Source organism: Oryzias latipes, chromosome 4, assembly GCF_053564925.1.
Source record: "Oryzias latipes strain Hd-rR chromosome 4, Olatipes_Hd-rR_3.1".
Classification (NCBI taxonomy): Eukaryota; Metazoa; Chordata; class Actinopteri; order Beloniformes; family Adrianichthyidae; genus Oryzias; species Oryzias latipes.
In genome coordinates this window covers 1,479,934-1,624,112 of record NC_136240.1, presented here as the reverse complement: position 1 = coordinate 1,624,112, position 144,179 = coordinate 1,479,934, and the positions used below count along the sequence as shown (strand labels likewise).

Here is a 144,179-nt window from a genome sequence, read left to right as displayed (position 1 = left end):
CTTCTAATTCCAACATTTTGTCCACAGTAGCTTGCCATTGATGCCCGAGAAGTTTCAAAAAGATTGATAAAAATCCCTAGGACGAGTTTTCGTTTGTATCCGTTACTAAAGGTGCTTTTTTATGAAAATTCAAGATGGCCGTCCCTTGCCAAGGTCAAAGGTCAACAAAACTTCTTTGGTAGTTGTAGAATCGTGTTTGTGGCATGTGTGTGCAATTTCGTGAAAATCGCTTGAACAAAAGTGTCGTTTTCCCATATTGTGAAAAAACACGAAAATCGCCATTTCTTTGAGTTCGCCACAAAATGGCCGCCAAGCCGTAGGTCGTGTGGCCATCCCATAATAATTTCATAACTTCTTTGGGATATCTCCAACACGCGTGTTTTGGTTTCGTTGCTCTAATTTGAAATTTTTTTTTTTGGCCCCATAAGCGATTTTCGGCCCATTCATTTTTTTTACGGGAACGCTTGCCGTGATGTCATCGTCATGGGGTGGGTGACGTTCTCTTTGCCGAAAATTCATTTTCAATTTATCCCAGCTGTGTGGCAATTTTGGTGAGTTTTCGGGTATGTGGCGGGGGTCAAATTTGCGATCAACGGATCCGTAAGAAAGAAGAAACGTAATTAAAGCCGCAAGCGGCGTTGTATGGCCCGCAGACGCAACCCGCCTTCCACGCCTTCCACGCCCAACTCTACGCACCACCGCCCTCACCGCCTTCACCGCCCACTTTTGATGAAGGCTAGTCAAAACTGCATATGCTAATTATGCTAACTATGTTAGCTATGCTAATGTGGCTAAAAGTGCTAGCATAGCGATCAGCATCATCAACTGACTCAGAAAAACACATTACCTAAAATGCTTTTTATGCTAACTATGCTAGCTATGCTAATGTGGCTAATAGTGCTAGCATAGGGATCAGCATCATCAACTGACTCAGAAAAACACATTACCTAAAATGCTTCTTATGCTAACTATGCTAGCTATGCTAATGTGGCTAATAGTGCTAGCATAGGGATCAGCATCATCAACTGACTCAGAAAAACACATTACCTAAAATGCTAATTATGCTATGCTAGCTATGCTAATGTGGCTAAAAGTGCTAGCATAGCGATCAGCATCATCAACTGACTCAGAAAAACACATTACCTAAAATGCTAATTATGCTAACTATGCTAGCTATGCTAATGTGGCTAAAAGTGCTAGCATAGCGATCAGCATCATCAACTGACTCAGAAAAACACATTCCTCCATTGGTGAGAGCTATAAGCCATAAGTTGATAAAAAACCCACTTTTTCCAAAATGGCGGCTTTTTTGTTTATTTTATCTCCATAGCAACCATTTTATGTTTTGGTCCCCTTGAGAAGACGAACAGATTGACGTCAGTTTTGGACAAATCGGTAAAAGTAAACTTTTTGTCGTCCTTAGCAACAGTGGTTTTATGCTAACCACGCCCACATTCCTTATATGTCCATATCCAGTGTTTTTCAATGTATTCAGTTTCAGGCATTAATGCATGCATTCAATTTTCACTGTTTAGTATTGAAATGCATGGGAGTTATAACAGTGCGCCACTTTGCTAGCTTGCCACGCGCACGCCGTTCAAAATCTACAACTTCTAATTCCAACATTTTTTCCACAGTAGCTTGCCATTGATGCCCAAAAAGTTTCGAGACGATCGATAAAAATTCCAACGACAAGTTTACGTTTGAATCCAGTGGCAAAGGTATTTTTTATAGAAAATTCAAGATGGCCGCCTTTTCCCGAGGTCAAAGGTTGACGAAACTCCAGAGGTAAATGTAGACTTATGCTACGGACATGCGAGTCAAATTTCGTGAAAATCGCTCAAAAAAAAGTTCCTTTTTCCATATTGTGTAAAAACGCGAAAAACTCAAAATGGCCGATTTTGGCACAAAATGGCCGCCAAACGGTAGGTCGTGTCGCCATCACGTAATGATTTCAAAACTTTGTTTGGATTTACCCGACAAAGGTATCTGGGTTTCGTTAGTCGATTCTTAAAAAAAAAATCCGAATTTTTTTTCTTTTTGCCGAGTCAGCACTTTTTTTTGCGATCGTTTTTTGATTACCACGGCCACATTCCTTTATCGATTTTGTTGTATGTGACATCGTTTTGTTCAGTGTGGGCCAGGGTATCGCATATTTCAGTTTCAGGCTATTCCGATAAAATATGTGCGAGCTAGCTAAAATGGCGACGGTTGCGAATTCGCCACGCGCACACGTTTCAAATTCTACAACTTCTAATTCCAACATTTTGTCCACAGTAGCTTGCCATTGATGCCCGAGAAGTTTCAAAAAGATCGATAAAAATCCCTAGGACGAGTTTTCGTTAGTATCAGTTACTAAAGGTGCTTTTTTATGAAAATTCAAGATGGCCGCCCCTTCCCAAGGTCAAAGGTCAACGAAACTTCTTTGGTTATTGTATAATCAAGGTCGTGGCATGCGTGTCCGATTTCGTGAAAATCGCTCAAACAAAAGTGTCGTTTTCCCATATTGTCAAAAAACACGAAAATCACCATTTCTCTGTGTTCGCCACAAAATGGCCGCCAAGCCGTTAGTCGTGTGGCCATCCCATAATGATTTTATAACTTCTTTGGGATATCTCCAACACGCATGTTTTGGTTTTATACCTGTATTTCAAAATATTTTTTTTTGGCCCCATAAGCGATTTTCGGCCCATTCATTTTTTTTACGGTAACGCTCGCTGTGATGTCATCGACCTTTGGGGGGGTGACGTTCTCTCTGCCGAAAATTCATTTTCAATTTATCCCAGGTGTGTGCCAATTTTGGTGAGTTTTCGGGTATGTGGCGGGGGTCAAATTTTGGCTCAAAGTGGAAGAAAGAAAGAAGAAGAATAATTAAAGCCGCAAGCGGCGTTGTATGGCCCGCAGACGCAACCCGCCTTCCACGCCCAACTCTACGCACTACCGCGGCCCTCTCCGCCCTCACCGCCCACAAATTAAAAGCTAATCAAGGCTGGATTTGCTCATAATGCTAACTATGCTAACTATGCTAATGTGACTAAAAGTCCTAGCATAGCGATCAGCATAATCAACTCTCTCAGAAAAACACATTTCCTAAAATGCTAATTATGCTAACTATGCTAGCTATGCTAATGTGCCTAAATGAGCTAGCATTGCGATTAGCATCATCAACTGACTCAAAAAAACACATTTCCTAAAATGCTAATTATGCTAACTATGCTAGCTATGCTAATGTGGCTAAAAGTGCTAGCATAGCGATCAGCATCATCAACTGACTCAGAAAAACACATTACCTAAAATGCTAATTATGCTAACTATGCTAACTATGCTAATGTGTCTAAAAGTGCTAGCATAGCAATCAACATCTTCAACTGACTCAGAAAAACACATTACCTAAAATGCTAATTATGCTAACTATGCTAGCTATGCTAACATAGCTAAAAGTGCTAGCATAGCGATCAGCATCATCAACTGACTCAAAAAAACACATTTCCTAAAATGCTAATTATGCTAACTATGCTAGCTATGCTAATGTGGCTAAAATTGCTAGCATAGCGATCAGCATCATCAACTGACTCAGAAAAACACATTCCTCCATTGGTGAGAGTTATATGTCATAAGTTGCTAAAAAGCCTACTTTTTCCAAAATGGCGGCTTTTCTGTTGATTTTATCTCCATAGCAACCATTTTATGTTTTGGTCCCCTCGGGAGGACGAACAGATTGACGTCAGTTTCGGACAAATCGGTAAAAGTAAACTTTTTGTCGTCCTTAGCAACAGTGGTTTTATGCTAACCACGCCCACATTCCTTATATGTCCATATCCAGTGTTTTTCAATGTATTCAGTTTCAGGCATTAATGCATGCATTCAATTTTCACTGTATTGTATTGAAATGCATGGGAGTTATAACAGTGCGCCACTTTGCTAGCTTGCCACGCGCACGCCGTTCAAAATCTACAACTTCTAATTCCAACATTTTTTCCACAGTAGCTTGCCATTGATGCCCAAAAAGTTTTGAGACGATCGAAGAAAATTCCAACGACAAGTTTACGTTTGAATCTGGTGGTTAAGGTGTTTTTTATAGAAAATTCAAGATGGCCGCCTTTTCCCGAGGTCAAAGGTCGACGAAACTCCAAAGGTGATTGTAGACTTACGCTAGGGACATGCGAGTCAAATTTCGTGAAAATCGCTCGAAAAAAAGTTCAATTTTCCATATCGTGTAAAAACGCGAAAAACTCAAAATGGCAGATTTTGGCACAAAATGGCCGCCAAACCGTAGGTCGTGTGGCCATCACGTAATGATTTCAAAACTTTCTTTGGATATACCCGACAAAGTTATCTGGGTTTCGTTAGCTGATTCTTAAAAATAAAATCCGAAAAAATTTTTTTTTGCCGAGTCAGCACTTTTTTTTGCGACGGTTTTTTGTTTACCACGGCCACATTCCTTTATGGATTTTGTCGTATGTGACATCGTTTTGTTCAGTGTGGGCCAGGGTATCGCATATTTCAGTTTCAGGCTATTCCGATAAAATATGTGCGAGCTAGCTAAAATGGCGACGGTTGCGAATTCGCCACGCGCACGCGTTTCAAATTCTACAACTTCTAATTCCAACATTTTGTCCACAGTAGCTTGCCATTGATGCCTGAGAAGTTTCAAAAAGATCGATAAAAATCCCTAGGACGAGTTTTCGTTTGTATACGTTACTAAAGGTGCTTTTTTATGAAAATTCAAGATGGCCGCCCCTTCCCAAGGTCAAAGGTCAACGAAACTTCTTTGGTTATTGTAGAATCAGGGTCTTGGCATGTGTGTGCAATTTCGTGACAATCGCATAAACAAAAGTGTCGTTTTCCCATATTGTCAAAAAACACGAAAATCGCCATTTCTCTGAGTTCGCCACAAAATGGCCGCCAAGCTGTAGGTCGTGTGGCCATCCCATAATGATTTTATAACTTCTTTGGGATATCTCCAACACGCGTGTTTTGGGTTCGTAACTGTATTCCGAAATATTTTTTTTTGGCCCCATAAGCGATTTTCGGCCCATTCATTTTTTTTACGAGAACGCTCGCCGTGATGTCATCGTCGTGGGGGGGTTGACGTTTTCTTTGCCGAAAATTCATTTCACATTTATCCTAGGTGTGTGCCAATTTTGGTGAGTTTTCGGGTATGTGGGGGGGGTCAAATTTGAGCTCAAACTGTCCGTTAGAAACCAGAAGAATAATAATAATAATAATAATAATAATAAAAAAACTTTCGAAAAACAATATAGAAGTTTTTGCAGTCAGGTGGCCTATGTATTTCAATGCGGCCTGTCTTTTACTATAGGCTGGGCATGTCTTTTTGGCTTTAAACCCGTCTTTTGAGGGCTTTTTGGGGCTTTTTTGGGTTTTTGTCGTCATTTTTGCGACTACAATTTTGACGTTTGTGCGTTGGTGTTGTGCGTGTGTGTGTGTATTTTTGTTGCGTTACACAATTGTCGTGTCGTTTTGTGCTTTGGGCGACTTTTGACCCCATTTTTTGGCGTTTTGACGCGTTTTTTTGACGTTTTGGACTTTTTGAGTGTTCGACCCTCGTACCAGTTACAATATGGTCCTTGCAGTCTATGACTGCTGCGGGCCATAATAATAATAATGAAACGAAGCAGAAACAATATAGAAGTTTTTGCGGTTAGGATTTCCCATGTATTTCAATGCGGCCTGTCTTTTACTATAGGCTGGGCATGTCTTTTTGGCTTTAAACCCGTCTTTTGAGGGCTTTTTGGGGCTTTTTTGGGTTTTTGTCGTCATTTTTGCGACTACAATTTTTACGTTTTTGCGTTGGTGTTGTGCGTGTGTGTGTGTATTTTTGTTGCGTTACACAATTGTCGTGTCGTTGTGTGCTTTGGGCGACTTTTGACCCCATTTTTTGGCGTTTTGACGCGTTTTTTTTGACGTTTTGGACTTTTTGAGTGTTCGACCCTCGTAGCAGTTACAATATGGTCCTTGCAGTCTATGACTGCTGCGGGCCATAATAATAATAATGAAACGAAGCAGAAACAATATAGAAGTTTTTGCGGTTAGGATTTCCCATGTATTTCAATGCGGCCTGTCTTTTACTATAGGCTGGGCATGTCTTTTTGGCTTTAAACCCGTCTTTTGAGGGCTTTTTGGGGCTTTTTTGGGTTTTTGTCGTCATTTTTGCGACTACAATTTTTACGTTTTTGCGTTGGTGTTGTGCGTGTGTGTGTGTATTTTTGTTGCGTTACACAATTGTCGTGTCGTTGTGTGCTTTGGGCGACTTTTGACCCCATTTTTTGGCGTTTTGACGCGTTTTTTTTGACGTTTTGGACTTTTTGAGTGTTCGACCCTCGTAGCAGTTACAATATGGTCCTTGCAGTCTATGACTGCTGCGGGCCATAATAATAATGAAACAAAGCAGAAACAATATAGAAGTTTTTGCAGTCAGGTGGCCTATGTATTTCAATGCGGCCTGTCTTTTACTATAGGCTGGGCATGTCTTTTTGGCTTTAAACCCGTCTTTTGAGGGCTTTTTGGGGCTTTTTGGGTTTTTGTCGTCATTTTTGCGACTACAATTTTGTCGTTTTTGCGTTGGCGTTGTGCGTGTTTGTGTGTATTTTTGTTGCGTTACACAATTGTCGTGTCGTTTTGTGCTTTGGGGGACTTTTGACCCCATTTTTTGGCGTTTTGACGCGTTTTTTCGACGTTTTGGACCTTTTTGAGTGTTCGACCCTCGTAGCAGTTACAATATGGTCCTTGCACTCTGTGAGTGCTGCGGGCCATAATAATGAAACAAAGCAGAAACAATATAGAAGTTTTTGCAGTCAGGTGGCCTATGTATTTCAATGCGGCCTGTCTTTTACTATAGGCTGGGCATGTCTTTTTGGCTTTAAACCCGTTCTTTGAGGGCTTTTTGAGGCGTTTTCGTGTCTTTGTCGTCATTTTTGCGACTACAATTTTGTCGTTTGTGCGGTGGTGTTGTGCGTGTGTGTGTATATTTTTGTTGCGTTACACAATTGTCGTGTCTTTTTGTGCTTTGGGCGACTTTTGACCCCGTTTTTTGGCGTTTTGACGCGTTTTTTTGACGTTTTGGACCTTTTTGAGTGTTCGACCCTCGTACCAGTTACAATATGGTCCTTGCACTCTGTGAGTGCTGCGGGCCATAATAATGAAACGAAGCAGAAACAATATAGAAGTTTTTGCAGTCAGGTGGCCTATGTATTTCAATGCGGCCTGTCTTTTTCTATAGGCTGGGCATGTCTTTTTGGCTTTAAACCCGTCTTTTGAGGGCTTTTTTGGGCTTTTTTGGGTTTTTGTCGTCATTTTTGCGACTACAATTTTGACGTTTGTGCGTTGGTGTTGTGCGTGTGTGTGTGTATTTTTGTTGCGTTACACAATTGTCGTGTCGTTGTGTGCTTTGTCCGACTTTTGACCCAATTTTTTGGCGTTTTGACGCGTTTTTTTGACGTTTTGGACCTTTTTGAGTGTTCGACCCTCGTAGCAGTTACAATATGGTCCTTGCACTCTGTGAGTGCTGCGGGCCATAATTAAAGCCGCAAGCGGCGTTGTATGGCCCGCAGACGCAACCCGCCTTCCACGCCCAACTCTACGCACTACCGCGGCCCTCTCCGCCCTCACCGCCCACAAATTAAAAGCTAATCAAGGCTGGATTTGGTCATAATGCTAACTATGCTAACTATGCTAATGTGACTAAAAGTCCTAGCATAGCGATCAGCATAATCAACTCTCTCAGAAAAACACATTTCCTAAAATGCTAATTATGCTAACTATGCTAGCTATGCTAATGTGCCTAAATGAGCTAGCATTGCGATTAGCATCATCAACTGACTCAAAAAAACACATTTCCTAAAATGCTAATTATGCTAACTATGCTAGCTATGCTAATGTGGCTAAAAGTGCTAGCATAGCGATCAGCATCATCAACTGACTCAGAAAAACACATTACCTAAAATGCTAATTATGCTAACTATGCTAACTATGCAAATGTGGCTAAAAGTGCTAGCATAGCAATCAGCATCTTCAACTGACTCAGAAAAACACATTACCTAAAATGCTAATTATGCTAACTATGCTAGCTATGCTAACATAGCTAAAAGTGCTAGCATAGCGATCAGCATCATCAACTGACTCAAAAAAACACATTTCCTAAAATGTTAATTATGCTAACTATGCTAGCTATGCTAATGTGGCTAAAATTGCTAGCATAGCGATCAGCATCATCAACTGACTCAAACACATTACCTGATATGCTAATTATGCTAACTATGCTAGTAATGCTAACATAGCTAAAATTGCTAGCAAAGCGATCTGCATCATCAACTGACTCAGAAAAACACATTCCTCCATTGGTGAGAGCTACATGTCATAAGTTGATAAAAAAACCACTTTTTCCAAAATGGCCGCTTTTCTGTTGATTTTATCTCCATAGCAACCATTTTATGTTTTGGTCCCCTCGGGAGGACGAACAGATTGACGTCAGTTTCGGACAAATCGGTAAAAGTAAACTTTTTGTTGTCCTTAGCAACAGGGGTTTTATGCTAACCACGCCCACATTCCTTATATGTCCATATCCAGTGTTTTTCAATGTATTCTGTTTCAGGCATAAATGCATGCATTCAATTTTCACTGTATTGTATTGAAATGCATGGGAGTTATAACACTGCGCCACTTTGCTAGCTTGCCACGCGCACGCCGTTCAAAATCTACAACTTCTAATTCCAACATTTTTTCCACAGTAGCTTGCCATTGATGCCCAAAAAATTTTGAGACGATTGATGAAAATTCCAACGACAAGTTTACGTTTGAATCCGGTGGTAAAGGTGTTTTTTATAGAAAATTCAAGATGGCCGCCTTTTCCCGAGGTCAAAGGTCGACGAAACTCCAGAGGTGAATGTAAACTTACGCTAGGGACATGCGCATCAAATTTCGTGAAAATCGCTCGAAAAAAAGTTCATTTTTCCATATTGTGTAAAAACGCGAAAAACTCAAAATGGCAGATTTTGGCACAAAATGGCCGCCAAACCGTAGGTCGTGTCGCCATCACGCAATGATTTCAAAACTTTCTTTGGATATACCCGACAAAGTTATCTGGGTTTCGTTAGCCGATTCTTAAAAATAAAATCCGAAAAATTTTTTTTTTGCCGAGTCAGCACTTTTTTTTGCGATCGTTTTTTGTTTACCACGGCCACATTCCTTTATCGATTTTGTCATATGTGACATCGTTTTGTTCAGTGTGGGCCAGGGTATCGCATATTTCAGTTTCAGGCTATTCCGATAAAATATGTGCGAGCTAGCTAAAATGGCGACGGTTGCGAATTCGCCACGCGCACGTGTTTCAAATTCTACCACTTCTAATTCCAACATTTTGTCCACAGTAGCTTGCCATTGATGCCCGAGAAGTTTCAAAAAGATCGATAAAAATCCCTAGGACGAGTTTTCGTTTGTATCCGTTACTAAAGGTGCTTTTTTGCGAAAATTCAAGATGGCCGCCCCTTGCCAAGGTCAAAGGTCAACGAAACTTCTTTAGTTATTGTAGAATCAGGGTCTTGGCATATGTGTGCAATTTCGTGAAAATCGCTTAAACAAAAGGGTCGTTTTCCCATTTTGTCAAAAAACATGAAAATCGCCATTTCTCTGTGTTCGCCACAAAATGGCCGCCAAGCCGTAGGTCGTGTGGCCATCCCATAATGATTTCATAACTTCTCTGGGATATATCCAACACGCGTGTTTTGGTTTCGTAACTGTATTTCAAAATATTTTTTTTTGGCCCCATAAGCGATTTTCGGCCCATTCATTTTTTTTACGGGAACGCTCGCTGTGATGTCATCGACTTCGGGGGGGTGACGTTCTCTTTGTCGAAAATTCATTTTCAATTTATCCCAGATGTGTGCCAATTTTGGTGAGTTTTCGGGTATGTGGCGGGGGTCAAAATTAAGCTCAAAGACGCCGTTAGTGTGCAAGAAGAATTAAAGCCGCAAGCGGCGTTGTATGGCCCGCAGACGCAACCCGCCTCCACGCCCAACTCTACGCACCACCGCTGACCTCACCGCCCTCACAGCCCGCAAATTAAAAGCTAGTCAAGGCTGGATTTGCTAATTATGCTAACAATGCTAACTATGCTAATGTGGCTAAAAGTGCTAGCATTGCGATCAGCATCATCAACTGACTCAGAAAAACACATTATCTAAAATGCTAATTATGCTAACTATGCTAGCTACGCTAATGTGGCTAAAAGTGCTAGCATAGCGATCAGCATCATCAACTGACTCAGAAAAACACATTACCTAAAATGCTAATTATGCTAACTATGCTAGCTATGCTAATGTGGCTAAAAGTGCTAGCATAGCGATCAGCATCATCAACTGACTCAGAAAAACACATTACCTAAAATGCTAATTATGCTAACTATGCTAGCTATGCTAATGTGGCTAAAAGTGCTAGCATAGCGATCAGCATCATCAACTGACTCAGAAAAACACATTACCTAAAATGCTAATTATGCTAACTATGCTAGCTATGCTAATGTGGCTAAAATTGCTAGCATAGCGATAAGCATCATTTACTGACTCAGAAAAACATATTCCTCCATTGGTGAAAGCTATATGTCATAAGTTGATAAAAAAACGACTTTTTCCAAAATGGCGGCTTTTCTGTTTATTTTATCTCCATAGCAACCATTTTATGTTTTGGTCCACTTCAGAAGACGAACAGATTGACGTCAATTTCGGATAAATCGGTAAAAGTAAACTTTTTGTCGTCCTTAGCAACAGTGGTTTTATGCTAACCACGCCCACATTCCTTATATGTCCATGTCCAGTCTTTTTCAATGTATTCTGTTTCAGGCATGAATGCATGCATTCAATTTTCACTGTATTGTATTGAAATGCATGGGAGTTATAACAGTGCGCCACTTTGCTAGCTTGCCACGCACACGCCGCTCAAAATCTACAACTTCTACTTCCAACATTTTTTCCACAGTAGCTTGCCATTGATGCCCAAAAAGTTTCGAGACAATCGATGAAAATTCCAACGACAAGTTTACGTTTGAATCTGGTGGTAAAGGTGTTTTTTATAGAAAATTCAAGATGGCCGCCTTTTCCCGAGGTCAAAGGTCGACGAAACTCCAAAGGTGATTGTAGACTTACGCTAGGGACATGCGAGTCAAATTTCGTGAAAATCGCTCGAAAAAAAGTTCATTTTTCCATATTGTGTAAAAACGCGAAAAACGCAAAATGGCAGATTTTGGCAAAAAATGGCCGCCAAACCGTAGGTCAAGTCGCCATCACGTAATGATTTCAAAACTTTCTTTGGATATACCCGACAAAGTTATCTGAGTTTCGTTAGCCGATTCTTAAAAATAAAATCCAAAAAAATTTTTTTTTGCCGAGTCAGCACTTTTTTTTGCGACGGTTTTTTGTTTACCACGGCCACATTCCTTTATGGATTTTGTCGTATGTGACATTGTTTTGTTCAGTGTGGGACAGGGTATCGCATATTTCAGTTTCAGGCTATTCCGACAAAATATGTGCGAGCTAGCTAAAATGGCGATGGTTGCGAATTCTTCACGGGCACGCGTTTCAAATTCTACAACTTCTAATTCCAACATTTTGTCCACAGTAGCTTGCCATTGATGCCCGAGAAGTTTCAAAAAGATCGATAAAAATCCCTAGGACGAGTTTTCGTTTGTATCCGTCAATAAAGGTGCTTTTTTATGAAAATTCAAGATGGCCGCCCCTTGCCAAGGTCAAAGGTCAACAAAACTTCTTTGGTAGTTGTAGAATCGTGTTTGTGGCATGTGTATGAAATTTCGTGAAAATCGCTTGAACAAAAGTGTAGTTTTCCCATATTGTCAAAAAACACGAAAATCGCCATTTCTCTGAGTTCGCCACAAAATGGCCGCCAAGCCGTAGGTTGTGTGGCCATCCCATAATGATTTTATAACTTCTTTGGGATATCTCCAACACGTGTTTTTTGGTTTCGTTGTTCTAATTTGAAATATTTTTTTTTGGCCCCATAAGCGATTTTCGGCCCATTCATTTTTTTTACGGGAACGCTCGCCGTGATGTCATCAACTTCGGGGGGGTGACGTTTTCTTTGCCGAAAATTCATTTCACATTTATCCTAGGTGTGTGCCAATTTTGGTGAGTTTTCGGGTATGTGGCGGGGGTCAAATTTTCGCTCAAACTGTCCGTTAGAAACCAGAAGAATAATAATAATAATAATAAAAAAACTTTCGAAAAACAATATAGAAGTTTTTGCAGTCAGGTGGCCTATGTATTTCAATGCAGCCTGTCTTTTACTATAGGCTGGGCATGTCTTTTTAGCTTTAAACCCGTCTTTTGAGGGCTTTTTGGGGCTTTTTTGGGTTTTTGTCGTCATTTTTGCGACTACAATTTTGTCGTTTTTGCGTTGGCGTTGTGCGTGTGTGTGTGTATTTTTGTTGCGTTACACAATTGTCGTGTCGTTTTGTGCTTTGGGCGACTTTTGACCCCATTTTTTGGCGTTTTGACGCGTTTTTTTGACGTTTTGGACCTTTTTGAGTGTTCGACCCTCGTACCAGTTACAATATGGTCCTTGCACTCTGTGAGTGCTGCGGGCCATAATAATAATAATGAAACGAAGCAGAAACAATATAGAAGTTTTTGCGGTTAGGATTTCCCATGTATTTCAATGCGGCCTGTCTTTTACTATAGGCTGGGCATGTCTTTTTGGCTTTAAACCCGTCTTTTGAGGGCTTTTTTGGGCATTTTTGTGTTTTTGTCGTCATTTTTGCGACTACAATTTTGTCGTTTTTGCGTTGGTGTTGTGCGTGTGTGTGTGTATTTTTGTTGCGTTACACAATTGTCGTGTCGTTGTGTGCTTTGGGCGACTTTTGACCCCATTTTTTGGCGTTTTGACGCGTTTTTTTGACGTTTTGGACCTTTTTGAGTGTTCGACCCTCGTACCAGTTACAATATGGTCCTTGCAGTCTATGACTGCTGCGGGCCATAATTAAAGCCGCAAGCGGCGTTGTATGGCCCGCAGACGCAACCCGCCTTCCACGCCCAACTCTACGCACCACCGCCCTCACCGCCCACTTTTGATAATGGCTAGTCAAAACTGCATATGCTAATTATGCTAACTATGCTAGCTATGCTAATGTGGCTAAAAGTGCTAGCATTGCGATCAGCATCATCAACTGACTCAGAAAAACACATTACCTAAAATGCTAATTATGCTAACTATGCTAGCTATGCTAACATAGCTAAAAGTGCTAGCATAGCGATCAGCATCATCAACTGACTAAGAAAAACACATTATCTAAAATGCTAATTATGCTAACTATGCTAGCTATGCTAATGTGGCTAAAAGTGCTAGCATAGCGATCAGCATCATTAACTGAATCAGAAAAACACATTACCTAAAATGCTAATTACGCTAACTATGTTAGCTATGCTAATGTGGCTAAAAGTGCTAGCATAGCGATCAGCATCATCAACTGACTCAGAAAAACACATTACCTAAAATGCTAATTATGCTAACTATGCTAGCTATGCTAATGTGGCTAAAAGTGCTAGCATAGCGATCAGCATCATCAACTGACTCAGAAAAACACATTACCTAAAATGCTAATTATGCTAACTATGCTAGTGATGCTAACATAGCTAAAATTGCTAGCATAGCGATCTGCATCATCAACTGACTCAGAAAAACACATTCCTCCATTGGTGAGAGCTACATGTCATAAGTTGATAAAAAACCCACTTTTTCCAAAATGGCGGCTTTTCTGTTGATTTTATCTCCATAGCAACCATTTTATGTTTTGGTCCCCTCGGGAGGACGAACAGATTGACGTCAGTTTCGGACAAATCGGTAAAAGTAAACTTTTTGTTGTCCTTAGCAACAGTGGTTTTATGCTAACCACGCCCACATTCCTTATATGTCCATATCCAGTGTTTTTCAATGTATTCAGTTTCAGGCATTAATGCATGCATTCAATTTTCATTGTATTGTATTGAAATACATGGGAGTTATAATACTGCGCCACTTTGCTAACTCGCCACGCGCACGCCGTTCAAAATCTACAACTTCTAATTCCAACATTTTTTCCACAGTAGCTTGCTATTGATGTCAAAAAAGTTTCGAGACAATCGATGAAAATTCCAACGACAAGTTTACGTTTGAATCTGGTGGTAAAGGTGTTTTTTATAAAAAATTCAAGATGGCCGCCTTTTCCCGAGGTCAAAGGTCAACGAAACTCCAGAGGTGATTGTAGACTTACGCTATGGACATGCACGTCAAATTTCGTGAAAATCGCTCGAAAAAAAGTTCATTTTTCTATATTGTGTAAAAACGCGAAAAACTCAAAATGGCAGATTTTGGCACAAAATGGCCGCCAAACCGTAGGTTGTGTCGCCATCACGTAATGATTTCAAAACTTTCTTTGGATATACCCGACAAAGTTATCTGGGTTTCGTTAGCCGATTCTTAAAAATAAAATCCGAAAAAAATAATTTTTGTCGAGTCAGCACTTTTTTTTGCGATCGTTTTTTGTTTACCACGGCCACATTCCTTTATCGATTTTGTCGTGTGTGACATCATTTTGTCCAGTGTGGGCCAGGGTATCGCATATTTCAGTTTCAGGCTATTCCGATAAAATATGTGCGAGCTAGCTAAAATGGCGACGGTTGCGAATTCGCCATGTGCACGCGTTTCAAATTCTACAACTTCTAATTCCAACATTTTGTCCACAGTAGTTTGCCATTGATGCCCGAGAAGTTTCAAAAAGATCGATAAAAATCCCTAGGACGAGTTTTTGTTTGTATCCGTTACTAAAGGTGCTTTTTTATGAATATTCAAGATGGCCGCCCCTTTCCAAGGTCAAAGGTCAACAAAACTTCTTTGGTAGTTGTAGAATAGTGTTTTTGGCATGTCTGTGCAATTTCGTGAAAATCGCTTGAACAAAAGTGTCGTTTTCCCATATTGTGAAAAAACACGAAAATCGCCATTTCTCTGATTTCGCCACAAAATGGCCGCCAAGCCGTAAGTCGTGTGGCCATCCCATAATAATTTCATAACTTCTTTGGGATATCTCCAACATGCGTGTTTTGGTTTCGTTGCTCTAATTTGAAATATTTTTTTTTGGCCCCATAAGCAATTTTCGGCCCATTCATTTTTTTGACGGGATCGCTCGCTGTGATGTCATCGACTTCGGGGGGGTGGCGTTCTCTTTGCCGAAAATTCATTTTGAATTTATCCTAGGTGTGTGCCAATTTTGGTGAGTTTTCGGGTATGTGGCGGGGGTCAAATTCTCGCTCAAAGTGGAAGAAAGAAAGAAGAAGAATAAAAATTAAAGCCGCAAGCGGCGTTGTATGGCCCGCAGACGCAACCCGCCTTCCACGCCCAACTCTACGCACTACCGCGGCCCTCTCCGCCCTCACCGCCCACAAATTAAAAGCTAATCAAGGCTGGATTTGCTCATAATGCTAACTATGCTAACTATGCTAATGTGACTAAAAGTCCTAGCATAGCGATCAGCATAATCAACTCTCTCAGAAAAACACATTTCCTAAAATGCTAATTATGCTTACTATGCTAGCTATGCTAATGTGCCTAAATGAGCTAGCATTGCGATTAGCATCATCAACTGACTCAAAAAAACACATTTCCTAAAATGCTAATTATGCTAACTATGCTAGCTATGCTAATGTGGCTAAAAGTGCTAGCATAGCGATCAGCATCATCAACTGACTCAGAAAAACACATTACCTAAAATGCTAATTATGTTAACTATGCTAACTATGCTAATGTGGCTAAAAGTGCTAGCATAGCAATCAGCATCTTCAACTGACTCAGAAAAACACATTTTTAAAAATGCTAATTATGCTAACTATGCTAGCTATGCTAATGTGGCTAAAAGTGCTAGCATAGCGATCAGCATCATCAACTAACTCAGAAAAACACATTACCTAAAATGCTAATTATGCTAACTATGCTAGTTATGCTAACTTAGCTAAAAGTGCTAGTTTAGCGATCAGCATCATCAACTGACTCAGAAAAACAAATTCCTCCATTGGTAAGAGTTATATGTCATAAGTTGCTAAAAAAAACACTTTTTCCAAAATGGCGGCTTTTCTTTTGATTTTATCTCCATAGCAACCATTTTATGTTTTGGTCCCCTCGGGAGGACGAACAGATTGACGTCAGTTTCGGACAAATCGGTAAAAGTAAACTTTTTGTCGTCCTTAGCAACAGTGGTTTTATGCTAACCACGCCCACATTCCTTATATGTCCATATCCAGTGTTTTTCAATGTAATCTGTTTCAGGCATGAGTGCATGCATTCAATTTTCACTGTATTGTATTGAAATGCATGAGAGTTATAACAGTGCGCCACTTTGCTAGCTTGCCACGCACACGCCGTTCAAAATCTACAACTTCTAATTCCAACATTTTTTCCACAGTAGCTTGCCATTGATGCCCAAAAAGTTTCGAGACGATTGATGAAATTTCCAACGACAAGTTTACGTTTGAATCCGGTGGTAAAGGTGTTTTTTATAGAAAATTCAAGATGGCCGCCTTTTCCCGAGGTCAAAGGTCGACGAAACTCCAGAGGTGATTATACACTTACGCTAGGGACATGCGAGTCAAATTTCGTCAAAATCGCTCGAAAAAAAGTTCCTTTTTCCATATTGTGTAAAAACGCGAAAAACGCAAAATGGTAGATTTTGGCACAAAATGGCCGCCAAACCGTAGGTCGTGTCGCCATCACGTAATGATTTCAAAACTTTCTTTGGATATACCTGACAAAGTTATCTGAGTTTCGTTAGCCGATTCTTAAAAATAAAATCCGAAAAATTTTTTTTTAGCCGAGTCAGCACTTTTTTTTGCGACGGTTTTTTGTTTACCACGGCCACATTCCTTTATCGATTTTGTCATGCGTGACATCGTTTTGTTCAGTGTGGGCCAGGGTATCGCATATTTCAGTTTCAGGCTATTCCGATAAAATATGTGCGAGCTAGCTAAAATGGCGACGGTTGCGAATTCGCCACGTGCACGCGTTTCAAATTCTACAACTTCTAATTCCAACATTTTGTCCACAGTAGCTTGCCATTGATGCCCGAGAAGTTTCAAAAAGATCGATAAAAATCCCTAGGACGAGTTTTCGTTTGTATCCGTCAATAAAGGTGCTTTTTTATGAAAATTCAAGATGGCCGCCCCTTCCCAAGGTCAAAGGTCAACAAAACTTCTTTGGTAGTTGTAGAATCGTGTTTGTGGCATGTGTATGAAATTTCGTGAAAATCGCTTGAACAAAAGTGTAGTTTTCCCATATTGTCAAAAAACACGAAAATCGCCATTTCTCTGAGTTCGCCACAAAATGGCCGCCAAGCCGTAGGTCGTGTGGCCATCCCATAATGATTTCATAACTTCTTTGGGATATCTCCAACACGCGTGTTTTGGTTTCGTAACTGTATTTCAAAATATTTTTTTTTGGCCCCATAAGCGATTTTCGGCCCATTCATTTTTTTTACGGGATCGCTCGCCGTGATGTCATCGACTTCGGGGGGGTGGCGTTCTCTTTGCCGAAAATTCATTTTCAATTTATCCCAGGTGTGTGCCAATTTTGGTGAGTTTTCGGGTATGTGGCGGGGGTCAAAATTAAGCTCAAAGACGCCGTTAGTGTGCAAGAAGAATAATAATAATAATGAAACGAAGCAGAAACAATATAGAAGTTTTTGCAGTCAGGTGGCCTATGTATTTCAATGCGGCCTGTCTTTTACTATAGGCTGGGCATGTCTTTTTGGCTTTAAACCCGTCTTTTGAGGGCTTTTTGGGGCTTTTTTGGGTTTTTGTCATCATTTTTGCGACTACAATTTTGACGTTTGTGCGTTGGTGTTGTGCGTGTGTGTGTGTATTTTTGTTGCGTTACACAATTGTCGTGTCGGTGTGTGCTTTGGGCGACTTTTGACCCCATTTTTTGGCGTTTTGACGCGTTTTTTTGACGTTTTGGACTTTTTGAGTGTTCGACCCTCGTACCAGTTACAATATGGTCCTTGCAGTCTATGACTGCTGCGGGCCATAATAATAATGAAATGAAGCAGAAACAATATAGAAGTTTTTGCGGTTAGGATTTCCCATGTATTTCAATGAGGCCTGTCTTTTACTATAGGCTGGGCATGTCTTTTTGGCTTTAAACCCGTTCTTTGAGGGCTTTTTGGGGCTTTTTTGTGTTTTTGTCGTCATTTTTGCGACTACAAATTTGTCGTTTGTGTGGTGGTGTTGTGCGTGTGTGTGTGTATTTTTGTTGCGTTACACAATTGTCGTCTCGTTGTCTGCTTTGGGCGACTTTTGACCCCATTTTTTGGCGTTTTGACGCGTTTTTTTGACGTTTTGGACTTTTTGAGTGTTCGACCCTCGTACCAGTTACAATATGGTCCTTGCAGTCTATGACTGCTGCGGGCCATAATAATAATAATAATAATGAAACGAAGCAGAAACAATATAGAAGTTTTTGCGGTTAGGATTTCCCATGTATTTCAATGCGGCCTGTCTTTTACTATAGGCTGGGCATGTCTTTTTGGCTTTAAACCCGTCTTTTGAGGGCTTTTTTGGGCATTTTTGTGTTTTTGTCGTCATTTTTGCGACTACAATTTTTACGTTTTTGCGTTGGTGTTGTGCGTGTGTGTGTGTATTTTTGTTGCGTTACACAATTGTCGTGTCGTTGTGTGCTTAGGGCGACTTTTGACCCCATTTTTTGGCGTTTTGACGCGTTTTTTTGACGTTTTGGACTTTTTGAGTGTTCGACCCTCGTAGCAGTTACAATATGGTCCTTGCAGTCTATGACTGCTGCGGGCCATAATAATAATGAAACAAAGCAGAAACAATATAGAAGTTTTTGCAGTCAGGTGGCCTATGTATTTCAATGCGGCCTGTCTTTTACTATAGGCTGGGCATGTCTTTTTGGCTTTAAACCCGTTCTTTGAGGGCTTTTTTGGGCTTTTTTGTGTTTTTGTCGTCATTTTTGCGACTACAATTTTAAGGTTTGTGCGATGGTGTTGTGCGTGTGTGTGTGTATTTTTGTTGCGTTACACAATTGTCGTGTCGTTTTGTGCTTTGGGCGACTTTTGACCCCATTTTTTGGCGTTTTGACGCGTTTTTTTGACGTTTTGGACCTTTTTGAGTGTTCGACCCTCGTAGCAGTTACAATATGGTCCTTGCAGTCTATGACTGCTGCGGGCCATAATAATGAAACGAAGCAGAAACAATATAGAAGTTTTTGCAGTCAGGTGGCCTATGTATTTCAATGCGGCCTGTCTTTTACTATAGGCTGGGCATGTCTTTTTGGCTTTAAACCCGTCTTTTGAGGGCTTTTTGGGGCTTTTTTGTGTTTTTGTCGTCATTTTTGCGACTACAATTTTGTCGTTTGTGCGGGGGTGTTGTGCGTGTGTGTGTTTATTTTTGTTCCGTTACACAATTGTCGTGTCGTTGTGTGCTTTGGCCGACTTTTGACTCCATTTTTTGGCGTTTTGACGCGTTTTTTCGACGTTTTGGACTTTTTGAGTGTTCGACCCTCGTACCAGTTACAATATGGTCCTTGCAGTCTATGACTGCTGCGGGCCATAATAATGAAACGAAGCAGAAACAATATAGAAGTTTTTGCGGTTAGGATTTCCCATGTATTTCAATGCGGCCTGTCTTTTACTATAGGCTGGGCATGTCTTTTTGGCTTTAAACCCGTCTTTTGAGGGCTTTTTTGGGCATTTTTGTGTTTTTGTCGTCATTTTTGCGACTACAATTTTTACGTTTTTGCGTTGGTGTTGTGCGTGTGTGTGTGTATTTTTGTTGCGTTACACAATTGTCGTGTCGTTGTGTGCTTTGGGCGACTTTTGACCCCATTTTTAGGCGTTTTGACGCGTTTTTTTGACGTTTTGGACTTTTTGAGTGTTCGACCCTCGTACCAGTTACAATATGGTCCTTGCACTCTGTGAGTGCTGCGGGCCATAATAATAATGAAACAAAGCAGAAACAATATAGAAGTTTTTGCAGTCAGGTGGCCTATGTATTTCAATGCGGCCTGTCTTTTACTATAGGCTGGGCATGTCTTTTTGGCTTTAAACCCGTTCTTTGAGGGCTTTTTTGGGCTTTTTTGTGTTTTTGTCGTCATTTTTGCGACTACAATTTTAAGGTTTGTGCGATGGTGTTGTGCGTGTGTGTGTGTATTTTTGTTGCGTTACACAATTGTCGTGTCGTTTTGTGCTTTGGGCGACTTTTGACCCCATTTTTTGGCGTTTTGACGCGTTTTTTTGACGTTTTGGACCTTTTTGAGTGTTCGACCCTCGTAGCAGTTACAATATGGTCCTTGCAGTCTATGACTGCTGCGGGCCATAATAATGAAACGAAGCAGAAACAATATAGAAGTTTTTGCGGTTAGGATTTCCCATGTATTTCAATGCGGCCTGTCTTTTACTATAGGCTGGGCATGTCTTTTTGGCTTTAAACCCGTCTTTTGAGGGCTTTTTTGGGCATTTTTGTGTTTTTGTCGTCATTTTTGCGACTACAATTTTTACGTTTTTGCGTTGGTGTTGTGCGTGTGTGTGTGTATTTTTGTTGCGTTACACAATTGTCGTGTCGTTGTGTGCTTTGGGCGACTTTTGACCCCATTTTTAGGCGTTTTGACGCGTTTTTTTGACGTTTTGGACTTTTTGAGTGTTCGACCCTCGTACCAGTTACAATATGGTCCTTGCACTCTGTGAGTGCTGCGGGCCATAATAATAATGAAACGAAGCAGAAACAATATAGAAGTTTTTGCAGTCAGGTGGCCTATGTATTTCAATGCGGCCTGTCTTTTACTATAGGCTGGGCATGTCTTTTTGGCTTTAAACCTGTCTTTTGAGGGCTTTTTTGGGCTTTTTTGGGCTTTTGTCGTCATTTTTGCGACTACAATTTTTACGTTTTTGCGTTGGTGTTGTGCGTGTGTGTGTGTTTTTTTGTTGCGTTACACAATTGTCGTGTTGTTTTGTGCTTTGGGCGACTTTTGACCCCATTTTTTGGCGTTTTGACGCGTTTTTTTGACGTTTTGGACCTTTTGAGTGTTCGACCCTCGTACCAGTTACAATATGGTCCTTGCACTCTGTGAGTGCTGCGGGCCATAATAATGAAAGAAATGATCGTTGTCTTTCACTTACAAAAATCAAGTATCATGGCAATTTAAAAAAAATTCTAATTATGCAGCATCAGATGAGCAAAATTACTTGACAAAGTAAACTGTGTATTCATTCACAAAAATGCCATAATTGACTATGCCACTGCAGGCTCAGGACAAGCCCGAATCATCATTCTTACCCTGCCATGCTAGAGAGCCAAATTGGTAAGTTACAAAATGATTTAATGTAGACATGTTTGACCTAAAACACTCCTTTAGGCGCTGTACTCAAAAATAAAACTTCAAATACAATCTCAAATTTTTTATTAGAATATTTAGGAGAACCCTTTGGACCAATGCTGGGAGACCAATAAGTGTTGATCACAGACTGTAAAACAATGGATGAATCGAGGTGTGACGTCACCCATAGAAAATGCCGCACCTACGACTATCGCGAAATGAGGCCAAATCTCTCACAATTGCTTCCTGACACGGGCATCGCCATGTTTAAACCAGTTGACAGTGATTGATCCAAGTCGAGTCATCGTGTCTATGGCAACTACTGTCAAAAAACAGGAGTAAGCTTATTGTGAGTCCCCACCACTTTCTGCACCTCTACCTTTTGAATGCTGCGTTTGAGCTATTCCTTGTTTTTACAGTTTATGGCAGGGGTCGCTAACCTGTACCTCTCAAAGAGCCATTTGGATCAGTTTCCCACTGAGATGAAAGCACAGGGAGCCGCAACACTAGGGGTGTCAAAAAATATATTTTTTCTGATATATCGCGATAGTTCATTTGGCAAAACTTGTATTGTATTTTAATTCTTTATGAGTGTGATGTTTCTTTTGATCTTTTGTCCTTTTTCCTAAACCTTGAATAGACTTTTCCGTCTTTGAAAACAAATTCACTTTGATGCAGACTCTTTTCTATTTTTTTTCTTTAAATCCAGTAAACCAATAAATTATATTAATTTTATGGATGACAACTATTTTTATAAGGAAGCAGCTGTTAGTTTGTCTGGAATCATAAGCGGTGAGTCTATGCCCCGCCCCCGCCTCTCTACCTGTTCGTTGTTTTCCCCCACGTGCATGCTGGAGGGGGGCTCCAGCGTGTTCTACACAAACAGCGCAACATATGTTCATCATAGCAGCAAGGTGACAGGATAATAGCGGTGCCCTAATGCAAATTTAATAATTTTACACAGAAATGGGTGGTTTTAGTCTAGGGAGAAAAAAACTTTTTTGGGGGCATTCATGTGTCCCCTACGAGATCGCCACTGACTGTCTTTCCAGAAAAACGTCCCATCAGACTCTGTTGGGCGTTCACAGCTGCAGACACACCCCCTCTGCGTGTTCACGCTGCTCTCTTCCTCCTGCCTGCTTGCAATACACTAATTCGGCGAAACCCGGAAGTAAAGTAGCGCCGCCATTACTGCGGTGCTCTGCTGCTAAGGAAGTAGCAGAAGTAGCTTGTTGTTGGTCCCGCAGCGGCTGTTGCAGACGTTCGCTGCAAGCTTACAAGCAGGCTTAGATGTGAAAAGTTTGTCCATTTTTTTTTCTTTTCAACGATGCCGGGAAGAACTTGTTGTGTTTTCGGCTGCTTTAACAGCAGTGCAAAAATACAGGCCTGGAATAACGACGGTTTGGGAAATTCACAAACCTTTGCTGCACCTAGACTGCCCATGTTTACGGCCTTATGGACTACACAGACTTCCTGGTCGAGCGGAGGACCAAGATGTGCGTCAAAAGTGGATGAAATACATAAACCGAGATGGCGTCACAGCAAACAACAATACTGTGGTACGTTTGGCTTGATTGTTCTATCTGTTAATGCCACATGTTGCACGCAGAGGGTGTAAACATACGACATAGCTAGCTAAGATGCTAACATTATTAGCCACAGGCGAAAACACAGCTGACGTTTCATGTTTTCAAGTGAAAATCTGATTTTACAAGACTAAAGCTCTGTTTTTACTGCTTTGTATGATCTGTAATTAAGTTACTGTAGTTTATTTCTGTGCATTGGCTTAACTGTTTGTCCTCGTTGCTGTTCTTTGGGTAAAAAAAAACATCTGCTAGATAGATGAGTAAATGTACTCAACCAATTGGTTTTTTGATTATTCTGTGATTGATGTTATTAAATAATTAAACTAGTATCTCAAATAGACAAATCTTCATTCTTGCAAAAAATAAAAAAATCCACATAGTACTTCAATTACAACAGTAGACTAAACAGGATGGGGATAAACAACAATTTTTGCCCCTTACACCTCAAAAAAGAACAATATTATATGTAAGCCCAATGTAAACCAATGTATGTATATTTATGTTTCACTCTAAGGTGTGTGGGATACATTTTCCTGACGGACAACCCACAAGAGAAAATCCATATCCTGTGTTGTTCATGGGCTATGATTGTCGTGTGAGTAGGTCTCTTAGCAGAGCCATATTATTGCGTCACATTGTAAGTTTAAATATGTTTCATTCTCATGTTTTACTAATGCACAGCTCTTTTTTTTTTCTTTAGGTAACTCCAGCTAGACCTCCACCCAAAAAAAGATGTCTTCAGGCACTACACCTGAACTCAGCTATTGAACCAATGGGAACAGATGTGGATGTTGGAAATTTGGAAACATTGCCTCTGCAAACATGTGATGTTGGAATCCAGTCGCCAGATCACATGGACCACAACAGTTTCAGCTGCGGTAACAAGCCGATGAAGGACTGTGGCACTCAGACTGATCCAACGCCTTCAGTGTCAGCGAAAAATTTAAATAACAAAGACTTTATATTTTATACAGGTTTATGTGCTGACAGTTTCTGGCTACTTTTGCGAGTCGTTTTGTGTTGATGAGATTGTAAGTATTTGTGCAGGGCTATGTAATTTTCAGCCTCTGTTAATCCGTAACAGTACTGAATAAAAAAAGGAAACACCTGAAGTATGAGTGAGTGTGTGTGATGTGGTTATTAATTTTGAGGCCAAGGAAGGTCATATTACTTTTTATTTGAACAAAAAGTTCAACAAAGCAACCAACTGTTTCAAACCACAATGTAGATGGTTGTACATGTTTAAATTGTGAAGAAATGTCAAACTCTTGATGCTTAGTAAGTTACCATAGCAATGCAGTGTCGATAACTAACATGTAATTTTTTTAAACAATGAACAGATATTTTACTCTTGATGTGTGTATTACTCCTTTTGTTATATGCTCATTAATCTTATTACTAACTACTTAAGCACACAACTTTTCATAACCCCATGTTCAATTCTTGTTCCTACTGCTGGCAGCAGATTCTGAAGCTCATCACATACCAGGCGATTAATAAAATAATCCTGGATACCTGTAAAAACATTTATTTTACTACAAATAGTCGTGTTTTAGTTGTTTGCAAGCTAATGAACATATTAGCAACACAGCTAGTAATGATAGCGTTCGGTTTTATGGCTGTCATCAATTAATATACGCCTTAATACATTATCTTGACATTAAATTACCTGCATTGGTCAATTTTGGCCACTGCCTGACGTCATCTACCCAATCATCCCTTTCCTTTGCCATTGTTTATCTACCTGTCACCTGTCATATTCGCGTGAGAAATGCTTTCATTGAAAATCCAATAGAGGGCAGCGGTAAGTCGCAGTCCACAGCCACGCAGTAATGGCGATAGCCAATATGGCGGCGCCCGTAGATTTCGCGGCGGATTTGTGTATAGCAGACGGTGTTAAAGGCACCACCATGGGGCGGCCAGGGTGCAGCGGTAGGGCGGTCGACCCATGATCGTAAGATTACAGGTTTGATTCCCGCCTTGCACACCCATGTGTCATAGTGTCCTTGAACCCCACCTTGCATCTGGTGGTAGGGCGCCTGTGTTCGGCAGCGGAGCCGCCAGCAGTGTGTGTGACTGGGTGAACGGGTCTGTGACTGGAAAGCGCCTTGGGCCTTGTAGGTAGAGCGCTATATAAGTACACGCCATTTACCATTTACGACAATCTTAGAACATGATAGTTATTTTACTAAGCCACAGCACAAGAGGAAAGAGTCTCTGGAGCAGTAGGTTGCCGACCCCTGGTCTATGGTGTTGATTTTTTTTTATTGAAAAAAGGTCATTGTTGTTGGTAATACAAGAGAGCTTAACAAAGACTGACTTTTACTCTCAACTTAAGTATTTGAACAAATTTCATTTTGCTCAATATATCTTCCTTATGCTCTGTGGATTTAAATTCCCTCCCAGTTTTTTGCAAGACACTTTTGTCTTTCCAAATTAAAACCATAAGTCTTTAGGTATGAAACTATTTGCATTTATACAGCATACAACTCCTATGAGCTTCACTTGATTTACCACTCCTAAAAACTAAAGCAAATTAACTTTATCTGTGTATAAGTCAATGATGTCAGGTCTATGAAATAAGCTTCTCTGATTCCTCTGTTAGATGCAGCAAGGGAGCATGAATGATGAATGATGGTGACAGAGTGTGTCACAGTGCCAAACTGGGAATTCCAACTTGGTTTCTGCACAATAACTTTAAACACTGGAGCTGCACCTCGAGGCATTGTGAACAGAGCACTTAATCTCTGACTTTAATCTTCATCACATGCCTCATATGTCTGACTCACTGCTTTGACACTTGCTTGATTCCTCAGTCTGTTTCGGTAACACAAACTCAAACTTTATTTATTTATATAGCGCCTTTCATTTCAGTTAAAAACACAAAGCGCTTAACATAAAAGCAGATAAATCATAAAAAAGAAAAAAATGAAAATTATTAAAAACAGAAAACACAGGACAATCACACACAGATGGGACCCCTCCCTCACCAGATTCCTACCTCCACCCACCCAGTTCCCCCAGTAAAACCCTGAACAAACAAAGAACTGCAACCTAAAGAAGGTCTGGCTTGGTTTTGCTGTGGAAACGATATCATGGGGATCAATTTATTCCAAGACCCAGTGGGTCATTATTGCAACGCCTAGGGCCCACTCTACAGCTATTAGACCAAAGAGCGGGACCCCAGCCAGCCAAGTGAGAACGGGCACCGCAGTAACAGCACCCCCTACAGGTGAAGCTGGTGGTGCACCAGAGCAATGGATTCCCAAGAGGAAACACTGGAGTAAGAAACACCAGAATACAAATAATAAAATAACAACAATAAAAATAGGATTAAAAAATAAAATAAGATATAATAATGTTAGCAATTAAAAAAAAATGCGTAGAATGTTTAAAACATAACCTAAATATCATAATTAAAATAACAGTAGAAAAATAGCATAATAAAAACACAAAGATAATAATAGTCCTTAAAAAAAAATACACCAATAAATAGATAAATATTAAAAGAAATAAGCAATTACCAAAGTCATGTAAAAGCCAGGCTAAAAAGGTTGAGCTTCTTCTTAAAAACCTCTACAGACTATGCGGCTCTGAGGCTCTGTGGCAGACTGTTCCTCAGGCGAGGACCGTAATGGCGGAACGGGGCCTCACCGTGTGTCTTGGTCTTCGTCCTCACCTTAGGAACAACTTGGAGGCTAGTGCCAGAGGACCTCAAGGTCCGCGAGGGCTCATATTTTAAAATAATATAATTTAAATAAGAAGGCGCAAGACCATTAAAACATTTATAAACAGTTAAAAGAATTTTAAAATGAATCCTGAAACACAGAGGGAGCCAATGCAGGGATTTTAAAACGGGTGTAAAGACTTTTTACATAAAAACGTTTGTTTTAAAATTGCTCCCTGCAAAATAAGAGCAGCAACAAACCGATGTGCAGGAAAAATGTCTAATGCTTCAGTCACACATGTCATGGTTTGGGTTTCTTTGGTTTTTGCTTTCCGTTTTGGTCTCTGTCATGGTTGAGTTCTGTTTCTTGTTTTATTTTGAAAGGTTTCCTGTTGTGTCATGTTTTTGAGTTTTACTTCCTTGGTCCCAATCTGCCCTGATCATGTTCACCTGTGTCTTGTCTGTCTTGTCTGTATTTAAGTCTTGTCTCTGCCTTCCTCTTGGGCTGGTCCATTAACGTCTCTAACGGCTCTTCCCTTCTGCCATGTTCATGTTTTGCCCACAGTGAGTTTAGTTTTGTTTTCCTGCTCGGCAGCATCTTTTGTTTGTTATTAAACCCCTTTCCCTGGAACCGTGTGCTTCCCGTGTCTGCATTCTGGTTTCTTCCTGCTCACCAGCCCTCCCCAGATATGATGTTCTAGATCTATGGGCCTTTTACTGTGAATGAGCTTTGGCCAGAGTATACATCTTTCTGCAAAGATACATTTGTTTGGCAGTAGAGACATACCTTCTACTTATCCATAATGATTTTGTCAAAGCAGGGTTACTAAATCTACTTTTTAGGGGGGGGGAAATGTGTCAAAAATCCTCGCTTTTTTTGTAGCCTATGCTTGTTTTCAAGTTTTTGGTTTTTGTCGTAAAAAATTCCAATCAAATTGTTTACATTTTTATTCAGTACTTTCTTCCAGTAGCTTTTGCACTCACACTGCAGTCAATTTAATTAGCATTTTTTTTACTCCAATCAGTGAAATATTTGGAGTAGCACTACTTTTCACATTAGTACAACTTTATGCTACTCTGCCTTGAATAAGCCAATGTCTTTTAAGTTTTGTTGGAATTTGAAATTTTCCAATAAACAATAAAAATGTTTACTCCGGCTCATTTTTGCAATGTTATGAAATGACATATTTAAATATTTGAGCTAAACTTGTTTTGATTTCTTTCTTCCTTTATTAACATATCTAGTGACAGAACATGCAGTCACTCAAAATCACAAACTATATGGAAACTGCAACCTCCCAAAAAATTACAACTGGAACAAAAATGAAGACGCAAACGGTATCTAGATATGTATATATTAAAAAATAAACCAAAATTATGTTATAAAAACAATGACAAAAAAGGACATAGGTTATATAAACAGACAAATAATCCAAGAGTTTTTCTAAGTTTCTTTATTTTCCAATTTTTGCACAAATTTAAAGCATACTCATTTTTGAAAAACCAAAAACTGTGATTCAGTTGAAAAAAATACATTTATGAATACAAAATGTTCCTAAAATGATCAAATTAACAATTTTTTGGCTTTGTGTAGAAAGCCAAATTAAATGTTATTTTACATAAATATGGGACTCTTGTTTTTTGTTGAAAAATTATTAAATATTAACCAAATTTAAATCATAATTGTTTTTCTGATATTTAATATTGTTTTTACAGAAAGGGAATTACCTTAAATTTGACATATTCTTTGCATGAATATTATTTGTTTTAAAATGAACCTCTATAATTTTAAAGGCAGCAAATATAAAATTTACAATAGAGGACCCAAAACAGAGTCCTGTGGAACACCAGAAGTGAGGGATCCAGCGGACTTAAATTTAGAAGATAGAAGACAAAAAATGATCTACCAGTCAGATATGAGGAGAAGCGGTTTAGACCAGATCCAATAAGAGTAACACGGAGCAGTGTCCTGCATCAGGACTCTGAGAAGGGCTGTTTCAATAAAGTGAGCACTACCAAAACCAGACTGAAACTGACCAAAAATCCCATGATTGTCGAGAACAGTTGTAAGTTGTGTAGCAAGAACTTTTTCAACGATTTTAAAAAATAAAAGGAAGATTGGAGGGAATGATCATACCCAGGGACTTGACCAGACAGCAGGGACGAGTTAATTATGGCAGGACGCAAGGACCAATGGACTGGAGGATATCTGTAGCCCACTTATGAAAGGATTTAGTTTTCCTCCAGGCATTTAAAGGGTTAATTTCCCTACAGGCAATTAAAGGGTTAACTTTCCATTTGCGTTAGAGATGGTTTGGCCCTCCAGGCATACCTTGCAGGGCTCTGTGGAGGGTGCCGTGTTGTGTCTGCGTGTTTCTTTTCTTGCTGCGTGACCAGCAGAGAAAGATCGGCAGTGGTATAGAAGGAAGAAGAAAAATATGTTACAGAATTAAAAGAAGATACTTTTTGTTTTTTGAGATCGGTTATGTTGTGTGCCGAAAGAACATTTTCAAAATGCCTACGTTGTGAACGTGTCGTGTTTAGGAATTCTTGGAAACTCCGAATTGTTTTGATGACCCTCAATTGTAGCTCGGACTACAATTCTTCATTGGATGGCGAGCCAGGCGTAGAACGAAGATTGAAGTACAGTGTGGCCAGCAGTTACTGATTCCCATCAACAGGATTGATACCAACCTAACAGGACAAGAGATAAGGAACATTCCCATACACAGTCACTTATCCTACCCGGCTAGAGAACAAATTGAGTGCACAAACGAGACAAAGGACAATTTATTTTATACTTTATTTTTATAACGCTGATTTATTTTGTAAAAGAAATTCAGTTTTCTGACTAAATTATTATTTATGTTGTTGTTGTATTTTGTGTTGTGAAAGGTAATGGAATAAACCAGGGGGGTATTCCAGGAAGACCGGATATGAGTTAGCGTAATTACGCTCCACTTAGTAACCCTGGGTTAATGCACGTGCACAGCAGGTACATAAAGACACTTGAGACGGAAGTGAGACAGAGTCTGAGATTTTAATGACGGCGTATGAAGATTATACGTCCATCAAAAAAGTAACATGGCTGCATCATCAAAACAAAAGAGTTTCTGCTTGGAGAAAAACAACAGACAAAGTAAACGCAGGAGTTTCTGATCTTGTTTCCATTTTCATTGTGACGCATATAAATATATATATATATATATATTAGGCCTGCCCTGCACAATATACCGCAAATTTATCATTATCGCAATATCCAGCTCTGCAACAGGCTTATCGCAAAAGACTGCGAATATCGCAATAAATCGTAAACCCAAAATGTGTTAAAACAATCTTACGGCAGCTTGACGCTTTTAACGAATCAAATAAATCCCTTTATGCTTTGACCAATCAGATGGACGCCTTCCCATTGTTTACCAATCAGATGGAGGCCTATTATGTTAAATGTTTGTCACCTATGTCGATGAAGGTCATTTGGAGTATAATTTTAAACTGTTGCAATGAAATGGGAATGATGTTTTTGGCATTTTTCTATTTTTTTATATACCGCAAATTATATCGTTATCGCAATATTATTCTCTAATATCGCATATCGCAAGTTTTCCTCATATCGTGAAGCCCTAATATATATATATATATCCAATGTATCCATGTATCCAATTTTGCCAACTTAAATGAATTACTTCTATTGGTAACAAATAATTTAGTTACATTTATTCAACCTAATTTCTTATGACTACGACTATAAAACTCAATAATTGTTTATACAATTCAAATTTAAGTATTTATCTAACTAAATGTCACATTACTCCATTAATCTTTTTATCATCTTAATTACTTATATTTCTTGAACTCTCATATGTCTAAGTTTGAGGCGGCAGATATGCTCATTTTTGTACAATAAAAAGGACGGAAGAAAATGCACGGAGTGCAAAAATTCATCAAAGAATTTTCCATCATCATAATTACTGGAAGAAGATGAAGGGGTGCTATATAAACTCATCGTCCTCTCCCTCCCTCTCACTCGTGGTGCAGAGACGTAAGCATAGTAGGACAAAATAACGCTGCAAAACACAGTAAAACAGCTAAACAACTAAACACATTTGGTCAAAAAGCCACACTTAAACCCAAATCCGTCCAGATAGGCAAAGGCAATGGTATCCCACAATCCTTTGCGGTGCCGATCTAACAGCAGCACCAAAGTTACACCTACTTAATTGAATTAATTTGAATGAAAGCCAAATAACTGTCTGAGAACTACGTGTTATTTTTAAACTGACTTAACAAAAAAAAATATTTTTAATTATCTTACCTGAAGCAAATAATTAAGTTAGATCAAAGTAAAAAAGTTTATCTTTCCAACATCCATATGTGGTCTTATCACCCTCTCATGGTGGAAAAAGTATTATCTGAGCTTCTTCATCCACTAAATCATCTTCAAATGGACACGCCATACTGCTTCACCTCTCTGAAAACAAACTAACCTTCAACTAAACCTGCTCCAGACCAGGTTATGTTCAGAGCATGAGTTGCTATGGTAACTTGACCTACCCTGAAACCTACCTCCATTTCTGGAACCTAAAGCTGAGGTTATCAACTTCCTTAGCCTCAAACTTACCGTGGGAGCTAGCATAACCTGCTTTCTGGAATACCCCCCTGCCCTCTGTTAGTTAAACACATTTTTCTTCTCTTCATAAATAGAAACTGGTAACTTTTTGTAGCTTTTGCTGGTTAAGTTTGACACAAGTGCTACACATCTTTGGGCAAAAATGCTGGCAACACATCGAGAGAGCAAGAAGATGTCTTGTGCCAACTAATCTGACTAACTCAGACAGAGAAACTGGTGAAAACGTATCCAAAATCACAGGCCGAGGACAAGGAACAGAACCAGAACTAGCTGCGTGACAAAGGGAGCTTCTCACAGATCGTTTTTTTCAAGATAAAAGCCTTTTAAAAAAATTAAATTCGGGAAAAAAAATAAGGTAGGAATTCCTTCACTAAATAATAATAGTAATAAATGTCATTTAAATGGCCCCTTTCTAGACAGTCAAGGTCACCTCACAGTACATAAGTTGAATAAAAGCATAAAAGCACAACAATAACATGTAATGATTAGTGCTGTTTGACAGCACCTCATGTGCTGTCTCCAGCCTTCACAGCTGTTTGCAATTTTTGATTATTATTTCAGGTAGTTATGGAGTTGTGGTTTGGATTTTTGTTGTCACAGTGTTGTGTTGCTGCATATTTTTTTGTCCCACATGTGTGGAGGATTTTCTGTTATTAAAACCTTTTGGCCAATGAGTTATATCTCTCAAGGAGACATGCCTGCTTGAAAAGCCTGGCCAGCCTGGCCGGTGGCGGAGCACGACGCCATCTTGGGAAGGTCGTTGGCCCCCATATGACAATGCTTTCTTTAGTGGCATCTAAGTAGCTTTTATATAATATATACCGGTATATATATATATATATATTTATACATATATATATATATATATATATATATATATATATATTTATACATATATATATATATATACCCCTCAATATATACATCCCAACATAAACACACACACATGCACACACACACTCTCTCAAACACACATACACGCACACACATTTTGCAAGGAAGGTGGGACCTAGGACCATCTGTCCCCTGCCTCTTCCCTGGTGGGGGGTACGGGCCCCTTTGCAACGGCGGCTGTGTCCCCGGGGTGCTGGCTTCCTGGGCCCGGCGGTGCTCTCTCCGCGCGGTGGGGGGGTTCACATTACATCTGAGCCGGGGGTGTTCGTGTCCCTGGGGGGTGGGTTCTGGTCCTTGCTCCTGAGTGCTGGGCCCCGCCAAATTTCCAACTGTGGCCGAGCCTGGTCGGGCCATATTTACAACACCCCTTGTGGGCCCTCTTTTTTCCCCGGGGTTCCCCCCTCCTGGGCGGGGGCGGCGGGCCCCTGCCTCGCTCCTCCCTGGACCAACCGTTGGCCGGGCGGATGGCTGCCTGGAGTGCGGAGTGGGTCTCCCTTGGGGGGTCCTGGCCCGTACCTGGGGTTGGGGCGGGGGGATGCCCGGAACTCCTGGGTGGTGGTGGGGTGCTCGTCTGGGGCTGTGGGCGTCCTTCTCCGGTGGGGCCCTGCGTTGGGTTCTCCCGGCGCGGCGGGGGGGCTGCTCTCCTGGTTGGGCTGGGGCGGCGCCCTCTTTCCCTCCGTGCCTCCCTGCTCTCTGGCTCTGGGGGCCTTGCGGCGGCCCTGCTGGCCCTGGCCTGGGTGGCGGGCTTGGTCGCCCGGGCGGCGGTTGTTCCCTGCCGGTTCCCGTGTGGTGTTGGGGGGAATCCGGCTGCCGCTGCTGGTGCGGTGGGGGTCTTGGGGTGGGGATGGCTGGGCACTCTCCCTCCTTCTTTTCACGTTCCACCATCCATTTTAGAAGAACATAAACACTCACCTGAGCACAGGTGTCAGCTCAACAGACTGAATGACTGAAATATTTCACACTAGTTGGTTTTAAGGCATAAGTATGCGTGTGAACACTATCTGTTTTGTGTACATGTCGACAGGTGGACATTTTTGCAACTAACAGGTGTGTTTATAACATTTGAGTGTGTGTGTGGACAGGCTCCGCCCTTTTTTTTTTTGTTTTTTTTTTTACATTTGAACCTTACCATAATGATTAACAACCAGTAAACTTGTTGCTTTATGCTGCTTCATGGTCTTATCCCCCTTCCCCTCCTATTATCACCCCCTACCCCCCCTCTCTCTAACGTCCCTCTTTCTTCTTCCCCTCTTTCCTTTTCCGTCCGGTCCAACACCAAAGATTTTCAGACATGTTTGAAATTAATAAAGTTTGGCCTCAATTACAAAAGGGGTTTATTCAGACATACCTTTGGTTTGTCTGAAGATTAATAACCCCTCTTGTTAAAGTAAAATATGTCCAACCCAAGAGGCCCTCAGCTCTCATCTGTCTGCCTAGCTGTTGGACAGGACAAGTTAAAAAAAAAAAAAAAAAAAAAAAAAAAAAAAAAACTGTAAACCAGACAACCAGAGGAAATCCAATCCAATGACAGCAGGGAAGGTAAGATGGCTGGCGGGCATGACGACACAAGGCAACACCACACATTGGTTCTGTAAAGTGAGAGTCATCTGGCTCCAACCTAATGGCTCTCTGCTTTCTCCATCTGCCAGGAATAAAGGTCCACGAATCCAGGCCTTTAACTGGTCATGTGGCTGCTTAACCTTTGTCCATACATTTTCATTTACTAATGTGTAGGAAGATCCTGTATCTAATATGGCAACCCCTTTCCATGCCCCAGTATGAAGTGGCAGGAATAACTGACTGGGGGATGGATTATTTTCAGTTAGAGAGGGAAAGCCACAGGAAAGAGAATTCAGTATAGGAGGCCTACCTTGACCACTGGCAGAAGGCTGAGAGGGTGGAGGGCGTTGTGGAGGAACAGGATTTTTGTTATTCCTGGTAGCATTCATCTGGGGGCAAGAGGATGGAGGATGGTTCCCCTTACAGCGCCAACAAAAAGCTGGAGATTGCCTATAGGTTTGTTGCAATTGTGCTGGAATCTCTCTGTTAGGAGATAATTTTGGAGGTTCAACGGTCATAATTTTGGTTGGTTTCTTTGTTAAGCTTTTTCTTTGCTCATATTGTTGTTGGTTTTCTTTATCTTTCTCTAGTTGCTGTCCAAGCCTAACGAGTGCGTCCACAGATGTTACTTGGCTACTTCTCAGCTGGCTGGCCAGTTGTGGGTTAATGTTCTTCAAAATTAGTTTTATAATTTCCTGTTCCTGAATCGTTGGTTTCCATCGTTTACACAGAGATTGATACATGTAAACAAAATCCCGAATGCTTTCCTCTTCACCCTGTACTCTATTCCTGATCCTTTCTGCTAGTTCATCTTCATAATCTTCAGAGAGGAATGCTGTACGAAACTGATTACTGAAGTCTCTCCATGTATGGACCTTGTGACGAGCCACATCCCACCAGTCTCTGGCTGTCCCATGCAGCACATTCCGAAGTTCCTCATCTGATAGTGGGTTTAGAGCCAGAAAATCCTCACATCTTTCCAGATACTGCAGTGGATCTGAAAAATCATCAATCTTTCCAAAAGTTGGAAATTGTAATTTAACAGGACTTTTTCCAATGAATCTGGATCTTGTTTCTCCGTGGATTAGAGAAACTCCAGGAGTTTCAATATGGTCATCAGGGAATACATGTTGCACAGTAGACTGCAACCTAGGTGCGCGGGCTACACCAACAGGGCTTTGATCCGGCTGTGCTCCCAGGAGAGTTTGAACACCAGCATCACCAAAAGTAATTGTGGCTCTGTTCTGTCTTTCATCCATTAATGTTTGCATTCTGGTTTTGCAGAAATTAATGTCATCTTGTAGGATTGATATTTTTTCAACCACAGGGGTTAGAACAGAGCGAAAGTCTCTTAAAAGATCAGCATGATGACTCTTCAACCTCCAACCCACAGCTGAGTTAACTTGAGTTCGTGTATATTCCAGCTGCGCATTCACATGGTTTCTGAATTGAGCTTGATGATCATGTAGAATGGCAGTTAAATTGGTTTTTATTAGTTCCATCATGACAGTTGTGATTTGATCCATTTGTGCATCCATTGGTGGTGCTTGGGAAGACAAAAAGGCAGATATTTCCTGGTTCTGCAGTATTAATTCAGGGTTATTGTCCTGGGGGTCTCCATTTTGCCCAGACTGTGTATTTTGAAGAGTTAATGGATCAAACTCCTCGATTATATCCATATCCAATAATGACAAAGTTGTGGCTGAAGGTTCTGATGACTCCATTTTGCTTGTAAACTAAGGTTCTTTTCTTGTGTGTGTCAGAGCTTTGTGTCTTTGAGTCCCCTCTGAGGTGCCACTTTTTTATGTGACAGTTTGTGGATGACTTTTCTCTGAGGTGCCAGTCAGGTCTCTCTCCTGACATATAAGATGCAAATAAAATCCACTGTCACAAAGGATGCTATCCACACCCTCTGCTCTTTACACACACAGAAGTCCAAAGTTCGTTTAAATCCTTTTATTGTCTCTGTTACTTTAGGAGGGTATGGCTGAAATGAAAAGAGAAAGCAGGCCACACAGTCCAGATCTTCTGAGTACCTTTAGTTTTCTTGTTCAGTCCAGTCCTCCTTAGAACTCCGTTCCGGGTTCCTGGGACGTTGTTTCTTGTATCCAGTCCTTTGTGGAGGGGATCCGATCCAGGTTTTCCAACCCTCTTTATTTTACAGGAGCCGTTCCGTGTTTTCTTTGAAGAGTTAGCGCTTCTTGGTACGGTTTGTTGTGTTGCAGCTTTATTCCAGGTTTTAAACAGATGTCTTGTGGATAATGGTGCAAGATGAGGCCTTGTGCAGTAAACTGTCGGGAAAAAGTTCTGCTTCATTGGATCAGGGTTCATCTGATAAGAAGATGTCAGTCTTCAGGTTGTGGAAGCACGCAGGGTTGGCGTTAGAACCTCTTCCAGCTTCCTCCTCTCTCTCTGGCTTCTTCCCCCCCCCAGATCCTCTGCGTCTGTCTTTTTATGTCCCCTTTTTCCACAGCTGATGGCACTCTGATTAGAGGGCACGCCTCTCTCTCTCTGACCTGCACAGGTGATTTTCATCAGGGCGATATGCAAACTGTCAGATCGCCACACCGTGATGTCTCCTCTAGCGATAGAACTCATTGCTTTTGGCATTCAAGTCCCTTGGACTCTAGTCCGTCCTGCTCCTGGGTTCCTTCTAGTTACTAGCTGTAACATAACAGAAATAAGTTAACAGTTAAAACAGCAGTGTAAATCTCATATACAGAATGCACAATGAAAAAGGTCAATTTTAAGATGCTTGGAGAACTGAGAAAGTCAGTCCATATTTCAGTGATCTGAGGGGAGGAAATTCCAGAATTGTGGGGCATTGCTGTTGATTGCTCTGCCCCCCATGGAAACGAGATGTGGACTAGCCAGTCGAAGGGAGGAGGAGGATCTGAGGGAGCGAGTTGAAGTAGCAACAGCTAGGAGCTCTGAAAGAGACAGAGGGCGAAGGTTTTAGAGGGCTTTAAAGGTTAAAATGAGGATTTTGTAAGTGACCCGGTGAGGTACTGGTAACCAATAAAGCTGCTTAAAGACTGGTGTAATGTGGTGAATGGAGGGGGTTTGGGTTATTATTCCAGCAGCTGAGTTTTGAACCAGTTTAAGATTATAGAGGGTTATCTGAGGAAGTCCAAAAAGAAGGGAGTTACAGTAATCAATATGGGAGGTGATGAGACTGTGGACTAGGACAGCTGTGGAGTGAGGAGTGAGAGAGGGACGGAGACGACGAAAGTTACGCAGATGGAAGTAAGCGGAGCGGGTAATGTTATTGATGTAGGCAGTGAATGAGAGAGTGCTGTCAAGGATGACACCCAGACTCTTAACCTGAGGGGAGGGAAAGATGGAGGAGTTGTTGAAGAAGAGAGATTAATTACAGAGTTTACTCAGGGTGGATTTAGTGCCAACAGCGAGAAGTTCGCTCTTTTTGCACTTTAATTTAAGAAGGTTTGCGGTGACCCAGGATTTGACTTCAATAAGAAAAAAGGAAGAAGGTGGAAAAGTGGAGCCAGGTTTGGAGGAGATGTAGAGCAGGTTGTCATCAGCACTAGTGTGAAAATGGATGTTATGTTTTTCGAAAAATGTCACTGAGGGAGAAAAGGTAGATGATGAACAGGAAGGGCTCCTGTACAGAGCTGAGGGGTCGTTTGGTGATGCCAATATTGGAAAGTCTGTCTAGGATGGGGTGAGATGGTGTCAAACGCCGCTGTCAGATCTAGCAGGAGGAGGATGGAAACAGTACCGGCATCTGCGGCAAGGAGGAGGTCCTTAGTGATCTTTAGGAGGGCTGTTTCTGTGCTGTGGAGGGGACGGACACCAGATTGGAGCTGTTGTTGCCAGAGAGATGAGCAAGGAGTTGAGCAACGACCGTTTTTTCAAGGATTTTTGAGATTAAAGGAATGTTTGATATTGGGTGCAAATTGTTGAGGTTGGAGGGGTCTGGACCACACTGTAATAAATCCAACTTAAATTTTTTGACTTAACAAAATCTTTCAAGTTGTAATAACTCTATAATCTAAGTTCTACTAATCAAATTCAACTATTTGAGTCAGTTCAGCAAGTTAAGGTAGTTGTACACTCCAACATTATTTATTGAGTTGTCTGTACTTATACTGTATATCTAAGTTGCAGTTCATTACAGTGTGATAAATATCTGTGTGTCATGGTTCAGCTGGCAGCTGCACCCTCCTCCTCCCCCTTCTGTGTGTTCACCTGTTTCTCTCAGCTGTTTTCAGTTTCCTGATTATGTGGTTTGGTATTTATGTTTCTGTCCTTGTTGTTTTCAGTGTCGCAGAGTGCTGTTTGTTTGTACAACTGGATGTTTGACTTCTTTGAGAATTCGAGTAAACCTGTGACAGTCTACCTTGAGTTTCGAGTTATTCCTTCCTGCGTTTGGGTTCCTTCGGTCACGAGTTGTAACACTGTGAACTTTTTTTTTTTACATTAACATGTTACTGTAATTTTACATTACAGTAACATTACTCTGCGACCATGACCAACCCAGCAGGAGGTTCCCAGCTGAGGGACTTATCTGGATCATCTGCTGAAGGAGGCTCCGCCACCGGTGAGGAGATGTTGGTTCCGGCTCAGGAGATGCGTGGGTTCATGTCCAGGATGCAACAGCTCCATGATCATCTCTCCAGGCTGGAGCATGTTCCTTCACCTTCGACCCGACAAACATGACTGGGTCATCCCGAGCCGTTCGATGGAACAGCTGAGGACTGCCGGGCGTTCATCACCTCCTGTCGCCTCCGATTTGATTTCAACCCCGGAGAGTCCCCTTCGAGCAGAGCAAGGTTGCTTTTGCTTTGAGCTTTCTGACGGGTAGAGCCAAACGATGGGGATTGGCAGAGTGGGAGCGCGGAGCCAAGCTTTGCCGCTCTTTCCAAGCATTTTCAACCCAACTCCTCACTGTGTTCCACCCTACTACACTCCATTGAGCAGGCGCGTCTGAGCTTCTTCGCCTCCAGCAGGGACCGCGCAGCGCCTCGGACTACGCCGTGGAGTTCCGGACCCTGGCTGCCAGCACCCGTTGGGCGGATGAGGCACTTGTGGACGTTTTTCTCCAGGGTCTCTCCACCGTCCTCAAGGACGAGCTGGCGGCGAGGGAAATTCCAGAGGACCTAGAGGAGCTGATCGATCTGGCAGTTATTATTGATCGGAGGATGCGGGAATGGGGTTGTGAGCGATGCCGCAACACCAGCCCCCGTCCTCGCCGGCTGCCTTCTGTGAGTGATCCTCTGCTCCGTTCCAGCACTCCTCACCAGGATTTCGTCCCTTCACCGGAGCCCATGCAGCTGGGTGCAGGACTTCTGACTGCTGCTGAGTGGCGGCGCTGTATGGGAGCTGGACTTTGTTTGTACTTTGGACGGTCTGGACATTTTGCGCCCGGGAAACGACAGGGTTCATCAGCAAGGAGGGAACTGGTGAGCAGTATTTCGTCTTTTTTTTCTCCCTCAAGGCCTTCAACCAAGGTCTTAATAAACTATGCAGGAGTACAGGAGGAGCTTGAAACTTTACTTGACTCTGGTTCAGATGGTGACTTCATTTCTCATGAAGTAGTAAAAACACTCAAGATTCCCGTCGAACATTTGTCTCCTGTTTTACATATTCATGTCATCAATGGGTCAGTCATTCATAAAGTGTCTGCACGTACGGTTGACATTTATATAACTGTGTCAGGTAACCGTGAACTGCTGAGATTTTTTGTTGTGGAATCACTGAAACCACAGGTTATCTTAGGTTTTCCCTGGCTGTGCAGACACACCCCTCATTTGGACTGGACTTCAGGACGTGTATTGTCTTGGAGTTCGTTTTATTTGTTGAACTGTTTAACTGCTGCCACTATTCGTTCCTCAGTCAAAAAACCTTCCCCTGAACCTTTGGATCTCAGCACTGTTCCCACTGAATACCATGACCTTGGTTCCGTGTTCAGCAAGATTCTGGCCAAGTCTCTTCCCCCTCACCGTCCATATGATTGTGCCATAGATCTTCTGCCAGGAACACATCCACCCAAGGGACATGTATATCCTCTCTCTTGTCCTGAGCAGGAGGCTATGGAGGAATACATTCAGGAGGGTCTCCAGGCTGGCATCGTTCGTCCCTCTTCATCTCCTGCAGGAGCAGGATTTTTCTTTGTGGGCAAACAAGACGGGGGGGTGCGTCCTTGCATAGACTTCAGGGGGTTGAACTGCATCACTGCTCGGAACACTTACCCCTTACCTCTCTTACAGACTGCCTTTGATCAATTAAAGGGGGCCCAGATCTTCACCAAATTGGACCTCCGAAGTGCGTACCACCTTGTCCGTATACGTGAGGGGGATGAGTGGAAGACCACCTTTAATACCCCTAATGGCCACTTTGAATATTTGGTTATGCCTTTCGAGCTCACAAACGCACCTGCTGTTTTTCAGAGTCTTATTAACAATGTGCTCAAGGACATGTTGAATAAGTTCGTGTTTGTACATCTGGACGATATTTTGATCTTTTCTCCAGATTTTGGGACCCATGTGCAGCACGTCAGAGCCGTACTCCAGCGCCTCCTTGAGAACCACCTGCATTGTAAGGCCGAGAAGTGTGAATTCCACACAACACACACAAAGTTCCTTGGCCATGTGACCTCACCTGGATCAGTTCTCATGGACCAGGACAAAGTGAGGACCGTTCTGGAGTGGCCTGTTCCCACTGGACGCAAACCAGTTCAGCGTTTCCTAGGGTTTGCCAACTTCTACATGCGGTTCATTAGAAACTTCAGTGACGTGGCTGCACCTCTGCATGGACTCACATCAGCTGAGGTACCTTTTATCTGGGATAGGGGCGCAGATAAAGCATTTTCCGAGCTGAAAAGACGCTTTTCTGCAGCTCCCGGCCTGACTCAGCCTGATCCCTCCAAACAATTTATTGTGGAGGTGGATGCGTCTGAGACAGGGGTGGGGGCTGTTTTGTCTCAGAGAGCGTGTGATAATAAAGTCCATCCCTGCGCGTATTTCTCCTGCAAGCTCTCTCCTGCAGAAAGAAATTACAACATTGGGAACAGACAAACTACTTGAACTGCTTGCTCTTAAACTAGCCCAGGGGTGGGCAATTCCAGGCCTCGAGGGCCGGTGTGTCTGCATGATTTCCAGATAGTCCTGCCCTACTCATGACTGATTACCTGGTTCAGGTGTGTCCAGCCAATAATCTTGCCCTACTCATGGCTGATTAGCTGGTTCAGGTGTGTCCAGCCAATTAGAACATGCCAGAGCAGGGTATGCTGGAAAACATGCAGGAATGCGGCCCTCAGTGCCCACCTCTGAACTAGCCCTTGAGGAGTGGCGTCATTGGCTGGAGGGTGCTGAGAAACTATTTCTTGTGTGGACGAACAACAAGAACCTGGAGTATATCAGGACTGCCAAACACCTAAGCCCTCGCCAGGCTAGGTGGGCTCTGTTTTTTGATCAGTTTGCTTTCACCCTTTCTTATTGCCCTGGCCGCAAGAACACCAAGCCGGATGCCCTATCTCGTCTACATCAGAGAGAGGAGGGTGGAGACTCGACTGCAGCCAGCCCCATTGTCCTGTCTCATTTGGTTCTGGGTGCTATACGGTGGTTCTTGGAGCGCAGGGTCAAGGCCTTGGTTACTAATCCTGCAAATATACCACCAGGTTGTCCGGCAGACTGTCTGTTTGTTCCCTCTAGCCTCTGTCAGTTAGTCCTAAAGTGGGGACATTCGTCCCGGTTAGCCTGCCACCCTGGAGTTATGAGAACTGCCTTCCTAGTGGCCCAAGGATTCTGGTGGCCCACCATGTCTTCAGACATAAGGGCATTTGTTGCCTCCTGTCCTGTGTGTGCCAGTGTAAAAACTCCCAGAACTCCCCCTGCTGGTTTTCTTCAACCTCTTCCTGTACCCTCCAGGACGTGGTCCCATATTGCTATGGATTTCATCACCGGTCTGCCCAGCTCTAAGGGAAAAACAGTCATAATGACGATAGTGGACAGATTTTCCAAGCTGGTTCATGCTATACCACTACAGGGGTTATCATCAGCTAAGGAGATGGCAGTACTAGTGACAAGACACGTTTTTTGTCTGCACAGTCTTCCACAGAACATAGTTTCTGATCGTGGGCCTCAGTTTGTAGCTTATTTCTGGAGGGAGTTCTGTAAAATGTTGTGAGTCAAGGTCATCTCATCTCACCTGGGCAGAATATTCACACAACTCTCTCATCAATACCACCGGTTTTTCCCCTTTCCAAGCAGCTTGCGGCTACCAACTGCCTCTCTTCCCACACCAGGAGCAGGCGGCCTCGGTTTCGGGTCCTGCTGCATTTGTGAGGCGTTGTCGTCGTTTTTGGGAGGGCTTCCGACACCGGTTGCTGAGAAACCAAGAGGGGTTTACCGCTGTTGCAAACCGCCGGAGGACTGCCGCGCCTGAATACAAGGTGGGAGATCGAGTGTGGCTCTCTTCCACAGACATTCCACTCAAAGGGGGCTCTAGGAAGCTGATGCCACGCTACTTTGGTCCTTACTCCATAATTGAAATCATCAACCCTGTGGCAGTCAGGCTTGGTCTGCCCCGTACTCTCAGAGTTCACCCAGTGTTCCACGTCAGCAAGCTCAAGCCTGCAAAGGACTCACCTCTTCAGCCTCCTCCCGTGCCCCCTCCTGTACCTCGCATTGTGGATGGAGGTCCTGTCTACACCATTCGAGAACTCCTCGCCTCCAGGAGGGTTGGTCGAGGCGTCCAGTATCTGGTGGACTGGGAGGGTTACGGCCCTTCTGATCGTCAGTGGGCGCCGGAGCGCCACGTCCTCGACCCAAACTTGATTGCCCGTTTCCACCGTGACCACCCTGATCAGCCTCGTCTGGGTCCGTCTGGGAGCTGGATTTTGTGAGGTGGGTTATGTCATGGTTCAGCTGGCAGCTGCACCCTCCTCCTCCCCCTTCTGTGTGTTCACCTGTTTTCAGTTTCCTGATCATGTGGTTTGGTATTAAAGTTTCTGTCCTTGTTGTTTTCAGTGTCGCAGAGTCCTGTTTGTTTGTACAAACTGGATATTTGACTTCTTTGAGAATTCGAGTAAACCTGTGACAGTCTACCTTGAGTTTCGAGTTATTCCTTCCTGTGTTTGGGTTCCTTCGGTCACGAGTTGTAACACTGTGAACTTTTTTTTTTTAATTGTGAAACACGGGAATGCCAACTTTTGGAGTTGGCATTGTTCACTGAGTGAGTGGTTTATCAAAAAGCGTCTGCAGGTAAGTTTTAACTCTTATTTAATGACATAAGTATAACAATCAATTATATATGTGTGTTTGTGTGTGTGTTAGTTTACTGACACGAATCAGGGGGTTATTCCAGAAAGCATGTTTAAGCTACCGTGACTTTAACCCTGAACTCTGGCTGAAATCCGCCTGACCTAGCTTACTCTGGGTATGTCAGTTCCAAAAGACTGGATATGAATTTGTGTAGTTACGCTGGACTTGGTAACCCTGGGTTAATGCGGGTGCACAGCAAGTACATAAAGGCATTCTCAATGGATCGCAGACTTCCGGAGTTACCATGGAAACGTGTGTAGAACAAAAGAGAGCGCTATACTTTTGATACTTTTGAGACGGACTCGGTGATTTTAACGACTGCGTATCAAGAATATACGCCCATCAATAAAGTAATACGGCTGCATAATCAGCAAAAGAAAAAGTTTCTGCTGAAAAAGAACGGACAACGGCGGTCCTGCTGGCCCTGGCCTGGGTGGCGGGCTTGGTCGCCGGGCGGCAGTTGTTCCCTGCCGGTTCCCGTGTGGCGTTGGGGGGATTCCGGCTGCCGCTGCTGCTGCGGTGGGGGTCTTGGGGTGGGGATGGCTGGGCACTCTCCCTCCTTCTTTTCACGTTCCACCATCCATTTTAGAAGAACATAAACACTCACCTGAGCACAGGTGTTAGCTCACCTTTGCACTAACAGTTTGCATGACTGAATGACTGAAATATTTCACACTAGTTGGTTTTAAGGCATAAGTATGCGTGTGAACACTATCTGTTTTGTGTACATGTCGACAGGTGGACATTTTTGCAGCTAGCAGGTGTGTTTATAACATTTGAGTGTGTGTGTGGACAGGCTCCGCCCTTTTTGTACTACATTTGAACCTTACCATAATGATTAACAACCAGTAAACTTGTTGCTTTATGCTGCTTTATGGTCTTATCCCCCTTCCCCTCCTATTATCACTCTCCAACCCCCCCTTCTCTCTAATGTCCCTCTCTCTTCTTCCCCTCTTTCCTTTTCCGTCTGGTCCAACACCAAAGATTTTCAAACATGATTGAAATTAATAAAGTTTGGCCTCAATTACAACAGGGGTTTATTCAGACATACCTTTGGTTTGTCTAAAGATTAATAACCCCTCTTGTTAAAGTAAAATATGTCCAACACAAGAGGCCCTCAGCTCTCATCTGTCTGCCCAGCTGTTGGACAGGACAAGTAAAAAAAAAAAAAAAGAAAAAGAACGGACAAAGTGAACGCACGAGTTTCTATCTCATTTCTAATTTCATTGTAACGCATATATATATATATATATATATATATATATATATATATATATATATATATATATATATATATATATATATATATATATATATATATATATATATATATATTTGATTACAAGAAGGCCTATGACTCAATGCCACACACATGGATCACTGAATGCTTGGAGCTGTACAACATCAACAGGACTCTAAGAGCCTTCATAGGAAACTCAATGAAGCTGTGGAAAACCACCCTTGAAGCCAATGGGAAGCCACTTGCACAAGTGTCCATCAAATGTGGTATATACCAAGGTGATTTTCTGTCCCCACTGCTGTTCTGCATAGGTCTGAACCCCCTCAGCCAAATAATCACCAAGACTGGCTATGGATACCGACTCAGAAATGGGGCCAACATCAGTCACCTCCTATACATGGATGACATCAAGCTATATGCTAAGAGCGAGCGTGACATTGACTCCCTGATCCACACCACCAGGATCTACAGTACTGACATTGGGATGTCATTCGGGCTTGAGAAATGTAGCCGGATGGTGACTAAGATAGGCAAGGTAGTCCACACAGGAGGGGTCTCACTCCCAGAAGGAACAATAGCAGATATCGAGGACAGTTACAAGTACCTTGGAATTCCACAGGCAAATGGCAACCTGGAGCAGGCAACAAGGAAAGCTGCAACAGCTAAATACCTCCAACGAGTAAGGCAAGTCCTGAGAAGCCAGCTTAATGGCAAAAATAAGACCCGGGCAATAAACAGCTACGCACTGCCAGTTATCAGATACCCTGCAGGAATAATAAGATGGCCAAAGGAAGAGATACAGACCACGGATGTTAAAACACGATAGCTCCTCACCAGGCATGGAGGGTTCCATTCCAAATCCAGCACCCTGAGACTGTATGCTAGCCGCAAGGAAGGAGGCCGAGGACTAGTGAGCGTAGAAGCCACTATCCAGGATGAAACATCCAAGATGCATGAGTACATCAAGCTCAAGGCCCCAAATGACAGTGTGCTCAGTGAATGTCTCAGGCAATGGAGAACAGAGGATACAGTGCTGGAGGACAGATCCTTATGGGAGGACAAACCCCTGCATGGGATGTACCACCGGACCATAACTGAAGTGGCTGATATCAAGAAGTCCTACCAATGGCTAGAAAGGGCTGGCCTACAGGACAGCACCAAAGCACTCATCCTGGCAGCCCAGGAACAAGCCCTGAGCACCAGAGCAATAGAGGCTCAGATCTACCATACCAGACAAGACCCAAGGTGTAGGCTGTGCAAAGAGGCGCCTGAAACAATCCAGCACATAACTGCAGGGTGTAAGATGCTGGCAGGGAAAGCATACATGGAGCGCCACAATCAAGTGGCTGGAATAATATACAGGAACATGTGTGCAGAATATGAACTGGAAACCCAAAGATCAAAATGGGAAACACCTCCGAAGGTGGTAGAGAATGAGAGGGCAAAGATCCTGTGGGACTTCCAGATCCAGACTGATAGGATGGTAATGGCAAACCAACCAGACATTGTAGTGGTGGATAAAGAACAGAGGAAAGCCGTTGTGGTGGATGTGGCAGTGCCAAGCGATGGGAACATCAGGAAGAAGGAACATGAGAAACTGGAGAAATACCAGGGACTCAGAGAAGAACTGGAGAAAGCCTGGAAAGTGAAGGTGACAGTGTGGTAATTGGAGCACTCGGGGCAGTAACCCCCAAGCTGGAGGAGTGGCTACAACAGATACCTGGAAAGACCTCAGACCTCTCAGTCCAGAAAAGCGCAGTGCTAGGAACAGCTAAGAAACTGCAGGACCCTCAAGCTCCCAGGCCTCTGGTAGAGGACCCGAGCTTGGAGGAGAAAACCACCCGCGGAGGGTGAGAGGGCCTTTTTTTTTTATATACATATATAAATAAATTATCCAACTTAAATTAATCAATTCTATTGGTAGCAAGTAATTGAGTTAAATTTATTCAATCTAATTTCTTACGTCTATCCAACTCAATATTTCTTTTACAACTCAAATTTACATATTTTTCTAAATAAATGTCATATTACTCCAATTTAATTAAATGTTTTTCCATCTTCATTTATTGTACTTCTTGAACTCTCATATTTCTAAGTTTGAGCCTGCAGATATTCTCATTTTATAACAATAATAATGAATGAAATAAAATGGATTTTCATCATGACACCATATACCATATCTCCGAATTTATCACTAAATCCGCACATAGTAGGGGAGCTATAAAAACTCATCATCCTCTCCCTTCCTCTCACTCATGGTGCAGATAGAACTAAATATAACAGTACAAATAACTAGGCAAAACACAGTAAAACAGCTAAACTGTCACGGTGCCTGTCAGACCCCCCCCCCCCTTCCAGCTCTGCTCTGCTCCTCCTGATTGCCACCAGCTGACTTCACTCAACTCATCTCTTCTGCTGCTCAAAAGGAGACCCAACGTCACAATTCAACGCCAGTTTGTTGCCCCTTATGGTGACTAACCCTGGTCCTAAGTTATGCTCTGTTGCTCTTGCCTTTTCTCCGTTCTCGTACTAATCTTATGCTCCTTGTCTCAGGATTACCTACTTCTCACGAGTGATGTCAGCGTGGACCTTCCATTCAACTGCTCAAGAAATCTGAAGACCTCACGGCTCCCGCTAACCGCATCAAGCCCTCCAGCAACGCCACAAGCCACGTTCAAGTCCAGAACCAGAACCCTTCCAGCTTCAACCATCTTCATCTCAGGAGAAATAATAAATCCTTTCTCGCCAAAACACTCACCTGTCTTCCTTCTGGGTTACAGCATCTGGGTCATTACATTAACTATTAAACACATTTGGTCGAAAAGCCACACTTAAACCCAAATCCGTCCAGACAGGCAAAGGGAATGGTATCCCACAATTCCTTGCAGTGCCGATTTAACCGCAGCACCGAAGTTACACCTACTTAATTGAATTGATTTGAATGAAAGTAAAATAAATGTCTGATAACTATGTGTTATTTTAAGATGACTTAACTAAAAAATAATTGATTTGTCTTAACTAAAGCGAATAATTAAGTGAGATCAAAGTAAAAAAGTTTATCTTTCCAACATCCTTATGTGGTACTTATCACCCTCTCATGGTAGAAAAAGTATTATCTGAGCCTCTTCATCCACTAAATAATCTAAAATGGACACGCCATGCTCCTTCACCTCTCTGGAAACAAACTAACCTTCAACTAAACCTGCTCCAGACCAGGCAATGTTCAGAGTTGCCAGGGGAACTTAGCATACCTCTGTTTTTGGAACCGAAAGCTGTGATTGTACACTTCTTTAGGCTTAAACTTACTGTGGGAGCTAGCATAACCTGCTTTCTGGAATACCCCCCTGGAAAATCCCCCAGGGTTTCAGCCATTTTGTAAACAATGTTTCGGGGACCCAGGCAACTAAGACTCATGGGAAGTGTTGATTCCCACACCATGAGTTAGGGAGATGTGAACAGAGGTGGAGGTCATGTTGTTGCAGTTACAGAATAAGGTCAAAGCAAATGATTTGCCATTCCGAACACATGTGTGGGTAAACTGTGACTGTTTACTCGTGTCTTAATGATCTTGTTAATATTTGGCTCCACATGTGGAGACATGAAATTATAATTATAATGGACATATAGTAACATATGTGTAATTTTCAATTGAATTTAAAATTAAAGTTAGAAGTTCACATTATTACAAATTTTTTGTTACTTCAACCTTTTGTTAAGTTACTAATAATTGGAATTTATGATTATTTCAACTTAAAAAATTAAGTCTTTACATCTTATGCCTGAGTTGGGAATGGTTAAGATTCACAGTTAGGATTACGTGACATTTTAGGTCACTGTTACTTACATCTGAGTTGGTCAAAATTACGATTCAAAGTTGATCCAACTTGAACTTTTAAGTTAATACAACTTCCAACTGAGTTAGAAGAACTTAGATAAATGAGTTTGCAAACTCCAACACAAAACTGTCCTCTAGTAACGTGTCGCATGAGTCAGAGAAAAGTGGTGAACCATGCATGGAGCTAGAAATTTTCCTGGATTATTTGATCCAACTTTTAATCTTGGAGGAGTTGAATCATTTGTATCCTGGTTGAAAGCACATGTATTTCTGGCTGAGAGATAACAGGTACTGTATACAATCTCTCAAAAAGGAAAAGAGGAACTCCATAAGCTGAAGCTTTTAGGAATTACATTTTAGCGTTAGCTAGTTTTATGGATATATTGTATCACTTCATTTCAGGTTGTAAAATTTACAATTACTGCAGTAAATTTGTGAGTTTGTAGAGTACCCAGAGTTTGTTTACTTCTCACAAGTTATAAGAATTTAACTATCCTCTTTTGAGAATGTAAAAAATTATTAAGTAATAACTATAAACTATTTTTAAATTATTTTATTACTTAGACTACAATAGAGTTAAATGTTAATTTTTTCATGTGACTTCTTTAATTGCAGAAATATTTTTTTTACCCTACTCTTATTTGAATTCAGTAATATTTGTATTTAAGTATTTTGTTACTATCATATCCCCCGGAGTATAATCGTGTTTTTAAGCCTCATAAAAACTGAAAACAACATCTTTAACCCTTGTGCTATCCTATGACCCCACCCTTCCATTGACGTGTTCTCCCTACCATGACAAAGGTGGATAAAGGTGGAAAGATTTCATGTAATCCATGGACACCAGTGAAGATCACAAATCATTGAAGAAAAAAGGTTCCAAGCACTGTGTAGTGGGTCTAGATCAGTGTGTTTCAACCTTTTTTGAGCCAAGGCACACTTTAACCTTGACAAAAATCCTGCGGCACATCAGCATCAAAAAAACAAACAAAAAAGAGAAACTCATAGTCTGTATTGATCTACAGTCCCTCCATGATCTCACGAGCATTTTCGTGATAATTGTGGCAGAAAAAGTTGGAAGCTGCAGCTGTTTTTCCTAATAGATGTAATAAAAGTTAAGTTAGAAGATTTAAAAACTGTTTATTTGTGTTCGTTGTGGTTTCAAGACGTTAAGAGGAGAGACTCATTGTGCGCCGAGACGCTGTCCCTTTAACCTGATGCATCATGGGAGATGTAGTGCAAAATTCCACCGAATGCTGAAAGACCAGCGTCTCTGAGCTTCATTATTTTGTTTACTTTTTCCACATTCTGAAACCGGATTCTGTGGAAAGCTACACCAGTAAAGACGAGCTTTAGCTGGTATTTTTGTTAGAACTGAGAGACTTAATGAACAGAATTGAAACAAGGAAGTGAAGACTTTAACCACTTCTGATTGGTCAGACTGATGACATGTGATTAAGAATCCAAGAATGATTGGTGGAGACAGTTAAAGGGGCGGGACTTTTCCAAAAATAGAGCTGAAGCTGTGGCTAAATCGCGGTACCGTCATTCTGATCAAAGTGTCTTTAATAGAATCAAATAAACACAAAGAAAAAAGTATTTTATGATCTTTCATATTCCTAACTACTCAGTGTTTTATCAGGGCCTGTTTGGATGAACACAGAGCTGATATCCTGGAGATGGAAAATGTTTTTAGATCAGTTAATAAGGGCAATTTCCCACGGCACACTAGTGTGCCGCGGCACACTGGTTGAAAAACACTGGTCTAGATGACCCAACTCCCAATGTTAAAGCGCCTAGGATAGCACAAGGGTTAAACTAAAAAAGGATTTCTTGTGTATTTCTCTTTAACCAGACCAGACCTCTGTACTGCAGAATCAACCTATGGATAATCTTTGGTCATGCAGCATCCATCGGCTATGAGGTCAGAACAGTCTCATAATTCAGAATCGGCAGCAAGCTCTGCAAACTCTGTTGATGTACAGTGAAGCTGCATCCTGAAACTCTCTCAGCAGACCACCCTGCAAGAAGTTCCAATCACCAACCACAAAGTTCCAGCCCTGGGTCTCAGTTGCAGCCCCCCATCTATGTCGATCAACTTTGTAAATAGTTGTAAATAAAAGTGTTACAATGAATTCATGAGAACTGCCGTTTTGGATTTATTTCTTTATTTGCATGAAAAAAACTCACATGATTTTAAAATATCAAATATGAACATAATTGATTAATTTACTTTTTCTCAGAAAGCATTGATAGGTTATTTCTTTGTTGACCATTTTTTCCCAAGAGATTGAAAAGTCTGTCAAAAGTCTCCCTCCTCTCTTGTGCTCTCAGCTCTTCTGCAGCCTCATGTCCTCCTAGAGCTAGAAGTTCATCACTATTCTTTCTTCTTTTCTTCCAGCAGGTGGCTAACTCTTTCTTTCCTTAGTTTCTTCAAGCTCCTCTCTTGTACCCATTGCTGTACTTGTCCCTGGACCTTCCTCACGGATAGAAGAAATTAGGAGAAAAAGGACTAGGGGAAGGTCTCTGTCCTAACCTAATCCCTGAGATCAAACCAGGGCCTAGTAGCACAAGTGGGCTTCCCACCAACCCCCTGTCCTGACGCTGGATACTTACAATCCTGAACACATGAAATCATAAATGACAGTTGGGGAAAAAAAGATACTCGTCCATTTCAATTAAGATTTTCCACTTCGTGAAATCGATGACGTCATAATCGCCGTAAAAAGTAGCGTGCACGTTTTCCGAATTGCTTTTAAAATCCAGAACACTACATTGTCCCGCACTATATATCGTTTTTTTAGTAGTAAAGGGTTAGGGTGGGAATTCTAACAAAGCTATTGCGATATTTTATGGTAAACAGATTCGGTTTGCCAGGTGGAGTTTCCTGTCGCTTTAATTAGTCATAGGCGGTGTCACATGACACTTCCTCCTTAAAGCCAGGAAGTGTTTGTGTTTGTGCAGAGTTTTGAAGGGCTGATGAAAATAAGGTATTGGGTGAAATTCTTTAACTTAAATTTTTTTTTCACATGTTAACTTAATCGACGGAACAAATCATTTGTGCAAATTACACTGTCGTTGCAAAATTTTAATCTCGTTTAATAACTAGCAAAAAAAGAGGCTACAACCGTTAGCATGTTCTGTTAGCAAGCTCGTTAGCAGTCGCTAAGCTAACCCTGATGTACAGTAACAATAAATCAGGAACTGTTCCGTTTTTTTTGTGGCCCTAAATATCCTTCCTTCCTTCCACACGTCAACTCTTCTTTGAACGGAAAGAAATATGTTATTTATTGGTTAGTTAAAAACAAATAAATCCTATTTACACAGTGATGTACGTTTTGACATGTTTAATTTAATTACGTTTCGATTGATGAACTTGAGCATTTTTTATAAATGCAGCATAAGCATTAACATTTTGACATTCATTGTTTTGCTGGTGGGTTTTCATACTTTTTTTTTAACATGATCATGTCCTTTTTCTACACCCCTATTCTGCCCCCTCAAGAGTATTAGAAGTATTATTATTATTATTATTATTATTATTATTATTATTATTATCATTGCTATTGGTGATCCCCTTATCTTATGTAATTTGTCTTCCCCCTATCTCCCGATTACAAAAACAGTAATTTAGTTGTACTGTACTTTTGCTGTTATAATGACAATAAATGCCTCAGATTCTGATGTTTGGGTACGTATTGTAGATTAGAAGTGAATGCTTAATGAACTTTTGTCTCATAATGCAGACAATTATTTGGTGTACATTAATAGTCATAATGGGCATTGCTGCCTAGACATTTAATTAGTAGATTCACAAGTTTATAATTTCCTGGATTATTTTCGTGTTGTTATTTTTAAGAGGAAAATAAATCTACATTTATTATAAACAAATGGAGTTGGGGGGGCCACTTCTGTGTCCTCCTGTGCTGGTCCCTAGACCAGATAAAATACAAAGATGTTCAGGAAGGTCATCAGGTGTAAAATCTCTGCAAAAAACACCTTTCAATATGCCATCAATAGTTTTAGAGCTCCACTCCTGTCACAAACATGCTATTTCAAAATTCAAACTTGATCAATGTTCTTTCTAAACCAGTTGGGTTTCTGAACAAATAAACATGTACATTATGGTGCATCTGCAAATGGCCTTATCCCAGTTTGATTTGTTAAAATAATGTGATAAGAAATGTTTCAGTCTGTGGTAATAAGTGATTTTTTTATTGTTATACATCTGTTGTGGATGCTAACTGAAGTAAAAAGAAAAGCCGATGAGACTATATTATTGATATGAATCCCTGATGCTGACATGAATCTGCATCTGTTTTGTACAACAGTGTCCACCCACCATGACAGCCATCAAACACGCTCTCCAGAGGGACATCTTCACTCCAAATGATGAGCGCCTCCTTGGTATTGTTAATGTCTGCAAGGCTGGAAAGAAAAAGAAGAACTGTTTCTTGTGTGCCACAGGTGAGTGTATGACCACCACAAATAGGATTGGCAGAATTTCTTTATGGAGTCTAATGCTTCATATTTTTTTTCTAGTTACCATAGAGAGACCTGTTCAGGTCAAAGTAGTAAAGGTAAAAAAATCTGACAAAGGTGACTTTTACAAGAGACAGCAAACTTGGGAGCTTAGAGATCTGACAGTAGTAGATGCCAAAGATGCAAGCAAGGTGAGAGTCTAACATTTAAATTCCATTAATGCTCTGTGTTTCTATAATCTGTAGCAGTGCTGACTGTCTTGCTCCTCTGCTTTAGGAAAACCCTGAATTTGACCTGCATTTTGAGAAGATCTATCGGTGGTTGGCTAGTAGTACAGCTGAGAAAAACTGCTTTATATCCTGCATTTGGAAACTGAATCAGCGTTATCTAAGGAAGAAGGTGGAGTTTGTGAATGTCAGTTCTCAGCTGCTGGAAGGTGCGTGAATCCTCTGTCCTCGATCCTCCCATATGTCTTCTTCATATTTTGTGACCTTTAAGTTATATGTAGCTTTTTTCATATGAAAATGTTTTTTGGTCTTAGAAGTAAACATAAATACTCAAACAATGAGTAGATTTTATAAAGTTAGGTAAAAAAAAGACCAGTTTCTCTTTCTTGAGATTAGCATCCAGAACACCAGACTTTAGAGCAGTTAATGCTTCAAACTACTAGAGCAAATCCAGCCCAGTTTGATTTTACCAAGACCAAACTCATAAGTGAAATATTCCAGCAGCTAAACTATTTGCATAGTGAGGAGGAGCGTGTAACTACAGCTATGATCACCTCTGACACAGTTTTAGTCATTAAGATTATTTAAGATGGTTGCTTCATGTTGACAGTTCATCTTTACTCTTATTAAGCTTAATCTTGTTTACTGCTTTTTGATGAAGGTAGACTATAAGTTGGAACAATGTTTGATGTCATTGCTCCTCTTCTTTCCCCAATACAATTGATATTGGTAAATTACACTGACCAAAAATATAAACGCAACACTTTTGTTATTGCTCCCGTTTTTTATGGTATCAACTCAAAGATGTGAAACATTTTCCACACACACAAAATAACCAGTTCTCTGAAATATTGGTCTCAAATCTGTCGAAATCTGTGATAGTGAGCACTTCTCCTTTGCCAAGACAATCCATCCCACCTCACAGGTGTGCCATATCAAGATGCTGATTAGACAGTATAATTATTGCACAGGTGTGCCTTAGACTGGCCACAAGAAAAGGCCACTCTGAAATCTTCAGTTGTACACACAGCACAATGCCACAGATGTCCAAGTTTTGAGGGAGCGTGCAATTGGCATGCTGATAGCAGGAATGTCCACCAGAGCTGTTGCTAGGGAATTGAATGTCCATTTCTCCACCATAAGCCGTCTCCAAAGGCGTTTCCGAGAATTTGGCAGCACATCCAACCGACCTCACAACCGCAGACCACGTGTAACCACACCAGCCCAAGACCTCCACATCCAGCATGTCCACCTCCAAGATCGTCTGAGACCAGCCACTCGGACAGCTGCTGAAACAATCGCTTTGCGTAACCACAGAATTTCTGCACAAACTGTCAGAAACCGTCTCAGGGAAGCTCATCTGCATGCTCGTCGTCCTCATCGAGGTCTCGACCTCACTCCAGTTCGTTGTCGTAACCGACTTGAGTGGGCAAATGCTCACATGCGATGGCGTCTGGCACGTTGGAGAGGTGTTCTCTTCACGGATGAATCCCGGTTTACACTGTTCAGGGCAGACAGCGTGTGTGGCGTCGTGTGGGTGAGCGGTTTTCTGATGTCAATGTTGTGGATCGAGTAGCCCATGGTGGTGGTGGGGTTATGGTATGGGCGAAGAACACAGGTGCATTTCATTGATGGCATTTTGAGTGCACAGAGAAACTGTGACGAGATCCTGGGGCCCATTGTTGTGCCGTACATCCAACAACATCACCTCATGTTGCATCATGATAATGTTGCAAGGATCTGTACACAATTCTTGGAAGCTGAAAACATCCCAGTTCTTGCATCGCCAGCATACTCACCGGACATGTCACCCATTGAGCATGTTTGGGGTGCTCTGGATCGGCGTATACGACAGCGTGTTCCAGTTCCTGCCAATATCCAGCAACTTCGCACAGCCATTGAAGAAGAGTGGACCAACATTCCACAGGCCACAATAGACAACCTGATCAACTCTATACGAAGGAGATGTGTCGCACTTCATGAGGCAAATGGTGGTCACACCAGATACTGACTGGTTGTCTGAGTCCCCTGACCCCCTCAATAAAACAAAACTGAAGATTTCAGAGTGGCCTTTTCTTGTGGCCAGTCTAAGGCACACCTGTGCAATAATCATGCTGTCTAATCAGCATCTTGATATGGCACACCTGTGAGGTGGGATGGATTGTCTTGGCAAAGGAGAAGTGCTCACTATCACAGATTTAGACAGATTTGTGACCAATATTTCAGAGAACTGGTTATTTTGTGTATGTGGAAAATGTTTCACATCTTTGAGTTCATACCATAAAAAATGGGAGCAATAACAAAGTGTTGCGTTTATATTTTTGGTCGGTGTATAAAACACAGGGTCTTGGTTCATTGGAATGTTTTCAAAATCTCACGCTCACATCAATGTTTCTGTTTCATATCTTGATGATCTTTTATTTATGATTGTATTACTTTGTTTATTTTCAAGATGTTTGAAGAACATTTTTCTTTTTTGTATCATGGTTTGTGGTATTTTTTTCTGTTTTAAATTCTTCTTTACTCTCACTTTTCCCTCTAAAACTTTCTCTGGCCAGAACTTCCAAAAGCAGAAGGTTGGTAGGACAAATTCTGCTCCCTTTCGGTCGTATTTTCATGACGTCACTGCCATTTCATTTAGACTCATGCCCTCCTGATTCCTCTCATTTCAGTCATTTCATTACATGTGGGAGGGGGGGCTTTTGATTACTCTAAAGCATCTTTTAGGCCCTTAAAACATATTTTTTACTTGTAAACTCCAGGTTTGTTTATAGAATTTCTTTAGAGGTATCTGTTCATTAATGCATCATCAGGTTTCTCATATCTTTAGCCTTAGTCACAACTGCCCTTACGGGTGGATACGAGATGTCTGTAGGGAAAAAAAAAAGGGAAAACCTTTACGGGGCATGCAGGTGGCTCAATGAAAATTCAAAATCGTAGACCGCTCAGTGGCCCGTTTACAGAAAATGTTTGTAAACCTTTTTTTTCTATGGACGTGCTGTGGGCGACAGGTTGTAGGGAACACTTATGCAACACGTTTTTTAACCCACCTGAATCTTTTCCACTGAGCCTGTTAGAAATGATAAGTGCGTGCTCCTTGCATGCGACCTGACTGTTAGAAATGAGGAAATTAAATGGTTAGAGCGTTATTTGTGTGGGTGTCCTATGGGCAGTTGCATATCAGCTGCACTCCTAATGTGTGCTGCAATGGTGTGCGTTTGGTAAGGCGCCAGTACTCGCTCCTTACTAATGACTGGAGTGTGGCATTTAGTACACTGTACGACTGTATCACCAGTGCGTCATAAATGCATGTACCTCGCATTCTCCTTACAAATACTTCACAATACACTTACTTCACACAAGACAATGATATGAGCCTCAAGAGAACTGCCAAACGAACCTGCACTCTCTTTAAGATGCAGCCGCTTCTCTTTATGACTTTCATGGGCCTGGATAACCCAAAAAGCCGCAGCACCTCTACTGATCAACCCCCATATGGGAGCATGTGACTAAGGCTCTAGTTCAGTTTCTTTTACCTTAGAAGTTACTGATTCTTTTTTCTAGTTTTATTTCATAAGTAGACATTTTTATTCTGTTGTCTTCATCTCACTACCGTAGGTTGTTTCCATTTTGTGATTATTTTAGTCATTGTAAACATGTACTTCTTCAAAACTATTTCAAGGTAGTGCACATTCAGGTATCCCAGAACTGACGAGACTTAAGTTTGTCCTGAAATCTCTGATTATGTTTATAAGCCTTCGTCTTGTGTTTTTGTTTGTTTTTCTGTTTGTTTATTCAGAGTCTGTGCCAAGTGGCGAGAGTCAAAGTGTCGCAGGGGGCGATGAGGATGCTTTGGATGACTACCAGGAGCTCAGCACCCGAGAGGAGCAGGACATTGAGAGCATGATGGAGATGTGCGAGTATGCCATCTCTAACGCTGAGGCTTTTGCAGAAAAGCTCTTCAAGGAACTGCAGGTCTTAGATGGGGTGAGTAATACAACCAACTATTTCAGAGCCATATTTATCATCTTTGTCAATATTCATCTTCTGTCTCTTTTAGGCCAACATTCAGTCCATCATGGCGTCAGAGAAGCAGGTGAATATCCTGATGCAGCTGCTAGATGAGGCACTTGGAGAGGTGGACACCATAGAGGGGAAACTGAGTAGCTATGAGGAAATGCTTCAGAGCGTCAAGGAGCAGATGGACCAGATCTCTCAGAGCAACCGCCTAATTCAAATCAGCAACACTAACAACGGCAAACTTCTGGATGAGATCCAGTTCTTAGTGGTAACAAATTCTTTGAATCAGTCCAGAGGTGTCAGAGAATTGAGCTTGAGTTTCTCAGATGGGCTTTGACTCACTTTTTCATGCAGAATTACATGGACTTGTCTAAGGGACACATCAGAGCTCTGCAGGATGGGGACCTCACCTCCTCTAAAGGAATTGAGGCCTGCATCAACGCCTCTGAAGCCCTTCTGCAGTGCATGAATGTTGCCCTCCGACCAGGTAAATTTACATGAAGCCTTGTTATCGTGATCGTCTGTTTTTTGTCTTCGTTTGAATGGAAAGTTGTGCACCTTTCTCTGTTCAGGCCATGAAAAGCTGTTGTCTGTGAAACAACAGCAGCAGATGTTTACCGATCTGAGGGACACATTTGCCCGCCGCCTCACCAATCACCTCAACAACGTGTTTGTCCACCAGGTAACACACTCGCCATTATTAGAACTTCTTTACCAGTACTTCTGCTGAGGTTTACAAAAAAAGGAAGAATACAGTCAGAGACATCTAAAAGCTGCTATGAGATGTGGATTTAATGTTGTATTTCCATGTAAAAAAAATTCAAGTACGAACTTTTCTTTTTAAAATAATCATGGAGGAAATACTTTTTTGATACCTTGCTGATTTTGAAGGTTTGCTTACTTAAAAATAGACAGCCTGTCATCCTAATGATAGGTTCATTTGAACAGTGAGAAATTGAAAATGTCTTTAATGAATTAATATGCATTTATTTGCATTTCACTGAGGGAAATAAGTACGGTATTTGATGCCCAAGTAACCATTAAGAGTTCTGTTTCGCACAGACCAATTAGATTCGCTTAATCAACCTGTTACCTGAATTGAAGACGCCTGTCCACAGAATCAGTCCATTAGTCAGACTCCAAACTCTCCAACATGGGAAACACTAAAGAGCTTTCAGTGGATTAAAGGGCGACGATTGTACTCTTGCACAAGACCAGAATGATTTGCAGAACCATCAGCAAGAAGCTGGGGGTTAAGGTGACAACTGCAATTGGTATAAAATACATGAACATGACCATCAATCCACCTACAGTCAGGACCATAAATATGTTGACATAGATGTGAAAAACTAAAGCATTTTCTAAACACAATCCCTTCATTTCATGGGCTGGTAAGTAATTGGACAAATTAAATAACTGAACAACAAAATGGTCATTACTCACTTCCCATGAGTCTTGGGGGCTTAAGGTGGGGCTATCCCTCAGGTCGCCACACTGTGTTGTAGATTGAGGATGTACAGTGAGGTCAATAAGTATTTGATCACCCTGTGATTTAGCAAGTTCTCCCTCTTAGAAAACATGGAGGGGTCTAAAATTTTCATCATAGGTGCATTTCCACAGTGAGAGACAGAATCTGAAGAAACATTCAGAAATCACGTTGTATGATTTTTTTTTAAACGATTTATTTGTATATTACTGTGAAAAATAAGTATTTGATCACTTGATTATCAGATAGATTTCTGATCAGCAAAGACCTGCTGTTCTGCTTTTAAATAGTCCAACTCCACTCTGCTCATGATTCTAAATTAGTGGCACCTGTTTGAGGTGGTTAGCTTGCATAAAGGCACCTGTGCCCCCCCCCACAATCAGTCAGAAGTCTAACTATCAACATGGGCAAAACCAAAGAGCTGTCATAAGACGCAAGAGATAAAATTGTAGACCTTCATAAAGCTGGAAGTGGCTACGGGGCAATTGCCAAGCAGCTTGGTGAGAAAAGAACAACTGTTGGAGCAATTGTCAGAAAATGGAAGAGGCTAATGATGACTGTCAATGTCCCTCGGACTGGGGCCCCTTGCAAGATCTCACCTTGTGGGGTATCGATGATGCTAAGGAAGGGGAAGAATCAGCCCAGGACTACACAGGAGGAGCTGGTCAATGACCTGAAGAGAGGTGGGACCACCGTTTCCAAGGCTACTATAAGTAATACATTAAAACGTCATGGTTTAAAATCATGTATCGCATGGAAGGTTCCCCTGCTGAAGTCAGCCCATGTCAAGCCCCGTCTGAAGTTTGCCAATGACCATCTTGATGATCCAGAGGAGTCATGGGAGAAAGTCTTGTGGTCAGTAAGAAGCCTTGTAAGAAGCATATCAAAATAGAACTTTTTGGTCTTAACTCCATTCGGCGTGTTTGGAGGAGAAAGGAGGAGCATCATCCCAAGAACACTATACCTACAGTGAAGCACGGGGGTGGAAGTATCATCTGCACAGGGGACAGGACGACTGCACTGTGTGAAGGAGAGGATGAACTGGGCTCTGTATTGTGAGATATTGAGAAAAAAGCTCCTTACCTCAGTCAGAGCGTTGTAGATGGGTCATGGCTGGGTCTTTCAGAATGACAATGACCCGAAGCACACAGCCAAGAAAACCAAGGAGTGGCTCCGTAAGAAGCATATTAAGGTTCTGGAGTGGCTTAGCCAGTCTCCAGACCTAAATCCAATAGAGAACCTTTGGAGGGAGCTGAAACTCCGTGTTGCTCTGCGACAGCCCCGAACCCTGACAGATCTAGAGAAGATCTGTGTGGAGGAGTGGGCCAAAATCCCTGCTGCAGTGTGTAGAAACCTAGTGAAGAACTACAGGAACCGTTTGACCTCTGTAATTGTTAACAAAGGCTTCTGTACCAAATATTAAAGTTGTTTAACCCAAGTGATCAAATACTTATTTGTCACAGTAATGTACAAATAAATTGTTTAAAAAAATTGTACAACATGATTTCTGAATGTTTTTTCAGATTCTGTCTCTCACTGTGGAAATGCACCTATGATAAAAATTTTAGACCCCTCCATGTTTTCTGGGAGAACGTGGGAGAACTTTCTAAATCACAGGGTAATCAAATACTTATTGACCTCACTGTATATGTGCTGAAACCGCGTGCATGTTTAAAAAAGAGGAGGGAGCTGCAACGGAAGGAGGGGAGAACGGGAGAGCAGCTCCTATCTCCTTCCGCGGCAGCAATATGGTAGTAAAGGGGCTGGTTAATAAAACATACCAGTAAAAGAGAGCAGTAGTGACTTTAAAGCGCCCCTATCAGCGCGGCATGCGCTAGAAGTTTCCTTCCACAACAGTGTCACACCGTTGCTCCGCGGACGCCTCTGCGCTCCGCCCTTGCCCCGCGGGCTCCTTGTCTTTCCCTTCCTATCTTCTCCGACACCCCTCGCGAGGGGGGCACCAGGGAAGAGCACTTCGTGCCCCCTGACGTCCAGTCCCTGCACGCGGGGCGCGGCTGCTGGTGGACGGAGCGAACCGTGTCTCTGAGCAGCGCAGCCGGACTTAATTTTTTGTGTTCGAGGGGCGGGGAGGATGCTTTGTTACGGGAGGGAGGCTACAGACTGCCATCTGTCCCGCAGCACTATGTGAACGAGCAGCCGAATTCAGGAGAACCACGTCTCCATCTCACACAGCGGCTTTTTGGCAGTGTGTGAGCTCTTCAAAGCAAAATGCCGCTCAGTCCTTAGAAACCGTTCAAACACGTGGATTTGTGTTTCTAGTCGTGTCCTGACAAAAGAAAGGCTTATGTTATTCCCACATATTTACGTTCAGCCAAGCTGCAGATTGTGGCATTTCCTGCATCAATTTTATGTTCATCCAGGCTAAATGTTGTTGTTAGCGCATGTTAGCCTTCACCTAACCATTCTTCCGGTTTCGTTCTGCCGCAAAAAAGCACTGACCACACGGATAAAAAATAAAATGATGAGCTAACAGGCGCTTCATAATAACCATAACAATAATATAAGCATGCGGTGGGGGGGTTCATATTACACCTGAGCCGGGGGTGTTCGTGTCCCTGGGGGGTGGGTCCTGGTCCTTGCCCCTGGGCGCTGGGCCCCGCCAAACTTCCAACATGGCCGAGCCTGGTCGGGCCATATTTATAACATCCCTTGTGGGCCGCCCTTTTTTCCCCGGGGTTCCCCCCTCCTGGGCGGGGGCGGCGGGCCCCTGCCTTGCTCCTACCTGGACCAACCGTGGGCCGGGTGGGTGGCTGCCTGGAGTGCGGAGCGGGTCTCCCTTGGGGGGTCCTGGCTCGTACCTGGGGTCGGGGCGGGGGGATGCCCGGAACTCCTGGGTGGTGGTGGGGTGCTCGTCTGGGGCTGTGGGCGTCCCTCTCCGGTGGGGCCCTGCGTTGGGCTCTTCCGGCGCGGCGGGGGGCTGCTTTCCTGGCTGGGCTGGGGCGGCGCTCTCTTTCCCTCTGCGCCTCCCTGCTCTCTGGCTCTGGGGGCCTCGCGGCGGTCCTGCTGGCCCTGGCCTGGGTGGCGGTCTTGGTCGCCCGGGGGGCGGTTGTTCCCTGCCTGTTCCCGTGTGGCATTGGGGGAATTCCGGCTGCCGCTGCTGCTGCGGCGGGGGTCTGGGTGTGGGGGTGGCTGGGCGCTCCTCCTCCTTCTTTTCACATTCCACCATCCATTTTAGAAGAACATAAACACTCACCTGAGCACAGGTGTTAGCTCACCTTTGCACTAATAGTTTGCATGATTGAATGAATGAAAGATTTCACACTAGTTGGTTTAAAGGCATAGGTATGCGTTCGTGAACACTATCTGTTTTGTGTGCATGTTGACATGTGGACATTTTTGCGGCTAGCAGGTGTGTTGATAATATTTGAGTGTGTGTGAACAGGCCCCGCCCTTTTTGTACTACATTTGAACCGTACCGTAACGATAAACAACCAGTAAACCTGTCTGCTCTATGCTGCTTCATGGTCTTACCCCCCTTCCCCTCCTATTATCACCCTCCTACCCCCCCCTCTCTCTAACGTCCCTCTCTCTTCTTCCCCTCTTTCCTTTTCCGTCCAGTCCAACACCAAAGATTTTCAAACATGATTGAAATTAATAAAGTTTGGCCTCAATTACAAAAGGGGTTTATTCAGACATACCTTTGGTTTGTCTGAAGATGAATAACCCCTCTTGTTAAAATATGTCCAACACAAGAGGCCCTCAGCTCTCATCTGTTTGCCTAGCTGTTGGACAGGACAAGTTAAAAAAAAAAAAAAAAAATATATATATATATATATATATATATATATATATATAAGCATGTTTAAAAGATCATCTCGTATATTACGGATCTGCTAAATAGATGGTCTAGTGTCACTCTGACTTCTCTCCTAAATTCCCTCCTGAGCATACGCTGTTCTCTCCGTCACGCAGCAGACCGGCTTTTCCAAACCCGTCGATGATAGTGGATTTTTTCACACTGCTTTTAATGATTGCTTTTAACTTGAAAGCTGCGTCATATTGTAGTGGCGGTCACGCTGGGTTTAATGGCACCAAAGGATTGTGGGATGGGGCTTGGCATGGGTGTTTCTTTTATTGGACCAAGTGTCTAATAGCTAAAGTGAGCTCCATGCTGTTTGGCTAGTTGTAGGTGTGTCTAAAACAAAAGGGCTTGTTGCTGGAAGTTGGATCATGCATTCAGCCTCTCCTACGAGACTGTGCGTGCACTTCCGGCGGCCGTCAAATAAATCCATAAATTAGCCGCATCATTGAATAAGCCGCAGGGTCGAAAGCGTATGACAGCTTATAGTCCGGAAATTTCGGCATTTGGTTGAAAAGCCTTTGTTGGCAATGACAGCCTGAAGTCTTGAACTCATGGACATCACCAGATGCTGGGTTTTCTCCTTCTGAATGCTCTGCCAGGCCTTTACTGCAACGGCTTTCAGTTGCTGTTTGTTGTGGGCCTTTCTGTCTGAAGTTTAGTCTTCAACAAGTGAAATGCGGCTCAATTCGGTTAAGATCAGGTGACTGACTTGGCCATTCCAGAATATTCCACTTCTTTGCTTTAATAAACTCCTGAGTTGCTTTGGCTGTATGTTTTGGGTCGTTGTCCATCTGGATTATGAAACGCCGTCCAATCAGTTTGGCTGCATTCACCTGGATCTGCGCAGACAGTCTGTCTCTGAACACCTCAGAATTCATTGGGCTGCTTCTGTCCTGTGTCACGTCATCAATAAACACTAGTGTCCCAGTGCCACTAGCAGCCATGCACGCCCAGACCATTCAATTCAATTCAATTCAATTCAATTCAATTCAATTTTATTTGTATAGCCCAAAATCACAACAGTCGTCTCGATGGGCTTTGAAGTAAAACATGAACTCAAAAGGATCACGAATACAAAGAGTTTAATAGGAAAATACTTAAAATGAACTAACAAACTGACTAAGCTATACTGGCATCCCTGCCCTTAGACCCCCCTTCGCGGTAAGGAAAAACTCCCAAAAAAAACGGATTCCGGAAAAAATGAAGAAACCTCAGGGGTGCCCACATGAAGGAGGGATCCTCCCCCAGGACGGACAGGCGATTTACCAGAACTCTTAGCGAAGAATTAACTTATCTAAATCTACAACTACATATATAAAATCAACCAGACGAGCTTCATCCAGCCGTAGTTGGGGGGACAGTCAAAGGCGGGAGTCGAGCCGGAGACAGGAACCACGGCCAGGTGTAGGAGCAGGAGCAGAGACGAGGTACTCTGTCAGGTACAGAGCAGAGACGACCCAGAGACGAGCCAGAGGCAGGATCCACAGCCAGGTGTAGGAGCAGGAGCAAAGGCGAGGTAGACTGTCAGCAACTGGAGCACGGATGAGCCAACAGGAGTCTGGAAGCACTCCCACTCCCCAGGAGGGGAGAGGAAAAGAGGGACAATACATGAATCTCACTGCACCAAACAGAGGCATGGAGAACTAAATGATGAATAATGATCAAGAATGGAGAAGAGAGGAAGGGTAGAAGTAGAAGAGAAAAGAGGACAGAACCCCAGAGCACCATAGTTACCCCAGCTTCAACTTCTAGCAGCCTTTTAAAACAAATAGTTACTATTAAGTTTAATTTAAACAAATTAACATTAAGTTAAATAATCTCTGAATACTAACTAGTCTGACAATAAGCCTGTCCAAAGAGGAATGTTTTAAGTCTAACTTTGAATGTAGAAACTGAGTCGGCCTCTCTTACATGAGCTGGGAGTTTATTCCATAAGACAGGGGCTTGGTGGCTAAATGCTCTACTTCCAACCGTACTTTTACTAATTCTAGGAACCACAAGCAGTCCTGCATTTTGCGAGCGAAGTGTTCTGTTTGGGTGGTAAGGGACTATGAGGTCCTTAATATAGGACGGGGCCATTCCATGTCAGGCCTTATAGGTTAACAGGAGGATCTTGAACTTAATTCTAGAATCAACTGGGATCCAGTGAGGTGAAACCAACACAGGAGTGATGTGATCTCTTCTGCTAGTTCCAGCTAACAATCTAGCTGCTGCGTTCTGAACAAGCTGGAGACTTCTTAAGGAACTCTTAGGACACGCTGCTAACAAGGAGTTACAGTAATCCAGTCTAGTGGAATTGGGGGGCTATACTTATGCCATCCAAGGAGACTATCTGAGCAGACAGAGCATCTCTGAGGTTTTTAGGACCAAGTATAATGACCTCAGTTTTTTCTGGGTTCAAGAGGAGGTAATTAATTGACATCCAGGTCTTGATGTCACTGATGCAGGCGTTCACTTTCTCTATCTGGTCATTCTGGTCAGGCTTCATGGATGAATACAACTGCGTATCGTCGGCATAACAATGAAAATTAATGCTGTGTTTCCTGATTATGTTTCCTAGGGGTAGCATATAAAGCGTAAACAGGATCGGTCCCAAGACTGAGCCCTGTGGGACTCCATAGTTGACTCGAGTGCACTGAGAGGAATGGCCATTTACATTAACGAACTGATACCTATCGGACAGATAGGATTTAAACCACTGGAGAGTAGATCCTCTGATCCCAATGTCCTGCTCTAGTCTATGGAGTAACATACTGTGGTCGATAGTGTCAAAGGCTGCACTGAGGTCCAACAGGACCAGAATAGAAAGTAGTCCCTTTTCTGAGGCCAATAACAAGTCATTAGAGACTCTAACTAATGCAGTTTCCGTACTGTGGTGGGGTCTAAACCCCGACTGAAAGTCTTCAAAGTGGCTGTAGGTGGCAGTAAAGCTGCTTAACTACAACTCTTTCTAGGATTTTAGAAATAAAGGGCAGGTTTGATATTGGTCTATAGTTGGCCAAGATGCTAGGATCCAAACTGGGCTTTTTCAGAAGAGGTTTAACAACTGGATATTTAAAAGACTGTGGCACGTAACCCATTTCCAGAGAGGTATTTATCATTGTTAATATGGGATCATTAATTAGGGGAAAAGTTTCTTTAAAAAGTCTAGTGGGAATTGGGTCTAACAGACACGTTGAGGATTTGCAGGACGTAATAATTGATGTTATTTCCGCTTGATCCACAATAGTGAAGCAGTCTAATGTTACAGAGGTTTCTATGGATGCCTCCATTTCTACCGCTTCAGCCTGTTCTGGGCTGATAGTAGGAATAACTTGATTTAACTTATGTCTAATATTTGAGATTTTACTATCAAAAAATGTAAGAAAATCATCAGAGCTGAGAGAAACGGGAACTTGTGGTTCTAATGAGCTCTGACTGCGAGTTAATTTAGCAATAGTGCTAAAAAGAAATCTTGGATTGTTGCCATTCTCTGATATTAAGGTTGAATAGTACTGGCTTCTAGCTCTACGCAGGGCTTTTTTATAATTTAATAGGCTATGTTTCCAGATATCCAGAGACTGCTCTGAACCGGAGTGGCGCCATTCTCTTTCCAACTTACGGGTTTCTTGTTTAAGAGAACAAGTTTCAGCGTTAAACCACGGTGCTACTAGGTTTTGTCTAACAAACTTAGGTTTCAGGGGGGCAACAACATCGAGTGTACTCCTGAGGGATTGTAAGGCATCATTTTTTTTTTTTTTTTTTTTTTCTTTATTGTAAGGCATCATTAACAAAGTGGTCATTTATACTAGGACTGATGCTATGGGAGCTGGACTCAGAGTATTTTCTCAGAATATCACTAAGTACTGGCTGAACTGTGTGTTTAAACTCAGACACAGAACGGTCAGTTAAGGTTCTTCTAAGCTGTTTCTTATTCACTGGGGCAGAAGGATGTTCCAGTGTAAACTGGAAGGTAATCATAAAGTGATCAGAAATGATGGGGTTAAGAGGAAGGACACTCAGCTGGCTGATCTCTATACCATGGGTTAGAACAAGGTCCAGGGTGTGCTTATGACAGTGAGTGGGTTCATTCACACTTTGGGTGAAACCAACATCATCTAATAAAGCTGCAAAAGCCTTTTCTAGGCAGTCACTGGGGTCATCAACATGAATATTAAAATCCCCTAATATTATAGTTTGATCAGAATCTAAGACAATAGTCGATAGGAAGTCGGAAAACGCAGTTAAAAATTCTGAATATGGGCCGGGGGGGGCGATAAATAATTATGAGTAAAACAGGTTTTCGAGTTTTCCTGTTTGGGTGATTTATAGACAATATGATGCTTTCAAATGAATTTTAAGCATTTTTAACTTTAGGGCTGAGAAGTAAGCTAGACTGTGATATTACTGCCAAACCACCTCCTTTCCCTGAAATCCTGGATTTCTGATAGTTAGCATAAGTGGGGGGGGTTGCTTCATTCAATCTAAAATAGTCATCCTGTTGGAGCCAAGTTTCTGTTAAGGCTAAAAGACTAAGGTTGTTATCAATGATTAACTCATTGACTAATAGGGACTTGGAGGAAATGGATCGAATGTTTAATAAACCGCATTTAATGACATCATAATTCTGCTTGTGAGAACTGCTGTCTGTCACTGTAAGGTTTCTATGACGCGCTCCTTTTATTTGTCTTTCAGCACATAAGCTGAAGCTCGGACCTGCTTGACTTTCCCTGCATGGGTTTTGCACCGGCACTAACCCTAAAGGAGGCGCAGAGGAGCATTTTACACTGCTGCTCTGTGCCCGGGTCTCGTCTCTGGATTGTCAGGTTAACAGACTAATCCTAGCAGAAATGTTTCTAGAAAGAAGAGCGGCACCGTCCCGAGTGGGATGGACGCCGTCTCTCCGCATGAGACCGGGCTTCCCCCAAAACGCGCTCCAGTTATCCACAAAACAAACGCCGTTTTCTGGGCACCATCTAGAGAGCCAGCGGTTAAATGATGAAAAGCGGCTGTACATTTCATCACTGACTAAGTTCGGCAGATCACACTGCCTCCACCGTGTTTTACTGATGATTTTTAGCAAAGTCCAATCTAGCCTTCCTATTCTTGAGGCTTATGAGTGGCTTGCATCTTGCAGTGTACCCTCTGGATCTACTTTCATGCAGTTTTCTTTTGATGGTAGACTTGGATATTGATACACCTACCTCCTGGAGAGTGTTGTTCACTTGGTTGGCTGTTGTGAATGGGTTCCTCTTCCCCATGGAAATGATTCTGCCATCATCCACCACTGTTGTCTTCCGTGGACGTCCAGGTCTTTTTGCGTTGTTGAGTTCACCCGTGTTTTCTTTCTCTCTCAGGATGTACCACACTGTTGATGTTGCCACTCCTAATACTGTAGCGATTTCTGGCATGTTTTCTTCTGTTTTCTCAGCTTAATGATGGCTCCTTTTCACCTGCATGGAGAGCTCCTTTGACCGCATGTTGTCTGTTCACGGCAAAATCTTCCAAATGCAGCACGAGTCCTCTAATCAACTCCAGGCCTTTCATCTGCTTCACTCATAATGAAATAACAAGGGAATTGCCCACACCTGCCCATGCAATAGCATGAAAGTCAATTGTCCAATTACTTACGAGCCCATGAAATGAAGGGATTGTGTTTAAAAAATGCTTTAGTTTTTCACATTTTTCTGCAATCTTTTTGTTCAACACATGGAATAAAAGCTGAAAGTCTGCACTTCAATGGCATCTGAGTTGTTTTATTTAAAATTCACTGTGTTGACGTACAGAAACCAAATTAGCAAAAATGTGTCTCTGTCCAAACATTTATGGTCCTGACTGTATGAAATGTCCCTGTCATATATTGATCAATGGTTTACTGTTATATGTAAAATTATACCACAATATAAAATATATAATATGTTACACCAAGGTTCCACCAAGCTATGTGTATGTAGATGAGGATGTGTATTACAACACTGTTCGTGGGTGACACCCCTCTCAAAACAGGAATGCCGGCCTGAGCACTACTGCAAGGCCTGGATGTGGCTTTTTCTTTTAGTTGGTGTGTGAGAATAAGGCCCTGTCCTTCACTTTCACGTCAGCTGACCCGACATACCCATCTCGGCTATGGTGCACCTTGATGACATGCCCAATAGGCCATAGTGCCCTTGGGAGCTGGGGATCCACGATCATGGTGACTGAGCCTTCCGTTATTGGGTCTGGTGAGGACTGCCACTTCTGACGTATTTGAAGTCTGGGAAGGTACAATTCGATGAAGCGGGTCCAGAAATGGTGTGCAAGCATCTGAGTATGTTTCCACAGTCTTTGCCCCAGGTGCTCATTCTTTGACCACTTGTGGTGGCAGTCTTCCATTGGGCCGCCCCATCAGAAGACGATTCACAGTCACGGGATCAGGGTCACTAACATTAGCAGACACATAGCCCAGACGATTCGAGTTCAGAATACTCTCCACTTCTATCAACACTGTTCGGAGCACTTCTACTTGAATGGGCTGTGCCCCACTGTCATGTACAGCACTGTCTTAACAGATCTGATCTCCCGTTCCCAGGCGCCACCAAAGTGAGGAGAAGCAGGGGGGTTGAAATGGAACTGAATCTTACTTGGGGCTAAGAGTCACTGGAGGTCTTGGCTTGGGGGGTTGGATCACTCCTTCCCTGGCTCTGGGACGGGGCGGGGCAACCCTCTTGGGGCCTGCGGTTGCTCTGAGTGACATCCACCAGGGCTACAGGGTCTGGGTGGGTTGGGGGCCTTGTTGGCCCTGTCCTGTGGGGGGCTGCCTGGGGGAAGGGGAGGGTCCACTATTGGTACGGGACCTTGAGGTTTGACGGGTTGGGGTCTCCACTGAGGCAATCGGCAGTTCGCCCCGGCTGGTTTGCTTTCTCGGCCCGTAGAGGTCTGACCAGAGCTCTCCAGGAGTGAACCCCCTTTTCTCCTGGGTGCCCTCCTCCTGGGCGGGGACGGCTGGCCCCTGCTTTGCCCCTTCCTGGACCAACCGTGGGCCGGGTGGGTGGCTGCCTGGATCGCGGAGCGGGTCTCCCTTGGGGGGTCCTGGCTCGTACCTGGGGTTGGGGCGGGGGGAACTCCTGGGTGGTGATGAGGTGCTCGTCTGGGTTTGTGGGCGCTCCTCTGGGGCGGGGCCTTGGGTTGGGCCCTCCCGGTGCGGCGGGGGGGCTGCTCTCCTGGTTGGGCTGGAGCTGCGCTCTCTGTCCCCCCATGCCTCTCTGCTCTCTGGCTCTAGGGGCCCCCATGGCGGTCCTGCTGGTCCTGGCCTGGGTGGGGGATGTGGTCGCCCGGGGGGGCGGTTGTGCTCTATCTCCTGCCGTGCGGGCATTGGGGGGGTTCTGGCTGCCGCTACTACTGCGGTGGGGGTCTTGGTGTGGGGATGGCTGGGCACTCTCCCTTATTCTTTTCGCATTACATCATCCATTTTAGAAGAACGTAAACACTCACTAGAGCACAGGTGTTAGCTCACCTTTACATAAATAGTTTGCGTGATTAAATGAAATATCACACTAGTTGGTTTGAAGGCATGCGAAGTACGCTTGTGTGAATATTATTGGTATTGTGTATATGTTGACATGGGAATATTTTTTGGAGCAAGCAGGTATGTTATAACATCTGAGTGTGTGTGTAGACAGGCCCCGCCCTTATAGATGTGTATTTCATTTGAACCTCACTGTAATGAGTATAACCATCCAGAAACTTGTTGCTTTATGCTGCTTCATGGTTTTACACCCCCCCCCCTTTCCTTTTCCGTCCGGTCCAACACAAAAGATTTTCCAATATGATGGAAATGAATAAAGTTTGGTCTCGATTACAAAAGGGGTTTATTCAGACATACCTCTTGTTTGTCTGAAGATTCATAACCCCTGTTTTTAAAATAAAATATGTCCAACAGAAAAGGCCTTCAGCCCTCATCTGTTTGCCCAGCTGTTGGACAGGACAAGTTAAAAAAAAAAAAAAGAGTCACTGGAGGTCTGGAGACATAGCAGCAAATGCCTCATTCAACTATTTCTCTCTCCACCTTTGAAATGGAGACGAGCTAGTGCCAAGTCAGCCATTTTCGGAACTGATGGCTTTGCTCTTCATTTTTGAGACTATGCAGGTTCTCTGGAGTTTCCAAATTACTTTGCTGCCTCGCAGAATCCTGTATTTGCGTTGAATTTCAGCAAATACACGCTCTGGACCCGGGTACCTAAGCTCATTGACATAGTTTCTGATGAGCAGATGTGAAGGGTCTAGTACCACTGGATGGAGAGTATCATAAGCCAGAGTTTCTGAGAGACGAAGACAGCCACAAACTATGATTAGGTGCCCAGTCTAATGTATCTCAGGGGACAGCGTTAGCAAGTGACTGCTGCGTGGATTATCCTCGCCTGCCTTCAGAAGCTTTACGTCAATGGGGAAGCTATCCTCTTGAATGCCCTTGAGTAAAAACAACTAAGCTTGATGATAATCTTCAGCACTTAAAGAATTGTGCTATTTTGCCGCCCCATGCAGCTTCTCTGCTGTAGTACTAAGCAACTCCTGCTAGGAGTTACATTGGTTGAGCTCGCTTATCCTGGGACTTGCAGGTGTAGCTAACATCCCATAGAGAGTGGACTTCCTGAGCTCATTAGTGGTTGGAGCATTTTTCTCCTTAGCTGCTGGAATTGTTGGCCATGTATCTGGATGCGTGTGGAGGAAGGGGGGTCCCAAACTCCTTCTGTTTGCTTTGCTAAGATCTTGCAGGATTTTTCCTCTGGTGGGTTTTGAGCAGAGTCTACATAACGCCACTGATGATGTTGGGTTAGCTCTTGGATTTCCGCTACATGTGTGCCAACTAAGATCTTATAGCGACAAGGGTCAGCACAGTGGTTGAATCTATCCACAAGAAGATGGCTGTGATTGGCAACGTGAGCTCATCCTCGAGCATTTTGGCAAGCTGTGCTCTGGTTTGGGCAGCGCAGAGCTCCAACATGGGAACTCAATGAAGCAGTTTTGGGGTTACTCTGGAGCGGGCCATCACAAAGGCGATGTGAGTGCGATCATCTTCACAGACCATCCTGAGGTTTGCCACTGCTCCATAAGCCAACTCGGAGACATCACAGAACACATGCAATTCTCGTCTTTCTACTGACGCAGCTTCACCTGCAGGTAGGTATGGACGGCTGAAGACAATCTGAGGTAGGAACTGTAGCTCTGCCTCCCATGTCTTCCACTCCTTCAGGAGGTCAGGTGGTAGCTGGGGGTCATCCCAACCTCTTTGCTTATCCAACAAACACCTGACTAGGATTTTGGCCCTGGTTGCGTAAGGTAAAATGAACCCCAATGGATCATACTGACTAGCAAGTACTCTGTAAATGTTACAGAATGTGGGAGCATCAAACTGGACTGGGCGATGTTTATAACCAAGCATATCAGTGGCGAAGTGCCAACTGAGACCCAGGGTTGATTCAGGACCGTCAGTCCTGTGTTGCTGCTTCATCACCACGGTGATCAAAAATCCCATACCGTTGCAGCTCTAGTAGAAACTTCTTTCAATGGAGTTTCTCAACTGGTCTTCTGGCTTGTGGTAATCCTTTACATGACGCTGCAGTGCATACGTAGCACAACACGGACTGCATGTGGTGCAGAAGGGCAGTACTTTCCATTCATATACTGCTGGTGGTTCATCAAGGTTCAGGTTTTCCAAATTGGGGCCAGGCAGGAGGTATTCACTCAAAGTCTGGCCTCGGTAGCTAAAGGAGCAGTCAAACACTAGTCGCTGCTTACCGTTGTGACTGATGAGGTGATGTGGTATGTACCAAGCCTCCTTTTCTTTTCTCAACTCTGACTCTTCAATTTTGGCAAGACATCCAGCCTGAATTAGTTTATCCATCTCTGCTGAGTAGATCTCGGCCTTTTCTGAGTCCTTCAGGAGTCTTCGCTCAATAGCTCTCAGGCTTGGCTTTGCAGGATCAGGGGTTAAATGCAGGCATGGCATATTTTTCATTATGAGCAGAGGAGTAGCATAACGAGATACTCCACTGGCCTCCACCCTTGTTGTTCTGGCCTCAAGCATCTAAACAGCGAAGTGGTCTTGCTTGGAGCGAGACACTATTTTGTCTGTCCTGAGGGGGATGGTGTCAGTTTACAACAATTTCTCCACATGCTTCATCAGCTCACCTATTTGGGGTGGAATGGATGTCAAGAGGCATTGCTGTGATCCGTTAAACTGACAAACCACACTGGAGGGGCCTTGCAGTGTCCAGCCTAACCTGGTGTGGATTGCAGCTGGTCCGCCAGGTGGTCCCAACCTAACAGCCTCAATAGGAGCGAGAAGGTGTGGATGGTCGCTACCTATTAACAGCAACGGATGGATCTTCTTGAAGGGCTCAATAGATAGTGCTTTCAAGTGCTTGTACTTCTTCTGTAGTGACTCAATCAAGTATGCATGATCAGCTAGATCAATGTGGGAAGCAGTAAAGGCATTCCTGCTCCGGTACTTAGTCTTGGGCTTAGCCTTTGGTGAAATTGTAAAGGATATGCAGGAGCCTCTTAGGTTCTGTACATCTTGCCTGTTTGTGCGTTGAGTCTCTGGGTCACCTTGAAGCCCCAATTGCTGGGCAGCACTAGGTAGAAGCATAGTCCTTTCAGACCCATCATCTAGGATGGAATACGTATCCAGAATCTGACCCTTGTTCCAGATGAGAACTGGACAAACTTTGAGAAGAACACGGCTGTTTGTTGTTGGCCTGTTGAGATATAACACCCCAGTGCATTTCTCACCTCCGTCTTGTGGTTGGCGTGCTGTGGTCTCTGAAGACCTCTTAGAGGGACTTGTGTTGACATCATGGAGAACCTTTAAGTGACGACCTTGGCATAAGCTGCAAAGCATAGGTACAGGAACTTATTTCTAACATAATCATCTGAGTCTTTTGTACGGTGTATGTAATAGCACTTGTGTATTTCAGCTCAGTTCACACATAATTTAAGGAGTGCATAGTCTCAGGTCGGTTAAACGTGGAAAGTAAAACCCCTTACCCCATGCTAGACATCTAACCATGGTCCCACAGGCACAATGTGAAGGCATTGTGATGCTACAGTCACATCAGAATCAGAATCACTTTATTTGCCAAGTACAGTGCATGTACAGGGAATTTTACTTCAGTGACCTGTGCTCTCGTGCAAACTAGCAAGATATAGAAAGTGTGAGGGGTAAGGCAAACAAAAGGATAAATAATAAAAAGAAGGTAGATATAAGGTGGCTGTGTAAATAAATAAATAAACATAACTAAATTGAAAATAAAAATAAAATAAAAAAGGCAAAAAAAATGCAGCAGCAGTAGTTCCAGTTTGGCAGTTTCTGTGATTGTTCAGTGTTATTTAGTGGTCCAGAGTCAGGAGTTCATCGTAGGATTACAAATGTAGACAAAAAAACTTTTCAAGAAACAAATGGCAAACACAGGATTTATTGCTCCTCAAAACACACATACACCTTAAATTTCTGAACATCCATCATTTCTGACCAAAATACTTCACAGACTTTTCTTAACAGAAAGGAGGAAAAAGTTCCATGATTCTCTTCAACTTCACTATCCTCTTGTTCTCTTCTGTCCATCTTTACAACATATGGCAGGGAATATCCTTCTTGAAATTACTGAGTTCTGCACCATCTGGCTGCCTGAATGGTGTCATGCAGTAAGGCATCTTCTTCCTGCATAGAATAGAATAGAATAGAATAGAATAGAAGGGAATAGAATGAAAATGAAAATACAGAAATTACACTAAAAAAAGATCCTGGACATCCCAACTTTTACAATAAATACAATATTATATTACATTTAAAGGGGCATCTCAAAGTAATCCAACAGATAATGAAAGCATGCAGGGAAAAAATATTTACCTTCAATAGTGCCTGATGAAATGGATTAGGAAAGCATTTTTTCAGTGAAGCATCTTCTTCATCCTGAAAGTGGCAGAGGGATTAACAATAGCCTTCAAAGAGGTGCTGAAATGTGTGTCTAAATCAATGACAATGAATGTTCACTATTAAAATTTTAATAAGTCATAACATAGAGTTTTCAGTAAAACATGTAGGAAAGTAAAAAGGTTTTAAAAGTGTGATCATATAAAGAGCACTTATGGTATTGAAAAGCTGGGTATCAGAAGAAGACACCGCCATCTTCTTATTTGCTGCATGTTTTCCTTTGAAGAAATAAATACATAGTAGGTCAGTTTGTGCCAGCACCCAAAAGTGCCTTGAATTCACTCGGCACAAACTGATCACAATTTACACAGATAGCTCACTGAAATCGCATTTGGCCCCCATGCCAACGTACAGAGTGTACAGAAAGTAAAAAAAAAGGTAAATGTTAATAGATTTTCTACACATCCCTATTATCCATTTTACATTTCTGAATGTTATACATATATATACAATACCATATACAATCCTGCCCGTCTTTGTTGCTGTATCATTTTTTTGTCTGCACAATCCTTGTACTTACCCGACCCTTTCTCCAGAGTAGCATAGCTGTATATCAGTTTATTCATGTTAAAACCCTTCGGTTCATATAGCATAAGGGGAAATTTTTTTAATCTAAAACCACTTGTGACTTTAAAACTGCCTTTTAATGAAAAAAATAAATAGAAATAGTAAAAAAGAGGGAAATGCAAGGGAGGACTAGTTCTGATAAGTTGGTGTCTCTTGGTTGAGTTTGTGAGAACACGCTGAAACCTGAATACAGTTTCCACAGTTGAGTGCAGATTTATTTGAACCTATTCTCATCCATTCACATAAGGTCCAGAACTGAGACGCACAGGTGCACATAAATATTTGTTGCTTGTATATGTGTGTGGCCCAAAAGGAAAGAAGTAATACTCCTTAGGATGAAGCTGGAATAAATAATAAAAATAATGTAAACTACTTTTACATGCTTCCACAAAGAAATGAAACCACAAATGAAATGTTAAACCATAAAGCAATTTACGTAGATTCAAACAGCAACAGTAAATGTCACTGTTATTGCTTTACAGATTATTAACAACATTTAAGAATATGCACATGATATGCAACCACTATTCTCCTGCAGGTATAACTAAACATGTAATTATCCAATTAACATTGCTTGTCAATTATATTAGGTTTCAGTGGTTAAATAAAACTGAAACACTAGCTAACCACATTAAAGAAAAGAGAACCATCAGAAAGGAAGAATTTCACAGCAAACATAACAGTGACGCAAGCTGCAACATCCCACTGTACATGGGCTTATTATTCCCTCGTTAGAAAACAATTACTTATGTAAACTTTTGAATACGTTGTTATAGATTTCACGTTAGCTTCAGATCGACGCTGCTTCTTCTCCTTCATTTGCTATGTATGCAGCCTAGGGCAGCGTATTCTTCCGCGCAGGTGTATAGTCCCGTTTAGATTATCGGTCTTTACAACAAATAGAAAAGAAAATCTTGTCGGAATTAAAAGCTGTTGAATTGAATTTAATTCCCCATACACACTTTCCCTTACCTCACTTCCTGTCTGTTTTCTTAATCACTCCAATAAAACTGTAATGTTTCCCTTTATACAAATAGACACATTACATACTGTACACAAAGATTGAGTAATAGCTGTTTATTTGTCAATAAAAGTCTATGGAATTTCAGCTTTTTGGGACCCATGGGTACTTCCTATTTGGATTGCGAGGGGAGAGGGGTTGTTCAGTCCAGTTCTCACTTACTGTCAATGTATTGCACCATTCCAGAATATTTGAGTAAAAAACTGTGATTTATACCACAAATGGTTACTTTTAAAAAATTTAAAGGTTGAAAGGTTTTGGAAAATTCATGCCTGTGGGTAAATAACGCTGTTCATTTAGTCAGCAAGGTCGACTTAGTATTAGCCGTCCTATGGGAAATTCCATTATATGTTAGCATCAAGCTAGCGGACTTGTTTATCAGAAAGGAAAAAGCCTAAAAGATCAATCTCCTCTTTTATGTATTGATTATTGATCTACTAAGCTTTATTTATTTAGATTAATACTGGATTTTATCAACCCAGCCCTATAATTAGGGTCATTTTGGAGCGGAAGTGGTTTGATACACACTTCCATAAATAGCCATCAATAGGGATTCAGATGGGTGGTGGATGCACCTCTAAACAAGATAATGTCCTTAAAACATACTGCCAAGGAATCCAACTTGTGGCTGAAGAAGAAACATTTCAAAGTCATGGAGTGATCCAGCCAGTCTACAGATCTCAGTCTTATAGGAAAGAGGGCTGGGTTGATAAAATCGATTAATCGATCTGAATCGATACAAGCTTAATAAATCAATAATCGCTCCGTAAAATTAGACATTGATTTTGCCTTTTCCGGTGACCTAACACATAACAACAGTAAAGCCAAAGTCCGCTAGCTTGATGCTAATGCATAATGGAATTATCCATAGGATGGCTAATGCTAATGCTCGTTTGACCTAAACATACATTGCTGACTAAATGAACAACTTTATATACTCATAGTCATGAATTTTCCAAAATCTTTTAAGGAAACATTTAAAAAAAAAGCTTTTGTGTTCTAAAACAGCATTTTTTGCTCTATCTTCTGGAATAAATTGTAATGCTTTAGCACTAGCTCCACCTTGTGGCCAATCTGAAATGCCCTCCAGGAGAGGCAGAACATTTATCTTTCATATCAGCTAGTTTAGAGCCTTTACAATGTTATTCATCTCCTCATTTTTGTTGGAGTTTCTTTTGTTTGATAAATTATGTAACACTGTATGGTCTTAACAGTTTCACTGGTTTATTATTTCACTGATAAAATTTACAGTATTATACAGTAACTGTATCAGATTAATATGAATATCTTCAAAACATACATAGATTATTATTGTATTTCTATACAAATATCTCTAAATGTGTAAACCCAGTAAAGTCAAAATAAAATCGAATCGAATGCATCAAAAGAATAGAAAAAATCGTGACTCAAAATAATTCAGGCTATGGTGAATTGAATAAAATCGATTCTTGAAATTTTTGGTGATACCCAGCCCTAATTGGATACGAAGATGAAGATCAGAGCTGCCAAGCAAAAGCCAGCAGATTTCAATGATTTAAAAGTCAAAGAAGAGTGGACCAAAACTTTTCCTGATTTGTGCAGAAACCTGCTCATAAACTTCAAGTACTGTCTGACTTCTATGCTGCTGATAAGGGTTTTGCCACAAAGTACTAAGTCTTTCTGGCAAGAAGGTTCAAATACCTAATTCCCTTCATGAAATGCAAATAAATATATGTATATAAATACTTTAAAGTCAACTTGGATGAAGCCCATCTGCTTCAACATGTAGTTATAGAGTTAGATAAGCTAATTCTCTCTAAGAGTTCTGGTACATTGCCTCTCCGTCCAGGGGAGGATCCCTCCTTTATGTGGACACAACTGAGGTTTCTTCTTTTTTTATGGAATCCCTTTTTTTAAGGAGTTTTTCCTTAAATCTGCAGGGGGATCAAATTAGGGATGGCCAATATATTGGTGCCACTATCAGTATCGGCTGATATTTGCATAATTTGAGTTTATCATATCGGTCCGATATAAAAAAATCTACCGATATACTTCTGACAGTATTCAGCAACACTTTGCTTTTGAAATATATACAGTCCCTGACAAAAGTCTTGTCGCTTATCCATTTTGTAGAAAGAAAAGCGTATAACCTCACTTTTAATGAATCCATTGGTTTTAGAAATGTCGCATATGAAAGCTAAAACGCTCCCAAATTATGTTCAATATACTAAAATAAAATTGCTTTAATGAACAAAGATTGATCATTTAATGAACACAGGTCACATTTTGGCAAGACAAAAGTTTGTTGCCTTGTCATATGATCCACCCAATCCTAGATCACAGCCTCACCTGTGATCAATTACTGATCAATCAATTAGTTGATTGATCAGGCCTTCACATCAACTGCAACTTGACCTCTGACGACATGCCTAAGATTCACCCTGAGACCAAAGCGTTGATTATCAAGAGGCTGAAGACCAGATCCACTGCTGAGGTGGCCGACACCTTTAATGTGTCTCAGCGTCAAGAACAAAGAAGAAAAAGATTTGAAGAGACTGGAGATGTTTTTGACAAGCCCAGGTCCGGCAGACCCCGCAAGACAACTGCTCAGGAGGACCGTTTGTTGGTTCGAAAATTCAAGGCCAGCCCCTTTTCCCCTGCAGCAGAACTCCACCAGGCCTGGTCACTTCAAGTCCCTGTGTCAACCAGAACAGTTTGTAGAATTCTGTCTCAAAGTGGCCTCCATGGTCCAAGCAGTGCCCAGAAACCAGCACTAAACAAAAGGCAATTGAAAAAACGTGTGGCATTTGCCAAGGCCCACAGCCAAAAATAATGGACGCTGGAAAAGTGGCAGAAGGTGGATTTCTCAGATGAGTCTTCAGTTGAATTACATCACAGCCACCGCAAATATTGCAGGAGACCAACTGGAGCCCACATGGACCCAAGAATCACCCAGAAAACAGTTAAATTTGGTGGCGGAAAAATCACGGTCTGGGGTTCCATCCAGTATGGGGTGTGCGAAACATTTGCAGGGTTATTTATTAAATTTTCACATAACTCTGTAGGCGACAAAACTTTTGTCTTGCCAAAATGTGATCTTTCTGTGTTCATTAAATGATCAATCTTTCTTAAGTAAAGCAATTTTATTTTAGTATATTGAACATAATTTGGGAGAGTTTTAGCTTTCATATGCGACATTTCTAAAACCAATGGATTCATTAAAAGTGAGGTTATACGCTTTTCTTTCTTCAAAATGGATAACCGACAAGACTTTTGTCAGGGACTGTACTTGTTCCTAATAGATTGGGAAGCTTATGTTTACAGTCATAGTCAGTATTTGACAGTTTTCTGGGAAATGTAATTTGGATTGGGAACATGTTCTTCTCAATAGATCCCTGGCAATGGTAAGTTTATGGTTTACAGTTATGTCCAATATTCAATAAATGGTTTAAATAATTTCAGATGTATTTGTATGAAAGTTTTAAAGGGATGCTTGTTCCTATGAAATCCTTTGCTGTATGTTTAAAAAGGTCAAGTACAGTGTGATTTTCCGGTAAAAGAAAAGGTGTCCATTTCTGATAAAGAAACAAGAAGGAAATCTGAACTTTGTGTTAATGCAGACACTTAAGTATCGCTGTCGGCAAATATCGGCTATCGGCCACAGTTGCAGACGAAATGTCTGTCATTGGCATTGGCCGAAAAAATCATAACCACTCATCCCTAGATCAAATACTTATTTCTTCCGCTGTAGTTCTGGCTCTGAACTGAACATGAAAGCAGTTTGAATCTCAAGTTCAGAGCTGTAGTTCAAGCCCAACGTTTAATCTTCTGTTAGAATCATCTGGGAGATCCTGAGACACTGACTTTTCCAGCTTTGTTCTTTCTACTTGTGAACTTCCTGTGTGGCCTAGACACTTTTTCTGGTCTTCTCGTGTTGTTTCCTTCACTGTGTCCCACCTTTTCTTGACTTTTAATGTTATTCACTCTGAATCATCCCCTCTGCTCTCTTTTTATGTCAGTTCAACCACTTCAGTCACTTCAAAATGTCCATCCCTCAGTTGTATAGGTCCTCCTGTCTGTCACTTCCAGTGAGTACCTCCCACCCCCTGCTTCTTCTTTGCTAATGTTTGAAAACCTCAAACATCCATGCATTTCCTCCTCTGCCATCCTTTACTGCACGAGGTATGTTTTTATCAATGCAACGTTTTCCACTTAAGGAAAGAGGAATTGAAGAGGCTCTGCCCATCCTCTCATTAACCAGCCCACGGGGAGGAGGGGTCTTTCATGTCTGGTTTCTGACTGTGAAGAGCTGTGCCTGACTGCTGTGACTGCATGTCTTACAAGAGAGACCTAACATGCTGATGGGGCTGGGGGAGGACAAATTTGAAGGGAGGGGAGGCTCTTTACTGACCTGAGATATGTGAGGGACTCCCAGTATGAAAGAACATCTTTGATATACAGTACAGAACAAAAGTTTGGACACACCTTCCCATTCATTTGAATGAGAAGGTGTGTCCAAACTTTTGGTCTGTACTGTATCTCTGCACAGTTTCTGGATGTTTGTGAAGAAAAGCTGCGTTTGTGTGGACGTGGCTGAATGACACATTTAGTCCTTTATATCCTGAACATTCTGTTAACTTTTAACTTTCCTGTTATGTTTTATTTTGAAAGGGTCACGATCAAAGCTCCACCTTGTCACAGCATACAGCTGAGCTGACCCTGCCCAAACACAGCCCTCTCCACAGGGACCTGCTACGCTACGCTAAGCTCATGGAGTGGCTGAAGAACACCCACAGGGAGAAGTATGAGGGCCTGTCAAGGGTCAGTGCAGAAAACCCTTTCAATGACATTCTTCATTCACATAGAATCCAAAATGTGTCATTTAGAACAGTGGTCCCCAGATTTTTCAGGCTGTGGACTGGTTTAATGTCGAACAATATCTTCACGCACTGGCCTTCTTTTAGCCTCTAGTTTCCCTTTACTTTTCAGAATAAAGTTCATCCTCTATAAGTGACAGTGACAACGTGACTGAGACCAAGTGACAAAAACTTTGCAAACCTAAAATGTGCTATCTTATTTATATAATTTGTTTATATAATTTAGAAAGAAAAAGAATCACCTAGCCTTTTTGTAATTGTTTTACAGTGACCATTAACCTTTAGCCAAATTACACTCTTTCTCATTGAAATGTGTGCAAACGGCCTCACATGTCTCTTCAATTGATGATTGGCAAGATTTGTTTTTCTATGGGCGTGGCAATGTTTTTGCTCCCTGGCATTATTACACTGCCAGATGGAGGATGCCAACAATTGATTAGCTTTTATGTAAGTACTCAATCTTGTTGATGATCAAAGTCATCAATTGAAATAATCCCTGTAGAAGTATTAAACTGAAATTCAGATTTTCCATCATTCCTGCAGTATTTTGGCTTGTTTTTGTATTTGGCCATTGTAATTTTTTTATATGTAACATCATTTGTCTTTCTCAGACTTATGTTGATTATATGAGCAGACTATATGAACGAGAAATCAAAGACTTCTTTGAAGTTGCCAAGATAAAGATGGCAGGAACGTCCAAAGAAGCAAAAAACAAGTTTGGTAAGACCTGCTGCCCACCGGGCTGTATTGCTGTTAATGTTATGTGATGTATGAAATCAAAAATCAGTGTAATATTCAAGTTGATTCTTCTTTTTCAATTTGCCTTTTCTGCAACACTTCTCTTGGCTGAATATATTTGACAGAACTTCTTTGGGTTTCTAAAGTGTTTTTGTCTTGTTTTATTTTTCATTTCTGTTTCTTCTTTCCCTTGCACAGGCACTTTACTCGCTCAAATATCATTTTTTAATGTGTAAATTTGACCCTTAGTTGAGCTCTATTTTTTTTTGCAAAATTATAGTACAATGACTATGAAAACCAAGCCATTTGTTTTTCCTGAGCTCCTTCTAAAGCCCCTGCAATGCATGGCAATGCATGTGTTGCGTCTAATATCTGTCTTCCTCTCCTCCATGCTGCATGTTTAAAGCTAACTTGTGTCTGTCTTTGATGCCTGCATTTCTAACTGGCTGTAGCCACGCTTCCGCGGAAAGAGAGCACGCTCAAACAGGAACCAGAAAGTAAGTACAACGCTTGGATCCAGCTGTCAGTTACTCACTGTTTCTCATTCCTTTGCTCAAATTTGTTTTGAAATTTCGTCTTTGCTCTAATACATTGCTGCATAAGTCATTACTTATAACTGTTTTTTTTTTTGTGTTTGATGTAAAGCTGATCATTTCATTTCATTCCACATTAAACACCAAAAAAGCAAACGGTTTACATCAACTTTATTTTGAATTTTTTCAGAACTAAACATGCAGTGACTTAAATTCCTGTGTAGTTTGAATTATGCTCCTGTCATACTGATGCTCATGTTTGATCTCTGCTGTGCCACGTCAGGCCTGCATGGCAGCTCTGGGAAGCTGACGGGTTCCACCTCGAGTCTGAACAAGCTTACAGTGCAGGGCTCCAACAGCCGGCGTTCCCAGTCTTCCTCGCTGCTGGATATGGGCAACATGTCTGCGTCGGATCTGGATGTGGCAGACAGGACCAAGTTTGACAAGGCAACATAGCGTTAAAAGCAGAATTAGAAAATTTTTGTTGTAATCAGAAGAATAAGTGTGGGCTTGTTCGTCTGTGCAGATATTTGAGCAGGTCCTCAGTGAGCTGGAGCCACTGTGTCTGGCAGAGCAGGACTTCATCAGCAAGTTCTTTAAACTTCAGCAGCACCAAACGGTTATGCCCCCTCTTGCACAGGTACATCAGTTATCATATATTACTAAAACAGTTTCAACTAGGGATGTCTAAAGTCGATCATTTGATTGGATATTGGGCCTGATCATGTGGTTTTAGACTCGATCGGAATCTGATCCCGATTAGGGATTAGAATATTTAATTCATATTAGGCTGGGAAGCTGGTCGATTCTTTCTGAAGTCAATCACAATCTCTGTGCTCTTGTCCACACTGAGCAGCAGGTGATTTATTCCAAGCCCATCTCACAAATTCATCCACAAGCTCCCTGTATTCGTTCTCCCGTCCACCTTATATGACACTAGTTTGAGCAGTAAACGCTCAAAATGTTCAGTAAAGTTGGCAAGATATTCACAGATTCAGACTTCCAGGCTCAATAACTTTTTTAATTTATGATTTAAACTGACGGCAAGTGTTCCTATGGATTGGCCTTAACTTAAACAACCTACAAAAGCATTTCAAAAGAGAAAAGATTGGGTTTTTGTTTCTTTTTAATGAGAATTGCTCTCCATTCTGCCGAAAGACAGCAGTAAGACGGCTGCCAAGGGATCGTCTCCAAAGTGCAAGCTCCAGGAAAAAAATAATTAAACAGAAAAATCCCAAATCCTTCAAAAACAACCAAAACTAATAAACAGTTCCATTGATAGGAGCTAGTTATGAAAACTCATCATCTTTTCCATGCTAAATGATTTTGAGAGAAAGTCAAAATTCATTTTAAATTTTTTTTAATGAAGATATGAATCATATCTGATCAAAAATATTTAATAGTTGTGAAGATCTTAAAGCTACAGTCACAAAACCTTCTTACATTACTAAATCTCACCCACTTTAATAAGTTAAATAGTTAACCATTTTTCTAGTTGATTTTTCTTTACTTGATTGTTCACTTTATTTCATATAACTGTTCTGTTTAGGTGTTAGGTTATAAAATAAGGGTAATACAATTAAAAATAGTGGGAAACCTGGATCTGCTTATTAAATTTGTTCATTTTTTTAATGTGTTACAAAAGTATCTGATTTGGACTCAATCGGCAGGTACTCAAAATCAAAGACTCAAAATCGAATTGGGGCCAAAAAAACTTGACCCAGACATCCCTAGTTTCAACTTAATATGTTAATCTGCTTTATTAGAGACTAGGATTTGCCCTCATGTTTATTTGTTGCATCAGCCTGAGACAGAGGAGTTAGACGGAAGCACAGCATCAAGAATCCCCCCACAGAACGATCACAGACACTCATCATCAGAGTCAGTGCTTTCCCTTTGCTACCAACGTCTCTGATGTCAATTTGACCTGCTGTAAAATTTCAACTGTGCTCACAGTACTTGTTCACTTGCTTTTTTGACTGAAGGAAGGACATGGTGCGGCTGATGATGAATAAAATCTTCCAAAGCATTGAGACAGAGCTGAACAGCCTCATCGCTCTGGGCGACAAGATTGACAGCTTCCATTCTCTGTATATGCTGGTGAAGATGAGTCACCATGTGTGGACGGCGGAGAACGTGGACCCTGCCTCTTTTCTCAGCACCACCCTGGGAAACGTGCTGGTCACTGTCAAGAGGAACTTTGACAAATGCATAGTGAGTGGGGTCGACTTATTTTTCTATATTCCTACTGCTTGCATTTTGTTTTACAATAAATTGTTATAAGTTTGAATATGTTCTCATATGCAGCTGGGTCAAATAAGACAGATGGAGGAGGTGAAGATTCCTAAGAAAACCAAAGTGGGCATCCTCCCATTTGTTACAGCTTTTGAAGAGTTTGCAGAGCTTGCTGAGACCATCTTTCGAAACGCAGAGCGCAGAGGCGACCTGGATAAGGCTTATGTCAAGCTGATCAAGGCTGTCTTTGTGAACGGTGAGACCGCTAGTCTGATGCTACTTTCACACCAGGCATGTGACATGCATTCTTGAATGCACTAAATGCGCATTCTTGAATGTGCGTTAACGCAGAACCCCGAAACGCGCATTTACTCGTGTTTACATAGACTTTCCATTGAAAGTGGTTGCTTGAACGTGGATTGCAGAGGACTGCGTGAACATAGCTTTAAACAGACAAAAGCAAGTGAGCTGCAAGTGACATCATGTGGTTCTCTTTTAGTGGAAAAGGTGGCAAATGAGAGCCAGAAGACGCCGCGGGATGTTGTGATGATGGAAAATTTCCACCACATTTTTTCCACTCTGTCCCGTCTGAAGATCTCCTGCTTGGATGCAGAGAAACGAGAGGCAAAGCATAAATACACTGACCATCTGCAGTCCTATGTGATCAACTCGCTGGGCCAACCTCTGGAAAAACTCAACGTATGAAGAATTTTCCTCATCACAGGTTCTGATGGTCAAAAGTGTGTTATCTGAGGGTATCTTTATGGTTGATTTGCAGCATTTCTTTGAGGGGGTTGAATCCCGCGTTGCTCAGGGCGTTCGTGAGGACGAGGTGAGCTACCAGCTGGCATTTAACAAGCAAGAGCTGCGCAAAGTCATCAAAGAGTATCCTGGGAAAGAGGTGAAGAAAGGCCTGGATAACCTTTACAAGAAGGTGGATAAACATCTATGTGAAGAAGAAAGTTTACTCCAGGTCAGAACGCTATGAGATCCAACTTGTAGTTGGCATGTTTTCTCTTCGTGACTCCAAAAGACTTTTTGATTAATTTCATCAGGTGGTGTGGCATTCCATGCAAGATGAGTTCATCCGTCAGTACAAGCACTTTGAGGATTTGATTGGCAGATGCTACCCTGGATCTGGGATCACCATGGAGTTCACCATCCAGGATGTGCTGGAGTACTTCTCCAGCATTGCTCAGTCACATTAGTTTTGCTGCTGTCCATTAATGAGTAACTACTGCCACTCACTGGCTAGAAATACAAGAGCAACTTAAAAACTGGTGCTTTCTTATACAAGCATGAATATTTCATTCTGTCTTTAAAAGAAATTGTAGACTGGACTGTGGTGGAGATACTGCATTTTCTTATCTCGCCTGTTTTTTCCACGTTTAAAAGCTTCTGCTTCACATGAAACTGTTTGTCCCGTTCCTGTATATCACTTAGTATATAATAAATTTTACAAGTGAAGCGTCGCCACTGGATACATGTTTGTTTTAATCGTCAGCAAATCAGCGTGAAAGTTCTGAGTGTATGGGTTGTCACTAACCCGCCCCCGCGGGCAATGCCGAATGACAAAACAAGCGGTTTCCATGCCCTTTTGAATTACATGGTGACGAATGCGAAAACGACGGCGCTCTTTTTAAACCGCTTTACCGCGGAAACACCGAATTCTTCAAACTGGCTGGGAAGTTTACATCGATTCATGAACTGAGGATGGAACTAGTTATCGACGCAGTTAACCTGGATGTTTGAATTGTGGATGGTTTACGTTGCTAGCTAACATTAGCCACCAGAGTGGACACTCGCTTTCTAACAAACAAGGTGAAGGTAACCTGTAAACTTCATTGTGTTTCTCCTTGGTTTAAAAGCAAGTGGCTTTTTAAAAAAAATGCGGTAGCTTATTTACTTATTAAAACAAAAAAACTTTGTTTTTAGGATGTCCACTAGCTTAGTTTGAGGTTTTCGAATGAATCCCGTCTTCTTCATGCAGCCATGAACAGCAGCGCAGAGAGGAAGTTCGTTAATTTACGGAAACGTCTGGATCAGCTGGGCTACCGACAGCCGGTCGGAATCGAGTCCTTGCCTCTGGTGGATAAACTGTTCAGGTGAAGCCCTCTCCTCCATCTGTGTCCATTAACCCCAAGCCACACGTGACGCATGCTCTGTTGTTCAGTGATCTGGTCCACACCACCGAGAGCTTACGCAATGCCAAATCATCAGCTGGAAAGACTGAGGAGGAGAGCAGGAGCGTGGATGCTCTGCTGGAGCCCTACAGAGCGGAGAACGCCAGGGTGGTCCGGGAGAACAACAAGCTGCACCTCGATCTCCTCAAACTAAGGGAGGAGAAGGATCGAGTCACCAGAGGTGAACAGCAGGTCCTCATCCCAACACTGAAACATGACTGCTGGTTTAACTCCTCTCAATCCCATCTTCTCAGAGCTCAAAGCTCACATCAGGAGACTGGACCATGAAACATTGGACCTGAAGTTTCTAAACAACCAGTACGTGCACAAGGTTCGGTGTTTGGAGAAGGATGGTAAGGCCAAAGTGGATCGCATCCAGCAGCTGCAGGAGAAGAACTTGCAGGCTGTTGTGCAGACACCAGGTAACGGACAGCAGCCTGTGGTGCACTGATGTGTTCTGATAGTCATTTCTGACTTTGGTTTCTGGTCTCTCCCCCCACGCCCTCCCAGGAGGGAAGAAGCGCAGCATCCCTTTCAGACGACAGAAAATGCAGGTCGATGAGCTTCTGCCGTTTTCTGGTAGATTAGCCTATCCTGTAATGCAGCCTGATGATCCTTACATAGCCGATTTACTTCAGTTGGCAGATGGAAGGTTTGTTTTATCTGTCAGTTTCTGTTTTTTTCTTTCTTTTTTTCTTCATCTCAACTCGCAGTATTTTTGATATGCAGAATTCACGAACTTCAGGAAGACATCGTCAAACTCAAAGTAGATATGGAAAATGCTCAGGATTGTATAAAACATCTCAACACTCAGGTGAGGACATGATTGCTTATGTTTATCTATGCAATGTTTAACCAGCCTGGATAAAACAATGACTGGGACACAGGTGGAGGAAAGGGACGGAGAGATCAGTCGACTGAATAACGTTCTTCACGGAGGACGTCCACACAACGTCATTTCACTCGAAGCCAGAAACATCAGCAATAACAAGCTGATTGCCCACCTTAACCTTCAGGTGAGCGCCGCTGCAGACTTATTTTAATGATGCTCATATGGTAGAAAATGATGCATCACCGGCATGTACTCCTGTTGTCATGTAGATTGAGTACCTGCAAGAAACCAACAGAAGTCTGGAGGAAAAAATTGAGGGCCTGCTGGAGAAAAAGAAGGATGTCTCAGCAGAAATGGTTAATTTGTCCTTGAAGAACCGGGAGTTATGTGAGGAGCTGACACACATTGACGACCTGGCGAAGCATCTGGAGATGGAGAAGGAAGGGGATTTGGAAACCGCTGACATGGAGCTTCAAGAAGCTAAAGTTAGAAGATTAATACTCACGACTGAACGTTTTTACGTAGGACAATGAAAACCAATGCTTAGTTTTGTTTTCTGTCAACAGGAAGAAATCCAAAGGCAGCAGAAGACCATTGAGGACTTGGAGGAAGTTATTACAAAGACAAGAAGGGTGTGTACTGTATTAGATGAAGAGAAACAGCTTTGTCCTCTATGAAAGAAGAGTTCTTGTTAAAGTGTATTTTCCTGGACTGATGGAGTTCAGGAGCAGTCTGATGGTGAATTTGAAAGAGGCCGTCTCCAAGATGAGCTGGTGGAGCTCAAAGGTCAGAACAAGAAGATGGAGGGACTAGTTAACCTTCTGGAGGGGGAGAAAAGTAAGCTCCAGGACAAAGTGGAGAAGATGATGTCAGCTGGTGAGTAAAAACCTCTTCATGAAGCGTTATCACATCAGCTTGGGATTGTGTATATTTGTCACTCTGTTTCTGATTTTTGGTTAGAAAAAGCGCTGGTTCTGGAGCTGGAGAAAATGCGTGCCAAACATGGCGTCTGTGGTCGAGAGAGCTCCCCATCGCGTTTAGATGCTTTTATCAGGAGTCTAGAGGAGGAGAGGGATTGCTACCGCAGAGAGGCTGAGAATTACCAGCAAGCTAAAAGGGGCAGCGGCCCGGTTTTGAGCCCCAGCCGAAGTCCAGACAGAGGCAGTGCTTCAAGGTCCAGAGGGAATAAGGTAATCCTGCTTCATTCCACACATGATATAGAGGGACAACTGTATCGCGCGCTAAAGGAGAGGGACGAACTTAAGACAGCACTGTTGGACTTTGAGAAGCACATGGAGGACATTCAGAAGGATGTCAAGGTCCTCAGCAACGAGAAAGACCACTTCAAGGCCCTCTTTAAACAAGTGAGTATGACAGATCTGCAGTGTTTAGCACTGAAGGTTTTTATGGCAGATATTTGTTAAAGCTTGTTTTTAAAGTCCCACTCCGATCATCTTTTGATCTATTATCAAATAGTTCCCAATGGTCTTTAAATTAGGATTTTGCTGTTTTTCGCCTGTGTAGTTGTCTAGGACATAGTTTCTATTAGAGCTATCCCGCTGTGCAGTTTAGATCCAGATTCCAGCTAAAATGAGGGAAACAAAGACGTTCAGGGATATGTCTGTCTGCAAGTGGATGCATCAGAATGGAGCAGAGCAGGGAGCTTGTGACCCGCCCAGCATATTTTCTTTGTCACAAATTATCTCTTTTTCAAACAGCATTTTTTCGTCAGCTGCTGATTCACAACGATTTAAAGAAATGCTTAGAAATGCAGTTAAATCTCAATTTTCTTTATACATCATGAGTAAAATGCTACAAGAACATGTTAAAAACACCAAAAACACAATTTTCATTGAAGTGGGTCTTTAAGGCATTCAACCCTAGAAAGGAAGTTTGTGACAATGGTTATTTGAATCCAAATAAGTCAAGTTTCTTTAGACCCATCCTGGTTGTTCTAATGTTAACAAAATCTCTTAAATGTTATTTAATATCGTTCATTTTAAACGACCAACAGTAAGACTCTTCGGTCTCCTTGGCCATGTTAGTAGTTGGAGACTTTAAAGACTTTTTACTGAGCCTGTAGTCGGGCAACTGCGGAGAGGAAAGCTCTATTTAGGGAAAGATTTAAAGTAAGTTCCAACGGAAGCAGAGTAACAGGGACCATATGCTGTGAGTGTTTGCAGTGTGAGAGGAAAGGAAGGAGACAAATTTAAAACTCTGGAACATCCATATTTAGACCAAAGAGACGAGGCTTTAACTGCAACAGTGATACAGTGATCCATCTCTATATTGCTGCACACATTACTGAGTCAAACCTATTATAAAAATGGTTGAACTCATCCGCCTTGGCCACATCACAAGGCACAGTCCATCCCCTCTTCTTAAAGCCAGTAATGGCTCTCAGCCGCTCCATACCCCCCTAGTGTTCTTAAACACTCCCTAGTGTTGTTATTTGGCAATGAAGTGCCAAATAACAACTATAAAGGTTTTTTATGTGCAAAATAAATGGTTGCTCATAGAATTAACCTTTTAAAAACATAAACATTCAAGCATTTTACAAACAAGAATGACAAAATGAAATAAACCAATCACCAATAAAACAACAAGTAGCATCTTGCAGCAGAAGAAAAGAACGCTCACTATCAATGCTAGTGCAGGGCACCAATGGCTATTTCCATGCAAGCCGCAGTGTGTTTTTTTTTTTCCAGAATGAGTGCTAGCAAAGACGGCAGCTTCATATTCTTTGCACACATTGCGGTGGTAAATTTTTAAATGGCTTGTGAGATCTGTAGTGTTAAAGCTTGACTTTTTTTTCCTTTTTGTGCTATCTTTCGAACACGTTTTGTGAGTCGTTGGTCTCAGATACGGTAAAACAGGCGTACACGGGCGAGTGCTGCTCCATGTTGCAGACAGAGCTCTCTAGGCCAGGCGCTGAGAGGTGACGTCACTTATATCCATCCATCTTCCTCCGCTTGTCTGGGACCGGGTCGCGGGGGCTGCAGTCTAAGAAGAGCTGCCCAGACTTCCCTCGCCCCAGCCACTTCCTCCAGCACCAGTTGAGCTGTACTTACAGACCAAAAGTTTGGACACACCTTCTCATTCAAAGAGTTTTCTTTATTTTCATGACTATGAAAATTGTAGATTCACACTGAAGCCATCAAAACTATGAATTAACACATGTGGAATTACCGTACATATATAGAATTTAAAGTGTGAAACGACTAAAAATATGTCATATTGTGGGCTCTTCAAAGTAGCCACCCTTTGATTTGATTACTGCTTTGCACACTCTTGGCATTCTCTGGATGAGCTTTAAGAGGTAGTCACCTGAAATGTTTTTCACTTCCCTGTGAGCATGAAGCTACGAGACTCTAGCTGCTCTGATCAGAGACACGGTTCACCCGTGTGGAGCAGCAGGTTCATTCTAACAGCCACAGATCTTTTTACAAAGTGGGTTGTGGCAAAATCTCTCTGTAAACACTACAAAGAATAATGTCAGACAAAACTTATGAAGGGAAAGAACTTTAGGTTACAAAAGGAAACGTGAAATGAAAATATGTAGAGCCCAAGCAGATCTCCATGCTACGTAGTTTGAGTTTCAGTTGATAGGACCCCGAATGGTTATCGCAGGCCAAATGGTAGTGGTACCTACACCGGCTGCTAAGAGACACATACGGAGGAGGATTGCGGCAAGGGTTTTAGCTTCGTGTTAGCTGCAGGAGAGGGCGCTGAATGTCTGTCGAATATCCAACCTAAAACCAACTTCACCGCAGTGTGCTTTGTTACATTGTGCGCTCCTGTTTGTTACAGTTTCTCAGGACCGTGTAGCAGCATTTTCACCTTCTGCGGACAGGATCCTCCTTCGAACTAGCGGCAGGGGATGTTGCTTTATGAGGGTTGCGCACTCCTGATGATTGTAAACGGTTTCTCAGGACTATGTAGCAGCATTTCCACCTTCTCACACCCTCCTGTGAAAGCCCCGCGGTTCGAAGCCTCTTTTGGACGGAGGGAACACCCTCCCCGCTCCGCTAGTCCGAAGCCGCAGCCGGTCCGAAGCTCCAGGCCGCAGAAGGCGAAAATGCTGCTACGCAGACCTGAGATACCATCATATGAATTTGTGTTTCCAGTGGTGTCCAGACAAATTAAAGGCTGATGTTATTCCCACATATTTACACTCTTGATGCTCATTGGGGCATTGCCCGCACAGAGTTTAATTTCCTCCACGGCTAAATGTTGTTAGCACGTATTAGCCTAATTCTAAACCTTTTTCAGGCTCTTGCAGCAAAGAAAAAGCACTGGCTGCAAGAATTGAAAAAATTATGAGCGAACAGGCCTATAATAATCACAACAGTAATAAAAGCACATTTAGAAGATAATCTCCTGCAGCTTGGTGCTGATTTTGCTATGCGAAGACAGATGCAGCCCCGTCAACAGCTCTGTAACAGATTTCACCATGCTAAACATTTGCTGTTTGTTGGTTTGACCAGCAACACACTGACATCATCGCCCCGCCTCCCCCTTGGAAATGAATTATGTAACACTTTTCGCAGGGTGGATGTGAAAACGAAAATGTTGAAGAAATAATTGAAAAAGCATTTTGGAAGATAGATTTTTATTTTTTATTTTTGATGCAGTTACATTTTGAAAATGAAGAAGCATTTCTGTTAATCCTGTTAATAATTTAATTGTCAAATTACATATTTCTAATTGGATTTTGCTGCACATTAACCAGAGAATTTTTTGTAAAGTGAAATGTCAAATCCTAGTTTCTTTATCATTTCAATGAAGTGACAGAATGAGCGGTGTTGAAAACGAAAAAGCCATTTGGCAGATTGCAATTTCTTTTTAATTTTAAGTAAACAAATGCAGCTTCATTTTGAAAATGAAATGAATGAAAAATGCCCACCCCTGCTTTAGTCTTACAGATGGAGATGCTGTTTGTAACACAGAGAGGAGCCTGATTGTTAAAGAATCTGCCCCCTAAACTAGTCTAGGACATTTTAGAATGACCAGAATTCCTGCAAATAGAATGTTTCATTTGGAAAATCTTAAACAATGAGCTCTTTGAGATCAAACTCGTGTTAAACATGTTTGTGAAAGAACTCTGTAGTGTGATGAGGCAGCAATGAAGAGGAGCTTAAAGTGACTAAATACTGTATGATCACATCTACCTGATTGTCCCCTTGATCATGATTGCACTCCATGATAACTGAAAGTTTCTGTTGGATCAGGCCCAACATGACCTTCAGTTGTCCAGCAGCGTGGACGTGTCCGCCGACGTCCTGAAGCTGCAGGAGGACCTGGAAAAAGCAAAAGTGAAACTGGAACAGTTGACCACTGAGAGGGACGCCCTGATGGAGAGGTTGAAGGTCAGTGCCCAGGCTTCCCTTTTGTCTGTTCTTGTGATTCTGACCTTTCGTAAATGAGTCATGAAGACTGACTGCAGTTTAGTCCAAAACAATTTGGATTTGGACCTGGAATTGATTTACTTTAAGCAATCAAAAAAAAAGTACAAAAGAAGACAAAATAAGTGTACACTCACTGGCAACTTTGTTCAGTACACCTTGCCAGTACCAGATTGGACTCTCCTTTGCCGTCAGAACTGCCTTAATCGTGGTGGCATATATTCAACAAGGTACTGGAAACATTGCTCGGAGAGTTTTGTCCACATTGACATGACAGCATCACACAGTTTTTCTTTTTATTCAACCTTTTAACCAGGTGAAACCCCATTGAGATCAGGATCTCTTTTTCAAGGGTGACCTGACCAAGAAGTCAGCAGCACATGTCGCATGAATAAAGTTACGATATAAAACAAATATTAAACAGAATGATCACTTTAGAATTTTAAAATATAAAATTAAAAGTTAAAAGTGATGTGATTTTAAGTGATTTAAGAAGGGAATATAGGAAAAAGGTCATTTGGACAGTGCAGTTGCTGCAGATTTGCCAGCTACACATCCATGATGCCAATCCCCTGTTCCACCACATCCTAAAGGCGATCTATTGGGCTCAGATCTGGTAATTGCGAAGGCCATTTGAGCCCAGAAAACTCATTGTCATGTTCGAGAAACCAGTCTGAGATGCTTCCAGCTTTATGACATGGCACCTTATCCTGCTGAAAGTAGCTATCAGAAGATGGTCCACTGTGGTCAGAAAGGGATGGACACGGTCAGCAACAATACTCCGGTAGGCTGTGGCTCCGTAAGCATGCACAATTGATACAAAGGAAAGCAAAGTGTTCCAAGAAGATATCCCCCACACCATTACCAGCCTGAACCGGTGATTCAAGGCAGGATGGATCCATGCTTTCTTGTTGTTGACGCTAAGGCTATGACGGTGTGCGATTTTTGATCACAACGGTGATGAACCAGCAGGGGGCGCGGTGTCACGGTTAACCCCCCACTCCCCCCGCCAAACACAAAATCCCCCGGCGGCCGAGTCGCAAATGAATACAATTACAACCCAGTATTTTTTGGTAAAAACTAACTACTACCTATCTAACTAATGAACTAACTGTAAAGTTGTTGTAGAATGACTGTGTATGTGTGTCAGCGCTGCGTGTGTAGGAGGAAGGAGCGTGCACAATTGTGTTGGTGCGTGTTGATTCTTCTGCAGGAGACTGCTCTGGAGCTGCATGCGAGGCTTCACCTGTGCTCTCTGGTACAGACATCTTCTCAGCATATTATATATTGTCCAGTAATAAACGAGACTGCAGACACCTTTCCGGTAGCCATGAAGCCTGACACCCATGAAGAACGCGGGGCAGGAGTGTTGGGTTTAAACAACCTGCAACATCTGAACAATTCAAAAAGGAAAGAAAGACAAACAGACCAAGGTACCTTTTATGAGGAGAACGAACAGAGAATAATACCCAGCAACAATCTCCCTCCGCTCTGGCGCATATTCCTGTCGCCTTCTCTTTTAATAAGTTTGTTGGGTTTCCCTAATTTACATATGCGCTGAGCTCTAAGGAGGGGGAACAAGAAGGCACAGCTGTAGCACGATTAGAAAACAATAATTACGACATGTCTATCTTTTGCAGTCTCCCCACATCATCTTTGGACCTGCAAAAAATTTTCACACGGATAAACTAACACAGAGCGTCCTTCGATTCATTCTAGACACAGCTAACAGGTTCTGAGAAGAATGCTGGAAAAACGCAAATATAATCATTTTCTCCCAAGGGTGTCACCTCTTCCTTCCTGCGAAACAGAGTTGGACACAGAAACTTCTGCAAACAGGATCATATCACCTATATAGCTAGGTGATGCATAAAAAAGCAAATCTGTATTTGTCTATACAGACACGTAACGTAAAATAGTTCCCAAACAAAACATGTAGTGATATCCATCGCACTCTAACAGTGTGCATTCATGTCTGGTGTGTTATGGAGTGAAGGGAGAACAGTAATAAAAGGTTTCCCCCAGAATAACATTGACTGATTCTTTATTAAACTGCTTTGGATTAGAACTGTGACGGTGTGGGATTTTTGAAAATCCTCCGGTGGGCGTCCGTGTCGCGCACTCCAGAACGCACGCAGCTTGTAATGGAAATTAATACAATGGAAATTAATAATTAGAAAGCAGTAAATTTTTCGTATTTACTCGCGAGACGAAAACTTCTGTTGTAGAATGAGAATGTGTATGTGCTGCGGAAACCGTGCGCGTGTGTGTAAGTAGAGGGAGCAAGTGCAGCACAAGAGGGAGTGAAGGAGAACAGTAATAAAAGGTTTCCCCCAGAAGCCCTCGAAGTCCTACACAGGACTAGCAGAAAAAGTAAATTATCAGCAAAGATGAATGTGTTTATTATAGTTCCAATCACGCACCGCGGTGATGACCTCATCGTCGTGGTGATACGGTTATCATCACACCCCTAGTTGACGCCAAATTCTGATCGTACCATCTAAATGTGACAGAAGAAATGGAGACTCATTGCACCAGACAACGTTTTTCCAATCTTCTATGGTCCAGTTTTGGTGAGTCTGTGTGAATTGTAGCCTCAGTTTCCTGTTCTTAGCTGACAGGAGTGACGCCCAGTGTGGTCTTCTGCTGCTGTAGCCCATCTGCCTCAAGGTTAGACATGTTTTGCATTCAGAGATGCCCTTCTGCAGACCTCAGTTGTTTGTAACCAGTGGTTCTTTGAGTTCCTATTGCCTTTCTATTAGCTGGAACCAGTCTGGCCATTCTCCTCTGACCTCTGACATCAACAACGCATTTCCGTCCACAGAACTGCCACTTACTGGAAACTTTCTTTTTTTTCAGACAATTCTCTGAAACCCCTAGAGATGGTTGTGGGTGAAAATCCCAGCAGATTAGCAGTTTCTGAAATCCTCAGACCAGCCCGTCTGGCACCAACGACCATGCCACATTCAGTCATTTCAATCCCTTTTCTTCCCCATTCTGATGCTCAGTTTGAAGTGGAGCAGATCATCTTGACTACAGTGACAGTAAAAGGTAGTTAAACCCTTGCTGACTTACAGTGATGGACAAAATAGTTGGTACCCCTCAGTTAAAAAAAGTCCACAATGCTCACTATACTGACTTGAAATGTTCAAAAGTAACAATAAATTAAAATTTATTGAGAATTAAATAATCAAAATCAGACATTACTTTTGAGTTGTTGATAAACAGAATTATTTAAAACAAACAAACTAATGAAATAGGGCTGGCCAAAAATGAAAGACTCAGAACTAATTGCCCAGGGGGTCATGTTTTTGATTTGATTTGACTTTTTGATTTATTTCAAGCATTGTAGTCAAAGCAATACAGAATTTACACATATTTATCAAACTCATTACAGAAATGATGAAATGCGTAGATTAAAAAGACAGAAAATAAATCAAAACAAAAACGTTACTTAAATCACATTTGCTTAATTAAATACAGTGATCATTAACTGAAGTATAAGTAGAGTTTGATTTATTGCTTGAAAAGGAGTGGGAAGAAGCAAGCTTATATAATCCCCCCCCTACTGAGTTCATTCATTTGATAGTTTTACAGTGTTTTAAATCCGGTTCTGATCAGATAGATTCTCTTCAAGTAACGGAATCCAGTGCCTAGAAATGATTGATGATCTTCAGAAAACATTCATTCATGATTTCAGTAAAAATTAACGGTACCGATATGTAATAATAATTGATTATCATTAGAACACATGATCACATTAAACCATAAATTATTGCTACATATTGCAGATCAAGTAAACAAAATCAATAGCTTATTGATTGTAATTTAAAAATTTCAGTAATCATTATTGCACATTACAATGTAATATTCAGTGGTTGTAATTTAAATATTTTTGAGTATTTCACCACAATCAAGTTCACACATGTATTTGGAATTATTCAAACACCTGTTGATCCTTAACTCCTCTTATCTTTATATCATGAAATCAGAGTTTCTTTATACATCACATGTGTCAAACTCAAGGCCCGGGGGCCAAATGTGGCCCTCCATGTCATTTTATGTGGCCCGCAAGAGCATAAAAGTTTTTACTTTCTTAAAATGAAAAATAAAAATTGGTGTGTATTTATTCATATCTAGGGGGAATTTAACTTAAACTATCAGATTGGGCAACTATACATTAGGACTTAAACACTGTCCATGTAACCTAAACTGACAGAATCAAATTTAAAAGGATTCATGCTAGAGTAACAAGCAAACATTTGTTTTCTATGCAACTGTAATTGTCACTTTAAAAAGTTATAATAAATAAATAATCAGTAATTCAACATGAAGAAGAAGTTACATTTATTTTTCATTACAGTCAGTTACATGTAAAAGTTATATCCGGCCCTTTGAGGACAGCCACTATGCGGATATGGCCCTCTGTGAAAATGAGTTTGACACCCCTGTTATACATTTTCTTGAATATTTGGATATTTGAACATTGTTTGAGCTCATTACTTAACCCGTTCCAAAGTTTAGTGCCACACACCGACACACAGAAACTTTTCTTCATGGTTCTTATCAATTTGATCTTGAAGTGCCTACATCCCCTCAGTTTGTAGCCTCCTTCATTTTCTAAGAACTGTTTTTGGATATCCTAATATATGTTTAGATTTATTGATGAACCCAGGTTTGTCCTTTAACTCGCATAACAGCTGTTTTCAAACCCATAATCAGTCAGTCTGTCTATTTAAAGGGAGACAAATAGTCACGTCGCTGTTTGGTGAAAAGGTGTGTCCTAGGGATTGGGTCCCTCCGGGTCCTGCGGGACCCAACGCAAGTCTCACAGCAGCGGGCGGTTTGAATTGTGCTGCGGGTGGGAGCGGGCGGCAAAAAAAACACCCCACGGGACCAGTGTTGCCAGATTGAGCAGTTTTATCATGAACATATAATAGCGGACTACGTTAGACTGTGCTGCTGTTTTATGTACTGAAGCTCCGTGAACGCACCAGGTAGAGACGCCTAATGGCCTCTGTCATCTAACCTGTTGTTGGGGGTGTGCAACGCCCCGCTTCTTAGAAATTGTGTTTTTTAAAGCCTGATACCGCGGTCGCGTGTGGGAGGAGCTACCAGCTAAAGTTATGGTCTGATCGCTAAATGGAGTGGCGTCTGTGTATATCAATGCATGGTAGACCCGGAGAATGTGGAGAGATCAGGTTTGTTATGTTGAAGAGTTCTGCATGGTAATCATGTTTCCATGTTTGAGTTCATAAAATCATGCCAGAGAAAGTCTCTGCTTCAACTCCCGCAGTGAAAGCTGCGTCTGAATCTGACGCCCGTGTTTCCATCTCTCTGACAGAGTTTGAAGCCTAAGCCCCTCCCCCGCCTCTCCACCTGCTTTTCCTCTACTTGTACACCTGTTCATGTCCTCTGCAGCTGAGAGTTGTTTTCCTTGAGCTCCTCAGTCTGTTGTACACAGAGAGCGCAAAATACGGTCATCGTAGGTTGACAATATAGTCGGGGCGCTCTAGCGCAAGCGAAGCACAAGGATGAAAGAGCTGTGACTCTATCTGGCAACACTGCACGGGACAAGGAAGGAGCAGGTTACCTGGTAGGGACATGATGTCAATAGATGAAGCAGAAAAGAACCACAATCGAGGTTCATCGTGAGACACGCATGGTGTTCAGATCTGCGTGCTGATGCCCCACTGAGGCGCAAAACAGCAAAAACTGGAAAAGGCTGAAGCTAAAAAAAGTTTTTTTCCATCAGGAAAAAATTGCTTCAAAGATTTTCAGCTCTGTTGAACCATTACAATATTTTTTTCCTCCATACATTCAAAGGACTTTGACCTGAATCTTTACCAGCTGGTTCAGCGCGCTTCAGGCCGTCTGTCTGCGCGCGGACACACGCACACACGGTAGGATCATTTTTAAAGACCGTCACATTTTACTGCAAGAAGCAGAATCCCATCTCTCGGAGATGTCACAACTCAAAAGTCTAAGCATCGGTGAGCTGCTGTTGAATGGAGAGAAATTAAAAAAGGTGTAAAGAGCAAACATGAAGAAGAATTTTCTTCTCTTTCACCTATCATAGCAAAGCTGTGAGATGACCAAACTCTCCGTAAATCCAAACCAAAGGTAAAACCTCCTCCAAAACCATCAGAACCAGAAAAGCTAACATCACTATCAGAACCTCCCTGAGCACCCACTTTCCCTATGGCAAAAACCTCTGGGAACGTGTGACCTTCAGTGAACAACAGGATTAGTGAAATATATTTAATAATTAAGTTGCACATTACACAAAATAAGAATGCATGAAAAGATGAGGCTGGAGGAGGGACATAAAGCTCTTTAATAATATCAATACAAATACGTGTTTTTTTTTCTGTTGGACGGGAGACGATACAAAATCAATTCATCTCTATTACTGTGCGGGAATAAATTCTCAGAGTTTTGCCGGTGCGGGCGGGAGTGTAACGCATACGTTGCGGGAGCGGGCGGGATTGGTCAGAAATTCGGCCGGCGGGAGCAGGACGAAGAAAATAGTCCCGCGCAGGGCTCTATTGTGTACCACACTGAACATGGACAACAGAAAGCGAAGGAGAGATTATCCCAGGACATTAGAAACAAAATTATAGACAAACATGGTAAAGGTAAATGCTATAAAACCATCTCTAAGCAGCTTGAAGTTCCTGTGACAACAGTGGCACATATTATTCAGAAGTTTAAGACACACAGGACAGTAGCCAACCTCCCTGGACGTGGCCGGAAGAGGATAATTGATGAAAAATTGAGGAGACGGATAGTTGGAACTGTATCCAAAGAGCCCAGAACAACCTCCAAAGACAGTAAAGGTGAACTCCTACATCAAGGTACATCAGTGTCAGATCGCACCATTCGTGGTTGTTTGAGCCAGAGTGGACTTCATGGGAGACGACCAAGGAGGACACCACTGTTGAAAGGAAATCATAAAAAAGCCAGACTGGAATTTGCAAAAATGCATGTTGACAAGCCACAAAGCTTCTGGGAAAATGTCCTTTGGACAGATGAGACAAAACTGGAGCTTTTTGGTAAGGCACATCAGCTCTATGTTGGTAGACTCAAAAATGAAGCATCCAACCAAATGAACACTGTCCCTACTGTGAAACATGGAGGAGGCTCAGTACTGTTTTGGGGCTGCTCTGCTGCATCTGGGACAGGGTGTCTTGAAGTTGTGAAGGTCAAATGAAATCTCCAGATTATCAAGGCATTCTGGGTAGAAATGTGCTGCCTAGTGTCAGAAAGCTTGGTCTCAGTCGCAGGTCATGGGTCTTCCAACAGGACAACCATCCAAAACACACAGCCAAAAACCCCCAAGAATGGCTCAGAGAAAAGCGTTGGACTATTCTGAAGTGGCCTTCTATGAGCCCAGATCTGAATCCCATTGAACATCAGTGGAAGGAGCTGAAACATGCCATTTGGAGAAGACAGCCATCAAACCTGAGACAACTAGAACAGTTTGCTCATGAGGAGTGGGCCAAAATACCTGTGGACAGGTGCAGAAGGCTCATTGACAAATACAGAAACCGTTGAATTGCAGTGATTGCCTCAAAAGGTTGTGCAACAAAATATTAAGTTATGGATACCATCATTTTTGTCCAGCCCTATTTCATTAGTTTTTTTTTAAATAATTCGGTAAATCAGCAACTCAAAAGTAAAGATGATTTTGATTTTGATTTTCAATACATTTTAATTTATTGTTACTTTTGAAAGCTTCAAGTCATTTCAGTGAGCATTGTGGACTTTCTTTCTTTAACTGAGGGGTAACAACTATTTTGTCCACCACTGTAGATGGTTTGCCCACTAATTAAGACATGATAATTTTATACTTTTAATGGTAGATGTATTCTAACATGGAGAGACAAAATATCAAAACAAAAATCCAGAAAATAAACTTTAAAGAATTTGTATTAATTTATTTGTATTTCACTCAGGGAAATAAGTATTTGATCCTTCTATTCAAAAGCACGTAACCCTTGTGCTATCCTATGGGGCCAAGATGACCACTGATGTGTTCTCCCTACCATGACAAAGATGAATAAAGGTGAAGAGGATTTCATGTAATCCATGGACACCAGTGAAGATCACAAATCATTGAAGAAAAAAGGTTCAGAGCACTGTCTAGTGGGTCTAGATGACCCAACTCCCAATGTTAAAGTGCCTACGATAGCACAAGGGTTAATAGTTGGTGGCAAAGCCTTTCTTTGCAAGCACAGCCGTCAAATGTTTGTTGTAGTTAACCACAAGGTTAGCACACATATCGGGGGGAATTTTGGCCCACTCTTCTTTACAGATCCTCTCTAAATCATTAAGGTTGGTGGACTCGGACCTTCAGCTAATTTTTTAATTGGATTGAGGTTCGGAGACTGGCTGGGCCACTCCATGACCTTAATATAAATAAATAAATAAAAAATAAATTTAAATTTATACTGTATTCATCCCTCAATGGGGAAATTCTTCTCCGCATTTGACCCATCCCCTGGGGGAGCGGTGAGCTGCAGCTGAACCGCGCTCGGGAGGCAGTAGTGTTAAGGGCCTTGCCTAAGGACCCCCACTGGGTGATGTTAACTGCTCGCCATTGATATGGTAATTACCCCCCAGTACCATTGCTTATTCCCCTCCGGGAATCGAACCCTGGATTCCTGCATGGTAGCTTGTCACCTTACCAACCACCCAGCCACACCCAGCCACACAATATGGTTCCTCTGGAGCCACTCCTTTGTTGACTTTGCTGTATTCTTTGGGTCATTATCATGTTTGAAGACCCACCCACGACCCATTTTCAGCTTCCTAGCAGAGGGGAGAATGTTGTCTCTCAGGACTGCAAGGTACATGGCTCCATCCATTTTTACACTGATGCGTTGTAGTTGGCCTGTGCCCTTGGCAGAGGAACCCCCCCAATACATGATGTTTCCATCTCCATGTTTATAACGGTGGGCACAATGTTCCTGGGATCATAAGCAGTATTTTTCTTCCTCCAGACATGACGAGTAGACATGACGAGTAGAGTTCGATTTTGGTCTCGTCTGACCACAGAACCTTCTCCTAATCACTTTGTGCATCTTTGGAGTAATCATTGGCATATATTAGGTGAGCCTCCACATGTGCCTTCTTAAGCAGGGGTGCCTTTTGGGCACTGCAAGATTTTAATCAATTGAGGCACAAAGTGTTGCCAATTGTTTTTGTGGTGACTGTGGTCCCAGCTGATTTCTCGCTGTTCTCATGATCATTGCCCCCACACGCGGTGAAATCTTCTGTGGAGCACCAGACCGAGGTCTATTGATCGTCATGTTATAGTTCTTACATTTTCTCCCAATTGCACTAATGTTGTTACTTTAATAATCAGCATCTTGCTAATGTTTTTGTAGCCCATTCCAGATTTGCGCAGGTCAACAATCCTGTCTCTAACATCCTGAGAAAGTTCTTTGGTCTTACCCTTGTTGGAGGGTTTGGAATCTGAGTTTGTGAACAGATGTCTTTCTTACAGGTGATTAGTTAAAACAGGTGTCTTCAATTCAGGTAACAAGTTGATTGGGAGTGTCTATCTGTTCTGTGAGAGCCAGAACTCCTAATGCTTTCTAGGGAATTAAATACTTGTTTCCCTTAATGAAATAAAAAATAATTAAAAAAAATTCTTTAAAGTTATTTTCTGAATTTTTGTTTTAATATTCTGTCTCTCCATGGTTGAATACATCTACCATTAAAAGTATAGATGGATCATGTATTTATTAGTGGGCAAACCAACTAAATCACATCACTGTATGTCAACATGCCTAAATGCATTAAATTTTTGCCGTGTGATTGGCCTATTAGAAATTTCTGTTAAAGAGCAGTTGGACAGGTGTGCCTAATAAAGTGGCAAGTGACTGAATATACTGTTTACACATAGTAGCGGAATAACAATTCATTTTAACGATTGAATTCATATCATAATTTGTGGTCGCTGATCCGATTCATTGTCAATATTCGTTCATTTTGAACAATCCGATTGTCTGACCTAAAATGGATCCGGGAAATCTTTAGTAGGCAAAACTTCAACCCGGGTGACTCACACTCTTTGGATTTCTTCAAGATAATAAAGTTTTAAATAAATATGTGTCCAAACAAACAAGTAAACAAGAATGAATGTCAAATCTATTTACATTTTATTTTCCTAAAGTTCAGCCCACTGTTGTTTTTCCACATCCAAAGAATCCCAAGGGAACATTCTTTAAAGTCTTTCCACACATTGGACTGGAATGATGGACTGATCCGTTTTTGCTGCATCACGTGTGTTGTGATGCACTTGGTCATTTTTATTTTATAGTAAAATAAACCTATCATGTCTAAATCCAAATGGTATTTTTCAGAATCAATTGTGATCGATTTTTTTAATTTTGAAATGATTTTATAATAGTATAGGTCGATTTGATTACTGGCTTGCCTCCGATTGATCTGGTTGGATCGTAGGAATATTAACTGATTCATTGATTGATGGTTAGACCCTTAATACATACAAAGAAAGGATTTACATGTGTATGTAGATGTATATACAGTAAACCCTTGTTTTTCGCGGGGATTACTTTCCAAAAGAACCCGTGATAGGCAAAATCCGTGAAGTAAAAACCTTTATTTTTTCTTACATTTAATATACAATTAAATCATCATCATCATCAGCCTGTCATGCCACTGCTGGCGGATGGCCTCCACATCTTACTCCACTCATCACGGTTTTGGGCACTCTGGGTCCACGTGCTGCGTGCCTTCTGCTCAATGTCATCTCTCCATCTTTTCTTCGGTTGTCCCCTTCCTCTCTTCCTGTCCCACGGAGTCCATTCTGTTGTTTTCTTAGCCCATTCGTGGTTTTTCATTCGGGCTACATGTCCTGCCCACTTGCCTTTGGCTTCAATCACTTTCTCGATGACATCCTTCACCCCTGTTCTTGATCTTAAGTTTTTGTTCCTGACCTTATCTCTCCTCGTAACACCCAGCATTGATCGTTCCATGCTCCTCTGGGTGTTGCCAGTTTCTCTCTTTGGCGGTTGGGAAGTGAACATGTCTCAGCTCCACACGTCATTGATGGCACTATGACAGTGTTCATGATCTTCCTCTTGAGACACATGGGCATTCAGGGCTCCAGACTAACTTTTTTCACTAGGAGCACAGTGGCCCCTAACTGAAAATTTTAGGGGCGCAACCAGAAAATTTAGGGGCGCATACCGTAAATCAACATTCTAATCAAATCTACTAATTTCCACTGTATTACTAATAAATACTTTAATAATAGATGCAGAAATTACAATGTGCTGTTTCTAATTCAGTGTCACATTTTATTCTGCACTTTTGAAGATGCAACAAGAAGGTAAAATGACAGCACCATCGCTGTCATGACAGTACAGATAAGTAAAGAAAACGGATGGAAATTTATCTTTGTGACACCAAATAGGTGCAGCCAAGATGCACAATAAGCGTGTTTCAGATCACCCAGGTGAACTCAACGCTGCGCAGATCACCTGGTGTGTGACATATATTTTTGTTTTTGCTCCAACATCAACTGTCAATCATCACAAAAATATCGCGACAAAGGGGTGGGAGCAAGGGGCAAACCTACCCGGACACAGCTGGAAACTGAACTGACTGAAAGCTGCCCTACAGACTACAAAACAATGCATTATGGGACATGTGTCCTGATGGTTTTTGTAGTGGAGTGATTAATTAAAATAATTTAAAATACCAATTCATTAAAAAAGGCTACATACATCACAAAACATTAAAATAATCATAAAATATGTAATAACACAGATCATACTAAGGGGGAGAAGAATATTGAAACTAAATTGAATGTTAAGGACAACTCCAATTTCCTGTCCTCCTTCAGTCTTGCTGCAGATTCGCCTTCATCTCACAGCCCCCCCCCCCCGGTCTCCCCAACGATCCAGGCGAGCCGCCGGTTCATCTCAAACACGTCTATCGTTGCATTTTCCCCACGTATTTTCAGTGTGTCTAAAACTAATGTTGTTTTTGCTCGAGCGTGTTTAAAGTTCAAGCCCCGTTAGCTGTCACGCATGTAGGTGTGGGACATTTATTCTCCTCAGCTGACCCGACTCCCGCGGGAGCGGTGTGCTGCCGTAACGGCCGTGCATAACCGTTTGATGCGCCGCCGTAACCGTAACCAAAACCTAAACCAGTTCTGTGTGACCCAGAGAAAAGTTCAGCACGGACTGCATGTATTTAGAAAATTACGAGCGAATAGATACGTTCTAAAGGAAAGTAAGGAACTCCTTAATGTGGTCCGGGGAGGGAGGGGGCTGTCAGGTGTCCTGCTTTCAAACCCTGTCATTGTCACGCCCCCAAGAGTCATTTACCCCACTGTGATTGGTTGGTCAGCTCCGCGCACAACAATGAAAAAGTGTCATTCATACAAACTGGCGGTCTGCAGTAACATTAAACCTTCATATTAAACATTAAACCTTCAAAATATCATCTTGGGGGCCGCAAATAGCCTGCGGGCCGCGAGTTTGAGACCCCTGCTGTACACTCTGGCACTGATACACTAGCCGCAGGTCGGAAGAACGAATCAATAGTTCGCTTACCCATAGTTCAGACGCACATATCAGGTTGTGATATTTGTCTCAGTTTCCTTCCCACAGATGTTTACGCGCACTCGATTATCTCTAGGCCCCTCCACGCATTTTAGCCACTCACAGTGGCTTTCCCTATTCTTCTCACACGCAGTGGCCGCCTCACAGACAGGTATCACGCGAGAGTGTACGTGTTCGCGTTTCATGAGTATGTGCGCGAGTGTGTTTGTCTGCCTGCGTGCGTGTACGCTCGCGTCTCATTGATTATTTCATTGATCATTGACGTGCCCCTTCCACGTTTAATGTATAAAAAATACGAAGGGTGGGGGAGGCAAATTTAATGGTCGCGCATGTGCGACTGGATGTAAAATTCAGTCGCACACTCTCAAATTTTGGTCGCAAAATGCGACCAATTGCTCGCAGTCTGGAGCCCTGGCATTTTTTGATATCTCAGAAACGTGCTGTACTGTCCGAATCTCTTCCAAGCGGATGTTACTCTCTCGTCTATTTCTTTCGCCATCTCATTTCCTGGTGTTAGCAGTCTTCCCAAATACTTATACTCATCCACCTCCAGTTGTTCTCCATCCACAATTATTCCTTTCCTTCTCCTTTTCCTTGCTATTTCATTGCACATGATTTTGGTTTTCTTTTTGTTCATTTTCATGCCATCTTTTCTCCCTTCCTTGTTCAGATCGTTGAGCAGCTTGCTGAGATCCTCTTCCTTTTCTGCAAATAAGATTATATCATCTGCAAATCTCAGGTTGTTCATCCTCTCTCCATTGATGTTAATTTCCGCTTCAGCTTCCATTCTACTGAATATTTCTTCCAACGCTGCTGTGAACATCACTGGTGACAAGGTGTCTCCTTGCCGCACTCCCTTCATGATCTTAATCTTTCGGCTAAGTGATTCGTTCCGAACCTGAGTAGTGCCTCCATCATATGTCTCTTTCAGGATGTTGATGTACTTCTCCACTACGCTGTGTTGTTTTAGCGCCTCAAAAACAGCCTTGTGCAGGATAGAGTCAAAGGCTTTTTCATAGTCTACAAACGCCATATAAATGGGTATTTTATACTCATTGGTTTTCTCGAGTATTTGCACGACTGACTACAGATGGTCGATAGTTGAATGACCTCTTCTGTAGGCAGCTTGTTCTGGCGGCTGGTGGTCACTCAGATTGTTATTCATCCTATTCTTCAAGATCTTCATGAAGAATTTGTGGACTTGGGAGAGTAAGCTGATTGGTCTTTAATTAGCAAGGTCTTTCTTGTCTGCCTTGTTAAATATGAGTGTTATAATGGCATTTTTCCACTCGTTGGGTACCTTTTCTTCAGTTATCACTTTATTGAAGAGTGTTGTCAGCTTCGATCTCACAGCTTCACCTCCGGCTTTGAGCATTTTCATTATCACAATCTGATCTTCTCCAGGTGCTTTGTTATTCTTCATACCTTTTATGGCATGCTCAATTTCACTATCAAGGATTGATGGTACATCCTCTGCTTCTTCTTTTCTGATGTTCTGGGCTGCATCTTTGTATAGCGTTTCATAGAATTCTGCGCACCTCTCAAGAATTCTCTCTCTGTTGGTGATGACGGTTCCATCTTGCTCTGTCAAAGCTGATATAAGAACCTTGTAGCCTTCTTTTTCTTTTGCTCTCTTCAATCCTTTCCCACTCTCAATTGCCTCTTTCACTCGCCTGGTGTTGTGCTCTCTAAGATCTTCTCTCAGTCTTTTCCTGATGGTTTGACACAATTTGTTGTACTCTCTTGGTCGTTCAGATCTTTCTTTAGCCATTGCTCTCCTTTCTTTCAGCAGTTCTTCAGTTTCCTGCTTGAGCTTCTCCTCTCGCCGTCTTTCCTCTTTTCCTGGTGTTTCCATAGCACAGTCCTTAACGGTCTTTGTGATGTTAAGTGCCATTTCCTCCAAACTTTCCTCTTCTTGCAAGGCTTCAAAGCGATTTTGCAACTTCAGTTGAAATTCATTTTTTTTTTGTTTCAGGGTGTTGATGTTTCAACACCCTGAAACAATTAAATATTCTATTTTAAATTGAAAAGAAAGAAAAAAAACATTTCACAGGCTCAAGCATTTGTTTCTCAAATAAAAGTACTTTAGAAACGTTTTTTTTTTTCAACAAATAACTTTTTCCCTTACTGTCAAATAATTATTTTAATCATCGATGTGAACAGAAGGCTTAGCCCCGCCCACCGCGACCCGAGTAATTGGATTAAACGGGAGAAAATTTAAAATGATTATGAAAAAGAATACAAAGTACAGTCGGACAAATAGTGACTCAGGTGTATTTCACTGCTCTTCAGACTGAGCCGCTGCATCCTGACTCCGCTCTGCAGTGTTTTCTTCTTTTTAAGCCCGCGGTGCAGCTGTGTTTGTTCAGGAGAAGAACATAGTGATAGGCAGTTGTTGTCGCTCTTTTTTCTATGCACGTACGTAATGTAAACTTGGCAAGCTGTTTTACGTACGTGTACATATTAAACTGCAACGCCATTGACGCACAGGTAGAAAAGAAGCAGAGTGACTTTTTAGCCAATGAGAATGCAGAACACAATGCACGATGCAAATCCGTGAAGTAGCGAAACCGTGAAAAGTAAACCGCGTTATAGCGAGGGATCACTGTATATGGATCTTTGTTTACTCTTTAAAAATATTAGCCACTAGCAGCCATGCAGGCCCAGACCATCACACTGCCTCCACCGTGTTTTACTGATGATGTAGTGTGCTTTGGATCAGGAGCTTCTCCACGCCTTCTCCATACTATTCTCTAGCCATCATTCTTGTAGAGGTTGATTTTGGTTTCATCTGTCCAAAGAATGTTTTCCAGAACTTTGCTGGCTTTTTTAGGTGCTCTTCAGCAAAGTCCAATCTAGCTTTCCTATTCTAGAGGCTTATGAGTGGCTTGCATCTTGCAGTGTACCCTCTGGATCTACTTTCATGAGGTCTTCTTTTGATGGTAGACATGGATATTGATCCGCCTACCTCCTGGAGAGTTTTGTTCACTTGGTTGGCTGTTGTGAACGGGTTCCTCTTCACCATGGAAATGATTCTGCCATCATCCACCACTGTTGTCTTCCATGGACGTCCAGGTCTTTTTGCGTTGCTGAGTTCACCAGTGCTTTCTTTCTCTCTCAGGATGTACCACACTGTTGATGTTGCCACTCCTAATACTGTGGCAGTTTCTGGCATGTTTTTTTCTGTTTTCTCAGCTTAATGATGGCTCCTTTCAACTGCATGGAGAGCTTCTTTGACCGCATGTTGTCTGTTCACAGCAAAATCTTCCAAATGCAGCACGAGTCCTCTAATCAACTCCAGGCCTTTCATCTGCTTCACTCATAATGACATAACAAGGGAATTGCCCACACCTGCCCATGCAATAGCATAGAAGTCAATTGTCCAATTACTTACGAGCCCATGAAATGAAGGGATTGTGTTTAAAAATGCTTTAGTTTTTCACATTTTTATGCAATCTTTTTGTTCAACCCATGGAATAAAAGCTGAAAGTCTGCACTTCAATGGCATCTGAGTTGTTTTATTTTAAAATTCACTGTGGTAATGTACAGAAACCAAATTAGCAAAAATGTGTCTCTGTCCAAAGATTTATGGTCCTGACTGTATATGCATCCACATACACATGTAAATGATACCATTATAATTACTCTTAATTTTAAATAGACATATTTGTCCTCATACATACATGTACATGACCTATTGACTCTATTAATTGGCAAGTTTGTCATAGAGAGTTCACTTAATTACTTTCTTGTATAATCCCAGCTCTCCTGGAACTGGAAACACTTTTGTCATTGACTATAATTTAATTATAAATAGGATTTTTAGCAGGACGGATTTTATGGCTTTCTGGGAAGAGCAGATGCTTTGTGTGGCCGTTCAGTGCCAGATGCTGCTGCTTTATTGAAACCGTGAATATTAATATAATATTATATTATTAGTCAACCATCAGATGATGAGCCTCCCTCCTTCAAGCAATAAATCAATGTCCTCTTGTTAATGTGAAGCATGTACCATAGTAATTATTGCTCATGTATGCTTACCCAGAATTCAGCTCTCACAGACAAGCAAGGAGAAGAGCGGAGGATTCTGGATCTGGAGTGCACCGTCCAGAATGTGAGTCCCACAGACAAAGGAGGAGAACTGAAACAGGTTCACAACAGCGTCCAACTGTTCACTCCTCAGACTTGAGCTGACTGGGTTTCCTTTACTCCTATGCCGATGAGGTGTAGCTGGAGCAGGAAAGACTGAACCTGCAGTCACAGCTGTGTGTGCTAAAGGAGAGAGGAAAGGCTGCAGATGATCAGCCAAAGTTACTCCAAAATGCAGAGGACCTGTCACAGCTGAGGGATGAAGCCAACGCTCTGAGGTGTGACCCTGTCTGTAGCATCTCTATCCCTGCAGAGCTCTTCCCAGAAGAATGTACCGTTGGTGCATTTAAGGCTGAAAGAGCTCATAATTAAGTCCAGCTAAAGTTTGAGGCTTACACCAGACTAAAACATATATTGAAATGTTTAGACATTAGCTGATGAGAGTTTTTCTTTTCCTATTTCTAGGCTTTTGAAGGAACAGATGGAACAGTTAATCTCTGACTACCAACACAGGTTCTCTGTGAAGACGAGTGAGCTGCAGAAGGCTCATCAGCAGATTGAGGAATTTGAGGAGAGATTAGGTACATTTCCCCATGCTGCTTATGACCAGCCCCACGCTGTCTTTTATTGCTGTGGCTGTTGGTCTGTTGGCTAAATGTCTTTCACTCACAGGAGAGTTTAGTCAGCAGAGCTCAAAGCACAGAGAGGAAGTAGCCAGTCTTCAAAAGGCCATCTCTGCTCTGGATAGAGAGAAGGATGCTCTGCAAGATGATGTGGATCAGAAAACGGAAAAATTGGTTGTGCTCCAGGAGGAATTATCCAAAAAGGTGAGGGCCACAACAGAACTAATCGTGACAACATAGGTTTTTGAAGACGCACTTATTTCAAGCATTTTTCTCATGATGGAGGACCTAAATAAAGAAAATTAAGACTAGAACTGCTTTTTTGAGTATTTCCTAATTTAATCTTTGTGAATTTCTAGTGACGTCCTGCCACTCTTCAGAAACTATATCCTTAAAAACAACACAGGTTTTTTCATTTTGGCTAAAAACCAGCATCACATAATTAAAAGACACTGGGAACGATTTGACAGATCAGAAAGATGATGGAAAAATGATTGAAGTGGGTCTATAACCCTTGTGCTATCCTAGGCACTTTAACATTGGGAGTTGGGTCATCTAGACCCACTAGACAGTACTCTGAACCTTTTTTCTTCAATGATTTGTGATCTTCACTGGTGTCCATGGATTACATGAAATCTTTCCACCTTTATCCACCTTTGTCATGGTAGGGAGAACACGTCAATGTAAGGGGGGGGTCATCTAAGAAAGCACAAGGGTTAAAGCTTGTGCTCTAGCTAAGACCAGAGGAAAATTCATGGTTTCTGTGCATGTACATTAGAAATTATTTTTGAAGTGTGTGCATTATGTCCATAGGAAAAAACCCTTGAAGATGTGAGGCAAACAGTCAAAAACATGGATGTCTCACTAGCGTGAGTACTTTGTTTTTACAGAAGTGACTAACATGCTCTTATAAAACCAATGAAACAAAACATTTCTGTACTTTATTCTTTTTACTAATCCTGTTGTGAATCCGGCCCCTTCAGCCAGCTGCAGGGCGCCTTAAAAAGCCGTGAGAGGGAGATAAGCAGTCAAAGACGGCAGCTGGACGCCTGTCAGGAGGAGCTGGCTGCTCTCAAAAGGGACAAAGGGATCATAATCAGAGAGAACAAAAGACTTCAAGATGATCTGACCACCATGACCCGTGAGAACCAGGTAAACAATAAACTATTGTCCCTACAGAGTTCCAGTCGTCTCTGTTATATTCCTAAAAATTGTGTGTGTTTTCCAGGCCATACATGCAGAGATGGAGGAGGCCTTGCATGAGAAGGACGAGATGAAGCTGAGGGTTCACTCATACATTTCGGAAGTGTCAAGAATAGAAAAGCTAATAGCTACGAAAGTAATAGAATCCTGTCATCACCACATTTCCAGCTTTGATGCTGTCCTCTGTAGACCTCCTCTGCTCACTGTCAGGTTTGACCCACAGGAGCAGGAGAACAGGGATTTGTTGGAGCGGTTCCGGATGGCCCATTCTGAGGTAGAGGAGCGGGACCAAAAACTGCAGCAAGCTGCAGGCCTGAACAACTCCATCCGGCTGGAGCTTCTCTCCTCCGATGCAGAACGTAGACAACTGAGGGATACAGTCAGACGACAGGAGACTGAGATCCAGCAGGTGAGACACAAAGTAACCTCAGAATGGAAGTTTTCTCCTCCATGTGGTCTAGATTTGGATTAGATCCAGTGTCTTTACACTGTACGTTTTCTCCAAGCACATCCAAGTACTTCAGGCCTACGAGACCAGAGTGTCCTCACTGGCTCATGGGATGTCCAAGCTGGAGGGGGAGCTCCACAAAGAGCAGCAGGAGAAGGTCTCTGCACTTTCAGATCTGGCTTCTGTCAGGGAGCTTTGCGTCAAACTGGACTCAGGAAAAGAGTTAACAGCAAGGCAACTCACCGCCAAAAGCATGGAGCTGGAAAAGGTGAGAACTGGAGTTGTTGTAGGTCTTCTTGTATACATCTTTAGCCCAGGTCTTGTTGGTTGGTTTCCATTGAACACCTCAGCTGAAGTTTCATATCTCGCCATGTTGCTGCTTTGTCGTAGTTAACAGGAGAACTGGCAGATTTGCGATCAGAGGTGGAGCTACTCAAGAAGCAACTCGCCAGCGAGCGGCTGACCGTACGTAACCTTGAAACTTTGATCTCCACCACCCGGCAGAAAGAGTTCCAGTCTCACCTGGCTGCCAGTGAGAGGGAGTCTGAGCTGAAAGTCCTTCGTGACATGGTCACCATGGCTGACAACAAAACGTAAGAAATCCTCCTTCCATCAGCTCTGAACCAAATTAACTTAAGATTTCTTTTTGAATTTATTGTATTTGTGACATGCCAGGGAGGTGTCCCAGCTCCGTGGCAGACTGTCTCAGCTCCAGACAGAGAAGGACGTCCTCAAGAGACAAGTGACCACTGAGCGCTTTGAGCGGTGAGCGCCGTGATGCTCTAATGAAGCTGCTCATTTAAGGAGTGGAAGAAAGCATTGTTTTCTAATTACTTTAATTCATTATTTTTGCAGTCTCAAAAAGATCAAAATATTCCCTTCAAATAATCATATTTATGCTGTAATGATCCTGATTTTTAATGCTTTGAACTAAAAATGCAGTCTTTAAAAACAGACAAGAAAATACAAAAAAGAGAAAGAAATTACCCCCCCCCCCCCTTTGCCCCCATTACCCATACACAATGCATACAATGCATGGCTTGGCTCTGCTATGCTCTGAGGAAACAACCTGAGAGGCAGGTGGAGATTAATAAAAATTTTTGGATGTCTATTGGTGATGCGGACTGGTAGACGGTGCTGTGAGGCAGAGAATGATATATCAGGGTTGTGGGTGTCCTGGTTCAAGGGTGAGATCAGTTTTCATGCTGAGAAGACGAGAACCAATATTGTAAGGGTGTAAACCGTCTGCTTTGAAGAGATATGGTCTATTGTAAAATGTTTTTAAATTATCAATGTATGGAATTCTCATGAAATTACTATGTTTTTAATCAAATATGAGCCTGGTGGATGCGTGAGAACATCGTCTCCATAACATGGGGCAGGTAGTGGTCTGCATATGATGCAGTTTGTTTTTTTTGTTTTTTTTCCAACTTGTTTTGTCCAACAACTGAGCAAATAGATGAGATCTGAAAGCCTTTTGTGTTGGACAGATTTTACTGTTACTAAAACCGGTTATGTATTTTTGGGTCACCAGGGTGTAAATTTGTATAAACCCCTTTTTGTTTTGTTTTATAATTTATAACCGCGACACCGGAACACTGGAAGCTGCTGCTTCATCACCACGGTTATCAAAAATCCCACACCGTCAGCAGAATGGTAGAAAAGGCACTAACAGGGCTGGTTAAAAAACATACCAGTAAAAGTCACTGAGAGCAGCAGTAACTCATAGGCGCCTCTGCGCCGCACGCGCCTCCTGGATTTTTTCACACTGCTTTTAACTATTGCTTTTAACTTGAAAGCTGCGTCATCTGCATTTCTTCTTGCATTTTCCATGATGAGGGTCTGTTTGTGCTATTCATTCACAAAGCAGGAATTTACATTAACCTTGCGTCTTCCTCGAAACATTTACTGTATTCCCCCTGTCTCACTCTTACCCTCTCTGCTCGAGCGCCCCTAGCGGTCGTTAGAAAAAAATGCATTAAAAAAATGCATAAATTAGCCACATCGGCTTATAATCCGCTAATTACGGTACAAAACAAAAAAGTGAGAAACAACTGAAAATATGTCTTATTGTAGGTTCTTCAAAGTAACCACCTTTTGCTTTGATTACTGCTTTGCACACTCTTGGCCTTCTCTGGATGAGCTTCAAGTCACCTGAAATGGTCTTCACTTCTCAGGTGTGCCCTGTCAGGTTTAATAAGTGGGATTTCTTGCCTTATAAATGGGGTTGGGACCATCAGTTGTGTTGTGCAGAAGTCAGGTGGATACACAGCTGATAGTCCTACTGAATAGACTGTTAGAATTTGGATTATGGCATGAAAGAAGCAGCTAAGTACAAAAAAACGAGTGGACATCATTACTTTTAGAAATGAAGGCCAGTCAGTCTGAAAAATCTGGAAAACTTTGCAAGTGTCCCCAAATGCAGTCACAACAACCATCAAGCGCTCCAAAGAAACTGGCTCACATGCGGACCCCCCCAGGAAAGGAAGACCAAGAGTCACCTCTGCTGTGGAGGATGAGTTCATCCGAGTCAGCAGCCTCAGAAATGGCAGATTAACAGCAGCTCAGATTAGAGAGCAGGTCAATGGCACACAGAGTTCTAGCAGCAGACACATCTCTACAACAACTGTTCAAAGGAGACTGTGTCAATCAGGCCTTCATGCTAGAATATCTGCTAGGAAACCACTGCTAAAGAAAGGCAACAAGCAGAAGAGACTTGTTTGGGCTAAAGAACACCAGGAATGGACATCAGACCAGTGGAAATCTGGGCTTTGGTCTGATGAGTCCAAATTGGAGATTTTTGGTTCCAACCAACGTGTCTTTGTGCGACGCAGAAAAGGTAAAGGGATGGACTCTACATGCCTGGTTCCCACCGTGAAGCATGGAGGAGGAGGTGTGATGGTGAGGGGGTGCTTTGCTGGTGATACTGTTGGGGATTTCTTCCAAATTGAAGGCATACTGAACCAGCATGGCTACCACAGCATCCTGCAGCAGCATTTTATTCCATCCGGTTTGCGTTTAGTTGGACCATCAGTTATTTTTCAGCAGGACAATGACCCCAAACACACCTCCAGGCTGTGGAAGGGCTATTTGACCTGGAAGGAGAGTGATGGGGGGCTGCACCAGATGACATGGCCTCCACCGTCACCGGACCTGAACCCAATGGAGATGGTTTGGGGTGAGCTGGACTGCAGAGTGAAGGCAAAAGGGCCAACAAGTGCTAAGCATTCTGGGAACTCCTTCAAGACTGTTAGAAGACCATTTCAGGTGACTACCTCTGGAAGCTCATCAAGAGAATACCAAGAGTGAACAAAGCAGTAATCAAAGCTAAAGGTGGCTCCTATGAAGAACCTACAAGATGACATTTTGTTATTTTTTGTTATGTATAACGTGTTAATTCATAGTTTTGATGCCTTCCGTGTGAATCTAAAATTTTCATGGTCATGAAAATAAAGAAGACTTTTTTGAATGCGGTGTGTCCAAACCTTTGGTTTGTACTCTATATATAAATAATTTAATTAAAGGGGAGTGAGAGGGGAAAGGTGGGGGTTGGTTTAGAAGAAAAATAAAAAAAGAGAGCGGGGGAGAAAGTGAGGGGATACAAGTGCCTAGTGGCAAATTTGAATAGGTTATGATTTTAAGCTGTGTGATATTTATGCTAGATCTGCAGAAAGGCAAATATTATATCCAAACCTGAAATTCTGACACTAAGATAAATGGAAGATATCTGTCCATCAATACACTGTGGGTTAGCAGGAGAGGTAAAGCAGACAGGGAGCAGTGTGCACGTGCACATTGGGGAGGAGATACATGCACGCTGCCGAAGTGAATCATGTGATCATATGGGGAACCAGATCCGGGCGCCGGACACAGAGACGTGGGCAAAGGACGAAGCCAGGCGGGTGAAGACCGGCCGCCCCTCCCCAAACCCACCTATGTATTGTGGTGTGGGGGTGCAGTGTGTGTGCTGCAGGTAAAATGGGGGGGTCTCCAGTGGGGTGGCGGGCATCAGTGCTGCCAAGCAGCAGAACCGCTGCTGCAAGTGTAGTGTGTATTTGCTGTGTGTGTGGTGGCAAGCATTGTGTGGTGTCTAAAGTGAAAGTTAAAATTGGGGGCGAACCGGCGAGAGATGAGCCCGGATGTTTCACTGTGCCCCCGTCCACAAGACCATCCCCACAAGCCCTTAGATCAGGGGTCTGCAACCTGTACCATTCAAAGAGCCAATTAGATAAGTTTCCCACAGAAATGAAGTACAGGGAGCCGCAACACTAAGGGTGTTAGAAAAAAATCATTTTGCTGAAATATCGCAAATGCTGTCAGGATATTTATTTCATAATTAATTTATTTTAATTATTTATGAGCGTTTCTTTTGATCTTTTGTACACTTGTTTCCATTTTTTCTACTTCAAATACAGAAAACCAATAAATTATTTCAATTTTATGGATGACAACTATTTTTTATTAGGAAGCAGCTGTTTGTTGCCGGTCTGGAATCATCAGCAGTGAGTCTGAGCCCCGCCTGCGCTTCTCTACCTGTTCACATCCTCTGGAGCTCCAAGTTGTTTACCTCCCGCGTAACCCCCCCAGTGTGATCTACACACACAGCGCAACATACGGTCATCATAGCAGCAAGTTGACACGACAGTCGGGGCGCTGTGGCGCAAATTTAATTGCTAATGACTGTCTTTTTAAAGAACTTTCCATCCCATAATAGACTCTGGTCGACGTTCACAGCTGTGCAGACACGCCCCCTCCGCACTATTTTACAATCTTACAATATGATAGTTATTTTACTAAACCACAGAGAGCCGCAGCTCAAGGATGAAAGAGCCGCCTGGGGCTCCGGAGCTGCAGGTTGCCGACCCCTGCCCCAAATGAATCAAGGTGTCTACCAGCGACAAAAAGTGGAATGGAAGGCGGGTGCCAACGTGAACCCAAAGAGAGTCACCCCCAGGGCAACCAGGCAGCCAGGAGGCGGCCAGCCAGCCGCAGACAGAGGCTGAGCCAGCAAGGAAGGAGCCCAGTCCGCACCCGACGGGCAGTAGGTCCAGCACCACCACTCATGCCCCTGACCTTCCTGATGGACTAGCACAGCACCAGGCCCGCCAGACCCCAGCCCAGTTTATGTTTAACAGTTGGATGTTGTGAATGAGGTTAATAAAGTCCATTTTCAGTACTTGCGTACTTATTTAAAACTGGAACTTAAAGTATTTTTAGAGTGCATTTACTGATGTTCAATTTTCAATTCAATTCAATTCAATTTTATTTGTATAGCCCAAAATCACAACAACAGTCGTCTCGATGGGCTTCGAAGTGAAACATGAACTCAAAAGGATCACGAATACAAAGAGTTCAATAGGAAAATACTAAAATGAACTAACAAACTGACTAAGCTATACTGGCATCCCTGCCCTTAGACCCCCCTTCGCGGTAAGGAAAAACTCCCAAAAAAAAACGGATTCCGGAAAAAACAAAGAAACCTCAGGGGTGTCCACATGAAGGAGGGATCCTCCCCCAGGACGGACAGGTGATTTACCAGAACTCTTAGAGAAGAATTAACTTATCTAAATCTACAACTACATATATAAAATCAAGCAGACGAGCTTCATCCAGCTGTGGTCGGGGGGACAGTCAAAGGCGCGAGTCGAGCCGGAGACAGGAACCACGGCCAGGTGTAGGAGCAGGAGCAGAGATGAGGTACTCTGTCAGGTACAGAGCAGAGACGAGCCAGAGATGAGCCTGAGACAGGATCCACAGCCAGGTGTAGGAGCAGGAGCAAAGGCGAGGTAGACTGTCAGCAACTGGAGCACGGATGAGCCAACAGGAGTCTGGAAGCACTCCCACTCCCCAGGAGGGGAGAGGAAAAGAGGGACAATACATGAATCGCACTGCACCAAACAGAGGCATGGAGAACTAAATGATGAATAATGATCAAGAATGGAGAAGAGAGGAAGGGTAGAAGTAGAAGAGAAAAGAGGACAGAACCCCAGAGCACCATAGTTACCCCAGCTTCAACTTCTAGCAGCCTTTTAAAAGAAATAGTTACTATTAAGTTTAATTTAAACAAATTAACATTAAGTTAAATAATCTCTGAATACTAACTAGTCTGACAATAAGCCTGTCCAAAGAGGAATGTTTTCAGTCTAACTTTGAATGTAGAAACTGAGTCGGCCTCTCTTCCATGAGCTGGGAGTTTATTCCATAAGACAGGGGCTTGGTGGCTAAATGCTCTACTTCCAACCGTACTTTTACTAATTCTAGGAACCACAAGCAGTCCTGCATTTAGTGAGTGAAGTGTTCTTATTGGGTGGTAAGGGACTATGAGGTCCTTAATATAGGACGGGGCCATTCCATGTAAGGCCTTATAGGCTAACAGTGAAGTGAAACTAACACAGGAGTGATGTGATCTCTTCTGCTAGTTCCAGCTAACAATCTAGCTGCTGCGTTCTGAACAAGCTGAAGACTTCTTAAGGAACTCTTAGGACACGCTGCTAACAAGGAGTTACAGTAATCCAGCCTCGACGTAACAAATGCATGGATGAGTTTTTCCGCATCACTCTTAGAAAGTATATTTCTGATCTTAGCAATATTCCGCAGGTGAAAAATGATGTTGCTTTTTGCAAATGCAAAAACTGACTAAATGTAAACATTTGTGTGTTTTCAGTGAAAGGGTGGTTCAGGAGATGCGCAGACAGGGTCTTTCCTTCTCATCCCTGGACAGCAACTCTTCCCTCACAGCCTCCAGCGGCATTCACGGTGCCTCCCAACACTCTATCTTCCAAACTCTTGAGCGCTCTTCTGACAAGTCAGCAGACAAGTAACCTGAATTTGAGTGTCAGAGACCTGACATCCTTCATTTCTGCATGCACTCTGGATATTACCCATCTCTTTTTCAAGGACAGCAGAGAAAAATTCTGTATTGAAAAGTGAGTTGGACACAAATCCTTCCAGAAATGCATGCTGAATGAAATCGCTTCTAGCACTCCCCATTATTACCGTACTATTTTCTTCAATAAATCATCCAAATTTTAGAAAGAAATAAGCAGAAACTACTGCTTGAAATTAGATTTTTTCCTTTCAGAATAAGCAGCTTGTTCTGTCAGTATGATGTTCCGAGTTATTGAAAAATCCTTTCATTTCCAACATTTTTATCTCTTACATGTTAGAAAAACATGCATTATGTGGCAAAACTTGTATTTTTTTTTTATTATGTTAAGTTATTAACAAAATAAAGGTGTACATAAACCATGAAGCTCAGTAAATGGTCCAATTCCATTACATGCTGTGTGCTTTTGCCTGCTAAGTCTTTTTCACTTTTAAATCTTCCCATGAACAAATACAAAAACAATTTTGACCATATCTGTCATTGTGTAATAAAACAACTATTGTAACAGATACTTTAAGGCTGGTTTAAAACCTTTTCAAGCTTTAGTGGGTTGAAGTCTGGTCAAACAGCATTGCAGCAGCATTGCAATAATTTGCACCCCTCTGCAAACACAGATGATTGTCTATAAAATGGTGAGGCACTCCTTAATGCCTGCAGTGGTCCATGGTCATGTTGGGAAGAGGATAAGTGAATAAGGAGAAGTCTAAGATATACTTTGGGAGGAGTTCTCTCAGAAGCTTCTGGGGCAAACTGCACAGGTAAAAGTGTAAGGTCTCTGTAGTAACTGGCTTGTACCACGTCTGCCTTTCGGGGAAGTGAACAGAAGAAGGCACATTGATGAGTTGCAACACAAAGTCTGCATCGGTTTCAAGGTGTTCATAGGAGCCAATGAAATCGTAGGACATGGCACAAGGCTGGCAGAGGTTGTACATAGGCATCCAGTGCTCATTCATGCGCTCCACGTCTTCGTCCACCAAATAACGGATGAACTCTGTGAAGGTCACATCATCTCCTCTCACAGACTGGACCTTGGTGTGGCTCTTTCTGTATCTCTTTACGATCTCCACCCCATATTTTTTCTGGTAGGACTCAATCTCTCCAAATTTGTTCCTGTACGCCGACAGGAGCCGCTCCAAGGGCTCCCGTACAAACATGAACTTGAAGTAGTGCTTGAGGCGGTACCGGATCTCCTCTGGCTTCAGAGAGGACAGAAACGTCAGATCGCTGTGGTGGTCCATCTTAATGTTGACGTCTACACTCTCCAGCGCTCCATTCAGGACCTTTAGAACCCTCTTCCAGTTGGAGCAGGCCACCTTGGGCACGTAGCAGTAGAGGAAGCGGTACCTGTCGTTCACCAGAACGTGATGCAGCAGTGTCTTCCTCTGTAGCGGGCTTAGTGACCAGATGTTGTGAGGCATGTTCCTCTGCTTACACATGGTCTTGATGGTCCGGTTGCGGATCTCCTGAAGGATCTAAAAGTCAACAAAAACCAGTAAGTTTACAGGTGTTTGTAAGGTGCGTCTTTGAACCGATATGAGTTTTACTGTAGATAAATGGACAATGTTTCTAGATCTCTCATTTGTTTAAATACTACATGCAGGTCATCATTTGTTAATTTTCATTACAGATGAAACAAAAAAAGACTTTGAGACATTAGCAACAAAGCTTTTTAGGTGTTTCACACAAGGCTAATTATTTATATCAAAATCGATTATTAAAGCCATTAAGTCCCACTCTGATCATCTTTTGATTTATTGTCGAAGTGTATCCCTTTTTTTACACTCTCCTGCAAGTTTATAGCCCCTCACACCCCCAACCTGACATTGGCTGTGCAACAAAAATGCCAAGCAATATCTGTGCTATCCAGCCGTACAGCTTCCATCCAGATTCTAGCTCAGACAAAGAAAACAAAGACATTCATGGATCGATTTTTCTTCAAGTGGATGTATCAGAATGGAGTGGAGCAGGGAGCTTGTGGCCTGCCAATTGCAGTTTGTACGTAACAACTACAAGCTTGTTCAAATGTATTTTTTCATCTGCTCCTGATTCACCACAATTTGAATAAAGAAATACTCAGAAATGCAGTTTAATCTTAATTTTCTTTTTTGTATGTCCTCCAACATGAGAAAAATCCTAAAAGTACATGTTAAAAACACCATCATATTATTTAACTAAAACAAAAGTAATAAAAATAAAACAATATAGAGTCCAATATAAATCCAACATATGCAATCACAACAATATTACTACTTTAATCTTATTATATTTTTTATTTTATGACTTAAACTTTATTCATTTTTAAAGACAAAATTACAATATTCCACACAAGGACAGAATACAGAACTGAGATGCAGTTCACTGTGGGAAAAAAACAACAACCCTACAACTTTCGAACAACCAAACCAAAACAAAAGAAAATTAGAAAAGACATACCAAAAACAAAACAAACCAGCAAAACAAAAAAGACAAATAGATACCAAATCTGACAGCCCTTATACATGCGTAAATGGATCTAACATTACATAACAGAGAATTGAGGTCCTTATTATATGTTTTAGATGTAAATAATTTTTCATGAAATCCGGGGGAAAAAACAAAAAAATAGAAAGAAATCCGGGGCTGCACGGTGGCGTAGTGGTTAGCGCTCTTGTGTCACAGCAAGAAGGCCCCCGGTTCAAGTGCCAGCTGGGGGACCTGAAACAGAATATCAATGGGGACCTTGTGGAGTTTGCATGTTCTCCCCGCGCATGCGTGGGTTTTCTCCTGGGTTTCTGGCTTCCTCCCACCGTCCAAAAACATGTTTCATAGGTTAATTTGTTAATCTAAATTGTCCGTAGGTGTGAGAGTGAGGGTTAGGGTTAGGGTTCTACCCTGCGACAGACTGGCAAACTGTCCAGTGGGTCCCCTGCCTTCGCCCACAAGTGGCTGGGATAGGCTCCGGCAGCCCCGTGAACCCGAAAGGGGAAAACAGAATAGAAAATGAGTGAATGAAATCCGGACTATTTGGAATTACTATTTGGCTTATCAAATAGTCGGGTGTGTTGTGCTGTCATGGTATTGGCTGCAGAGCCAACACCAACTTCAGTCTGCAGCAGAGGAGGAAAGAGCCATAAATGCTTATGGTCATAAGTTACAAAGCATCTTTTCAGAGGGGAATATGAGTTTGAGGGGTCATAGTGGTGTCTTCTTTGAATTAAACAGCACTCCTCAACCCGTTTCCTTAAGCATATTGTCTCAAAGGCGCATTATCACCGCCAAAACTGATGAACGCTTTTCAGTGCTGTTTGACCCCCACTTATTTAAAGAATGTTTTGATATTAATAATCTGATTGATCATTTAAGTGATCACTGTGTCACAATTCTGGATCAGGTGGCTTTTGTCAAATCCAATTTATCAAAGAAAAAAGTGTGTCCCTGACAGTGCTCTGAACCTTTTTTCTTCAATGATTTGTGATCTTCACTGGTGTCCATGGATATCATGAAATCTTTCCACCTTTATCCACCTTTTTCATGGTGGGAGAACACATCATGGAAGGGTGGGGTCATCTAAGATAGCACAAGGGATAAAAGAAACTTTCCCCCAGAAGAAGATGAATTATTCTTTATTAACCCACCATGGAGGGTCTGAACAGGGAAGTGAAGAACCGAAGGAAGATCCAGCCTTCAGCGGAGAGGAAAGAAAGGAAAAAAGTAATCGCAGGGAAGGTTCAACACAAGATAAATTTACGAGAGTTTTCAAAGTTTTAATGACATACCTGAGCTTTTCTTTCCAAACAATGCCTGTGACGCGGCAGTAACACGGCAGCAATATGGTAGTGACAGGGCTGGTTAAAAAAACATGAGCGTAAAAGTTCTAGTCTAAAACAGAAAAGAAGCTTAAAGTGCCTGAAATAAAAAAAATCTGTCAGTCCTTATTTAAACTAGATACATTCTAACCAACTGAACCATTTGATGCTGAGAAAAATAATTCAATCAATATTAAATGTAAATTGATCTGAAACATTAACACAGCAGCAGCAATATATTTAACGTTTTTAGTCTTAAGAAATAGGTAAAAAACGCTGTGCTGATTTTTTTTCTGAATGATGGATTGTTTATTCATGATCTCATAAAGTGCTGCTGTTTTCCTGCATTACCTGCTGTTTGTATGTCAAATTCTGACACCAACTAAACGACAGGCAGACAAAGAATACATTTATGCAAAATAAAGGCATATAACAAAAATGTCTACAACATTATTAGCATGAGCTGAGTAATCTAAAGGCACAAGATGATCCTGGTGTTGCACAATCCAGGCAGCGCTTGCTCTCCGTGTGTCCCGCTTCACCTGGCACCCTGAGCCCACTACCCCATGTTCAACACATGATATTTTTACAAAGAAAGACGGTACACAGAAAGAGTTTTTATAGTTGTAATAATATACCTGAGCTTTTCTTTCCAAACAGTGCCTGTGACGCGGCAGTAACACGGCAGCAATATGGTAGGAACAGGGCTGGTTTAAAAAAACCTAGTGGTAAAAGTCACTGAGAGAGAGAGGAAAAAAAGTCATGGAGAGCAGCAGTAACTTATAGGCGCTCATGCGCCGAAAGTTTTCTTCCATAACAGTGACACACCATTACACAGCACTAACAGGGCTAGTTTAAAAAACATGAATGTAAAAGTCTCTGAGAGCTTTCTTCATCTTCCTCCTGTGCACTGAAACCATGGAAGTCTTCTTCCTTAGTGTCGGATTGGAATAGCGTCAGACATTCTTCGCCATACACTCTCAGTCTCTCCCTCGTTGTCGCTGTCAGTGTCACTCTCATCCTGAGGTAAATTCACGCCTGAGCTCGCCTGTCCTCCGTCACACAGCAGACCGGCTTTTCCAAAGCCGTTGGTGATGGTGGATGTTTTCACACTGCTTTTAATGATTGCTTTTAACTTGAAAGCTGCGTCATCTGCATTTCTTCTTGCATTTTCCATGATGAGCGTCTGTTCGTGCTATTCATTCACAAAGCAGGAATTTACATTAAACTTGCGTCTTCCCCGACACATATACTGTATTCCCCCTAGGGTTGGGCGATGTCCCTTAAATTGGCCGTTGACGATGTTTGCTGTCAACCATCGGGATGGACGATGACATCGTCGGGGGGGGGGTATTTTTACATTTTTCGTTCTTATATAACTGCTATTCGTTTTTTTGCTTTTTTCATTTTATTTCCCAACTAATGGTTAATCCGCGATGATACAGTATAAACTGAGGGAAATGACTTTAACAGAAAAAGTAACAAGCAAGATAGAAAAGAAGTAGTCCGCTCCCGCACTTAACAAGCGAAGTGGACCGGCGGAGGGCGGATTTACAGCTTTATGTTTGATGGGAAGGGGGGGGGGGGGTACATGAGCGGTATGTGTGGGAGATTTAAGACTGCGATCCGTCCCGCAGCTCTAGGGGTACTACCTACCGAACTCAGAACCGGGTCTAAACGTGTCTGAGCACAGCTCGGATCGTCAGCACACACAGGGGTTTGAGCTTCAAAGCAGAAATGTCGCTCAGTCCTTAGAAAACATTCAAACAATCACGCGGATGTGTTTCCAGTCGTGTCCCGACTAAATAAAGGCTGATGTTATTCTTACATGTTTACGTGCAGCCAGCAAGCAGCACCACCCAAAGCTAATGTTGTTAGCCCGTGTTAGCATACTGTTAATCCTGGCTTCGTTCAGAAAAAGCACTGACCACACGGATTAAAATTCAAATGATGAGCGAACAGGTGTTTCATAATAACCGTAACATTATTAAAAGCACGTTTAGAAGATCATCTCGTATTTTACCGAGCTGACATGTCAATGTATATAGCCGCTCGGCGCTGTTTAACATTGTTTTGTATTGAATTGTTACATTCAATAAAGTTTGAAAAAAAAAAAGCCGCTCGGCGGAAGTTATATCCCCTTCCGGTTTTCAAACCCTACTGCGCATGTGCGAATGATTTATTCCGACGGAAAGTGTGACCTTAGTGAACGTTTTTATATTCTGAAAACATTTTTCTGGGCCCATGTACACGGTTGGATTCTAATCCGACCATTGATCCCATCAAGATATTTTGCACATGTAACCGCGGCTTATGGTGTTGACGCGCAACGTGGCGAGGGCGTAGCATCACGATGGTGGTCTCTCCATCGGGATAAATTAGCCGCATCATTGAATAAGCCGCAGGGTTGAGAATGTGTGATAAAAGTAGCATCTTATAATCCGGAAATAAGGGTAGTTGCTTGTTTACTCTCATGCACCCACTACAGGAGACAGACACCTAGCATGAGAAGGCTCCATCTAATTGGTCAAACACGTACAGGACGTTTTTTTAATTCGTTTAAAACGTCAAGCAGTCATCTGATTGTTTTAGCATGTGTGTAAACATTTAAGCTAGCCATTTATCGCTGTTAACACAGTCTATTACGATATAAGATGACGATAAATTTGGAGTTAATTGTGCTGGCTTAGTTGTACCATAAAAAATACAAAGATTAAAGAGGGGAAACGCACACCTGCGATTCGGATGTTTGACTTGTTTCTGCAGCCTCCATCGCACCTACACACAGATCACCATATCCTTCCCGTGGCAGGGGCGCAACTACCTAATTTTATAGGGGTATGCGGCCACATTAAAAACGCACCCCCCCACACACACACAAACACACAGACATAAATGCACATAATAAAACGTCCCATCCACCCCCCCTAAAGCTATCTAAACATTCACACAACACCTTTATTGTTTAAATGTATAAATCTCATTGCTTACTACTATCTTACTTACTTACTATCTGATTGTGAATATGACGTAGCAGAACATTTTTATGAGCCATTGTCAACCGTGTATTGCCTCAATGATTACCCAAATTTGTGAGGTGAAGGCCATTAAGAAGGATCTTCTGAGTAATGCCTGGCCCCAGCCCTCTCCTCTGTACCTCTGTTTTCTTCTCCTTCTTCATCATCAGCTGATCGTCTCTCTTTCTCTCTATCATCATCATCATCTGATCATCTCTCCTCATTCTTCTCTGTTGGGACTGACTTGTCATGTATGTCTGCACTTGTTTTCCCAAAATAAGTGAACAGGTGGTGAGCAGAAGTTTAAACCAGATTGAGCATCTAGGTTTTTGTGACTTTAATAGTTTAATTAATCCTCCCTGAAGTCATCTCTGCTCTCTTTTCTATCAGATGCATCAACAACCTCATGTCTGTCTCCTTCACCTCTTGCCTGTGTTCTTCTCCACTTAATCACATGGCCAAGCAACAATTATTTCATGTTTTAAATAAATTAAACATCTTGCTAATGCATGTTTTTTTTAAAATGAAGAATACTATCTGAAAATGATTGACTTGGTATGAACTGGCTTTGCCCTGAACGTCCACTAAAAGACCAACCTGTTTCTTTCCTCCATCTGTCCTGATTCTTTCTCTCCATCCTCACAGCTGTATGATATTAACTTTGTGTTAGTAAGATTTTAAAAGAATACAGTGACTAAACTATATGTAAAAATAGAAACATTTGTAATTAGGGCCCGAGCACGTAGTGCAAGGACCCTATTGTATCTATATTTTTTTCTTCACATTTTTGAGGCCTTTAACATACCCTAAAACTCAACAATATTTGCACACACATCAGGAGTCGTGAAAAATTTTGTATTTTATAGGAGATCGGCATGGATACACAAAAATGGCTTGACAGCGCCACCTAAAAAATTTGTTTTTGCAAGCCCTGCCACATGCTTTAACATACAAGCTTGATTTTTTTCAGGGCATGTTCATCAGATGGATACCTACAGAAAAGTCTCTTGGTACCAAGCTGTCAGTCGCACAGGAAGTCTGCTATATTGATGTCAATATGTCATTGTCTGTATTTTGGTCATTTGCAGGCCTCATTCTAGAACGAACTACTCCTTGAGATTTGTGAATAATGACTCCAAACTTTGGTTTTGTAAACTAGACCCATGTCCGATGTTAAATTGCGAAGCTTTTAAGATGTTTGTGACCGTGGCAGCGCGTCGAAATAGGAGGTCATTTCGAAAACACGCCACGAAAAGACAAATGGCCATTACTCAGCCATGTATAATCTAATCTGATCTAAAATTGATGTGCATGATTGTAGTCTGACTCTGAACACATCTGCAGTGGAAGAATCCGGAACAGGTGTAGCGCCACCTGATGGCAACAGGAAATGACATGTTTGACTTGGAGCATCACTGCTTAACTTAAAAAAGCATCACTGCATCCAAAGACTGTCACCTTCAATTTTAAACAAAGTCTGTGAACATCCACCATACATTGGTCATATGTACTCAGAGACCTGCTAAAAGTGCACAATTGTGAAAAGGTCTTTTATATAGACAACTGTTTGTTTGCTTAGAGCTTTAAATATAAAAACAATTCTTCTATATCACTTAGACACAGATGAAGAACCATATCAACTGGATTAGTAACAGGGTGGCATGTTTAGGTTTAATTAGGTTAAAAACTTACATCACTAGACAACATGAAGCTGTTCAGCACATTATTGTCATAGCCTTGCAGCTTGCAGTTCAACTGGTTTTGTTTTCCAGTAATGTCGGTCAAAAATGCAAGTTCAGATTCACCATATTCATATTCACCATATTCAGCAGACATCTCCAATAGCACCTTGAACATCCTGTGCTGTTTTGCTTTGCAGCTGAGGTTATGATTTTCACAATAGGAGTCATGTGTCCAGAACCAATCACTTCTGCACATAAGGTCTGCTAGTGAATGACGCAGCAGTATTGCAGAAAAAAGTGTGTCCCTGACAGTGCTCTGAACCTTTTTTCTTCAATGATTTGTGATCTTCACTGGTGTCCATGGATTACATGAAATCTTTCCACCTTTATCTACCTTTGTCATGGTAGGGAGAACATGTCAATGGAAGGGGGGGGGGGGGGGGGCATCTAAGATAGCACAAGGGATAAATAGAGCCTGACTGGGGCAGAATTGAGCAGGTTGCCTCCAAAGAAGGGGTAATGGCAGCGCTGAATTCTACAGGGTCCTTCTGACTCCAAATTAAAGAACCCAGGGAAGTCAATTTGGACTTCAACATTCCTTAATTACATATTATAAATAATTAATCGCATGCAGTGGCGGTTTTAGATATGGGCGATATGGGCGGTCGCCCAGGGCGGCACTTCATAGGGGGCGGCATTTGCTGTGCCCGATGCTTGCGTTACTCATATTGTGCTACATATTGTGCTACGATATTCAAAGAGGAAGCTTGTAGCTTTTAATTTGAAATTGCTTCAGCTGCCGACACTTAGCACTTTTACATTGACACATCAGACTCTTAAGAATGTCTTCATCCTATTTGCTCTTCACACTTATGGTGCAAAAAAAAAAAAAAAAAAAAAAAAATTAGATGAAATAGCTCAGAGTGAAACAACGTAAAACAGGCACATGAAAAGGAATTGGGCAGAACAAACACCCGTGCTCAACTCAATTTCGACAAAAGCAGGCAATGGGGATTATTTCCCACAATACTTTGCGCAGTTTTTCAGTTAGTTTTGGATGTGGCAACTTTATAAGAAATTTTTTCTTATAAAAAGAAAGACCCGACACGCACGTGACCACCGCCCTCTGCTGCAAGACGCTTGCGGCCACACCTCTTTGCGGTAGTCTTTGGAACATTAGTCAAAAAACTCGAGAAGGGGGCGCAACTCGCCGGTGGCTGGCTGAATCACACTAACAGGTGATTGGGAGTCTTTTTCTATCTGACAATCAACTCTGGGCCGCAGCTGCGCCTCCCGTCATAGAGACGGAGCCGCATGTGTCAGAGGGAAGGGGAGGGGGAGGGGGGATGAGCGCAGACCATTTTTTATGGATTGAGTTTTTTTGGTGGATTTCTGCTGTTGGTGTTGCACAAATTTAGGGAAATGCCAAATATTTTTGGAGTAATCCCACTGACGAGTTTTATGATTTAGTCTTTAATGTTTTATAAGACCTAAACATATTAATCACAATAAGTTTTTTTTTAGATCTAATCCCTCTGATATGTTTCACAAAGACACACACAGGGCGTCACACATTAAGAAATAATTGCTAAAAATGAAGCAGGAGTCCGGCTATAAAAAAAATGCTCTAAAAAATGATAAAAGAGCAAAAAAAATGGAATTATTTGATTTGTAATTTCTTATTAATATTTCCAGGCTTTCTTTGTTTTGTTCTGCAGCATGTTCATATTTGTATAATTTTGACAGAATATATTTCTATGGGGAGCAAAATATTATTTAAGGTTTAACTTGTGTTCCTGCTTTTATTTATATTTATGTTCAAAAAGTTCAGTTTAAAAGGTTTAAAAGTTTAGCTTTAGTGTGTTCAGTAAATGTTTATCTTCTTCGGCCCAAAACCTTAAGCGTGTTTTTAACTTAGGCCCCCTGTGTGACTTAGTTTGACCCCCCTGTAATACGAGTCTAGAAAAGTCATGCATTTTTTGTGTAAAATAGCTAAATAGAAGATAGGGAACACAACAGGATGTTGTCAAATTTTGTAGGTGTACGGAGGGGGGGGGGGGGGCGCCTGTGGGGTTACTCGCCCAGGGAGTAAGTCAGTGTAGAACCGCCACTGATCGCATGACAGCAATGATTTAGTTACATAAATTGTGTAACTTTAGCAGTGTGGACAAGAACATGAAAAAAGATAACTTTTGTTGTAGCTAAAACTCTCTTTTCCCTCAGTAAATGCTATCAGGCACTGAACGGTCCCTTTAGCTGCTGTTCCTCGCTGCTATGGATCCCCGCTGCACGTCGAAGTTTGGATTTACCTGCGACTCCACGTCCACGCCACCCGGACCGCGTCTCTGCCGGATGAGGTCCGGCCGCCCGCCGTTGCCCCGCGGAGCAGGCGTCTCCATGCCGTTCAGCATTCCCTTCTCGATCATCATCAGCAGGCCTCCGGACGCGACGATCACCAGGAACGTCAGCACGGAAGGCAGCACGGTGGAGCCCCGGCGCAGGGAGCTCACGGCGCTCCCAAAGTTTGTGGCTGAGCTGCGGCGGCCTCCCTCCGGCCGGTTCAGCCCGAAGGCTTGTCTGCGCGGATGCATCGTTCGATTCCCGCCCGCAGCTTTTATCGATCCGCTCGGGTAACAGTTAGAAAGTAGTTTCTAACAGTTTGAAAGTAACTGTTACTACCACATACTACAAGTTCAACCAAGATCAATGCCAGCGAGGCGGCCAAACTGCTTCCTGTTGGAACTGTCATAATAAAATACTTCAACTAATCTGCTTTAAAATGAAAATGGATAAATGTTTTTCTGTCTGGCATTTATTTTAGTCTTCATTATGTATTTATGTTTGTATTTTAGATCTGTATTTTGAATTCCCGTGCAACAATAAATTAATAACTCTAACCTTGAAACAATTAATTTTCTGCAACTTTAGTATAAACAATAGATGCGACTTAGAAACCACCCAAATGAACAAATCTTTTTCTTTTTACACAAAGTACCCACTTCCACCTAAAATGAAAGAAACGCATTTTAAAATAATATCTTAAATTTACCCTGTTGGAGATTTTTTACATAAAAGATTCAAATTTGAATCTTTGAATTTTGAAATTGGAACCATGCATATTCTGTTCATCTGAAACTGAAACATTAGAACATCTTTTTTACAGTTGGAACCAGGTTAAAATATTTTGGTCTGATATACACAATTGGTTGTCACTCAAAATTTTAAATATTCCCTTTTTTTCCTTATGTGATATGTTCTTTTCTATATGGAAAATCTGGACCCGGGAATTTCTGATGTCATTAATGTTGTTATTATTTTATGCAAACATTTCATTCATTTATGTAAATGGAAAAATACATGCCCTTTGTTTAGTATTTTTTTGAATTATTTTTCTGATTATTATAAGTGTCTTAAATGCATTCCTAACAAAAACAAGAAAACTACAGTCATTTATCAAAATATATCAAAAGTATTATTATTTTGAATTGTTTTTGCCTTGCCTTTGCCTATTATTTCATTTTTATTTCTTTTTTTTCTATATGTGCATTTATAACGTTTGTATACCCTAACTTGGTTTGTATATTAGCATCTATAAAAAAAACAGAGGTACACACATTGTTAAAAATATTACTGTTTTTTCGTTCTTATATGTGTGTTTGATAGTAACAATTGTTTATTGTGCAAGTGACTGTGAATGTCTGAAATAGAAAAATGTATAATAAAGTTTATTGGAAAAAAATTTTTTTTGAATTCCCGTTTCCATTTTCAATTAAACAACTCAATGAGTTATATCACTAGAGGAGACATCACGTGGTTCCTCATGGGAGGAGAGCACCGCCATCTTGGTGAGGTCAAGTTACTTCTGCAGTGAATGCATTTGAACACATTTTTTGCATAATACCAGTTCATTGTTTGTGTTTCAACTGCCAAAATCAGAGAACTGAGTCCATGAAGGAGGAAGTATATCATTTCACAGATAAGTACTATAATTTTTTTCTTTTAATGCTGCAGGGGCTTCATTAATAGAACACATGTTGACATGCATGATGCTGCAGGGCTATTATCAACATGCTGCATGATGTACGGAGAATTTGCTGTCAACATAAATGTACATTTTATTTTGCTAAACCTGTATACAGCATACTAGGCTATTATAGTAATATAGATTTAAAAATTTCTGACTCAGTGACTGAACTGTTCACTATTCAGACTTAAGGAAAAAGTGGATCTTAGCAATAAAAAGAGCTAACCCAGATGAATCACTGTGGTACCAACCAGTAATACAGTCTGACTGTTCAAAACATTTTGTGGAAACACATTTTGATGAGAGGCCAGACTGTTTGCTTGAAACCCGACACCATAACATCTGTGTTACACAAATTGATCACTCACATGAATCAGTATAAATCTATTGTTTTTATTTGTTGTCGTTATTTTAGGGTAAATCTATTGTTCACTTTTGGACTTCTTTTGAATATTTATTTTATTATTATTATTATTATTAATAATAATATTAACAGACTTATATTTTATTATTTATTGACTTATTATGTATGTATTGCTATTATTTATTGTTTGTATTGACTTACTATTGATTTATTATTATTATTATTATTATTATTATTATTATTATTATTATTATTATTATTATTGACTTATTGTTGGGTTTTTCTAAATAATTTAAATTACGTGTCAAAGAGGTCTAAAACTCCTAAATTTTTACAAATAATTTTTTTAAAGTAAGAAGTCCTGCAACAATGCCTTTTCATTAAAGTTTGAGCTTTTAAGGCTGACTGTTTCTCTTCTTTAACAACAACAAATTATGTATCTATATATATATTATATATATAAATGTAATATATTTACATATATGTATAAATATATATAAATTGTAAAAACATATATAGTATATAAAAGCTACTTAGACACCACTAAAAGCAATAGAAATCATTGTCATGTGGGCGTCGTCGACCTCACCAAGATGGCGTCACGCTCCGCCACCGTCGGCCAGGCTTCTAAAGCGGGCGTGTCTCCTCTAGTGATATAACTCATTGAAACAACTGTACTGATAGATTTTCAAAATAAAACAACTCTAAATGATGTCAATAGCCGTGTCCGAATTCCTACCCTAACCCCTAACTACTAAAACCCTATATAGTGCAGCACTATATAGTTCTCTGAATTTTCAAAGCAATTCGGACACCATGCTCACTACTTTTCTCTTTCACGTGTTTTCATAAGGCGCTTGACACGGAAACAAAGTGGCGCATTACCGCCACCACCTGGTCTCGAGACGAACTACTTCTATTTAATGCAGAGAATATGACACCTATTTGTCAAAGTAAAAACATAATAAATATGAACATTTTACGAAGACTGTTTATGAATCTGCTGTGTTCTTATCATGGAAAACGTGGCTGATTTATAAATAATAAAATTACAAACACATTGGTGTTGATTTAATGTATTTGTTCAGAAATAAACCTCAAGTCATTAGTCCATGGCAATATTTATTTCTGTGCCGCTGAACGTTTTACGGGCTGTTGTGAGGAGGCATTTTTTTCAGTAGTTTTTTCTTCTGCCTTACTGAAAATAGCTTTGAATATGAATCTGTCCGTGTTCCTGTTGGCAATAATTCAAACGTTTTTCGTGAGATCAAACCAAAAACGAGCAGATATGCAGCATCACAGGACAGCAAGGAGGAGAAGCAGACGTCTCAGAAGATTTCCTCTGGATGCCCTGGCCAGACATGAACAACCTGTGAGTTAAACTTAAAGTTTTTTTTAAGTTAAACTTAAGCATTTGTCACTAATTGTGCTCAAGGTTACACAATCTGCTGGGTAAGACTTTAACATTCTTTTTCAACATTGGATTATGAGTTGTATAGTCTAACTACATGAAACACTTGTGAATTCAAAGTTTAGTATTTTTTATTCAGAGTCAAACCATATCACTTGTTTAAAACAAAAATACTTTCTTTTATTAAATACTTTCATTTTTCACACAGTAAAAAAAAAACAAGATTTTCTAGCATTTAAAAATACTTCATAAACTAAAATGTAAGACATCAAAAATAAATAGAAACATTCAAAAAATTAGATTTCATTTCCTCAATGAAATACATTAATTTTCCATTTTACAGGGTCTTCCACGTCTCTACTGCTTTGCCAACATAAAGGTTTCTGTCCTAGCTCTTCACGTTGACGGTCAGTCCGACACAAGACCGGATTTTCAGTTGACCCGCAGGACCATCGAGCATCTAGTGGAGCAGCTTCGGGTTCCTTTTCTGGCTGGCGTGTGGCACATCTTACAGTGTGGTAGCCAGGGCCTTTGACATGCTACGGTCCACTGTGAGGGACATTGTCCACAGGAAGGCGGACCTCCAGCTGAGGAGCAGGGTCATCCAGCTTCCCAGTGGGAATGAAGTGCCATTAGTCACGTCTGGTTTTTTAGCAGCTTGCTTGGTCTTCCACCTTCGAAAAAAGGTCGTGGGGAGCATCGATGGCTGCCACATAAGAATAAAGGCCCTAAAAGAAAATGCAGCTTGTTATTTTAACAGGAAGCTTTTTTAATCCATTCAAATGCAGGCTGGTTGTGACTCTAATGCCAAATTTATAGATATTTTTGTTGGGAATCCAAGATCAATCCATGATTCACGGGTTCTACGTAAAAGCCCAATTTATGTAAATCAAACAAACCCACCTGAAGGATCCTTTTGGGTGATGGTGGGTATCTCTGCATTGCACATCCCATCACGCTGCTGACACCCCACAGGGAACCCATGAGGAATGTGGTTGAGGCCTTTTACAACCAGAACCACTCCAGAAGACGCTCTGTGGTGGAGAGACAACATTTGGCATTATAAAGATGAGGAGGAGAGCAATATTTCTGGGGGCACTGGGAGTAAAACCAACCTTTTCAATGAAAATCATTGCCTGAAGTTCAATTCTGCACAATCTGTGCATCAGCAAAGGGGACTGCTGGGAGCCACAGATGTTGAGCCGGACGACACCAGGAACATGCAGGACGAGCAGAGTCACGTCTGTCTGCAAGGACAAATCTCTGCTTTCCTTTCAGCTCCAACTGTGACACACATGACTCTGGAGGACCACAATTATTGTTAACATGTGTAAAAATAAATGTTAACATATAAAACGAAATTGTAAATATGTACATTTGATATTTATATGAAAATCCTTTTGAGATTGTTAAAAATGGCTCAGATTTAAATAATACATGTAAATTATTCATTTTTGTTAATGCATTTATTAAACAAATTGGAAAAACAACGGCAACATTACATTTTTGAACAATATTTTCAACTCAAGTAAGCTGAACAGACTTTCCTGTCGCTCTTCCTCCCTTCTTGCTCTTTCCTCCTCTCCTCTTTCAACAAAAACCTTTACCCCAATATGACAACGATTAACTGTTTATTAACAAAGACAAATCTGATCATGATCATCAAGTGACTTGACTCCCATCCGGCACGAGCTTGCCTGAAAGCAAACAGGCTATCTTTCTCCATCCACAGATGGATCAGATTTTCCTCATCCTCGTCTGTCCCTACATATATAAACACATTTAAAACATGTGTTAATAACTTATGACTACGGTTAGAAGTCATTGCTTTTTGATGTAATATCTAGCGTTTGTTTTTAGCCTTCGGCGCTAAATCACGCTAGCGTTAGCGTTAGCATTACCGAAATTGATGGGCTTCAAAATAATGTAGGTTGTCGATTGAGGAATATAACATATTAAACACATCATCTTACGTGTTTACAAATATATTTTACAATAGATACAAGATACTTTTTAATATACTTACTTGTTTCAGTTGTTTTCCTTGCCCAACCAACTGCTATTTTAGAATAATTCAAACGCAATGTATCGTGGGTCATATGCAGTGCATTCTGGTCCGACCGCACTGCATTCTGGTCAATATTCGCCAATTGATTGAGCATCGATCCACACTGGTTTTTCGTAGAGACTTCTGGGAAATTTCTAGTCCACTCAGTTTTTGAACTGTGGATTTGGACAGCCCTACAAAATGGCGACCGCACTATATAGTGGTTAGGGCGGTAATTCGGACACAGGGAATGTTAAAAACGATCCCTGACTACCGGATAACTCTGATCAGTAAAACCATTCAGACGATGTTATGTTACAAGTTTATTATTTCATTATGTCATTATTTTCTGTTATTCAACTTATTATTCCCTTAATTCTCTTTCAATGTATCAACATACAACTGTTGAGTTAGTAAAGTTTCTTTAGTAATAGTGTATGATAGAGCAGCGGTCCCCAACCTTTATTGTGCCAACCTTTGACGTCTGACAAAATTCTCACCGACCGGTATGTTATATGTGGCGGACACACACTGCAGCAACGCTGCAAAAAAGGCAGAAACACATGATTAGAAGTACTCTGCATTTTTAGTTTGACACACTAAACATTGTACATCGCACACAATCCTCTCCCCTTCCCACACTCATGGTGCTAAAAAGAAGTAAACACAACAGGAAGAAATAACTAAGGGTGAAACAACAGAACGGCCAGATGAAAGGACCTGTAGGCAAATAGAAACACCCATGCTCAACCCTATTTTGACCAGAGCAGGCAAAGGGATTGATTTAATTCCCTGTGACGCCACCTCCGACAGTGACCCCTGCAGCCTGCGGAACTCCGACAGCAGACCAAACGTCCATGTGACCGACACTACAGTACAACAAAATATTATGACTTGCATGAAAACTGTGGTATTTTCTAAACATAACAGTAAACACGAATTATGACATGAGCAACGTCCTCTCTGCCCGCAACACTCCCTGGTCACTATTATTAAAACTTGTAACCCTTGTGCTATCTTAGATGACCCCCCCTTACATTGACATGTTCTCCCTACCATGACAAAGGTGGATAAAGGTGGAAAGATTTCATGTAATCCATGGACACCAGTGAAGATCACAAATCACAAATCACGGCTTTTTAAGGCGCCCTGCAGCTGGCTGAAGGGGCCGGATTCACAACAGGATTAGTAAAAAGAATAAAGTACAGAAATGTTTTGTTTCATTGGTTTTATAAGAGCATGTTAGTCACTTCTGTAAAAACAAAATACTCACGCTAGTGAGACATCCATGTTTTTGACTGTTTGCCTCACATCTTCAAGGGTTTTTTCCTATGGACATAATGCACACACTTCAAAAATAATTTCTAATGTACATGCACAGAAACCATGAATTTTCCTCTGGTCTTAGCTAGAGCACAAGCTTTAACCCTTGTGCTTTCTTAGATGACCCCCCCCTTCCATTGACGTGTTCTCCCTACCATGACAAAGGTGGATAAAGGTGGAAAGATTTCATGTAATCCATGGACACCAGTGAAGATCACAAATCATTGAAGAAAAAAGGTTCAGAGCACTGTCTAGTGGGTCTAGATGACCCAACTCCCAATGTTAAAGTGCCTAGGATAACACAAGGGTTACACATGCCACAGTGGAGCCTTTGCTGAAAAAGTCTAATTTGGACCTGATAAACCTATCTCAAAGCTTCCATTTCTTTCAATAATTCTGGAAAAGGTGGTCTTTGAACAATTGTCAGAGTTCTTGGATAAAAGGAGTACTGTAATTTTCGGACTATAAGCCGCTACTTTTTTCCTGCCCTTACAGCCCTGCGGCTTTTTCAGTGACGCGGCAAATTTATGGATTTAGTTGGCGGCCGCCATTTACGTACTTTCGGACTCAGTACATGGTTTGTATTCTCTATCCAACTCCAAGCAACAAGTCATTTATTTTTCAACACACCTCTTATCAGCCAAACAGCATGCACCTAACTTCAGGTCTTAGACATTTCAGTCATAGTTCAACAAAAAGAAACACGCATGCCCAGCCGCATCCCAGAATCCTTTGGTGCCATTAGACCCAACGTGTACGTGATCGCCACTACAATATGATGCAGCTTTCAAGTTAAAAGCAATCGTTAAAAGCAGCGTGAAAGAATCCACCATCACCAACGGGTTTGGAAAAGCCGGTCAGCTGCTGACGGAAAAGCTGCAATCTGCAGCTGGGCTGCACATAAATATGTGGGAATAACATCAGCCTTTATTTTGTCGGGACACGACTGGAAACACAAATTGACGTGGTCGTTTTAACTGTTTCTAAGGACTGAACGGAATGTTGCTTTGAAAAGCTCACACTGCAAAAAACCACCATCTTAATTCAAGAAAAAAGTACTTGTTTTGAGTAGAAATTGACTAAAAATAAGTCAAATTATCTGTCCATGCAGCTAGTAAATTTTACTTAACAAGATGTCTTGATTTAAGTAAAAATATCTAAGCCATAGTAAATCGGTTAAATCTTGAAATTAGGCAAAAACACTTATTTTAAGCAGTAATTTAAGACAAAAAAACTAGAAACTAGGATATAGGGGCTTGATTAAAATTTATTGCCTACTAAAATTCAGAAAATACATCTTGAAACAAGCTGTTGCAAAAGATATTTTTTCTTGTTTCAATACTAAAAAGAATGAAAACAAATTCACTTTTCGATTCTTTTATTCAACTTACAAACTGAGATTTGTGATACAAATTTACCCAAAGGCACTAGGAATACAACTATTTCTTTAACAACACAATTAGAATACTCATCTAAAGAACAGACATAAACATTGAACTGCAAAAGCAGTTTATCTTCCAACAAATTCTTTACTTTAATGCTCTTTCATGTGGTGGTGATGTCCCACTTGTGAATTGTATCCTGAAGGATCTCTGTCTGAATGACAGAAGGGTGGCCATGCAATTTGTGTAGGTCAGATGTAGTGTGTAATAATATGCCATTTAGAAAATCAGACCCTCGTGAAGCTTTTCTTTTTCAAACGTCACTGGCATCAAACCAATAGCAACGGTGCATCTGCTGCCATCGAACACCAAGACTGGACTTGACAGGCCTCTCTTCTGGATGAAGACGTTTGGATCTTCTGTTGACTATAAAGCAGAAAAAACGTTTTTCCTTTAGTATCTCCAATGTAGTAATTTCTTTATGTATCTGCTTAGGGCAAAAATAAAAATTTACCTACTGAACATGCAGTAAAGCTTCACTAGCACACCCCAGTTTCTTTGATGGAGGTGCCACTGGGGGAAAGAGAATGGGAAGGGCCTTCACCAGAGCAAAGTTGGCTTCCACTGAAACACAATAAAATAAATTTTACTTCTTGAAGAACAAACACATAGAACCTAGTGTTTTCTGAGAAGAAGCATTCACGCATCTAACTACATGTATCAAAAAGGCATAAACTTACTTTTATCCCTTTTGATTGGTGGCTTTATTGCCTTCTTTCATACTCTGTAAAATGACCCTGGCGCAGCAATCCTCCCATCACATTCTGACTTCCTCAATGAATTCATAGTGGGGAGCAAGGACTCTATGCATTTCTCTAGGCACCTGCAATGACAAACCAAGAGATGAAAAATATATATACATTTAAAATTTTACTTTATACTTTTTACATAATACTTACATGATGCAGTTCTCTGGATAAACATCCACGATGGATGAAGCTCTGGTATCTCCTCTTATGGCTCCACAATCAATGTAAGCTCGTTTGGCCTGAAACTCCAGATCAAAAAACTGTTAAGATCAGCTTGGGCTTCTACTTTTTGTACATTTCCTGCAGAGTTTTATAATGCCTAGCTTGTACTTGCATACTATCCTTATTCACTAGAAGTGATCAAAAATTGTGTTTTAATTTCTGCCAACAATAGTAACTCTCAAACTTAAAAATGTTAAAGTCACAATTTTTAATAACAGCAAGTTTTCATTCTAACTTTAAGATCATCAAGCATACATGACAAACAGTCTTTCAAACTGGCCGATTTGGGTGGGAAACTGCCCAATCTAGCAACCCTAGCATAAAACTGAGTTACAGTTGAGCACTTTTGGGCTAGCGATAACTCAAGTTAGCTTACTACAATAGCATACTTCTTAACACTGAAATACATTTTTACTAAACAAAAAATTAATTTAACATATTTAAACTGAACCAAAATCTCATTCATTGTATTTTAAAGTATATTTATGATGTATACAGGATACTTACAAAAAAGTGATGGAGTAGCTAAAATAGTGCTAGCGCAAGCTAGCTAGTTGCTCCGTTAGCTTGCTTCTCAAGATGTTTAAACCCACTTTATAATCTTTACCAGCTGCGTGGAGCGTAATGGTGATTTATTCTATGTCATATAATTTAATATAGCTTACCTCGCGCTGGGTCGGTCACAATATGAAAATACTCAAAGGGTATCCCAAAAATGCAATAAATAGAATTAATCTTTTTGTGTTACACTTCCTTATGCCATCATTATGAAAATAAATAAGTTATAAAACAGCATATAACGTGTTGGCTCTACTAGTTTATCTTAAGCAAGTCTTCTGAACATAAATAATGCCCCTTCCTTTGGTCACAATGGACTTTTCCATTTTTGCTTGTGCAAAAATGTCCGCCGGAATGTTCCATTGAAAAATTACGACAAAACATGAAAAATACATATTTTAAAAGATCAAATATTCTACGTAAACCTTGGTTGATATAACAAATAACTTATTTTATTAAGGAAGATAATCATTGTCTGATTTGTACAATCTTTCGATTCAAAATAGATCTTTGCACAAAATATTGAGTTGGTATTGCCCAAACCAAGCGCGGTAGAATTATGATTGCATCATCTGTGGATTGCAAAGTACTGTTTATAATTTAAATTTAAATCAGATAACCATGCTGTTAGAGTGAAGTTGCTTGTTCTCAATATTAACAAATATGTATGTGAAAGGTCACTAATTATCATTTCTGCAAATAAAACAATACTTACTTTTGGACCTACACAAAAGATTTTGTGGTAACAATGGATTGTTGACAAGACAGACAACATTGTCATGAAGCCAGGTTTAATGAAACACTGTTTTAACAGAGACCTTCTTGCTTATGAACTAGCTATACCTAATCTTGCTTACGTTTATAAATGCTGTAAACAAGCTTGGTTATCATATCATTTCAAAATTAGTGTTTTGATCAAATATGATGTTGATGACGATATTGCAGTTAAAAACAAAAATACGTATCTATTGTTTATCCTATAAATATTGGATGAGCTATTGAACATCAGTATTCAAGTACATTTTTGGATATCAGATAATATGGTTACATCTAAAATAAACTTAAGACCTTAACCTGTGCTTAAATCAGGCCTGCAGTATTTTTTCTTGTTTTGCATGGAAAATGATTAATTTCTAAATTCACAAACTGATCAAGAAAGGTAATGCATATTTTTGTCTTAAAACAAGTTTAATAAACTTAAATTAGGACGTTTTCCTGTCCTTAAATCAGGCTTGCAGTGTTTTTTTCTTGTTTTGCATGTAAAATGACTACTTTCTAGATTTACAAACTGATCAAGACAGGTAATGCATATTTTTCTTAAAACAAGTTTAATAATCTTACACGTGCTGCTGTTTTTATCTAAAATTAAGATCAATAAGATTTTACAGCTAGTTTTAAGATTAATAATCTTAGGTAGATTGACAAAATTTGCAGTGCACAGCCTCTGTGTGAGCTGGAGACATGTGTGTGAGCTGGAGACACTGCCGATGGCAGTCTGATGGCTCCCACACGTAACAACGCATCCGCCCCTCATCCACAAACGTTCAGTATTAAGTCCGATTGCTCTGCACAGACACGATTTGCTCGGTCCACCGGCGCAATGGGGACGAAGCGCTCCTCCTTGGAGCCGCCCTGGCCAGGGGTGTCGGAGAACATAGGAAGGGGAGACAAAGAGCCCGCCTGGCGAGCGGGGAGCGCAGAGGCGTCCGCGGAGCGGAAGGAAACTTCTGACGCACGCGCAGCGCTGAGGCACGCGTATCACGCTGAGGCGCGCGCTTTTCAGTCGCCGCTGCATTATTTTACTGGTGTGTTTTTTTAACCAGCCCTGTTACTCCCATAATGCTGCCGCGACACAAGCGGAAGGAGAGCTGTTCTTCCGTTCGCCCCTCCATCCACTGCTGTTCCTTGCTCATTCTTAAACACGTGCAACAGTGTGGCGAGCCGGGTTAGACCCGCCTTTAGCCCCTAAGACTCATGGGAAATGGGGTATCGCGGATGTAAATTTCCTCATCATAACTGAGGGATGTAATGTTGATTATATGGTTACTGTTTGTAATTTTATGTATGATACCTAGATTGTCAATAAGTAAAAAAAACTTAAAAAAATTAAAATAAAAAAAACCATAACTGAGGAACTTGTGAACAGAATAGAGCTGCATGCTGTTTGGCAGATGTGGGTGTATTCAAATACATGAGCCTGAGGCAAAGCTGTCTCCTCCCACAGTGTGCTAATGAATTACACTCGGTCTGGGAGTCAGGATGTGATTTGTCAAGCTGACCGTGTTGCGTAATGCATGCGGCTTGTGTATGTACAAAAGAAGTTAAACACATGGAAATGGATGGGTGCGGCTTGTAATCGGGTGCGCTTATTAGTCCGGTAATTACAGTATCAATGACGCTTTTCAGTCAAGCTTTCGTAACACATCACTCCACAGAAACAGCTCTGCTGAAAGTGTCCAGTGAATTTTGATTCTGGCAAATACACTTCCCTAGTTTTACTCGATCTTTCGTCAGCTTTTGACACAGTTGACAACCAGATCTTGATAGAAAGATTGAGGGACCTGACTGATTTGTTAGGGTCAGTTCTCCACTGGTTTTTCTCTTACTTATCTGCTCAGAATTTCACTGTAATGGCTAACCACATGTCTCAGTCAGCAGACTTACTGAGTGGGGTTCCTCAGGGCTCTGTTCTGTTTTTATTGAACATGAACCTCCTTGGAAGGATCATCCAGGAATTTAGTGATGGTTCCAACCATTTCTTTGCTGATGATATCCAGCTATATTGCTCTTTTAAGCCCTCCGAGACACACAAGCTGGATTCTCTGATGAACTGCTTGATGCAGATAAAACAATGGCTCTGTAAAAACTCTTTTCAGCTAAACTCAGAGAAAACAGAAAAACTAATGATTGCCCCTGATGATGCTTTACCAGGGATTAAGAGGCACTTGGTTTCTCTTGTCCAGGCTGTCAAACCCAGCCTTAGAAACTTAGGTGACACTTTTGACAAAGAGATGTCACTGGAGCAGCACTCCAAACAGCTGATCAAGAACCATTTCTTCCAGATGAGGAGCATTTCAAAGCTTAGGAAAATGGTGTCATGTGAAGATTTAGAACTTCTTATTCATGCCTTTGTTTCTACACAGCTACTGCAACAGTCTGTTTTCCTGTCTGAATAAGAAGGAGCTGTCTCATCTGGAGTTGATCCAAAACTCTACTGCGAGGATCTAGACCCGCACCGAGAGAAGAGATCACATCTCCCCTATCCTCAAAGCTCTTCATTGGCTCCCGGTTGCTTGCCGCTTACAATATAAAATATCAGTGCTGAATTTTAGGACCATCCTGTGCACTGAGATCTGTGGATTAGAACCTGTTGATTGTCCCTCACACATGGTTCCGAACCAGAGGAGACAGATCCTCTGTACTCATTTATATTCTTAAGGGGGTGCAGTATTTTGTACGGCAGAGAAGATCTGTTCATAATGTTAGTTTTTGTTGCATGTGATGACATGCATAGATCAGTACAGAAATGTAAATATATTGTCCATGGTTTTCCGATGTCCCACAAGGGTTGAACAGTTGGGACAGGTCTGATTTAGAGAGAGAGGATAAGCCACATAGGGAACAACAACTCCAACAGTTTCCTCCTCTACCTGGTCATCCAACGTCCACAGCATCCTGCACACAAAGAAAAATGTATTTAAGAAAGCTAAAATGAGAATATATATAAAAAAAAAAAAAACGCCCTTCTCACCCTCCGCGGGTGGTTTTCTCCTCCAAGCTCGGGTCCTCTGCCAGAGGCCTGGGAGCTTGAGGGTCCTGCAGTATCTTAGCTGTTCCTAGCACTGCGCTTTTCTGGACTGAGAGGTCTGAGGTCTTTCCAGGTATCTGTTGTAGCCACTCCTCCAGCTTGGGGGTTACTGCCCCGAGTGCTCCAATTACTACAGGCACCACTGTCACCTTCACTTTCCAGGCTTTCTCCAGTTCTTCTCTGAGTCCCTGGTATTTCTGCAGTTTCTCATGTTCCTTCTTCCTGATGTTCCCATCGCTTGGCACTGCCACATCCACCACAACGGCTTTCCTCTGTTCTTTATCCACCACTACAATGTCTGGTTGGTTCGCTATTACCATCCTATCAGTCTGGATCTGGAAGTCCCACAGGATCTTTACCCTCTCATCCTCTACAACCTTCGGAGGTGTTTCCTATTTTGACCTTGGGGTCTCCAGTTCATATTCTGCACACATGTTCCTGTATATTATTCCAGCCACTTGATTGTGGTGCTCCATGTATTCTTTCCCTGCCAGCATCTTACACCCTGCAGTTATGTGCTGGATTGTTTCAGGCGCCTCTTTGCACAGCCTACACCTTGGGTCTTGTCTGGTATGGTAGATCTGAGCCTCTATTGCTCTGGTGCTCAGGGCTTGTTCCTGGGCTGCCAGGATGAGTGCTTCAGTGCTGTCCTGTAGGCCAGCCCTTTCTAGCCATTGGTAGGACTTCTTGATATCAGATATATATACACACACACCTTAAATGATATTCAGTAGCTGCATTTTGTGACAGTTAACTTTTTGTGAACCTGCAATATTTAAGGTTGAGAATAAAATGGTTTTGGAATACAGTTCTGGTACCTCAAATAAAAAATGTTTCTAAAACATAAAGAATTGTACTTTTTTTTAAAAATAGGGATTAACTTGATTCCCAACTAGGAAATATGTCACTTTCTTAGCTCCAAGAACATAACATAAAAAAATAAAAATTACCAGGAACATGCATCTCATGAATATGACTAACCATTTTTGCTATATGTATCATGTTCAGGGGTATTGACTGTTCATTTACAATTACTAATTTTTGGCACAGCAATATGTTGCTATGTTGTTCAATTCCCTCTATAATCCCTAAGGGGAATGTTGAGAAACCTTTGAGGTTATACATTAATTTACTTCTTGAATGAAATATTTGATTAATCCTAGTGACAATTCACAGGTAATTTTCCCAGGATTGACATGACCGATGCTGACACTGTCGTAAAAAATGGACTTTGTTTAATCCGTAAAAGTCCTGAAATGAGCCGGAAACCCTGCTAGTTTAGAGCTAGCTAGCATGGCTAGCACAGGAGAACATTGTTTACAATGAATGACTATAGTGTTTCATGCAAAATCTTACTTTCCAACATCTTTTTTCCCTAGCAGCTACTGGTGGAGCTCCTCTGACTGCGCTGGCGTCCTCCGGTTACATAAAGTACACCTTGGATCATTTAATATAGTAAAAGGTTTG

General features: G+C 41.7%; 3 protein-coding genes and 3 long non-coding RNA genes across 18 annotated transcripts; 3 read left to right on the top strand and 3 right to left on the bottom strand.

Annotated features, from left to right (window-relative positions):
* Positions 1–22,801: 22,801 nt before the first annotated feature.
* Positions 22,802–23,799, top strand: LOC144991996 (uncharacterized). The gene is made up of 3 exons (XR_013655701.1): positions 22,802–22,931; positions 23,473–23,553; positions 23,659–23,799. It is a non-coding gene; the product is annotated as an uncharacterized LOC144991996 (long non-coding RNA).
* A 27,020-nt stretch (positions 23,800–50,819) lies between these two features.
* Positions 50,820–85,478, top strand: exoc1 (exocyst complex component 1). 8 transcript variants are annotated; one of them, XM_023953875.2, is made up of 21 exons: positions 50,820–51,058; positions 52,400–52,535; positions 52,611–52,741; positions 52,827–52,986; positions 55,336–55,353; positions 56,577–56,764; positions 56,838–57,065; positions 57,152–57,284; positions 57,370–57,479; positions 79,643–79,711; positions 80,295–80,444; positions 81,112–81,220; positions 81,691–81,735; positions 82,055–82,218; positions 82,298–82,411; positions 83,576–83,652; positions 83,757–83,985; positions 84,079–84,262; positions 84,506–84,705; positions 84,785–84,979; positions 85,062–85,478. In XM_023953875.2, exons 2-21 carry the CDS (start codon positions 52,412–52,414, stop codon positions 85,212–85,214), a joined length of 2,781 nt encoding a protein of 926 aa, XP_023809643.1. In that variant the 5' UTR covers positions 50,820–51,058; positions 52,400–52,411; the 3' UTR covers positions 85,215–85,478. The 8 variants fall into 8 exon arrangements, with proteins under 8 accessions (XP_023809643.1, XP_023809644.1, XP_023809646.1 ...); XM_023953876.2 differs by lacking the exon at positions 55,336–55,353; XM_023953878.2 differs by lacking the exon at positions 79,643–79,711.
* A 6-nt stretch (positions 85,479–85,484) lies between these two features.
* Positions 85,485–118,646, top strand: cep135 (centrosomal protein 135). Of its 6 annotated transcripts, none has more exons than XM_078946465.1 (25): positions 85,485–85,827; positions 85,997–86,111; positions 86,180–86,370; positions 86,444–86,611; positions 86,700–86,841; positions 86,919–87,003; positions 87,077–87,205; positions 87,291–87,506; positions 87,588–87,653; positions 87,747–87,897; positions 87,982–88,385; positions 92,253–92,390; positions 109,077–109,145; positions 109,262–109,398; positions 109,586–109,701; positions 109,793–109,947; positions 110,557–110,612; positions 110,727–110,895; positions 110,972–111,082; positions 111,170–111,355; positions 111,453–111,662; positions 111,785–111,817; positions 111,899–111,987; positions 112,070–112,159; positions 118,059–118,646. In XM_078946465.1, exons 2-25 carry the CDS (start codon positions 85,999–86,001, stop codon positions 118,213–118,215), a joined length of 3,381 nt encoding a protein of 1,126 aa, XP_078802591.1. In that variant the 5' UTR covers positions 85,485–85,827; positions 85,997–85,998; the 3' UTR covers positions 118,216–118,646. The 6 variants fall into 6 exon arrangements, with proteins under 6 accessions (XP_078802591.1, XP_011471408.1, XP_078802592.1 ...); XM_078946466.1 differs by having other exon boundaries at positions 85,563–85,833; XM_011473106.4 differs by having other exon boundaries at positions 111,785–111,987.
* Positions 118,572–129,488, bottom strand: chst14 (carbohydrate (N-acetylgalactosamine 4-0) sulfotransferase 14). The gene is made up of 2 exons (XM_023953882.2): positions 129,074–129,488; positions 118,572–119,752 (listed from the first exon to the last, which is right to left on the bottom strand). Exons 1-2 carry the CDS (start codon positions 129,353–129,355, stop codon positions 118,925–118,927), a joined length of 1,110 nt encoding a protein of 369 aa, XP_023809650.1. The 5' UTR covers positions 129,356–129,488; the 3' UTR covers positions 118,572–118,924.
* A 3,302-nt stretch (positions 129,489–132,790) lies between these two features.
* LOC144991995 (uncharacterized) lies at positions 132,791–135,998 on the bottom strand. The gene is made up of 3 exons (XR_013655700.1): positions 133,679–135,998; positions 133,467–133,597; positions 132,791–133,291 (listed from the first exon to the last, which is right to left on the bottom strand). It is a non-coding gene; the product is annotated as an uncharacterized LOC144991995 (long non-coding RNA).
* A 1,296-nt stretch (positions 135,999–137,294) lies between these two features.
* LOC105356130 (uncharacterized) lies at positions 137,295–139,207 on the bottom strand. The gene is made up of 4 exons (XR_002873126.2): positions 138,275–139,207; positions 138,056–138,198; positions 137,830–137,939; positions 137,295–137,741 (listed from the first exon to the last, which is right to left on the bottom strand). It is a non-coding gene; the product is annotated as an uncharacterized LOC105356130 (long non-coding RNA).
* Between the last annotated feature and the right edge of the window lie 4,972 nt (positions 139,208–144,179).

What these genes read in the sequence shown, in the direction of transcription:
- exoc1 (XM_023953875.2), top strand. Translation starts at nt 52,412, where the DNA reads ATGACAGCCATCAAACACGCTCTCCAGAGGGACATCTTCACTCCAAAT. An exon ending in ATGAGATCCAGTTCTTAGTG is followed by an intron (nt 57,066 to 57,151) that starts GTAACAAATTCT and finishes TTTTTCATGCAG; the next exon opens with AATTACATGGACTTGTCTAA. An exon ending in AGTATGAGGGCCTGTCAAGG is followed by an intron (nt 80,445 to 81,111) that starts GTCAGTGCAGAA and finishes TGTCTTTCTCAG; the next exon opens with ACTTATGTTGATTATATGAG.
- cep135 (XM_011473106.4), top strand. Translation starts at nt 85,999, where the DNA reads ATGAACAGCAGCGCAGAGAGGAAGTTCGTTAATTTACGGAAACGTCTG. An exon ending in GAAGGATCGAGTCACCAGAG is followed by an intron (nt 86,371 to 86,443) that starts GTGAACAGCAGG and finishes CCATCTTCTCAG; the next exon opens with AGCTCAAAGCTCACATCAGG. An exon ending in AACATGGATGTCTCACTAGC is followed by an intron (nt 110,613 to 110,726) that starts GTGAGTACTTTG and finishes CGGCCCCTTCAG; the next exon opens with CCAGCTGCAGGGCGCCTTAA.
- chst14 (XM_023953882.2), bottom strand. Translation starts at nt 129,355, where the DNA reads ATGCATCCGCGCAGACAAGCCTTCGGGCTGAACCGGCCGGAGGGAGGC. An exon ending in GCGTGGACGTGGAGTCGCAG is followed by an intron (nt 119,753 to 129,073) that starts GTAAATCCAAAC and finishes GTTGACTTTTAG; the next exon opens with ATCCTTCAGGAGATCCGCAA.